General features: G+C 44.3%; 1 protein-coding gene across 1 annotated transcript; it reads right to left on the reverse strand.

The window, feature by feature from the left end:
- Positions 1–11021: 11021 nt before the first annotated feature.
- Positions 11022–99393, reverse strand: LOC143774323 (complement C3-like). Its single transcript, XM_077261787.1, has 41 exons — positions 99270–99393; positions 98349–98541; positions 91159–91321; positions 70437–70507; positions 53824–53918; positions 53262–53344; positions 51777–51864; positions 49926–50028; positions 48405–48525; positions 48117–48232; positions 44001–44144; positions 40207–40419; positions 39920–40114; positions 38509–38670; positions 38181–38310; positions 37635–37700; positions 36919–37125; positions 36496–36655; positions 35725–35810; positions 34533–34672; positions 34033–34245; positions 32681–32747; positions 31104–31193; positions 29748–29951; positions 29591–29666; positions 28191–28350; positions 27915–28010; positions 26868–27018; positions 25870–26033; positions 25619–25777; positions 25268–25327; positions 21483–21573; positions 20959–21013; positions 20766–20853; positions 19637–19726; positions 17343–17448; positions 17145–17234; positions 15874–15960; positions 14496–14579; positions 14081–14216; positions 11022–11475 (listed from the first exon to the last, which is right to left on the reverse strand). Exons 1-41 carry the CDS (start codon positions 99335–99337, stop codon positions 11337–11339), a joined length of 5010 nt encoding a protein of 1669 aa, XP_077117902.1. The 5' UTR covers positions 99338–99393; the 3' UTR covers positions 11022–11336.
- Positions 99394–144179: the final 44786 nt, after the last annotated feature.

Genomic DNA, 144179 nt, shown 5'->3' on the forward strand with positions numbered 1-144179 from the left:
GTTGTGCGTTGCGTCGCCGACGCTGCGGCGCACAACGCAAATGTGAACGTAGCCTAAGCGGGTGATGAAGGGGGGTTTGATTTACTTTTATAGCGGGTTATTTAGCGGATTTTTATGATTGGCAGCCGTCACACACTGAAAGACGCTTTTTATTGCAAAAAATATTTTTTGCGTTACCACATTTTGAGAGCTATAATTTTTCCATATGTGAGTCCACAGAGTCATGTGAGGTCTTGTTTTTTGCGGGACGAGTTGATGTTTTTATTGGTAACATGTTCGGGCAGGGGAGATTTTTTGATCGCTTTTTATTCCGATTTTTGTGAGGCAGAATGACCAAAAACCAGCTATTCATGAAATTCTTTTGGGGGAGGCGTTTATACCGTTCCGCGTTTTGTAAAATTGATAAAGCAGTTTTATTCTCCGGGTCAGTACGATTACAGCGATATCTCATTTATATCATTTTTTTATGTTTTGGCGCTTTTATACGATAAAAGCTATTTTATAGAAAAAATAATTATTTTGGCATCGCTTTATTCTGAGGACTATAACTTTTTTAATTTTTCGCTGATGATGGTGTATGGTGGCTCGTTTTTTGCGGGACAAGATGACGTTTCAGCGGTACCATGGTTATTTATATCCGTCTTTTTGATCGCGTGTTATTCCACTTTTTGTTGGCGGTATGAGAATAAAGTGTTGTTTTTTGCCTAGTTTTTTTTTTTTTTTACGGTGTTCACTGAAGGGGTTAACTAGTTATGTAGTTTTACAGGTGGGGTCGTTACGGACGCGGCGATACTAAATATGTGTACTTTCATTGTTTGATTTTTTTTATTTAGATAAAGAAATGTATTTATGGGAATAATTTTTATTTTTTTTTTATTTATTTAGGAATTTTTTTTCATTTTTTTTTACACATGTGGACATTTTTTTTTTATTTTTTTACTTTGTCCCAGGGGGGGACATTACAGATCGGTGATTTGACAGTGTGCACAGCACTCTGTCAGATCACAGATCTGCCTCACAGCACTGCAGGCTTACCAAGTGTCTGCTCTGAGCAGGCACTCGGTAAGCCACCTCCCTCCCTGCAGGACCCGGATGCCGCGGCCATCTTGGATCCGGGACCTGCGGCGAGGAGGGAGGTAGGAGACCCTCGGAGCAACGCGATCACATCGCGTTGCTCTGGGGGGTCTCAGGGAAGCACGCAGGGAGCCCCCTCCCTGTGCGATGCTTCCCTATACCGCCGGTACACCGCGATCATGTTTGATTGCGGCGTGCCGGGGGTTAATGTGACAGGGGCGGTCCGTGACCGCTCCTGGCACATAGTGCCGGATGTCAGCTGCGATAGTCAGCTGACACCCGGCTGCGATCGGCCGCGCTCCCCCCGTAAGCGCGGCCGATCATGCTGGACGTACTATTCCGTCCTTGGGTAGTAGGGCCCACCCCACATGGACGGAATAGTACGTCCAATGACAGAAAGGGGTTAAGGGCGAACTCAGCCAATGGCAAGAAGGTCACCCAATCATCCTGATCCGCAGAAACAAAACATCTCAGATATGTTTCCAAAGTCTGATTGGTTCGTTCGGTTTGGCCATTTGTCTGAGGATGGAAAGCCGAAGAAAAAGACAAATCAATGCCCATCTTAGCACAAAAGGACCGCCAAAACCTTGAAAGAAACTGGGCACCTCTGTCTGACATGATGTTCTCCGGAATGCCATGTAAACGAACCACATGCTGGAAAAATAATGGAACCAAATCAGAAGAGGAAGGCAACTTAGGCAAGGGTACCAAATGGACCATTTTAGAGAAGCGATCACAAACCACCCAGATGACCGACATCCTTTGAGAAACAGGGAGATCTGAAATAAAATCCATGGAAACATGCGTCCAGGGCCTTTTCGGGACCGGCAAGGGCAAAAGCAACCCACTGGCACGAGAACAGCAGGGCTTAGCCCGAGCACAAGTCCCACAGGACTGCACAAAGGAACGCACATCCCGCGACAAGGAAGGCCACCAAAAGGATCTAGCCACCAAATCTCTGGTACCAAAAATCCCAGGATGACCAGCCAACACCGAGCAATGAATCTCAGAGATAACTCTATTAGTCCATCTATCAGGGACAAACAGTTTCTCCGCTGGACAACGGTCAGGTCTATCAGCCTGGAACTCCTGCAGCACCCGCCGCAAATCAGGGGAGATGGCAGACAGAATTACCCCCTCTTTGAGAATACCAGCCGGCTCAGGAACTCCAGGAGAATCAGGCACAAAACTCCTTGAAAGGGCATCAGCCTTCACATTCTTAGAACCCGGAAGGTATGAAACCACAAAATCGAAACGGGAGAAAAACAGCGACCATCGAGCCTGTCTAGGATTCAACCGCTTGGCAGACTCGAGATAAGTCAAATTCTTGTGATCCGTTAGGACCACCACGCGATGCTTGGCTCCTTTAAGCCAATGTCGCCACTCCTCGAGTGCCCACTTCATAGCCAACAACTCCCGATTGCCAACATCATAATTACGCTCAGCAGGCGAAAACTTCCTAGAAAAGAAAGCACATGGCTTCATCACAGAGCCATACGAACTTCTCTGAGACAAAACAGCCCCTGCTCCAATCTCAGAAGCATCAACCTCGACCTGAAAAGGGAGCGAAACATCTGGCTGACACAACACAGGAGCCGAAGAGAAATGACGTTTCAACTCCTGAAAAGCCTCAATGGCCGCCGAGGACCAATTAACCACATCAGCACCCTTCTTGGTCAAATCAGTCAATGGTTTAACAACACTAGAAAAATTCGCGATGAAGCGACGGTAAAAATTAGCAAAGCCCAGGAATTTCTGAAGGCTCTTCACAGATGTAGGCCGAGTCCAATCATAAATGGCCTGAACTTTAACAGGATCCATCTCGATAGTAGAAGGGGAAAAAAATGAAGCCCAAAAAGGAAACCTTCTGAACTCCAAAGAGACATTTAGATCCCTTCACAAACAAGGAATGAGCACGAAGGACCTGGAACACCATTCTGACCTGCTTCACATGAGACTCCCAATCATCCGAAAAGACCAAAATATCATCCAAATATACAATCATGAATCTATCCAGATACTCTCGGAAGATGTCATGCTTAAAGGACTGAAACACAGAGGGAGCATTAGAAAGCCCGAATGGCATCACCAGGTACTCAAAATGGCCCTGTTTAATACGCACAAGGTTATACGCCCCTCGAAGATCTATCTTGGTGAACCAACTAGCCCCCTTAATCCGAGCAAACAAATCAGACAGTAGAGGCAAAGGGTACTGAAATTTGACCGTGATTTTATTAAGAAGGCGGTAATCTATACAAGGTCTCAGAGAACCATCCTTCTTGGCCACAAAAAAGAACCCTGCTCCCAATGGTGACGACGACGGGCAAATATGCCCTTTCTCCAAGGACTCCTTAATATAACTCCGCATAGCGGCGTGTTCTGGCGTGTTAAGGGAAAAGTCGTCCCTTAGGGAACTTGCTACCAGGAATCAAATTAATAGCACAATCACAATCCCTATGAGGAGGTAGGGCACTGGACTTGGGCTCATCAAATACATCCCGGTAATCCGACAAAAACTCAGGGACTTCAGAAGGAGTGGAGGAAGAAATTGACAACAATGGACCATCACCATGTACCCCTTGACAACCCCAACTGGACACAGACATTGATTTCCAATCCAATACTGGATTATGGACCTGTAGCCATGGCAAACCCAACACGACCACATCATGCAGATTATGCAACACCAAAAAGCGAATAACCTCCTGATGTGCAGGAGCCATGCACATGGTCAACTGAGTCCAGTACTGAGGCTTATTCTTGGCTAAAGGCGTAGCATCAATTCCCCTCAATGGAATAGGATGCTGCAAGGGCTCCAAGAAAAAACCACAGCGCCTGGCAAACTCCAAGTTCATCAAATTAAGGCAGCGCCTGAATCCACAAATGCCATAACAGAGTAGGACGACAAAGAGCAAATCAGAGTAACGGAAAAAAGAAATTTAGGCTGTACAGTACCAATGGTGACGGACCTAGCGAACCGCTTAGTGCGCTTAGAACAATCAGAGATAGCATGAGTGGAGTCACCACAGTAAAAACACAGCTCCTTCAGACGTCTGTGTTCTTGCCGTTCAGCTCTGGTCAAAATCCTATCACATTACATAGGCTCAGGCTTTTGATCAGATGATACCGACAAATAGTGCACAGTTTTGCGTTCACGTAAGCGCCGATCGATCCGTATAGCCAAGGACATTGATACATTCAGACCAGCAGGCGTGGGGAACCCCACCATAACATCCTTAAGGGCTTCAGAAAGACCCCTTCTGAAAATTGCTGCCAGGGCACACTCATTCCATTGAGTAAGCACAGACCACTTTCTGAACTTCTGGCAATATACCTCCGCTTCATCCTGACCCTGACACAAAGCCAGCAGACTTTTCTCTGCCTGATCCACAGAATTTGGTTCATCATAAAGCAATCCCAGCGCCAGAAAAAACGCATCTACATTACGCAATGCAGGATCTCCTGGCGCCAGGGAGAATGCCCAGTCTTGAGGGTCGCCACGTAACAAAGAAATAATGATTTTTACTTGCTGAATAGGATCACCAGAAGAGCAGGGTTTCAGAGCAAGAAACAGTTTACAATTATTTTTGAAATTCAGAAACCTAGATCTATCTCCAGAAAACAAATCAGGAATTGGAATTCTAGGCTCTAACATCGGATTCTGAACTACATAATTTTGAATGTTTTGTACCCTTGCAGCGAGTTGATCCACACTAGAGGACAGACCTTGAATGTCCATACCTACACCTGAGTCCTGAACCACCCAGAGCTAAGGGGAAAAGAAAGACAAAACACACTGCAGAGAAAAAAAAATGGTCTCAGAACTTCTCTTATCCCTCTATTGAGATGCATTAACACTTTGTGATCCAGCTGTACTGTTATGGACCTGGTGGTTAGGAGCACCCGGAATGACCTGATAGTTAAGGCCCCGTCTCACATAGCGATTTACCAACGATCACGACCAGCGATACGACCTGGCCGTGATCGTTGGTAAGTCGTTGTGTGGTCGCTGGGGAGCTGTCACACAGACAGCTCTCTCCAGCGACCAACGATCAGGGGAACGACTTCGGCATCGTTGAAACTATCTTCAACGATGCCGAAGTCCCCCTGCAGCACCCGGGTAACCAGGGTAAACATCGGGTTACGAAGCGCAGGGCCGCGCTTAGTAACCCGATGTTTACCCTGGTTACCAGTGTAAATGTAAAAAAAACAAACAGTACATACTCACCATCTGATGTCCGTCAGGTCCCCTGCCGTCTGCTTCCCGCTCTGACAGTGCCGCCGTACAGTGAGAGCAGAGCACAGCGGTGATGTCACTGCTGTGCTGTGCTCTCACTGTACGGCCGGCAGACAGTCAGAGTAGGAAGCAGACGGCAAGGGACCTGACGGACATCAGATGGTGAGTATGTACTGTTTTTTTTTTACCTTTACGCTGGTAACCAGGGTAAACATCGGGTTACTAAGCGCGGCCCTGCGCTTAGTAACCCGATGTTTACCCTGGTTACCAGTGAAGACATCACTGGATCGGTGTCACACACACCGATTCAGCGATGTCAGCGGGACCTCAATGACCAAAAAAAGGTCCAGGCCATTCCGACATGACCAGCGATCTCACAGCAGGGGCCTGATCACTGGTACGTGTCACACATAGCGAGATCGCTACTGAGGTCGCTGTTGCGTCACAAAACTTGTGACTCAGCAGCGATCTCGCTAGCGATCTTGCTATGTGAGACTGGGCCTTTAATCTCAGAATAGGAACAAGCTCCGAGGAAATGGGAACTCTGCTGACCGCAAACCCTACTCCTATCACACACACTAGAACTAGCCGTGGAGCGTGCCTAACTCTGCTTAGACGCCTCTTCACAGCCTAAGAGCTAGGAACCCCTAAAGAAAGGAAATATAGCCTCCCCTTGCCTCAGAGAAATTCCCCAAAGGAAAAGGCAGCCCCCCACAAGTATTGACTGTGAGTTAAGAGGAAATTACAAACACAGGAATGAAAATAGGTTTTAGCAAAGGAGGCCAGACTAACTAAACAGATCGAGGATAGAAAAGGGATCTTTGCGGTCAACACAAAAAACTACAAAATACCACGCAGAGTGAGCAAAAAGACCCCCGCACCAACTCACGGTGCGGTGGTGCCACTCTGCACCCCCAGAGCTTCCAGCTAGCAAGGCTAAATATCATGGTAGCAAGCTGGACTGAAACTTAGCAAGAAAAACAATGAACAACAAATAAACTAGCAAGAACTTAGCTTCTGCTGGAGTAGGCAGGTCATCAGAAAGAGCCAGAGAGATCTGAACCAGTACTAAGACATCGACAGCTGGCATGGAATAACGATCTGAGTGGAGTTAAATAGAGCAGCCAGTCTAGCAATAACGAGGGCAGCTGAGAAGGCCCCTCAAGCACTAGTAGCTCCACTCACAGCCACCAGAGGGAGTTCACAGACAGAACTCGCCGAAGTACCATTCATGACCACAGGAGGGAGTTCGAGAACGGAATTCACAACACCGCAGGTGGCGTCACGAACACCGTACAAACCACTACACCTTTAATTGGGTGCCCCTCAGAAGGGCCACGGACTGGGTTGAGCCACCGTGACATCCGCAGAACTGAGAGAGACTGACCCGGTACCGAGTACCCCACTGCCCTTACGAGTGGGGGTGCTCCAACTTTGGCGTCACGAACAGGATCTACTTAAGCCTGAAAATCAGGTCATGTGTGCCTAAGAACTGTGTTAGAACTGTATTGGAACTGTGATTTGCTTAAAGACTGTGTATCGCCATTTGCCGCCAAAATTCCTGCCAAAACCGCCGCCATTACAGCGCCACGAGGAGCGCAGTAGAAGAAGAAGGGAGTGCCATGGGAGGAGAATACCGAAGCGGCGCCAAAAGTAACGACCGCCCCCTCGAACACTGTTGCAAGATGACGACGTGCCCTGAAGCAAAGGAGAACCGCCCCCTGATTTGCAACGGCGGGAACGAGGGGAAGAAGGAGCTCCACCCCGAGAAAATGGAGGAGCAGTGTGCATGTGCGGCCGTCGACCTCGAGGCAGTGAGGGCGACCTGCGAGTACCTGAACGACGACTGAGTGATCCAGGACTGTCCCCGCCGACCGGAGGTGGACTTGAACCTGCCGCAGCTGGACAATCCGGACTCCTCGGATCCGCCGGTGGAGGAGCCAAGTCCCCCACTCCGGGACGTAGAGCTGACAGCAGCAAGGAAATGGAAGTCAGAACTATGCCAGAAGGCCGCATTGGAAGAACCGTGGCCTGAGCCGCCGACGACTCCAGTGTCCTCATCAGCAAAGCGGATCGTCATCGGTGAAACCACATAAGACGCAGGTACAGAAAGCGCCCCTGCCTCACCGACCGATCCGGCTCCAGTTACCGCTCCCCGTCCCGACAGTAACCGATCCACCGCCGCTGAGCTCGTTGTGGTAGCCCCTGACACCATGGAGAAGATAGTGCCTCCGTTACCGACAACTATGGGGAACAACTAGACATGAGCGCCGAGGGGGTGATCTTCAGATGGGACGCTCCAAAGATTAGACTGGACGAGTCCCGACAAGAAGGAACCTATATTGCTGCGCTCACCTGGGAACAGTGTAAACAATGCCTAATTTCGCACTGGAAAAGCAGAAAGGAGACAGAACAAAATGACCCACCGAAAGTACAAAAACCAAAGACCGAACGCGGTAATAAGAACTTGGTAAAACAGGGAACCGTACTAGCCTTTCACCCGAAACGGGGTTGGGGCTTTATACAGGAGTCGGGACTACCGACTGAAGTCTTTGTTACCAGCTACGATGTGGAGGCCCACTTCCGCGACGGATATCGGACCCGAATCTTACACAGAGGGGACCAGGTGACCTACTCTCGCCAACGGAGTGCACAAGGCTGGTGCGCTCGGAATGTTAAGCGATGCGAGCCTGCAGTAGCGCCACCTGCCGTCCTGACTGCGATTAACTCTGAACTGACAAATCCTAACACTACCACCACTGTGTGCATTATTGCCGCTACTGAACTGGCTACCAAAACTGACATTCGAATCCAGACTCCTAGTGACTTGACCGCACCTGAGAGATGAACCAATGACATGGACACCGCATCAGCCGAGAACACGGGGTCAAAGCTTTCCCGGTCAGGAAGTGTTCATTACCGACTGATGCCTTCCAGCTTATTATAAAAATAAACCTCGGAGAATCGAAAACTGTAAATAGTTAACTGTTTGTTTTCTGTTTTTGCTGCTAAAACCCGTTCAGGGTTATTCGTCTTAAAGGGATCCCTTAGTTTACCCGGGATCCCTATTGTTTTGGGTTATACCAAGTTTTTCCTGTTTCTCTAAAAGACTGCTGAATCATGGACGGTGAATGATTCACAAACTGTTGCTGTACATAGTTTGCACCTTCTTAAAGGTGCTCCCTACTGGTTTTACAAAGAAGAGCTTTTTGAAGAGACTGTTCCTGATTACAGCGTGAAAGTTCTTGCTTTAAACTGACTTGCAAATTGATTGTTTGCACTACCTTAAAAGAGACTTGGTTTCCTCTTAAAGGGAATGTTAATTGTTGCACTTCGCCTAAAAGTGATAATGTTGCCTTAAATAGTTAGATAATAATAATGTTCTTACATAGTGATAGTATGTAGTTAGAAGTAGAAATGTTAATAATGTTCTTTGAATAAAAATTGAAGTTAAAGTAAAAATTAGAATTTTATGAGAGGAAGCTAAAGAAAGATGCAGTAGGCCCCTTGTGGTAGACATATAGTTCTGCATACGTAAAAGTAAAAGAGAAATAAAGAGAATGTTGATTTGCACTTGAAGTTTTATAGTATACCTTTAGTGGGTACACGCCCTCAAAGGAGAGATACTGTTTTGTATTTAGTAGGTAGCATACCCGTATGGGTAATAACGGTTATTCATAGTTAGTTAATTAATAGGTGTTATTTAAAATCATAAGCACAATGTAAATATGTTCTTGTTTGTAACATTCAAGTGTCCTCACCTCCCATAAAGAAGGGAAGCATTGTTATACTTACTTGTTTACAGCATTCCAAAAATTGTGTATGTCTTTTGCTAATATGTATTTTTGTTCTTCTTTTCCCAGCCCGGGAGTGCTGGATTTAACGTGGGGGGGAGTGCAGCGCCCCAGAGTCCTGGTCGTTGCAGTAATGTCGCTCTTCCACCAGGGGAGTGATGTTACGTCTGATTGTACTAAAGGAGTTCACCTGACCAGGTATCACAGTCACACACTACACTTCACACTCCAGTCCACCAGGGGGAGCAAAGGTTCTATCTACTAGGCCACTCCTCACAGATGGGTAAAACTGGTGAGTTGGATAGGAAGTCAGTCAGAAGCTGCCTGGGTTAGACCCAGAGAGGACCTGTCAGGCAGACAGGGGGAGAAGGAGGAACATCTGAGCTGCAGACAGAGGGTCCCTGTCAGGGGTGGGATCCTGACAGAGGCCATGCACGAGATAGAACATTACGGAGCTGCGCCTGAACCCATTGCGGCAGCATCCTAAGAAAGGACACGAAGCGAAGTATATTGTGGAGAGTGAGAAACGAAGTCACAGCACAAGGAGATAACACCGGAAGGAGTCTTGCCTTAAGACCAGCAACCTCCTTCTGAGGCGCGTAGCCGGTGGCTGGAATACCGAGGGAGTAATTGGCTCTACACATTACTTCAGAGACCAGCAGGACAGTTAATTCCAAGTTGGCTGCCCGACCTTAATACCTATGAAGACAACGGAGGCAAATTGTGGGAGACGGACATCTCTAGGGTCCCTATAAAATAGCTCCAGGCCTACCCCGTCATTCGGGTTGTCCTATCCATATCATCTGGGGGACAGAGAGAGAGAACATCAGAAACATCCACGGAAGTTGTGAGGACTATCCCGTGGTGCTCAGCAGGGAGGTACTACAACACACAGGCGCTAGTAGGAAGGCTACTGATTCCCACCTGCAAAGGGAACTCTGGATGTGCCTTCGGACTGGCCGGATTCAGCCTGCCCTGTGAACGGTACTCTGGACTGTGGACTCTGAAGTCTTCAGTAAAAGGTAAAGAGACTGCAACCCTGTGTCCTCGTCATTTACTGCGACCTACACCATCATAATCTACTCATTAAGGGAAGCCATGGGGACATACTTCACCTGTGGGAAGGTACACCATCTAGCTGCCATTCCATCACCCCAGTGGACCCCTAGCAGCGCCTGTCACCCTGACCGAATACCACAGGTGGCGTCACGAACACCGTACAAACCACTACACCTTTAATTGGGCGCCCCTCAGAAGGGCCACGGACCGGGTTGAGCCACCGTGACATCCCCAGAACTGAGAGAGACTGACCCGGCTTCCTCTTTTTTTCACTTTGAAGTCTGTGGAGTGCTGCCTTCCTTTTTACTATTGTCTGGATTAGTCAAGTATTGGATGCTTTACTGAGGAGGCCTGAGCACCCCCTTATTGATGTTGTACTGTTCCATTTAATTTGCTATAGGTAGATAGATAGATAGATAGATAGATAGATAGATAGATAGATAGATAGATAGATAAATAGATAGATAATAAATAGATGATAGATAGATGATAGATAGATATATAATAGATACATAATATATAATAGATAGATAATAGATAATAGGTAGATAGATAGACGATAGATAAACCAATTATGTGAGTTGTACTGATCCACAGGCAGGATCTATAGGGCAGCTATAGGGAGGCAAGGGCCACAGTCACACCCAGGGCCCATAAGTCTATTTTAACATAAGACACTATTAATACTCATGGCACATGGTAGCTGGGCCCCCACGCATAGATTTTGTACTGTGGACTTAGATCCTGAGGTGACATTGACTGGATCTCTAATCTCCAGATTTCCGGATCAGTGGATGTTTACATTGGCCTCCTGATCCTGACCTGATGCCCCCATTTCTACACAGTGATAGACAGGGTGAGCTGTGAAAACTTGTTCTTTATTTTCATAAAAATGTTCTTTACAACGGTTATATCTGTTGCTAGGGAGGCAGTGTAGCAACGAACATGGCCGCCATCTTGGCACCTACAGGGGTTGTCATCAGCTCCTCCTATTTTTGAAGTGATACAAATGTGATACATGAATTAGGCACATTGGGGACTACAGTAAGGCCGGTGACGCCTGTGACACCGTACAGATTGGTGCCGGCAAAGTCCATGTGAGTTGTGATGAGTAGTGGGAGGCCGGGGACACCAGAGCCCCACAGCTGTCTGTAGTCGGGTGTGATCCAGGCTCAGCTCTGGCAGCCGAACAGAACCAAGTCATCAATAAACTTGTCCAACTCTTCACACTCGTCCTTCTCAATGGTGCCACATTCCTTATTAGTCGGCACCAGCTCAAACCATGTTCCTCCATTGATGACATAGGACATCCTGAAAAAGGGTAAAACAAAGAAATCCGATATCAATCCATCCAGATATCCATTCATCAATCCATCCATCTAGATATCCATCCATCCAAATATACATCAATCCAAGTATCCATTAATCCATCCATCCATTCATCCAGATATCCATCATCCATCCATCCATCCATCCATCCATCCATCGAGATATCCATCCATCCAGATATCCATCCATTCATCCAGATATCCATCATCCATCCATCCAGATATCCATCCATCCATCCATCCATCCATCCAGATATCCATCCATAAATCCATCCATCCAGATATCCATCCATCCATATATCCATCAATCCATCCATCTAGATATCCATCCATCCAAATATACATCAATCCAAGTATCCATTAATCCATCCATCCAGATATCCATCCAGATATCCATCCATTCATCCAGATATCCATCATCCATCCATCCATCCATCCATCCATCCATCCATCGAGATATCCATCCATCCAGATATCCATCCATTCATCCAGATATCCATCATCCATCCATCCAGATATCCATCCATCCAGATATCCATCCATCCAGATATCCATCCATAAATCCATCCATCCAGATATCCATCCATCCATATATCCATCAATCCATCCATCTAACCATCCATTCATCCATCACATATGCCAGTCACATCTAGAATTCTGCCAGTCTCATGTTCCTCACTGGCTGCTGGATATCACATCCCCTCCTCCTCTTCCCATCTCAGTGACATTACAGACTGTGCTCCGATGGGCTGCACTGTGACACACAGGTGCATCTCACAAAATTAGAATATCATCAAAAAGTGAATTTATTTCAGTTCTTTAATACAAAAAGTAAAACTCATATTATATAGAGTCATTACAGACAGAGTGATCTATTTCAAGTGTTTATTTCTGTTAATGTTGATGATTATGGCTTACAGCCAATAAAAACTCAAAAGTCATTATCTCAGTAAATTAAAATACTTTATAACACCAGCTTTCCATCAATTACTGCATCAATGCGGTGTGACATGGAGGCGATCAGCCTGTGGCACTGCTGAGGGGTATGGAAGCCCAGGTTGTTTTGATAGCAGCCTTCAGCTCGTCTGCATTGTTGGGTCTGGTGTCTCTCATCTTCCTCTTGACAATACTCCATAGATTCTCTATAGGGTTAAGGTCAGGCGAGTTTGCTGCCAATCAAGCCCAGTGATACTGTTGTGTGTAAACCAGGTATTGGTACATTGCAGACAGGTGACAAGTCCTGCTGGAGAATGACATTTCCATTTCCAAAAAGCAGAGAAAAGCATGAAGTGCTCTAAAATCTCCTGGTAGACGGCTGCACTGATTTTGGTCTTGATAAAACACAGTGGACCTACACCAGCAGATGACATGGCTCCCCAAACCATCACTGATTGTGGAAACTTCACACTAGACCTCCAGCAGCTTAGCTTGTGTCCTCTCCACTCCTCCTCCAGATTCTGGACCTTGATTTCCCAATGAAAACAACACCTTGGACCACTGACAACAGTCCAGTTCTTTTTCTGCTTGGCCCAGGTAAGACGCTTCTGGCGTAGTCTATTGGTCATGAGCGGCCTGACACAAGGAATGTGACACTTGTAGCCCATGTCCTGGATACGTCTGTGTGTGGTGGCTCTTGAGGCAATGACTCCAGCAGCAGTCCTCTCCTTGTGAATCTCCACCAAATTTTTGAATGGCCTTTTCTTAACAATCCTTTCAAGACTGTGGTTATCCCGGTTGCTTGTGCACCTTTTTCTATCACACTTTTTCCTTCCACTCAACTTTCCATTAATATGCTTGGATACAGCGCTCTGTGAACAGCCGCCTTCTTTAGCAATGACCTTTTGTGGCTTCCCCTCCTTGTGGTGTGTGTCAATGACTGCCTTCTGGACATCTGTCAAGTCAGCAGTCTTCCCCATGATTGTGGAGCTCCTGATCCAGACTAAGGGACCTTATTAAACACTTAGGAAGCCTTTGCAGGTGGTTTTTGTTAATTATTCTAATTTACTGAGATAATGACTTTTGGGGTTTCATTGGCTGTAAGCCATAATCATCAACATTAACAGAAATAAACACGTGAAATAGATCACTCTGTTTGTAATAACTCTATATAATATATAGGAGTTTCACTTTTTGTATTGAAGAACTGAAATAAATTAACTTTTTGATGATAGTCTAATTTTGTGAGAAGCCCCTGTATGTCAGTACGAGGAGGTCAGGAATTATTAAGGGTGCATTTTTCAAGTCATTTTTTACGGACATGCTTCTCTTAATTCTAGCTAAGGGGAAAAAGGTGATATCAAGACAAGTCAGGAAAATGTTGTTGTTTTCATCGTGCATCCGTAATTGCACAACAATGTAAATTGTCAGATTATTATTTTACAGAAACGGTAAATGGCATAAGGTACTACTGATAATACTGTAGATTTATTGTATATACTGTACAGGATAAGGGCAGATTTGCTAACGCAGCTCTGGATGTGACTGGAGCATGGTGTAGGTCAGGCAGTAAGCAGTTTATGTATTGGTGATAAGTAATGTCTGTGTAGAGTAAGGAGCAGTTCCTTGTACATAGATTATACTGTACTCACTCATTTTTCATCTTCCACACGTCTTCGCTGCGCCCCCAAATGATGTAGTTCCTGCCCACTTCTACCTTCACCGAATCTCTGCAGCTTTTGTGGATATAAAACCTCCGTTTGTCGCCATCTTTTATATCATCCGATCCTTTAAAGTTATCAGTATATCATTATTATTTTTCTAAGCAGCAGTTTGGGCTTCAGAGCTGTTGTTCCCCAACTATAAGCATGAAATTACAGCCATAAATGGTGATTTTGGGTGCTGTGGAGAATCTACAAGTATTGTCAGGAAAGTTACCATCATGCATAGGAGGAAATAAAGCATCCACAGGACAGCCCACATACACACTGAGACTTGGAAATGCAAACGCGTCCCCTCACGGATTCCATTTATGTCGGGTGTGTGGTAAATACTGGATGCACATACCCAGCTTGATCACACGTGTGACCGCCATGGTGAAGATGTCATAGGCCCCGGTCTGTTGGATATTTTCCAATTTGCAGTCGTAGACTGTAAGTGAGAGACAGAACACTTCGGTCATAACCAGTGTTAAGGGGAGAATGTATGGCATATGAAGATATACCGGAATCAAACTTATATGGACGCTTTGCTGAATATTAGATTCATGTCACTTTAAGGTTTTCTGTTTCACTGTTATATAAGACTTAATTCTGTTTATTATTCCATCCTAGGATGTGCCAAGATATGCCAATGTCTAGATGGACTTTGTAATTCACCTAGTGTTATCAAGAGTAAATACACCTGTTTGTAAGGATATCATTCCCAAACTGAAGATCAGTAGAGTGCCTGCATAGACAGATGCCAACCTGGCCTAGAACAGGTCATTAGGGTGATAACGGTACAGAATAAGCAACAAACAATATAATCAATCAAAAGTTACTTGTGATAATTGTGATAACTGTTATGTTAGAAAACTCCATGATGTAATGTAACTGCCCGATTTCTCCTATAAAAGGAGGCATTCTGCTGAATAAAATTAGGCGAGAGCATTTGACACATGATCTACTGTGTGTTTGTGTTCTTTCCTCCGTGCACGTATCATCTCTTTCAGAGACCCAATTTGGCAGCAGACAATTAAGACGGGTCGCACCCTAGTGTGACAGAATTAACAGTTGGCGCCCAACGTAGGGCGCCAACTGTTAATTCTGTCACACTAGGGTGCGACCCGTCTTAATTGTCTGCTGCCAAATTGGGTCTCTGAAAGAGATGATACGTGCACGGAGGAAAGAACACAAACACACAGTAGATCATGTGTCAAATGCTCTCGCCTAATTTTATTCAGCAGAATGCCTCCTTTTATAGGAGAAATCGGGCAGTTACATTACATCATGGAGTTTTCTAACATAACAGTTATCACAATTATCACAAGTAACTTTTGATTGATTATATTGTTTGTTGCTTATTCTGTACCGTTATCACCCTAATGACCTGTTCTAGGCCAGGTTGGCATCTGTCTATGCAGGCACTCTACTGATCTTCAGTTTGGGAATGATATCCTTACAAACAGGTGTATTTACTCTTGATAACACTAGGTGAATTACAAAGTCCATCTAGACATTGGCATATCTTGGCACATCCTAGGATGGAATAATAAACAGAATTAAGTCTTATATAACAGTGAAACAGAAAACCTTAAAGTGACATGAATCTAATATTCAGCAAAGCATCCATATAAGTTTGATTCCGGTATATCTTCATATGCCATACATTCTCCCCTTAACACCAGGAGACACCAGACCTTCCATAGTGGGGGATGATATTATAAGCAGACGTGTCTCCTCACCATAGTCCACCCCCGGTTGACATGCTAAATTTATTCTCTCGTCAGACTTTAATTTTTGCTTGTGGCCATTTCTCAGGTTGCATCTTTCTGTAAAACAAAAGTATGAACTTGTGTTTAGTGTTTGGGATTTTCAGAATCATCTCACCACTCCCATCTCCGGTCCCTCCACTGTTCTTTGCCCGCCATCTGGTCCTCAGAAACGCCTCTTATTTTCCCTACCAAAAGCAGCATCTCCCAGCCTCTTCACTTTAACTAAGAGATCATTGCATGTCGGATGTCATGATGTCATGAATGTGCAATGCGCTACGGCCTCTGAGGCCTCCTCGTATCCAGAAGTCCCGGAGTGAGCAGGCCAGAGGTGTGACTGCAGAAAGAAGAGACCCTGAGGAACAGCCAGCTCTACTCATCAGGTCCTCTTCTTTCTACTATATCCTAGGTTACACTTACTTCACCGCTCACTTTCCAGCTCCTCACATTTGTGACATCATGTAGTTCAACAAGCAGTGACCTTGGTCGGGTCACGGTTGGATGTTGTAGCCTTGGCTGAACAATCTAGGAAATGCAGATTGTGATGGGGAATGATGAGTCACTTCTGAGGAATGGTCGGTGGGCAGCGAGTAACGGAGGGGCCATACAAGTGAGATAAGACTAGCCTAGGATATAGGGGAGTCAAAAGGGAAATACTTCAATAACACTTCCTAGTCATTGGCCTACAAGATTGGGGTCACCAACATCACAGAGTTCAAGTAATGAGACCGAATGCAGAAGGGAACCCATAAAGATGATACAAAGGGGTTCACACATTATCTAACTCTGCAACGATAATGCTTCAGAAGGGCTTCAGATTTATGGGAGCCCTTAAAGGAAAATAGTTATAGCTCTTGGAAATCAGTGAGGAAAAATTTCGTATCAGTAGTGTTACATCATGGTTTGTTTTTTCCTCTAGAACCCTACAATCAGGTTGGTGGTGCCTAAAGGACACTTTCCTCCATCACCGACCATTTAAATTCCACTGTCACAATTGACATTAGCATCTAAGAGGTTAAACTACCGCAATGGGTGCTACAGTAGCTCCGATTTCAGTAGTTAGGCTCTGGTGCCGGCTGGTAACAGCTCTTGAGTTCATTCCATACATGCAGTGCGCCCATCCGCTGTACATTAAAGTGGCAGATGTTGCAAATCGAAATCTGGACAGGCACTGTGAGCTCCAACACTTGGGTTCATTGGATTCTGGCGTCCTTCCTGCTGTATCCACAATATTACTCTAGTACCTGAGATGCAATGACATTCGGCATCCTTGCAGATCTTCCTCAGCTCTCCCTCATCTTCTGTCGGATGATAAAACTTGGTACAACGGTTTCCTGGAGGGGTAAAAACACTTTTTTCTATTACTCTAAAAACCACTGGCTCATCAGATACACCAGATATCCGGGTACAGTGTCCTGCCTAAATAATAAGTAAGAGGTTACCCAAAGCATAATATTCATAGATGGTGACCGTTGCGGGTTGTAAAATTCCAACTTCAAAATTTTGATGTATCTTAAACTTTAGACATTCGGTCTCAGTGTGTGATACCTGAAAATGGGATTAAATAAAAGAACATCATAATGTATAATAACATGGGCAGTAGATAGTATAAAAATGATATATAAGCACAACTTCACCCCTGAGAAAAACAATACCCTAAGTGAAACTCATCATGTGGTCTTCTCAAGGTCGTTCGTACCACCACTAGTCCCTCCATCCATTTGTGGTATAAGATAACCAACTTCTAAAAACTACGACCTTGAGTTAGTTTTGCTTGATGTGACCCATGAGGTTTTTTCCCTGTCCCGTCTGGAATTTACTGTGGTGAAGCAGGGCTCAAGGGGGTTTAGATTGTCATAGAGCTTTGCTGCATTCTATACGAAGTCTTTGAGCAGCACCAGAGGATTGAGAGCAGAGAAGGATAATTTTTGGAGCACAGAATACGATTTAGAGAAGTCAAACAGAAGACATAACGATGTGCATGAAAGGAGCTGGAAGGCTTCATGAGAAGATCGGAAGATAGGTTAACTATTTCACTTATCTCCCTTCAAAACAAAAGGATTGGGCATATTTAAGACTGGACTGGTCCAGTGGAGAACAAGAGAATTGTCCTGCAGGTGCTAGGATGTCCTCCAGGGTTGTCCATATCGACAGACCTCATGGCCACTATGGGGCCTCTGAGTTCAGGAGAACCCGGTGCCGAACACTGCAGTGTGGATTTCAGTGGTATCTGCATTGTGAGGATTGCTCTCTCCTCTGCCATTCAGCCTGTGCCAATGAGACTGGTAATGGCAGGCACGATGATGTTATTAGATCATGCCTGCTGCGCCGAACCACGGAAAACGCTGCAGAGGCTGAAGCAGTGCATGCGGGGACGCAGAGAGGTGAGTAGTTTTTTTTTAAATTAGTCATTTTTTGGAGCCCCATAGTGTATATAGTGAGCTGCGATGACATCATACTGTAAATAGGGAGCTATGGGGACATCATACTGTATATAGGGAGATGTGGGGGCCATCTTAGTATATAAGGAGCGGTGGAGACATCATAATGTATAGAGAAAGCTGTGAGGACATCATACTGTAAATAGGGAGCTGTGGGGACATCATACTGTATATAGGGAGATGTGGGGGCCATCTTAGTATATAAGGAGCGGTGGAGACATCATAATGTATAGAGAGAGAGCTGTGAGGACATCATACTGTAAATAGGGAGCTGTGGGGACATCATACTGTATATAGGGAGATGTGGGGACCATCATACTGTAAATAGGGAGCTGTGGGGACATCATACTGTATATAGGGAGATGTGGGGGCCATCTTAGTATATAAGGAGCGGTGGAGACATCATAATGTATATAGAGAGCTGTGGGGACCATCATACTGTAAATAGGGAGCTGTGGGGACTATCATACTGTATAGAGGAAGCTGGCGGCCATCATACTGTGTGCTTGGGTCATTCTGTGGTCATCATACCACGCTGTGTTGGAAAATTTACTGTGGAGTATCATACTGTTTGTAGGGGCATTTTGGGAGGACATCATACTCCAAGGGAGCCATTAATCTGTTTCTCAGAAGGTGAAAACTCTAAGGGGTTTATCTGACCAAATTACATTGAGTACATCATCATGGTCATTGATATCAGACGAGTGAGGGTCTGACACCGAGCCCCCTGATGATCAGCAGTAATAGCCTGGCAGTGACCCATGTAAACATTTATAGAGCTACAAGGCACAGATGTCTGAAAGGTGTCAGTTTTCATTACCAATACAGGGGTTTTCTGGGCTAGGGGAAATCTTCAGACTCTCTATCATGCTGAATCCTAACACTGTGTATTATGCTCACTAATAAGATTCATATACATAAACATACCTCGCCTGGCGAAAATTAGCTCTGGTCTGAAAAACCCCTCTAATGATAATGCATTGGCTTTGCATAGATTAAAGGTTGGCCATCAGAATCAAGTCCTCTGCTGCGCCCAATGTTCCCAAGTCCAACACTGGGCATGTGGAAATCCAACAGCCCGATCTTTTATTACCACAATATATTTATGCGAACAAGAATTTGGACATCTCATATGCTGACCTGGCCCCTATAAAATTTAAAGTAAAGCGTATGGACTCCTTAAAAATGTATTCAGTAAGTTTCAGAACCATTTCAAGAACCATTGGATTAACAATTAGGAGAGAGTGCATGTCCATGATCTCTTTGGACTCTACTAGACTTCAGTGATCGCTTACCTTGTCCAGGTATAAAATCAAGGAGCCTCGTTCTGACCGTTCTGTGTCCATCTCATATTTAGAAATGTACTTGTCCACATGATTCGTGAGCTAGGACAAAAGTATCGAAAAAAAAATCAGTAATCCGTCACACCACACACCCAACTTTCTGAGATTTTCTAGTGAATCTAGAGAATTACATGTGACCGTATAGACTAAGCTAGACTGCACCATTAGCCATCTCAGCAGGTATGGCTGGAAGACCACCCAGAAACTCCGATGAAAGTGAAGAACTGACCAGGAGATCAATTGGTTCATTCACAGAATTAAATGCCCCTCCAAGACCACAGCCAGTAGAGAAGATCAAGAATTTAGGACCCATGCTATTATTTTTATTGGCCCCATTAATACCCATGAAAAAAAGGTAATTCAAAGTAGACAAAGCAGAGACTGGGCAACATTCGAATTCGCTGTTCTCACTTTTTCTTATCATGAAATTCAAAGTTATTCTCCAAAAATGTAATGTCCCTCATTATGCTCTGGGTTCTCTCCTGATACCATAGCATAATAAACACAATATGCAAAAAATAAAAAAATTCTTGCATTCACTTCACCTCTTCGTCCCTTTTACTGCTCAGCTGTCCGGTCCTTGTCACATCTTCTGAGGCTAAAATCCCATTGCGAAAGGTCAGAATGTCATGGCCTTGCACCAGCGAAAACAATTCAGCGAGAGTGGTGGGGATCAGAAGATACGAGGAGGACTGGATGGGTGACGCTGAGCAGAGGTCGAAAAGGTGAGCAGTAAGGTGATTATTAGTATTCTTTATTTTCTTTAACCTTTTTATGGCCCTAAATGATTCAGAAAAATGTCAAGTGTCGCCAAATTTGCTGAATCCACGAAGAAGCGAATTACTAAAAATATACATTTGGCGCATGCAGATTTTTGTGAAATTCAAGTAGAATTTTGCTCGTATCTATAGACAACCCCTTTATGGAACTCATAGATATTGGATGCCTGTCCATAGGGGATTGAGTAACCCTCTTCACATCTAGAGGTGCTATAAAGAATAAAGAAACCAAAAACGTGGGGTTATGGGATCCCCATAGGTTTGAAATAATGCAGGTGTCTTCATCAATGATTGTAACAAACCCTATTCAGATCCTCCATGTCTATTGTGAAGCCTGTGAGAAGAGTCAGATCCACGATGGTCATTGTAGAGGCAGTGGCCCCAAGGTATCTGCAATAGAAGACAATCTAGAGTTCCCATGAAGAACACGTTACACATTACGAGACATGGCCATGAGTGGCAGCAATCAATATTTCCCTTCCCCAATTATCTTACTTCATACACATGTTCATGACCATGGATTTTAGAGCACCGACTGGCTTCTTCGAATCTGAAGAAAAATGAAAATCTTTTGAAAAACTATTTAAATCCCTGAATTTTTGGGACAATTTGTGTGAGCAAAATACAGATGAAAAAATCACAGAATTAAGGTCGTTTTTCAAAATGCAATTTTGCTTAAAAGGGACATTGATATCTAGAGGCCATACTTCAAGCCCCAGGGTCCCCCAAAAAAAATCTATAACAAAATCCCCACCTGCTACGTAACAATTATCATGCTTGTGTCATAAGGACCTTTAGTCCAACTGGACCGAGTACGATTGGTACCTCTGAATCTCCTTTAGCTATGTCCCTCTTGACATCATTGGCCACGGACCATGTACTGTGCCTCATTTGGAGATTAAGGTTCAATTTCGCGAGATATTCTGACAATCTTCTGGTTTGCCAGTTTTTTACATTTTTTTTAAAAAAGAAATTCTACGACCCAGTATAAAGCGCTATTTTTTAAAGAAAATGTTCACCTTTTGGTGCATCCTCAAGCTTGACTGAGAAATCGAAATTCTTGCACGGGACGGTTCCTTCAGCCAATGGTGCATAGTAGACAGACATCACCTGGGATGAGATGAGTCGAATGTGAGACACATAGCAATGAAAAGGAGAGAAGGAGCCCAATTTTTCACCTTTTAGTGAATCATTTAGGATTTTTGGGGACTACTTAGTGAATGTGGGCAACAGTTTGGTAAAGTATTTGCCCCTTAATTTTAATTGTACGACAAAGACAAAATCTGAGTAATCACAAAACACGGTTAATTTAGATAATTGAAGAAGAGGTATCCAATGTCAATTGATTCCTTGACAAAAATAAAAAATGCCCCATTTTACTGGCCATGCCACTTTTCCAGCCATAACCTGTCACCTGTCACTGGTAAGTATCCAGTCTTTTGCATCATCCTAGAGGAATTCTGGCCCAATCTTCAGCTACAGAGTGTAGCTCATTTAGTATGATGTGCCATCTTAGGTCCTTATTCATCTCAATTTGGGTTCAAGTCAGAACTTTGACATGCTAGAAACCTTAATTTGCATTTTAGATAATGGAACATCTTTAGGAAAGCAAAGAAGAACTCAGCCGAATGTCTAAGGCTCTGCTGACATCACTTGGTCAAAAAGGGTCAATCTACGAGATTGGACTTTGTGCAAGAGACAGGTCAGATGGTGTCCATCAGAGAATTGTATGGTTAAAACCCACCGATAACCAAGTAAAAACGCTGGAACTTGACTCACATTTGCTATGATGGCCCCTCGAACTTTTAGTAGAATGTTCTGTAGATTGATGAGTCAAAAGTGGAAATTTTTTGAAAGATATGAGTTCTGATATGTCTGGTGAGAGCATTCCTTGACAAGAAAATGCTAACTGTCAACTGTGATGGTGGGAGTATTCAGCTAAGTCCCTGAGCAAGAAAGAACCATGAATTCTGCTCAAGCCCAGAAAATACTGATGGAGATGAACTAAGGCTCGAGTGTAATTGGGTCAAACAGATGAGAAGTAAGAACTTCTGAGGGATGCAAGCATTTTGGAGTGGTCTTGCTAAGGTACATATCAGATTGTGTATCTCCATGGCAGAACTTCATGGCTGATCCTTGGATTTCTGTGAAGAATTAGTTGCATTGTCATTCTATGGAGCTACTCCTGCGCTTTGTGATCCAATTAATTACGTCTCATTTACAATATCTTCTGCAGCTACAGCTAAAAATGTTCAGTATAGTAGCCTGATAATGGGGTTGTAGAAACCCTATTTACATACATGAGATGAGGACGATCTTCGGATTTCATGTAGATTTCAGGCTAAGTGAAAAGAAGACTTGTGGCAACACATTCAATGGTCAGTTTTTGGCTGAAAGCTTCCAATTGGGCAGAATTAAAGATGTATTCTAAAGAGGCCTCTTGCAGAGTTCAGAGCAATGCATTCTCCTTATTTTGCTTACTACCTGGTTTCAAGAAGGGCGAATTCTCCTTGAGTGACAGATCTGGTGAATAGAACTGTAATGGTAGTGTAACTATAAAGTTCAGCACAAGTTCTGCTGTGATACATTCAGCCATCAGTGTTTGATCTGAATTTACACTAGTATTCCTTTACTTACACATAGAGTTATCAGGGCATTTGAACAATCACACAGGTGTAGCAAAGCTCATTCTAGACAGAGCAAAAAGCTGATATCAGTAGACCTGCTGTGAAAGCTACTGGGTGGTGATCTGTCTTCGGAAAATTAAAGGGAGAGGAGGGAGGTGAGCAGCTAACTGCTGCATAGAAATCAATGGAATAAAGGGAGCAGTCTGGGATGTTAAGAGTTAACCCCACTCCTGGAATGTAACTACTGCACAGGCTCCATGGAAATCAGCTGCACACTATAAAGCCCCCGTCACACTAAAGCCCCCGTCACACTAAGCGAGGTCGCTAGCGAGATCACTGCTGAGTCACAAGTTTTGTGACGCAACAGCGACCTCAGTAGCAATCTCGCTATGTTTGACACGTAGCAGCGATCAGGCCCCTGCTGTGAGATCGCTGGTCGTGTCGGAATGGCCTGGACCTTTTTTGGATCGTTGAGGTCCCGCTGACATCGCTGAATCGGTGTGTGTGACACGGATTCAGCGATGTCTTCACTGGTAACCAGGGTAAACATCGGGTTACTAAGCGCAGGGCCGCGCTTAGTAACCTGATGTTTACCCTGGTTACCATCGTAAATGTAAAAAAAAAACAACACTACATACTCACATTCCGGTGTCCGTCAGGTCCCTTGCCGTCTGCTTCCCGCACTGACTGACTGCCGGCCATAAAGTGAAAGTACAGCACAGCGGTGACGTCACCGCTCTACTGTTAGGGCCGGCGCTCAGTCAGTGCAGGGAAGCGGACGGCGAGGGACGCGAAGGTGAGTATGTACTGTTTGTTTTTTTACATTTTACACTGGTAACCAGGGTAAATATCGGGTTACTAAGCGCGGCCCTGCGCTTAGCAACCCGATGTTTACCCTGGTTACCAGGGGACTTCGGCATCGTTGGTCGCTGGAGAGCTGTCTGTGTGACAGCTCCCCAGCGACCACACAGCGACGCTGCAGCGATCGGCATCGTTGTCTGTATCGCTGCAGCGTCGCTAAGTGTGACAGGGCCTTAAGCGAGGTCGCTAGCGAGATCGCTGCTGAGTCACAAGTTTTGTGATGCAACAGCGACCTCAGTAGCGATCTCGCTATGTTTGACACGTTGCAGCGACCAGGCCCCTGCTGTGAGATCGCTGGTCGTGTCGGAATGGCCTGGACCTTTTTTTGATCGTTGAGGTCCCGCTGGGTAGCACACATCGCTGTGTTTGACACCTTACCAACGACCTCGTTGACGACTCAGTCCCTCATCGAGGTCTGAATCGTCATAATAGCTGCCATGTGACAGGGTCACAACGACCAACGACATCGTTCTACAGGTCGCTACAGGTCGCCGCATCGCTGCTGCGTCGTTGGGAAGATCTCACTGTTTGACATCTCACCAGCGACCACATAGCGACGCAGCAACGATCCCTGACAGGTCGTATCGTTGTCGGGATCGCTTTAGCATCGCTAAGTGTGTCGGGGCCTTTAAGGATAAAATCTATCATTGCAGGAGAAAGACAGACATAGCAAAAGCAAGTCAATTGCAAACTTGCTTTTTTCATGCTGTCTAACTAATTAAAGCAATTTAAGAACTAGAGAACACCCAATTCAAGCAATCTGACTTCTGTCATCCTCAGAAATCAGCTGATACGAAGACATAGCGACGCCAAGGCATGCATGTTCTAGGGAATACTATGTAATGCATGGACTGGTGATTTTCTACCAGAGTAGAAATCACTCTTATAGGGCCGCTCTCATTTCTGGCACATAAAGTGGTATTCCGAGGGGTAACCATCTTGATGATGTCAATTTGTCCTAATATGGCATATAGCTAGAGGTTCTTGTCATGAGAAACCTCCTTTATGTTTTATTTGAACATCTGAAATAAAAATACAAAAATGAAAGAAGTTAAGAAAAGTGCGAATGCTAAGGTCAAGAAGAGAGCACAGTACAAAAGTATTTAACAAAATTTCTCCCCACTTTATGTAGTAGAAAACAAACAAAATGGCCCATTACCAGAATACCACTAGACGCAGTAATGACAGACACTATAACAGCTTTTATACAAGGGTTGGATGATTTTTTGATACACATAACATTGTGGGTTATAGATAAATTAGTGACAAAACGGACAATGAGATGACGGCAATGAAATCACCACATGGTTACTCACCGTTAGGGTGCCCATTCCCTTTCCTTTGGCCGTGACTTTAATCTTGTCATTCATTTTGGTCTGAATGTGAGATAAATACATATATAACAGCCGGCCCCAGAACAAAAGCACAATGGCCACTCATAGTGGGGGCATAATGCTACATCTAATCTGCCTCACGCCTATATTATAGCCTATGGCTTCTGCTACAATAGGGCACAGACCACCGCACTCATATCTACTGGCATGACTCCAGATATGTTGGTGCACCAAGGAAGCTTGGTCATAGTTGATAGATTTTATATCTTTTGTGTGTTTCACATATATGCTTTATGACCACCCTTGGTTGTGAAGGTTAAAAGTTGCCCTCACCTTCTCACTACGTTGGAGCATAGCATTTTCTGTGGTGATCCTCCAAGTAAAACCTGCATCTCTCCCCGGAAGAGACAGTGTCACATCCATGTTAACTTCATTCATATCAGGTACATGAATCTGGTACTCTGACATAGCCTGGAATACCATGATGGTGGCCTGGGGCAATGACAAGACAAGAAAGATATAGAATACGAGCAACATTCATATACTGCTTCTCGAAGTTTACAATCATCTAGAGATGGCCTAACCTGTGTTGAGCCATAACCTCCTCCGTAGAATCTCTGTTCAGTCAACCACCGGGCAACTGGCTCCGCTGAGGAGTACTGATTAAGCTTGAGAAGAGCAAGCAAGGCATAGGAGGTCGCCTCAATCATGTAGAGATCGGAGGAGTAATCATCCCAATGGGTGCCACCTAAGCATGGAAGAAGGTATATGGTGAGGTCATACACTCTGTGTACAGAACCATCACCACTTACTGGTGAATAAGCAGGTGAGATACTTTCCTCCATCTGCTACATCATAAATGTAGCACCACGTTGGGTGTCCGGGATACTTTGGGAATTGTAATGGCTTGAAATGTAGGAATGATTTGACACCCTGTCATATGGTTGCTAATCAAAGTTCTCAACTATCTGATTACTACAATGTATTGCCACCAGGGCTGTGAGAAAACATGGGGCATGTGCCTCCACTACCACCTACTTAGCCTCCAACAAGTCTAGCTCTTTCGCCTCTGGTTAATATATACACTTTTAATTTTTTGTACAAAAACTGTAGCTTTTTAACAATTTTTTTCCAGTCAAAAAGATATGGCCATGTATGCAGCTAAGAAAGGATTCACTGGCTTATTGGCATTAGTGGAAAGATCAGGCATATAAGCTGACACTTCTTGTTACATGTGGTTAGGTAGGGTCCTAATGCAACAAAAACCTCAATTCAGCTTTGTCTGTGGGATAACCAAGAGGATACAACCTTCTACTCAGGAAGATTTTGACCTAAAAAGAGGGGTGGTCTACTCAAAAAAGAGAACTGGTAAATCATATCTGAAATAACCATCCTACATTGTAATGAAATATAGTGCTCTCGATGGGTGGAATGATCTTCTTGATAGGTGGTTTAGCCGGAAAGGCCAATGTACAGTGCCTAGGTCATGAGGTGGTCTTTCGGAGAAGTCTTCTTCAGGTCAAGAGGGAAACATCCAGGATGTATAATACAACACACGAAGGCGAGTCCACAAAATACTAACCAGTTGAGCTTCTCATGAGTTCAAAGGTATTGGGGAGTTTGCCCACCAGGGCCAGAGCGTAAGACGTGATGCAGATAGTATATGGTTTCTTCAAGGTCTTCAACCGACCCTCCAAGTAAGCAACACTCTTATCCAGCCCCGATTCCAGATCCTGAAAAATGACTTTATGGTTTAGTATATACAGTATAATACATGCTTAGTTCAAAGTAGAGATGCAGAAAAGCTGGTTAACCTCCCATTTAACCTTCAAATTACAAAATAGGCAGAAACATTATAATATTACATAATAAGATATATTACTATTTACATAAACAAGTTGTTTTAAAGGACAAACTCCTACAATTAAGTCTCCAGAGTTATACAATTTGAAAGGTGGCAGTGTATGCAAAGAAATGGATGCATTTACAGATACGTTGTGGCGCATGTGGAGATATGTTTGCCCATGCTGAGTGGTGGTTGCCCATGCAGAGAGGGGATCAAGCATGCAGAGAGTGTAAAGTGCATGCGTAGCTTTCTATATTAACTTCTACAGGATCTTTGAAGACAGTTGAATCAGAGCGCATGTGCTGCCACATCTCCATTCACAGAGGTAGTATTACCGGCCACTATGGAAGTCAAGGGACTTCTGCAGAAAGGTGATGGTCACAGACGTGGGATCCACATCTATCAGACATCCATCGCATTTCTGTCCTAAATGTCTTAAAAACAACGTCAGCCCTAAATTTGCCTGATTGAATACTGGTTAAAATGGGGCTTTTTTCTTTCTTAAAAGGGGATGAGTTTATGTAAACCCCACCCAAAAAGGGATCACCACTCTCAGTTTGGGTGTATTTTGAGGAAGACTGGGGCAGGACACAACATCCATATACTGCATACCAACATCAAAGCGTGAGTACATGTCCTAATGTCTCTACGACAATGTTGAACCAAGAAGTGTTGTCAATGAGGAATCACAAGAGTATGAAGCTCTTCTCATAGGAAGATGATATTTTATAATCACCAGATCCTGCAATGAATATGTTATGCAAATGCTAACACGTCACTTACCGGGACTTTGTCTTTACAGAAACTCTTTGCCTCCACCAGAGCAATCAAAACAAATGCAGTCAGACTGGCATCGGGTTCAGTATTCCCAGTTCCCCCCTACAGAAAGACGAAAACGTTTTTCAAGATTTGGCTTGGCACAATGAGGTTCGCTGTAGACGTTTGGGGTAGCTTGGTGTCGATCTTATTGAGCGTAATAATGGCTTCCATATAGGTTGTCCTATCACAGCTCATTGATTGGGGAAGGGGGTGACACTCATGGGCTAACCTCCAACCTACCACCATCTCTCCATGTATGACAGGGGCTTCCTCCTTAAATACACCATTTGGTAACTGCTTCTCTGTCAGGAGCCAGTTGACGGCACCGCATAGTACGTCTTTATCTATGTGGATCAGCTTGTAAGCCATAGAGAAGACCTTCACCACGTATGCGGTGAGCCTGCAGGGAAAAAAGCAAGATGGATGGAAGGAGATAAATGGTTGATTGGAGTAAAAATAAAGGGGATCTCCAGCTACCTTTATGTCTTGAAAAATCTAATTAATAATGCAAGATGAGATGAGGAATAGCATGAGGTACTTCGCTGTTAGCCAGTGGAGCTAATACATGGGTACCTGCATTTGAACAAAACAGTAGTGTACAACTAATAGCCACTAGGCCAACAGCCCCTTAAACCTTTTATCAATCTATACCAGACCTTGTCCAACTACGGCCCGTGGGCCACACTTGACCCTTTGGTTGTTCCTACCTGGCCTGAAGATAGACAGCAAAAGGGCTGGAGACAGTGAACCATGGATGCCATCCCAACATCCGTCTGATGTCTTCATTATCCCAAGAGACCAATGAACATACCTGAAAACATCTTTGAAAAAATTCTTGTATTTGTCCCTGGCCAGTATGGTGTTAAACTAGAAACTAGAACCATCACAAACAGACTGGTTGCTGGAGAGACACTATTATGTCCATAGCAACTCCACACTTCTACTGCCATAGCAACTATACATTTCTATTTCCTAGCAATTAGGAATTATCTCCAAGTAACTAGACACTTCTATGTCCATAGCAACTAGACACTTCTACATCCATGGTACCAGAAACATCTACGTTAATAGCAACAAGGCAATTCTACGTCCATACTAACTGAACACTTCTACATCTATAGCAACTGGACTCTTCTACGTCCACAACAACTGGACGTTTTCAGGGCCATAACAACAGGACACTTCCAAGTCCATAGCAACTAGACACTTCTACATCCATGGTACCAGAAACATCTACGTTAATAGCAACAAGGCAATTCTACGTAAATAGTAACTGAACACTTCTACATCTAAAGCAACTGGACGCTTCTACGTCCACAACAACAGGACATTTTCAGGGCCATAACAACAGGATACTTCTAAGACCATATTAACTAGACACTTCTACATCCACAGCAAATAGAAACTTCCACTTCCACACCAATTATACACATTTAGGGCCATAACAACTAAACACTCCAAGAGCCATTGCAACTAGACACTTCTATGTCCAAAGCAACTATTCCACTTCAGATCCTTCTTGTTTCCAAACAAAAGTGAAAAGAGTTCTGATAGGGTTGCAGACAAGGTTTTCCAGTAGCTCTCAACCCAAGAATCAGATTTGATGGAGATCATCAATAAGTGGCCTATAATTATCTCACCATGTGCTTGCAGGTCGGTTGGTAAATGCAGAATAAGAGTTTTCAGGTTTCCGGTAGACCAGCTGCTGTATGTAACCTGAAATACATGCAAGTGTTGACTAACTTTATCATAATATTCACTATCTTTCCTACCAGTTTCTACAGGTTCTTCACTTACCTTGGTTAATGTTCCTAATTGCTTCTTCCCGGCGTTCCACTCCAATTTTTTCCCATTGGTTGGTGATGTCCAGGTAATGGGTGGCAATCACAGTTGGGGTCATGCTCATCATGTTCTGCTCTCCACAACCAGATGGCACAATTATTAAGTGCTTCAGGTTGGCACCATCTATGGAATTCTCCAGTGTTTCTCCGAGAAGACCACCTAATAAAATTGTGTCATAAGGAAACATCAACTCATACCATGAATTGTCTCAGACCAATCTATCTATACATAAAGTTTTTAATACAGATCAAAAGTGAATTCAAGGCTCAAGAGCAATGACCAGAAGTGGTCAACAAGCACTATTATTGCTAAATGCTGAGATCCAACAAGAGACCCCCATGGAAGGGAAATTACATCACTTGTTCAATACTGGAGCTATCATGCTGTACCAGCCATAACGTCAACAGCAGGTGGTCATCTGAAGACCTGGGACCAACTTGGTAACATAAGGTTATGGTCTTATGAGTGGTGGCTTAAAGCTTAAAACAGTGCCTTCTAGAAATTAAATAATTGCTTTGATGTGAATTGAATTTGTGTAGAATTTCAGAAAATTTGCTGGCCTTGACATATTTGAGCATTTAGCGATTTAATTTGCCAAGAAAATGCCTTTTTTACACAAAGCTGAAGATTGCTTGAGTCAAAGAAGGCTTACATGACCTCAAGAGCAGCCTTCCCCATAATGCTTTGCATCTTACACATTATTTTCTATAGCATAGTCAATCAGAAGCCGATAAAAAAGCTGAGGCAGGAAATGCAACAACCTTTTTACCCAAATCTGAAGATTGCATTTGTCAAATAAGGCTCAGGTGACCTTGGGTGCAACTAAGTGGAATTCCCAATAATGCTTTGCAGACATCACATAATATAGCCTATAGTAACTGTAAAAAAGCCGAGGCATGGAATGCAGCAACCAGGTGAATCTGGCTAATGACAGGAGTCACAGCTCACAGCTTAGCAATAGAGATAGGGAAAGAAAACCATAAAACACTGAATAAACTTTACGCTTAGTGTGTGACAGCACAGCAGAGAAAACAGTTACTATCCGTTTACCCATAGCCATACATATTGAGGTAGAAAAAGATTGGGCAAAGTCCTATGAGATCTCAAAGTTTTACACATGTCTAACAAGGCAATTAGGGTTTTTGAAGTATTCCCAATTTTCGGCAAACAGATTTTCTGTGAATCAAATTTTTGGTAAAAATTTGGAAAAAACTAGTGAATTCTAATTTCAGAAGATCCACTCTTCTACAATGATTTCCTATCTTGGTCAACAATACTATTCCGCATCCCATCAGCGCCCAAACTTCTTACCTTTTACACTGACATAGGTCGCTGGCTCGGTGTTGGGTACAATATCATTTGGTGGAACGGTGTCGATAACTAATTCCTGAATTCCAGGAACTGTAAGGTTATTGGGATACAGAGAAAATTAGGCCCAGAAATATTACCCTACACAACAAAGGAAAGAGCAGCAAGAGAAGAGACATCAAAATGAGAGGAAAGAACAACTTGAGGTCAACCCATGTAGAGCTGTAGAGAGTATGTTACCCTATACAACACTGTGAAGGATGACACCGGAGAGATTACGCAGTATCTCACCGCTGCCGCAACAGGTGACGAACCCGCACCTTGCCATCGCGCCTGTTACATCAGAGGAATCACATGGTACGGACATGGTACGGTCTGCTCACTAGCACCAACGTGATGTTTCGCACCCCCCTGGGGAAACGTTAGGTCAGCTTGGCACAATTTTACACAGACAACCCCTGTCCACACGGGGTCAGGGAGGCACGGGCAGTGAGAGAATGTGCCCCATGCAGTTGTTGACATAGCACCACACTCCCTCACCACCCTGACAGGCTGAGGGGCCCCTTTCACTAGCATCAATGAAACAGAGCGCTGCCAGCCCAGTAGGACTGCCACCAGTTCCTCATTAGATATAAGCTCAGTGCATTAACGGGATTATATCGGGACAGAAACCAGCCCCGGTAGCATGGAAAGTTAAAAACGAGTGAATTCGTGGATCAAGATAAAAGAGCAGCCCAAGGTTAAATACTATATTTAAATCACCTAAAGGGCACATTAGGCAAAAAACTCTATGTATACAAAGCTTATAAATATACAATGGTCAGATATGCAAATACAGGACAAGTACACAGGATATAGCCAGGTGAATCATGCCAATTACCGGTGTGATGTTCGATCGTATGTGCTGGGCCGCATTGGGGCATGGGCTGCCAGCTGATTCTCGTTCCTCCTAGCACGTTACTCGACATGGAACCCCCTTTCGAAGTGAACAGCAAGCATGACAAAAAGAGAGAAGCACATGGCTTTACAAAAGCCTTTTAACCCGTTAGTCGGTCACTCCCTGGAGGGACCTCTCCTCTGGGTGTTTGAAGTTGAAACTCCCAAAACATATGAAGGATCATAACTTCCCCATGGAAGGTCATAGGGTGGTGGTTCTAGCACCATCAAAACTGCTTGGCCCCCGTTATGCTTGGAGACCAAACATGGCTTCACTATCTGGCTTCTACTAGCCATTCTGTGTACCTCCCCAGCCTGGGGTGCTAGAATGGATCAAGACACTGGAGGGCGTTTGTCCTGTTCCAGTTATTTCCAGAATGTAACCAGTATGTGGGCAGGATATGCGATGATCCATATTCTCCTTAAATCTCTTTATGAAATCCTATCTGACTGAACAAAGCAGTTATACATTGTGGACTCCACAAGAGATCTTCCTGAAGGATCTTGGCCACTATCTAGTGTGGCTGGACCACCTGCTGAGCCAGGTGTTCTGTTACAGCTACCCATGCTGAAAGAGGATTGCAAGCCGGTATCAAATCCCCCCACACTCTTTCACAGCCATACAACTCTTCAGAAATTCTCACCTGCTCCTGAGCGTAGAGGCTCCAAGATAACACTTTGGATATACTTTTGGATCCTCATCCCTTCTGGCTATTAAATAAATATTATAATGATATTGTAAATACTGTACAAGTTACATTCTTATACATAGGAAGCAGTGTAATCGTATTTATGTCCTTCTGCATAGGAGATGTATTATAACGGTTACTTGTACATAGGGGCAGTATTATAGTAGTTATATTCTTGTACATAGGGACAGTATTATAGTAGTTATATTCTTGTACATAGGAGCAGTATTATAGTAATTATATTCTTGTACATAGGAGGCAGTATTATAGTAATTATATTCTTGTACATAGGAGCAGTATTATAGTAGTTATATTCTTGTACATAGGGGCAGTATTATAGTAGTTATATTCTTGTACATAGGGACAGTATTATAGTAGTTATATTCTTGTACATAGGGGCAGTATTATAGTAGTTACGGTATATTCTTGTACATAGGGGCAGTATTATAGTAGTTATATTCTTGTACATAGGGAGCAGTATTATAGTAGTTATATTCTTGTACATAGGAGCAGTATTATAGTAGTTATATTCTTGTACATAGGGGGCAGTATTATAGTAGTTATATTCTTGTACATAGGAGCAGTTTTATAGTAGTTATATTCTTGTACATAGGGGCAGTATTATAGTAGTTATATTCTTGTACATAGGGGCAGTATTATAATAGTTACGGTATATTCTTGTACATAGGGGCAGTATTATAGTAGTTATATTCTTGTACATAGGAGCAGTATTATAGTAGTTATATTCTTGTACATAGAGGCAGTATTATAGTAGTTATATTCTTGTACATAGGGAGCAGTATTATAGTAGTTATATTCTTGTACATAGGAGCAGTATTATAGTAGCTATATTCTTGTACATAGGGGGCAGTATTATAGTAGTTATATTCTTGTACATAGGGAGCAGTATTATAGTAGTTATATTCTTGTACATAGGAGCAGTATTATAGTAGTTATATTCTTGTACATAGAGGCAGTATTATAGTAGTTATATTCTTGTACATAGGGAGCAGTATTATAGTAGTTATATTCTTGTACATAGGAGCAGTATTATAGTAGTTATATTCTTGTACATAGGGGCAGTTTTATAGTAGTTATATTCTTGTACATAGGGGCAGTATTATAGTAGTTATATTCTTGTACATAGGGGCAGTATTATAGTAGTTATATTTTTGTACATGAGGGCAAAATTATGTTTGTTATCTACTATATTACTAACTATTATATTGAGGTGCAGAATTATAATAGTTACAGTATATTACTTATATTCTTGCAGGTAGAGATTAGTATTTTATGCTGTAACTTACTACAACTTTTAGATTTTTAACCACTCCATCAGTCAGGTAAAAATCCTTAACAGATGCTTTCACTTCTATACGAATATCTCCAATCTCCAGAGGAACAATCACTAATGGGAGCACCAGGGAGGCCATTGGTCCCAAAGTGACCATTTGTCGGAAGTTTGCTTTGGCTGTTGAAGAGCTGCACATCTTTGGATTGTGCGTCAGGTCTACCCGCACCTAGAAAAAGTATGATTTAATTATTTCTTAATCTCTTAGGCTTGATCCTTCTTACGGTCTCTAAGTTCAGAGAGAAATGATCCAATTGGTAAAATATTCTCGTATTACACATATGCCATATTGGACTTCAACCTACTGTCAGCTTAATGAGTAAGTGCACAGACATGATGTGGCTTACTCTACAGCATGTAGCACAAGACAATGAGATCCAGCACTGTTGGAAAATAAGTTGAAGGCCCCTTAACTTCTCAGAGAAAACCTCTCTCATCCAACCCATTGTTTATTACCTGGATCTCTTCAGGCACATAGCTGTACAGGACGGCTCGGATCTCCACTTGCTCATTACGGACCACTGAATATGGAAGTCGAAGATCGATGAAGAAGCTTTTTTTGACCAACATCTCATAGGGTTTAGCAACGCAAATTCCTGTTGTTTATATAAGATTAGACATGTCAGAAATGTTGGACTTGAATAACATTCTGGATACGCACGGCCATGTTCACAAAGCCCACCATTCATGATAGAACAGCCAACCCAATATACCCATAATGGCCAACAACCTCAGTGAGGAGCTATGGGAATAGATGTTTAAAAATGAACTGGGCGGGTATCCCACAAGATGGAAATCTCACTAGATGGCATCTAACATTGGTTCTAGAATTTAACTACAAACTTCCATTTTTTGATGTGGACATCTCAACTGGCTTGTTGTATGATGATGTGGACACATCGGGATATCTGTAATGTTGAGGCTACATTTACAGTTCTGTAAAAAATGAAATGATTTTGGACATCTCTTCTGGCTAATACAACTGTATGTTTGTTTCTATTTTCTGGGATTTCAAGGCATTGTCCATTTTTATATTAGTAGGATCAACCAAAGATTTGTTGAACCTTTAGTAATTATATCTAATCTGTGGAGGAACGAGTATTCAATTCTCCGGTAGCGCCACCACAGGAAAAGCGAAGCATTACATGGTCTTAATTAAAATCAATAATGGAACTTTTATCCAGCCTCAGATCAGACGAATAGATGAGAATTATGAATATTGGACACTTTACAAATTCCTTTAGAGATTTTCTAAACCAGACAAATACTCAGATAATGTCGAAACCTTAACCTTGATATATATAGTCATGTCAGCGCCTCTGGTAGCTGCTATAAAAATGAAGATGCTCTCACATATATCTAGTAATGTGGGTGTCTAGACTTCAAGACACTGGGAGTACTATTAATGGATATAACTCAGGTTCCTGGTCAAAGAAACAGCACAGTCCTACAAAACTGGGACAGATTGGAAGAAAATGGATGGTCTATCTTACATTATTATAGAGCTGATCCTTGCTGTAGGTTTTGAGGTCATCGTGAGTCGATGACGGAAGGATAAAATGCAGATAGAATTGAATTTGGTGATTACAGAGGTTAAAAAAAACCAGGATAATAAAACGCTGAAAAGCCACTGTCTGAAGAAAATTACCTGATTTGGGAGAAATGCTGATTGCCAAAAACTCCCAGGTGGTGATTGACTCTGGCAAATTTGTATTAATGACCTTTGATGAAAACCTGTGGGATGAAACACAGAAGAGTTAGTGAGATCGGAGGAGGAATGATTGGACCGGATCCCAATGTCTCCAGTTGTCCATAGACTTGAGATCCTGTATTTATTGCCCATACTGGTAGATTTGCCAGCACACTAATACTGTATATATATGTCAATCCTTCATTCAATAACCAAGCTGTGCCATAGCTGCCTGGCAGCTACTTATCCTCCCTTCCCAATGGCATTTCCCTTTCTTTTTCCTAGCAGGGAAGACAGATCTCTGAAAATAAAATGGCAGGAATTGAGATAAACAGAAAGTCAGAGGCTAAAATTGGACAGAGCAGGGTCAACAAATTACAATTTATTTACTAAAAGTCTAAGGGTTCCCATAACCCAAATTTGCCAACTTTTAGAGACTCTTGTCAAGGGTGCTTATTTAATTTAATGTTTTAAGTTCATAACACCATAACTCTTTCCATGCGCTTCTTTGTCCCATTCATGACACATTTTTCACCCCACATCTCCTGAATCTGCGTTTAGACACCAACTAGGCTCCATGTTATGATAAAGCATCATACAAGAGGTAGGCTTTCGAGAAGTCTTTGGAATCATCTGGAAAATTTGACAACTCTTCCGGTAAACTGGTAGGTCTCTCATCTTTTCAGTAGCCTAGTGGATGCTTTGGAAGAGGTGACAGGCACGACTTACCCATTTGAATCTGCTTTTGTGGGGAGAGTCTCCACCTTCCATAACCAGCTCTCATAAAAGATACTACGAGAGTTAAAATTATCCATATCTTCGTAAAGATCGTCATCGGCGCCTCCTCTATCTGCTGCCGAAGAGTCGGTAACAACAGAGCTGTAATGTACTGAAAGAGAGCAGAGAATGGAGAGACGTCTCAGATGGTAGAAGCACCAAGTAGGAGGTAGAACTTGCCTCAAGCAGCCACGGACTAGTCCTGCAAATGTATTTATTATTATTGGCTCTATCAGACACCCCTGAATGGTGGATGTCCAGGGGGATTTTCCTCTCTAGTGCCAAAACAGTCCACAATACTCCTGAGAACAAGCTGGCACGCATCCTGGAGCAAATCACTATGGGATACAGCAATCTTCAGCTAGTTATACTTACCAATTTTCATCTGATGAAGTTTTTTCCTTTTCACTTTGATGGCTACTTGGGGCTCAAATATGAGTTTACAACATTCCAGGAAGATTCTGGCGCATTCACCGGCTTCTAAGATGAATTCCGAACGCTTCTGGCACGGGTAGCCCATTGGGTTTTCCATCATCCCATCCTCACAGCACTTCCGCAGGTGCGGATCCGTATACTCACGTGCTGGTGATGGAAAAAGAGGACATGATTACGATTTTTTTTCCATTTTAATGATGACCTATCTCAAAGGGTGTACTCGTCACAGAAGAGAAATGGAGAACGAGAGAAACTAAAGGCAATTGTGCCACATAAAGAAACACAAGCATCATAGATGATATATGGAAAAGGGGAGCCTTCAAGTAAAGCCTGGCAATGTATCGGGCTGCTACGAGCCACTAAAAAGTGCCTAAAAAGTGGTGGATCATTTTAGGGTGGTTTTCTTCCCCCTTTTATGGAAGGTGAGAACCTGCTCAGGCATGCGGTCTACACAGATGTCGTCAGATCAGATGGTTGCCAAGTTATTACGAGTGTGTTGGTGTCAAGTTCAAGTAGCTGCTAAAAGGGACCTAATTTTGATCTTTGCTCCCTTTCTCATCCCCTATTTATACCAAGGCCTGTCACCATGTTTAACAGTCTTTTAGACCACGACTACAATTACACCAAATGGCCTCCACGTTGGAAGAACACTCTACCTTTCTCTGTTTTTCTTTCCAAGAGCAGAGATCGTCTTCTTCTCTTATGTTCTTCACAGCTCAGTTCTGTAGGAAAAAAAAAAATCAGTCAAAAAGAGGTCAGAGAAAAATGATTACTGATGGTAAAACACGCATCTATTAATACAGTATATGTATAGATGCCACAGGCATCAGAAGTAAGTTGGATGCCGTCAGGTCTGTCGTTTATCTACCATGTGCCTGTCCATGGGCAACCTGCAGATGGTCATCTATTCTCCCAATATGTGGGGATCCCAGAGGGAAAATCATATATATCTTATACAGAAAAACGTAAAATTAGTACAAAAATCTGATTTTATTGAAGTAAAGGGTAGAGAAACATTTGGGCTACTGTCAGGTCTTGTCCCTTTTCTCTCCTCATGTCAGTTTGCTCTGGTATTCAACTCTTCCTTTGTGGTTTATTGCTGTGCCGATAGCAGAGATGAGTGAAAGAAAACCTGATATACATGGTGGGACATGTTCTGCCCCCATCTGTCCTAGCAAATAGACATAACTCTCAAGCCTCACCTAACCGTGTCGGGTTTGAAAGACCCATGTTGGATTCTACCGACAGACCAGCATCTGTAAAGACCCCTGCATTGTTTATGCCACCACCTGGGGTACATCCGAGGTCACTCTTCTCCACCTCGACCCAAACCTTAGAAGAAGCGTAAAATAAAGGTGTACTTTTTTTTTTCACAAAACAGTTTGTGCAAGTAAAAATTGGCAAGTTGTGTGACAACCAATATGGCAGAAATTATATTATCCATGGGCAATGCCACATAATTTCCCCTAATTTGAGAACTTTGAACTCCCATTGTCTTATATTTACAAGTTACTGTAGTGGTGTTCTAACCTTGTCCTGAGTCATCCTATTCTTCTTATTCAGAACAAATACAGCTTTGTCCACAACCACCAGTCCGACACTGGCACCAGGTTCTCCTGTTATTTTCATTGGCACCAATGTTCCTGGTTGAGGCTCAAGGACCGCTCTGCTTGGGTCCGGAGAAAAGTCAAGCTGCAAGAAAGAACCAAAGAAACCTTTCATGGAAAAGCAAAGATCAAAATTAACATAACCTAAGAACACATTGAGTACCAAATGTCAACCCATCTTCAAGGGCGGACCATACAGGCAACCCATGCCATTGCAATTGTGCACTTAGAGAACGGAGACCAACATTTGTTCTATTAAGCTTGTTGGAGGACAAATGCAGGACTGTCATCTCCAGAAGAACTGAGGAAAATTGATCCAACTACCATGAAAGGGATGCAAAGGGGAAAGCAATCAGAAATAGGTTTTGTCCCAGATTGAAAAATCTGGCACCATAATGGGACATCCAGTTTCATTTTTGGATGTCCAATTATCAAACTGTATTTCATGTCCATTCTTCCTCCCCACGTTGTGTCTTGTCCCTTCTTCATTACCGCATCTTGTCTTCTCCCGTTTTGCTCAATTTCCCATCTTATCCTGTCCTTTCTCCATCTTGTTTTGTCCCATCTTGCCCCTTCCTCCATCTTGCACCTTCTCCATTTCATGTCTTGTCCAATATCCCATCTTGTTTTACACCTGTCTTATTCTTACTCCATGTCATGTATTGTGCTGTGCCTCATCCTGTCTTGTCCAGTCTTGTCCATTTTCCATATCTTGTCTTGTCCCCTCGCCCATCCAGTTCAATATTGTCTTCAACCATCTTGCCTTGTCCTGTCCTGTCTCTCCTGTTGTATTTTCTTGTCTTGTCCCACCTCCCATCTTGTCTTGTTCCATCTTCTCTATGACTTGTCCAGTTTTTTCCTTTCTCTCTATCTTGTCAATGGGCCACCTGTACCAATCCAGATCCCAGGTGATAAACCAGCAATCAACGTCCTACCAATTATGGTGCCTACCAAACCCAGATCCTAAACCAGAACTACACAAAGCATTCTTGCATGTTGGTAGCTTTGATGGAGACTTTGATGGCAATGGATAGCTAGAAAAATGAGTAAGTGGATAGATGGCCAAGCCAGGTCCTTTTAGTTAAACGAAAAAAAAACAGGAAGAGTGCTACTATTTCATAATCTGGGAAAACCAAGCCAATTATATTTAGAAGAATTGCAATCAAACGTTGACAAGGACGACCAGCAATTGAATGGATAAAGACAACAAGTCTTTAAGAAGCAGGAGGTCCAAAAAAGGAGACAGAAAAACCTGGAGGTTCTTGTGATCAAATAAACATTTAGAACCTCAACCAACCCTAAAAGATAAAAAGTCCTACAGCGTTGCACCTCACCTTTTGCATGCAAGAGGTCACTGTGTTCACCCACACAGAATCTGACACAATCTCATTTCCCGGAAGGGTATAATAAGCTACAATACGGAAGGAGGGCATGTATTTTTCAGAGACTGAAAGAGACATCACAGTAAGGGTCTGTTCCGGATCTCGTGCTTGTCGATCTACTTTAACAACCTGACCCTTCGCCAAGACCTGAGGAGAGAGGCCAGAATAACAGCTTAGCGTTATAAAGCATTGGCGTGAGCAAAGGCAATGCTGTCGTATATCCTTATGCTGTGCGTTACCATATAGGTGATGTGTTTGAAGCTTCTTTGGATTTCAACACTCTTGGTCTTCACCACAAAGTTTATATGCAGATTGTCCCCAGGAATGACTTTGGTTGATGGGACACCAATATGCAGATAGTTTTGTGACCCCTGCTGTGGTTGGTAAGCTGTCACCGTAAATGTGACTGATGTCTGTCTATGTTCAGGAATATTGTCAGCTTTTGTTCTCATCTAGATGGAAAAGTAAAAATTACAGTCAATACCTGCAAGGCAAATGGCTGATTGATATAATATTATAATCAACACCTATATTCAGTAATATAACTGCTATAATACTGCCCCCTATGTACAAGAATATAACTACTGTAATACTGCTCCTATGTACAAGAATATAACTACTATAATACTGCTCCTATGTACAAGAATATAACTACTATAATACTGCCCCCTATGTACAAGAATATAACTACTATAATACTGCCCCCTATGTACAAGAATATAACTACTATAATACTGCCCCCTATGTACAAGAATATAACTGCTATAATACTGCCCCCTATGTACAAGAATATAACTACTGTAATACTGTTCCTATGTACAAGAATATAACTACTATAATACTGCTCCTATGTACAAGAATATAACTACTATAATACTGCTCCTATGTACAAGAATATAACTACTATAATACTGCCCCCTATGTACAAGAATATAACTACTATAATACTGCCCCCTATGTACAAGAATATAACTACTATAATACTGCCCCCTATGTACAAGAATATAACTACTATAATACTGCTCCCTATGTACAAGAATGTAACTACTATAATACTGCTCCTATGTACAAGAATATAACTACTATAATACTGCTCCTATGTACAAGAATATAACTACTATAATACTGCACCTATGTACAAGAATATAACTACTATAATACTGCCCCCTATGTACAAGAATATAGCTACTATAATACTGCTCCTATGTACAAGAATATAACTACTATACTACTGCCTCCTATGTACAAGAATATACCTACTATAATACTGCTCCTATGTACAAGAATATAACTATTATAATACTGCCCCCTATGTACAAGAATATAACTACTGTAATACTGTTCCTATGTACAAGAATATAACTACTATAATACTGCTCCTATGTACAAGAATATAACTACTATAATACTGCTCCTATGTACAAGAATATAACTACTATAATACTGCCCCCTATGTACAAGAATATAACTACTATAATACTGCCCCCTATGTACAAGAATATAACTACTATAATACTGCTCCTATGTACAAGAATATAACTACTATAATACTGCACCTATGTACAAGAATATAACTATTATAATACTGCCCCTATGTGCAAGAATATAACTACTATAATACTGCCTCCTATGTACAAGAATATAACTACTATAATACTGCTCCTATGTACAAGAATATAACTATTATAATACTGCCCCTATGTGCAAGAATATAACTACTATAATACTGCCCCTATGTACAAGAATATAGCTACTATAATACTGCTCCTATGTACAAGAATATAACTACTATAATACTACCCTATGTACAAGAATATAACTACTATAATACTGCCCCTATGTACAAGAATATAACTACTATAATACTGCCCCTATGTACAAGAATATCACTACTATTATACTGCTCCTATGTACAAGAATATCACTACTATTATCCTGCCCCTATGTACAAGAATATCACTAGAATAATACTGACCCTATGTACAAGAATATTACTACTATAATACTGCCCTTATGTACAAGAATATCACTAGTATAATACTGACCCTATGTACAAAAATATAACTACTATAATACTGCTCCTATGTACAAGAATATAACTACTATAATACTACTCCTATGTACACGAATATAACTACTATAATACTGCTCCTATGTACAAGAATATAACTACTATAATACTGCCCCTATATACAAGAATATAACTACTATAATACTGCCCCTATGTACAAGAATATAACTACTATATTACTGTTCCATATGTACAAGAATATAACTGCATTGATACTGCCCCTATGTACAAGAATATAACTACTATATTACTGCTCCATATGTACAAAAATATAACTACTATAATACTGCTCTTATGTACAAGAATATAACTACTATAATACTACTCCTATGTACAAGAATATAACTACTAAAATACTGCCCCTATGTACAAGACTATAACTACTATAATACTGCCCTATATGCAAGAATATAACTACTATAATACTGCTTCTATGTACAAGACTATAACTACTATAATACTGCCCCTATGTACAAGAATATAACTACTATAATACTGCCCCCTATGTACAAGACTATAACTACTATAATACTGCCCCTATGTATGAGAATATAACTACTATAATACTGCTCCTATGTACAAGAATATAACTACTATAATACTGCCCCTATGTACAAGAATATAACTACTATTCTACTGCCCTATGAACAAGAATATAACTGCTATAATACTGCTCCCTATGTACAGAATATAACTACTATAATACTGCCCCTATGTACAAGAATATAACTGCTATAATACTGCCCCCTATGTACAAGAATATATCTACTATAATACTACTGCTATGTACAAGAACATAACTACTATAATACTGCTCCCTATGTACAAGACAATAACCACTATAATACTGCCCCTTATGTACAAGAATATAACTAAAATAATACTGCCCCTATGTACAAGAATATAACTACTATAATACTGCCCCTATGTACAAGAATATAACTACTATAATACTGCTCCTATGTACAAGAATATAACTACTATAATACTACTCCTATGTACAAGAATATAACTACTATAATACTGCCCCTATGTACAAGAATATAACTACTATAATACTGCCCCCTATGTACAAGAATATAACTACTATAATACTGCTCCTATGTACAAGAATATCTGCTATAATACTGCCCCCTATGTACAAGAATATAACTGCTATAATACTGCCCCCTATGTACAAGAATATAACTACTATAATACTGCTCCCTATGTACAGAATATAACTACTATAATACTGCCCCTATGTACAAGAATATAACTACTATAATACTGCTCCCTATGTACAGAATATAACTACTATAATACTGCCCCTATGTACAAGAATATAACTACTATAATACTGCTCCCTATGTACAGAATATAACTGCTATAATACTACTCCTATGTATAAGAATATAACTACTATAATACTGCCCCTATGTACAAGAATATAACTGCTATAATACTGCCCCCTATGTACAAGAATATATCTACTATAATACTGCCCCCTATGTACAAGAATATAACTACTATAATACTGCTCCTATGTACAAGAACATAACTACTATAATACTGCTCCCTATGTACAAGACAATAACCACTATAATACTGCCCCTTATGTACAAGAATATAACTACTATAATACTGCCCCTGCATACAAGTCTATAACTAGTATAATACTGCGCCTTAGGCCTGTGTCACACTTGCGGGTGTGATTCGGGAAGCTCGTGTGGGTCTGCATAGTAATACCTGCAGCCGCACACTCCGGTCCCTGCCGGGTATTGATGCGAGAGACTCAGGCGAGTATCTCGCATCACACTCGCAAGTTTGACCCCGGCCTTATGTACAGCCACCTATGTATAAGGAAATACTACAATAGTAACCTTATGTACAATAATAAAACTTCTATAATATGGAACATGAATATGAATGGATAGTGTAATAGCTTTCCTTTCATTTAGTGGGCGGTTTTCAGTCACTTACTTGAATTTTCATTTCCTGGATATCTGATCTCGGATTTAGGACAAGATGCGTTTCCCCTTCTGCGCCGGTTTTCACACACTGGTTGTCCAGTGAACATATCTCTACATTTGATGCTGCTGACCCATCTGGTTTTTGCACTAAAAGCTAGAAAACAACAAATATTAAAATGAGCTTTATAACCCAGAGCTACTTTAGATATTGAGGCCTTTTACGGGTATAGAGCCCTGGTGGGGAAGATTTTTCTCATACAAAATGATCAACTTGAAAATTGCCTTACTATATTTGGTCAAACAATTTATTAACTCATGCCTAACGTGATGGCTGGAGAGGCTTCTGTTTGGTGAGGTGTGATGGTAGGTGATATGGATAATGTTGCTACTCAAAACTGCTTTTCTAAGATTACGTTGGTCTGGAGCACTTTGCGATGATAACTTTTGTTTTCTAAAGAACCGATCGCAGCAGTAAGTCGTAGAGAAAACAGATGTATGTTATACTGCAGATCTCCTCACAGTGGGAAATGCATCACTGCTCACGTAACATTTATAGTGGGAAGTCTGTAGTATACATCAAATAGGAGACACCGAGACTGCTTTATATGCATCACGCAGGAGACACCGAGACTGCAGTATATATCATATAGGAGACACCCTAACTGCTGTATATATCACATAGGAGACACTGAGACTGGTGCATATTCATCACATAGGAGACAGTAGGACTGTAATATACAGTACAGTCCAAAAGTTTGGACACACCTTCTCATTTATAGATTTTTCTGTATTTTCATGACTATGAAAATTGTACATTCACACTGAAGGCATCAGAGCTATGAATTAACACATGTGGAATTATATACTTAACAGAAAAGTGTGAAACAACTGAAATTATGTCTTATATTCTAGGTTCTTCAAAGTAGCCACCTTTTACTTTGATGACTGCTTTGCACACTCTTGGCATTCTCTTGATGAGCTTCAAGAGGTAGTCACCGGGAATGGTTTTCACTTCACAGGTGTGCCCTGTCAGGTTTAATAAGTGGGATTTCTTGCCTTATATATGGGGTTGGGACCATCAGTATATAATTCCACATGTGTTAATTCATAGTTTTGATGCCTTCAGTGTGACTACTTTATATACATGACATAGGAGACATCGAGACTGCTGTATACATTACATAGGAGACACCGAGACTGCTGTATACATCACATAGGAGACACCGAGACTGCTGTATACATTACATAGGAGACACCGAGAAATGTGCATATATATCAGATAGGAGACACCGAGACTGGTGCATGTAAATCACACAGACACAGACATTTCAGTATACATCACATAGGGGACACAGCTACTGCCATATTCATCACATAGAAGACACCGGAATGACTGAATGTATCGCATAGGAGCGACATGTGCAGCATATATGTGGCACCCCAGGGTCCTGGTCCTCACAGTAGCAGTGCTTTCCTCACGGTGAGAGTGATGTTACGCTTAAAGGCAAGAAGGGATAACGGTAACCAGGTACCACAAACATGCAACACATTCACACTCCAGGCCACCAGGGGGAGCTTTTGATCCTATTTACTAGGTGACTCCCCATATATATATGAATATGGTAGTCTGTAGGGAAAGTTAGTTAATTTCTGCCATAGACACGGAGGGAAAAGAGAGGACAGTCTTGCCAGGAAACAGACTGGATCAGTCTGAGGCAGAAGAAGGTTTACGGAGCTGTGTAGTCGCAGTGCTCCAGCTCCTGGAAAGAGACATTGAGAAAGCCGAATACATTGCAGAGAGTGTGCAGGAGAGCAAAGCACAGGAGAGAATACCAGGGGGAGACCAGCCCCGAGCAGGCTGCCTCCTTCTGAGGCATAGAAACCGGTAGCCGAAACACCGAGGTTGTAAGGGCGTCTATGATTTACATCAGAGACCGGCAGGACAGCTGAACTTCAAGTTACCTGTCCAACCTAACACCGAGGAGGCACGGTGACACCCCTCAGAGGCTGGGGCGTGCTAGAATCCCTATAAACAGCCTCAAGCCACCAGTCATATGGGTTATGTCCTATCCTATCCGGGGGACAGAGAGAGAGAGATAACATCTGTGAGGACCTTACGTGAAGCCTAGGCAGTAAGGGACTACAACACCATGGCGCTAGAGGAAGGCTTTTGATTTCCACCTGGGTAAGGGAACTCCTAACTTGCCTTCAAGCCGGCCGAACCCTATCTGTCCTATGATCTGGTGCCCTGGACTATGGCTGCCTGAAGTCTTCAGTAAACAAGGTAAAGAGACTGCAAACCTGTGTCGTCGTTCTTTACCGCACCTCTCACCACCTTCCATCTACACACCGGGAGCCCTGGGGATACACTTCACCTATGGGAAGTTATACCATCTAGCTGCCATAACATCACCCCAGAGGACTTCTTAAAGCAGCGTCGGTCCCCACTGACCGAATACCACAGATGGCATCACGAACATAAGCTTAATTCCCTTTAAAGATCTTTCCCTTTTAATGTTGATGCCCAGGGCCACGGACCGGGTCAGCCACCGTGACATCCCCCTGTGAAACACCGGACCCGGTACCGAGTACCCCACTGCCCTGTGGGCGCGTCATATACATCACATAGAGGTGACATCAATAAAGTTACTGCTCTTCACAGTTGCCGGGTCTCACTGAGCTCAGCATGAGCTGGATTCGGGGAATGTCATGGGAAGTGCTGGACTACATTGGACCTGATTGAGACCTTTTTTTTTGTTTCAAATAAATTGATGAACAAGGGACAGTATCTTGTTCTTGTTTCTCTCTTTTTATGTTTTTCAGGTTTCCATTTGTGGACTACGTCAGATTCCTTTGACTATGTCGGAACTGCGCGAGAATTTGTTTTTTTTTAAATAAATTGTTGAATTATTTAACCACGGAAAGAGTTGGGGAGTGTTGTTTTTAAATGGAGTATTTTTATTTGTGTTTTTGTTTTCTTTATATTGCTGGTTAGTAATGGGGGTGTCTGATAGACAACTCTCCATTACTAGCAGCAGGGCTTGATCTCAGCTGTGTTTTTGGACAATTCACATGTATCATCAACCCCAGATACCATTACCCCGTTTGCCACAGAACCACGGCAAATAGGAAGAGCGAAGATGGAGCGCTAGTATTGGAGAATCTCATGTGATGCTCCACTTCAATGGCAGCTGCCGGCTGGCATTGTTAGTCTGGGAAGGGACTAATAACCAGGGACCTTCCCAGCCTGAAAATAGCAGCTCTCAGCTGTCTGCTTTACCTTTGCTGGTTTCATAAAATAAGGGGGATATGAATTAGCAGTAATTTACTTTGCTTAAAAATGTTTGAAGGAGCTGAACTATTGGACATTGGTGGACAGGAACCAATATCTACCTGTCAAGTGCAGGGCAGATGTGTATGTCATGCATCTGTCTTTATGAGTAGGATGGTCTCAATCTCCAAAAATAGAGTGGAAAGTTATGGTAGTCTGTCACAGGGGGTCCTACTCCGGTACCACACAATCAACAGGGCACGAGAATATTGAACAATTCCAGAACTTTTATTTAGGCAAAAACACGAAAGGTCCATATAATCCACCACACAAAGGATAAAATAGTCCACAACCCGAATGCAGTTCAGTAACAGGATAAAAGTCCAACAATCCAGCAGACAGAGGATAAAAAATGGTCCTTATGCTTCCCCTTCTCTCTGACATGCTGTGTTCACATCATTCCACACAAGATTGATCTGAGTCTGTCTCACCTCCCTGATATTTACAAGTCCCGCTCCTCATTCACAGGTCAGGAGGGGGAAGGTCTCAGGGGCTCATTGTTTCAACAAGCCAGGTCAACATGTCATTAGCATATTAGCAAACAACATTATTCACTGTCCCTATGGAGAGATAACAATACAGAACTGTGGGGAGAATATCAGATGGCAAATAACAACTCATCCTACAAGAGAACACCATGAAAATAAGTAAAATAGACCACCTACATTGGGGCACTGTGGCTACTCTCTAAATGGCTCATATGGTCCTCTTACTGGAGTTGTACTGACTTAAGATGGAAGATATTAAAGATTAATTGAAGTCTGTGATGCCGCCGAGAACCCACAATGCACTTACATTAGCTATGTAGGGTAAGCCAGGCTTAAAATATTTGGACGACTTGGTGAAAAGCACTTTGAATGCGGTCTTCACTATTGGAATACCGGTCTTCTCGGCTACCACCAGATCGCTGCCTGGAAGAGACACCATATGATAGACTTCTCTTGATGAACTATTCAGAATCGCTTTCCAATAACATAATTTGTACAACAACTTAAAGCAGGGGTGGGACTAAGAAGGCAAGTACCCCAAGTACAAGGAGGATGCCGACAAGATACAGGCACCCCATGGCTATGGTCTCTGTACCTGCATTGGTAAACACCGTGACACTGACATAGAGAGAACTTTCCAGGAGGAATTCAGGATTCGGGAATCGACTGGTAATCATGTGACGATAGAGCGTAGCTTGTGCTTTCCCAGCAGTCACCTGAAATGACAACTAAACATTACTTTCCTGAAAACATACACCATTATATACAGTGGGTACAGAAAATATTCAGACCCCTTTACATTTTTCACTCTTTGTTTCATTGCAGCCATTTGGTAAATTCAAAAAAGTTCATTTTTTTCACATTAATGTACACTCTGCACCCCATGTTGACTGGAAAAAAAACAGAAATGTAGAATTTTTTTCTAATTTATTAAAAAAGAAAAATTGAAATATCACATGGTCATAAGTATTCAGACCCTTTGCTCAGACACTCATATTTAAGTAACATGCTGTCCATTTCCTTGTGATCCTCCTCGAGATGGTTCTACTCCTTCATTGGAGTCCAGCTGTGAGTAATTAAACAGATGGGACTTGATTTGGAAAGGCGCACACCTGTCTATATAAGACCTCACAGCTCACAGTGCATGTCAGACCAAATGAGAATCATGAGGTCAAAGGAACTGGCCAAGGAGCTCAGAGACAGAATTGTGGCAAGGCACAGATCTGGCCAAAGTTACAACAGAATTTCTGCAGTACTCAAGGTTCTTAAAGGGAACCTGTCACCCCCCCCAGGCGTTTGTAACTAAAAGAGCCACCTTGTGCAGCACTAATGCTGCATTTGGACAAGGTGGCTCTTTTAGTTATGCTCCTTGCACACGCTGAAATAAACACTTATAAAATGTGCCCCCTCATACCGTGAAATCACCAGGGAGGTGGGACTTTCCTTCCTATTTAGACGCAGCACAGCCGTCATTCCTACCCCATTGGTGCCGGGCGCCGACTCCTCAGCTTTGTTTGAATCTGTCACGGAGCCTGCGCTGTAATGTTATCCCTTTGCAATGCGCAGTTAGCGCTGCCCATCTTCTGACATCATTTGGTGTCAGGCTGACTGTGCCTGTGCGGCCGCACTGCCTGGGATCCCGCCCCGCAGTGTCTTCTGATTTATTCATACTGCGGGGCTGGAATTCATGGGCATGCGCAGTGCATATCTTCGCCTCTCACTCATCTCCCTCCGCCTTCTTCAGTCTGTGCGGCGTTAGCTGATCCCTAATAGTCTAGTATTATAGTATATAAGATAATTATAAAAAGACTCCTAAACTGTTGTATATGTCTAATATTTGTTATTGGCAGTGGTCAAATAGGAGGCTAATGGGTGTCCCCTGTAGATGACCGGGAGACTTTTCAAGGTGGTGTGCCATTCTGGGAGTTCCATCCAGATAGTTATGATGAGAGACCTTATTCTCCCACCATCCAAAATTCGGGTTGCCAGTCACTCAGATTTTGCGTACTGTAGAATGTTCAAGTGGTATCATAGACAAATGGGCATATTTGGTATGTGACCCTCGTGAGGCCTTCTGGTTCAATGGGACCATTGTTATTTTGAAGACTCTTCTCACCGTGATGTTGGCCATGGAATGTGGGAAACTCTTTTTCTCATTGTTCTGAATTACTCCGAACAGTGCATACATTGACCCCTCCACTGGCTTCCCATGCAAAAACCTGAAAAACAGAGAATTGTAAAAAAAAGTCTTCTTGCTTAATTATAACTTTTTTTTAATGTGTATGTACAAAAAATGTTCTTTAGAAATGGTGACATCTGCCGGACATGAAGTAACAACTCTAAGAAAAACCTCTCCTTCCAATATCAGAATATCACCTTTTCTTGCCCTGGGTGGCTCAGTGTCATTCTAGAAGCTTATAGGAGCCCTCTGACATTTTCTTTTATTTTTTTTCCACAATTAAATCTAGATTGTGATTGGCTGCTCTGAGGCCGGGAGTCTTCTAGATAGGCACGGAGGATTGTCACAGGTGACATAGGCCGATAAACTCTTCCCGTATGCCTCCTATACCATCAAATTCAGAAATGATTACCCAAACATTCATAAGCATGACCCCGTTATAAAAATGAAAATGAGTGAAAAATTCAAATAAAAGTATAAGAATGATAAGTGGAAATGAGCCAATTCCAAAAATGATGCTCAGTATTCTCAGCACAAACAGTAAAGGAGTACAATAGTTCTGAAGAGTAGGGATGAAAGGACCCGTGTCATGATCCAGACCGGGTTTTGAGTCCTGTTTTCCCTTTTTCCCGCTCTGGTCATGTCAAGAGTTAACTTTTCTGAGCATCTGTATTGGTTCAGGTTGGCTATTTATTGCCGCTGCTTCCTGCAGGCAAAGTCAGTTATAGTTTTTGCCTAGTGCTGCTGTAGCTGACTCTGATTGCTCTGATTGGTACTGCTGCGATTGCTGTCTAAACCCGTGTCTCTGTTTTCCCCTATTCCTGTCTTGACTCAGTGTTTCTCTTTAGTGTGCTGACTCCCTGGTTTTGACTTGGTTTGTATCCTGATCTGTTTTTGTCTTTTGGCTTATCCGCTTCTCCTGACCGTTACTGACTCCTTGGCTTGTCTCTGACCGTGAGTTTGCTTATTCCTTTGGTACTGCGATAGAGTCTAGGATTTGACCCGGCTGGTTTGACTATTATGCTGCCACCTGTGATAGCCTCACTGCTGCACTGCAGGTCAGCTCTGCTTAGGTGCAGACCTGCTTCCTTTATACTGCCATCTAGTGAAGACAGCACCTACCTGCATTGCAGTAGCATGACACCCGTGGAAGTTTGGGTTCTGGTACCATTCAAGTTTGGCTTGAGTACCAGAACTGTACCCAAACCCAATTGAAAACAATGGGGACCTGAAGTTTTGATCTCGATAATATTCTCTCTTTGTCCCCCCAAACATTGCAATGGACTTTCGTGGAAGTCTATGTTGGATTGTTGGATGTTTAGCACTGGACACTGTCCAGTACGCAAGTTCGGGTTCGCTCATCTCTACTGAAGAGTTTTTTTTCTATTATTGTTTTCATTATTAGTTTTTTTTTTTTTTTTTTAAATATTTTTCCACTTTTTTAGTGTGGTATTATTTATTTATTTTTTTTACTGGTCTGCTTGCTAGAGTTTTGATAAAATCCCTGTTTGCTCTACTGCTGATCTTCAGTTCCAGTTCTCTGAATGCTGAGTTCTGTATAATCCCACCCACACCCCTGATTGGCCGCTTTCTGTGTACACTGTGTATTGGCAGAAAGCTGCCAATCAGTGTTGAGGGTGGGGTTACACAGAGCAGGAGGACTAGGAGGCACGAGACACCTAGTCTTGTAGTGATAATCTCTTGCTGATAAAGCACTGATTTTTTTTAAACGACAACAAGCAGCCAAGAAAATTTCTTACCCTGACGAGCATGAGTGATATGTCTTACCTTGCAGTAATATCCACAGTGAAGTGATCGTCATCCACAAAGTAATAGTTCTGTGGGGTCTCCAGAAAGACTTCAAAACTTGGTAGTACTAGAAAGGAAAAACAAAAGTGACACGCGTAATACACATTGTTTGTCCGCCACTAATATAATCCCATTCATTCTAGAGTTAGGTGGGACAACTTTTTAATTTACCATAAGGACTTGTGCAGAAAACTGAATGGTCTCCATCCGGGAGAATCTGTTAGATCTGATGCGCAAAGCTTGTAGAAACAGACCCCAAAATGCCTGCAGCAGTAACTGCAGCGTGAGGTGGTCCTACAAATTATTGACTTGGGGGCTGTATACAAATACACCTCACAAGTTTCAGATTTATATTTTAAAAATTTTCGCTCATTTTTTGATAATAAATTTCCATTTAAATGGCGATACACTGTGGCTTATACTTGACAACTTTTAGAAGGCACATTGCTTTAGTTCATGGAGCTGGTGAGGATCTTTCCACACAACAGACCCTCCTTATAAAAGTCATGTACCTTATATGCCCCATTTCACATCTCCCTGAAGTTGCAACTAGACATCTGGACTCTAATAAGGCTAGGTTCACATTGCGTTAGTGCAGTCCGTTCAGCGCATACGCTAACGGACTGCGCTAACGCAAGTGCCGACTTTGGCACAGCGCTAGCGCAGATGGAGCATCTGCTAGCTCCATCTGCGCTAGCAGTGACGGACCCGGAAACGCTGCAGCCCGCGTCTCGGGTCCATCACTCAATGACGGCACATCGCCTAGTGCACACCCATTGTGGGCGTGCGCTAGCGATGCGTCTGCCATAGGAAGTAATAGCGGCGTTAACGGATTATGTTACACCGCGTTATGCCGCGGTGTAACGTAGTCCGTTTAACGGATCACACTAACGCAGTGTGAACCCAGCAGCATCATCACGGCACTACGCTAAGAATCCTTAGGAAGGTACTGCCTTCAGGGAAGTTTCAGAAATCTTCAGCATCTCTAGAGATACCTGCAAACTCCACCAGCAGGTCTCTCACCTTGTGGGAGTTTCCTTAATAATCCTGGAGATTGGAAAGTATGTGATAGCATTTAGCTGAATGTCATCTCTTGTACCAAATTGTCAGCTATTTCTCCGAACTACAGCAAACCACTACTAGATTCCTTAGTTTAGTTTTCAGCTTATTTAAGGAGAGACCATTGCTAATCCTCCGTCTTCTAAATCTGCCATTGGCATAGAATTGGAACTACGCCATATACATTAGATTGGGGGCCAGTCCTGCAGAAATACGTGGGTTACATCATCATTCATCTAATGTATATGGCCAGGTTTATCCGTCAGGATGAGGTCCATCCATAGCGCTCCATCGGAAGGCTATGAGCTAGGTCTACTGAGATGTATACCTCTTATGAATAGACTGAAACATGTACAGGTCTGGGTCACCCAATGAACGCTAGGACCCAATAATCATTCTACTCACCATATTCTTTAACCTCAAACTCTGTCTGGAAAACTTCTTGAGGAGTCTCCTGAAACTTGCCAGCAATCTTCCATATTCCTTCACTGTAAAGTAGGTACATGGAGCAACAAAAAGCGGGTCATCCGATCAATCCCAAAGATTAATTGAAGAATAAACCATGATACACATATGAAGGGGATACAATCAGCATAATGGTTGTCAATTTTTCTGTAGAGATAAATCTTTTATGAAAAAGATCCTCAAAACGTTGGGTCTTTAAAACTAATGTCAGTCCATGCTTCTCACCACAGTGACTGTTCTTCAAAGTCTGACAGTGATCCCCCCATCATTTTCTGTAACCTACTTGAGTTAAACTTATCACGATGACACAAACAGCAGAAGGAAAAATGAGGGTCAAGTGCAGAAATGAGTGGAGACCAGTAATAAATAGGACCACCTCTCCATGACATTACCATAAATGATCCTAATCATGTTGCCCCAGGCTTATCTAAGATATGATGGGATTAAAGAGGTTAAAACAAGTTATTTATTATTGGAACCTTAAATACCCATGTATACTCACTTAGCAATATCTGGAAGAGTAAAGCTCTTTTGGACGATCACACTTTTTTCATTGGAGGAGAACTGGTTTTTCAGCACAACTATGCCATCAGGATTCTGAAAAATCAGAGGGAAAAATTATATGTGTTTCAGAAAAAGTCCAGAATAACCCGTGAGTTTGTTCGTTTTGGAGAAGAATTACTTTGCATACACACTGCATTGTTCTAAAGACTTTCTATTGGTTGGATCTCCACAAGGAGAATAAATATCGTTCAATATCTCAAGGATATGAAGAAGACTGAAGGCATAGGAAAAAAATCATAAAAGGCTAAACAAGGGCATCTTGTTTGGGCCCAAGAGAGGGTGGGTATAGACATTATTGGAGCTGCATGACCTCCTCTCCTCTCCCACAAGGGATGGTCTAGAGATGACAATCTTGTCCATGGATCTTCAGGTGTGGTAGCATTAATCAGCTGGTTGACTCATTTGGCTTTTGTATGTTGCCTCCTCTGCTCTGGTTTTCATCAAAACTGTTGTGTCCCGAGGTAGACATATAACTGCCCTATGTGAGCCACAATAATAGCAAGCTGCCAGTCAGTAGCCCCAGTTAAAAAACATAAGGACCATACAAAAATATTCCAAATGTAATCCCACTCCTAATTCTACTCTTAATTATCATCATCCAGGGCCAAATATTTAGTAAGGCACCTTCTGTACTACTCAGTTATCCTACCCAGTGTTGGTGGAGAGTCGCTGGTTAAACTCCCATAGACTTCTGTACAAATGGATCCAGCTCTTCTGCAGTTCAGGTGGATTGGGGTCCAAGTGATGACATCTACCAACCTTAACCCGGTGCTGTCTTTCTTCCACTTGTTTAACCAGCTGTTTGTAGTTTCAAGATAATACTGAGTTTCCAAACAGAAGATACTTGTGAATTGCAGAAGATGATTGTGGACTTTGCAGCTATCATACTCTATGATAATACAGGCCATTGGCCAGTGCCATTTAATGGAAGTAAGGAAATGGTGAGGGCAACAAGAAAAGCGCAATAGGGTGTTATCCAGATAGCAATATTGATCAGAGGCGGTTCCGCTCACCTGATGAATTTGAGTTAGACACAACACTGAAAAGGTATCAAACAAGGTTCCAGCTGCTGCAGCCCCCCAAGTCGGCAGATCCAATGAAGTAATATGGATAATTTGGAAATAGCAGATGACCTGAGCTGCTGGTGTAAATCCTATCAAGGAGTGAAAATCAAGCAAAAGTAGTATCAGCATGGGTTATTCTCTACGCTTTTCAAAGTATTTCAATTTCTTCTTTATGAGAACCACAGAAATTCATATTCTCCTGAAGAAGTTGAAATACTTTGAAACAGATGGAGAGTAAAACGTGCTGATACTAATCTCACTTGATTTTGATTGATTGGATGTACACCAGCTGCACAGGTCACCTGCTGTGATGACAGAGCATTTCTTCTTAATTATGCTAGAAGTATATTCAGTAGGCCCAGAATCATAAACTGTTGTAGGAAGTGTTGACTCTTCTTTTAGGTTGAATTGATATTTGTAAATGCACGAATGGTTATTTACTTCCTATATCAGCTCCTACAGTTTATTGTACTGCTATCTTTGCAAAACAGGGATGCAGGGTCACTGAACAATGATGTTTGCTGACATGTTGATTACACATTGTATCAGGCTATGCAGTTTGTTCACTTGCAAACATTGAAGGATAAACTATAAATAATCAAACAATGCGAGTTAACCTCATCACATCTTTATCTTGTCCTCTGGATGCTGGCTAGCAGGACACTTGTGGACTATGTAAAGAGACTTTCTCTGTTACAAGGAAGTCTGCAGGATGTCAGCTTAGAGGACCATGGCCCGATCTGGATGAACACAGATCTGCTTCATTGACTATCACTGAATCCCCAGAGACGTCTTGAAGAATCCAGGTTGGGACAAACAGGTCACCTGGCCACGTACCTCACTGCTCTTCGTTAGCTTCCTAAGCTTGTCATTACCTCCTCTCTGTGGGGGCTGACCAAAAATGGGGTGCCACTGGTGGGGTTGTCGGCCCTGGAAGCAGCTCTAATCTCAATGAGTCAGCGGAAGGGTGAGTCTCTGTAATTTGCAATATCTCGGGTATTTGCTGGGACTGTTCTATATGCTATTGTTTGTTGGTGGTTCAATAAATTATTGCCACACTGTTTTACCCTCACCCTGTGTTGTCTTAGTAGTGTTCTGCCAACAGAAACAGAGGTATGTACCCTGGTCCATTCGGTTTCAGATAGCTGACTAGAGCACTCACTGATCCCCGTGACCTCACACCCACTATTTCCAAACTATGTATTGGAAGTAGCAATTCTAAAAGTCAGTATTGAACCTTTAATCAGTCTTTCCACATGACTTATAATAATAAGCCAAACCAGAAACTCCACTTACACACAGGTGTTTTGGAGTTTTTCCCCTCAACAGCGCAAAGCTTTAGGTCTGATCTAACTGGATTAGAGGCCTCTGACAGGGGTTTAAGAGGTAACAATCTTGCTTGTGGAGTTTTATCCCCTTAAGCACACTGTTAAGGCCCTGTCTCACTAAGCGATTTACCAACGATCACGACCAGCGATACGACCTGGCCGTGATCGTTGGTAAGTCGCTGTGTGGTCGCTGAGGAGCTGTCACACAGACCGCTCTCCAGCGACCAACGATCAGGGGAACGACTTCGGCATCGTTGAAACTGTCTTCAACGATGCCGAAGTCCCCCTGCAGCACCCGGGTAACCAGGGTAAACATCGGGTTACTAAGCGCAGGGCCGCGCTTAGTAACCCGATGTTTACCCTGGTTACCAAAAAAAAACAAACAGTACATACTCGCCTTTCGGTGTCCAGGTCCCTTGCCGTCTGCTTCCTGCTCTGACTGAGATCCGGCCGTACAGTGAGAGCAGAGTGCAGCGGTGACGTCACTGCTGTGCTCTCACTTCTCACTGTACGGCCGGCAGTCAGTGAGAGCAGGAAGCAGACGGCAAGGGACCTGACGGACATCAGAAGGCGAGTATGTAGTGTTTGGTTTTTTTTACGTTTACGCTGGTAACCAGGGTGTAAACATCGGGTTACTAAGCGCGGCCCTGCGCTTAGTAACCCGATGTTTACCCTGGTTACCAGTGAAGACATCGCTGGATCGGTGTCACACACACCGATTCAGCGATGTCAGCGGGGCCTCAACGACCAAAAAAAGGTCCAGGCCATTCCGACACGACCAGCGATCTCGCAGCAGGGGCCTGATCGCTGGTACGTGTCACACATAGCGAGATCGCTATGGAGGTCGCTGTTGCGTCACAAAACTTGTGACTCAGCAGCGATCTCGCTAGCGATCTCGCTATGTGAGACGGGGCCTTTAGAGGCATAAGTTGTAAAGCGCTGCGGAATATGTTGGCGCTATATAAATAAAATTATTATTATTATTATTATTATTATCTCATCCCTCCAACCAAATCTCATGCTTCACGGTAATCAAGGTGAAACATCCTGAAACACGTGTCCGTAAATTAAGATTCTGGTTTGGCGTATATCCTAAGTTACGTGGTAAGGCCCTTTAAAGGGTTGGTATTGACTTTTAGGATTGCTACCTCCAATAGGTGGCTCTACAGTTGTAGTCCACTTTCCCTCTGAAGAAGCTATTTGCATATATAAATTCCTGGGGGAGTACTTCTTAATTTTATTCACTTACATAGCACCCATAATTCCACAGTGCTTTACAGAAGTCTTCACTATTTCCATTGGGGCTTACAATCTATATACCCTATCAGTATGGTCTTTGGAGTGTGGAGGAACCTGGAGAACCCGGAGGAAACCCAAGCAAACACGAGAGACCATACAAATGCCTTGTAGATGTTATGCTTGGTTGGATTTGAACCCAGGACCCCAGACCTGCAGCGATAATCACTGAGCCACTGTACTGCCCTGTCCTATAGTCCCTACATTAATGTGGCCCCTTAGGTACTTTGGTTAGATTCATACAAAAAAGTTCCATATGTTGCACGTAATTATTTAGCCGCATTGTATAAAGATGTAGTAAATGTGTCACAATGCAAAAATGAAAAAAAAAACTGAATCCGATTGAAATCTCCCACTGATAATTAGTTTTAGATGTGGAAGTTTTGGACAGAGACAAATACATTCTAGTCAACACTCAGCAAAAGAGAATGAAGCCCACAAACACTGAATCCCTATGGCCTGTGGTCTCAGATGGTACGTTGAGGAATATAGTGGCCACGATCTCTCTCCAGGCAGTGTTAGACTTGGGTTTTGTGGGCCAACTAGTGGGAATGATTAAAAGGTTATTTCTGAATTATCACGCAAGAAATGAGAAATTTCTTATTTGGCAAGTTATTGGTGCCAAATTGAGATGTCTTCTGCTGGATGTTTGTTGCCCATTATTGCATCAGATTCTGGGCCAGGGAAGATCCTCTGGTACTCTGGAAGATCTGTTAAACCCTTTCTCAGGATTGTATTTTATTAATTGTATGATTGTGAAGGGGCATGGCTGGATGGGAAGGTCATCAAGAGTCTTTTGGCTTTCTCTTCAAACATTAATTTTCTGGAGTTCTAGTGAAACTTAATATTTAGAGATTAATCAACATTATCAATTGCGAACATTGGCCGGTTTTCATTGAGCACATAAACATTTGACTAGAGCCCCACTGAAAATTATTAAAGTTGTACTAGAAGGCGATTGAAAATTGCCCTTGTAGAAACATATTGGATCACAATTGGCTCCACTGTTAGGACATTTATACATAGGACAAAAAAAGAACTATTTTCTGGATCTTATGCATCATTGCATTTCTGGCCATGAAGGTCCTTTTCAGATGATGCTCCTTTGGTCTATCACAGATCTGGGCAAAGTTCAACCCATTGGCAACACCTGGACCCTATCAGGTCTGCTGGTTACAGTGGTGTCCTGCACCACATGGCTGCCTCTTGCCTGACATTTCAATTTTATCAGTATCCTCAGGATGAAGATACCAGGGAACACAATGACAGAACAGGAAGCCGACTGCTCCCTTTCCATCATTCAGCGTGTGTGACTGAGTCTCTGTTCAGCAGGAGCATTACATCATCAGATCGCGCCTGATGTGCGAAGATTCAGTATGCACAGTACAGAGCGGAGCAGCACATCAAAGGGAATGAGGTGAGTAGTTATATTTTTTATTTTAATTATTGGTCAGTACTTGTGTGGGGGACATCTGGGGTCATAAATCTTTGTGAGGGGCTATGTAGATATTGAAAAGGAGAGGATGGGTTGAAGACGACGTTGTGGCAATAAGGGACCGGCTGAAACATGCACATGGAAACACGAGAAGCAATGGAATGAAACTGAAAGGGAGAAGATACAGATTAGATATTTGAAAAAAAAACTTTTTTAACAGTGAGGGTGATCAATGAGTGATACAGGCTGCCACGAGATGTGGTGAGTTCTCCTTCAATGGAAGTCTTCAAACAAAGCCTGGACAGAAATCTGTCTGAGATGGTTTAGTGAATCCTGCATTGAACAGGGGGTTGAACACGAAGATCCGTGAGGTACCTTCCAACTCTAACGTTCTATGATCCTGTTGATTTTCACAATGACTGATTACATTTTGCTGAACGGGATCACTGTTGCACAGACTGTTCCAAACTGAGGGCCAAAAAGGCAAACTTCAGCCCCTTCACAAGTAGGGAGGTATCAACCTAAAAGATAAATTACTCTTGCTTATGTCTGTTTTCTTTGGTTCCTCTGTGTTCTCAGGGCAAGCATTCATTGATTCTGGAACAGCAGAGAATTTAATGGACTTCTCTTTGGCCAAAAGACTGAAAATTCTTTTTGTTTCCCTGCTGACACAAATAAAGCTAATATCCGCAAATGGCTCTACAATTTCCGGTGTTCATACTCAATTCTGAACAAAGATGATAGCTCTTCAGATTAGTGCATTTTATGTTGAAGACATTTCCTTTTTAGTTTTGCAACTTTCTGACGCACCAGTGCTTTTGGAGCTTCCGTGGCTCAGTGCTTTTGGAGCTTCCGTGGCTATGGCTTCATGCTTTGGTCATTGACTGGTCCGCTGACCAGATTAGCTAGTGAAACCCATCTTGTATTCACAATTGCCTCAAAGCTCTTTGAATTTCTGTTCTGCATCAACTCCCACCAACTTGCCCGCTTCCTATCATGACTTCACAGATCTCTTCTCCAAGAAGAGGATTCAGACTCTACATTTTCATCGGCCACATGACTGCGCCATTCCCCTTCCTCCAGGTACAGAATCACCCAGAGGGAGAGTTTATCCTCTATTTCTCCCTGAGATTGTGGCACTGTTGGCCTTCATTAGAAAGAATCTACAGAAGATATTCATTCTAAAGTCTTCTTCCTCAGCTGGCTCAGGTTTCCTCTTCATAAAAAAAGGCTCTCTGAGACCTTGCAACGACTATTTGGGCATGAATAAAATCACTCTGAAAGACCGGTGTCCATTGCCACTCATCTCTGAGTTATTTGACCTGACCCACACCAAAAGGGTTAATGGATGGAACACGGCATTCAACACCCGCAATCGTCACTATGAATATCTAGTGATGCATTTTGGATTGTGCGATGCACCGGCTGTGTTCCAGACCTTCCTTCAAGAATCAGATCTTTCATGGTTGTGGAGAAACGGGGTCAGTGGGTGCTTTCGTCCGCTGGCCCGGCTGTCTTTAGCAAGACTGCATGGACCAGGGCTCATACGACTGAACGCCCGCTCTATCTCCCGGTGGGTAATACACTACACAGACAACACAGGGTTAAGGTAAAACAGTGTGGCAATACTTTATTGAACCACAACACACAATAGCAAACAGAACAATCTCAGCAATTATACCAAGATGGTGCACATTACAGGGCTTCACCCTTCCGCTGACTCGCCAAGATAATGGTAGATGTTACATCAGTGCTCCTAGGGTCGCTACTCCATCTGTGGTATGCACGCAGAGAGGAGGTAACGACAAGCGTAGGGAGATATCCGAGAGCAGTCCTGTGTTCTTGCAGCGGGGTCCGATGTACCCTCAGCTGAGATCCTGAAAAGAGTCGGGTTGGTATCTCTGTGTTACTTCAGCCCCCATGATGTGATCTCTGAATCTCTTTATACCCAAGGCATGCAAGCTATTTTTAGAATTACCCAGTGTCCTTCAGTCCAACATCAAGATAAGGTAAACAATGGTGATGAGATCAAGTAGTACTACATGACCATTCAATCTATTTGCACAGTCTTTCCCTCTCTGCTTTAGAAGTCACCAAGCTGGTTCCGGAATTCAATGCACAATTTGCATATCAGCACACATCAATAAACAAAGATAACCACACACTATGTAAAAGTCACAATTACAGACTTACACAGTATGTTAAATGGTATATCAGTTTGCAAGTCTGTCTTCTTGAACCACCAGACATAAACACTTAAATCCACAAGCCAATATACAGATGAAAAGTCAGTTCTTATTGGTTTACCAGCTGTCTGGGTAATTAAGATATACTCTGGTTTCTTCACAATGGTGTTCTGTATTAAGGCCCCGTCTCACATAGCGAGATCGCTAGCGAGATCGCTGCTGAGTCACAAGTTTTGTGACGCAACAGCGACCTCCATAGCGATCTCGCTATGTGTGACACGTACCAGCGATCAGGCCCCTGCTGCGAGATCGCTGGTCGTGTCGGAATGGCCTGGACCTTTTTTTGGTCGTTGAGGTCCCGCTGACATCGCTGAATCGGTGTGTGTGACACCGATCCAGCGATGTCTTCACTGGTAACCAGGGTAAACATCGGGTTACTAAGCGCAGGGCTACGCTTAGTAACCCGATGTTTACCCTGGTTACCAAAAAAAACAAACAGTACATACTCGCCTTTCGGTGTCCAGGTCCCTTGCCGTCTTCTTCCTGCTCTGACTGAGCCGCCGTAAAGTGAGAAGTGAGAGCACAGCGGTGACGTCACTGCTGCTCTCACTTCTCACTGTACGGCCGGATCTCAGTCAGAGCAGGAAGCAGACGGCAAGGGACCTGGACACCGAAAGGCGAGTATGTACTGTTTGTTTTTTTTGGTAACCAGGGTAAACATCGGGTTACTAAGCGCGGCCCTGCGCTTAGTAACCCGATGTTTACCCTGGTTACCCGGGTGCTGCAGGGGGACTTCGGCATCGTTGATGACAGTTTCAACGATGCCGAAGTCGTTCCCCTGATCGTTGGTCGCTGGAGAGAGCTGTCTGTGTGACAGCTCCCCAGCGACCACACAGCGACTTATGTTGTGAAATTGGATTCTGGGCTCCCCCGGTGGCCACTTGTGGAATTGTACTTGTGTGCATCATCCCCTCTGTTCACCTGCTCCTATCAGGATGTGGGAGTCGCTATATAACCTTGCTCCTCTGTCAGTTTCATGCCGGTCAACAATGTAATCAGAAGCCTTCTGTGCATGTTCCTGCTACTAGACAACTCCTAGCTAAGTTGGACTTTTGTCCTTGTGTGTTTTTGCATTTTGTTCCTGTTCACAGCTGCTGTTTCGTTACTGTGTCTGGAAAGCTCTTGTGAGCGGAAATTGCCACTCTGGTGTTATGAGTTAATGCTAGAGTCTTAAAGTAATTTCTGGATGGTGTTTTTGATAGGGTTTTCTGCTGACCATGAAAGTGCCCTTTCTGTCTTCATGCTATCTAGTAAGCGGACCTCGATTTTGCTAAACCTATTTTCATACTACGTTTGTCATTTCATCTAAAATCACCGCCAATATATGTGGGGGCCTCTGTCTGCCTTTTGGGAAAATTTCTCTAGAGGTGAGCCAGGACTGTCTTTTCCTCTGCTAGGATTAGGTAGTTCTCCGGCTGGCGCTGGGCATCTAGGGATAAAAAACGTAGGCATGCTACCCGGCCACTTCTAGTTGTGCGGCAGGTTTAGTTCATGGTCAGTATAGTTTCCATCTTCCAAGAGCTAGTTCTCATATATGCTGGGCTATGTTCTCTCGCCATTGAGAATCATGACAGACTTACCAACGATCACGGCCAGGTCGTATCGCTGGTCGTGATCGTTGGTAAATCGCTTAGTGAGACGGGGCCTTTAGTATGTCTAAAGGTACCGTCACATTTAGCGACGCTGCAGCGATATAGACAACGATCCCGATCGCTGCAGCATCGCTGTGTGGTCGCTGGAGAGCTGTCACACAGACAGCTCTCCAGCGACCAACGATCCCGAAGTCCCCGGGTAACCAGGGTAAACATCGGGTTACTAAGCGCAGGGCCGCGCTTAGTAACCCGATGTTTACCCTGGTTACCAGCGTAAACATAAAAAAAAACAAACACTACATACTTACATTCCGGTGTCTGTCCCCCGGCGCTGTGCTTCTCTGCACTGTGTAAGCGCCAGCTGGAAAGCACAGCGGTGACGTCACCGCTGTGCTCTGCTTTCCAGCCGGCCGGTGCTGACAGTGCAGGAAAGCACAGCGCCGGGGGACAGACACCGGAATGTAAGTATGTAGTGTTTTTTTTTTTTACGTTTACGCTGGTAACCAGGGTAAACATTGGGTTACTAAGCGCGGCCCTGCGCTTAGTAACCAGATGTTTACCCTGGTTACCAGTGAAGACATCGCTGGATTGGTGTCACACACACCGATTCAGCGATGTCTACGGGAGATCCAGCAACGAAATAAGGTGCTGGCCTCCTAGCTCCGACCAACGATGGCACAGCAGGATCCTGATCGCTGCTGCCTGTCAAACTCAACGATATCGCTAGCCAGGACGCTGCAACGTCACAGATCGCTAGCAATCTCGTTTAGTGTGAAGGTACCTTTAGTCTATCTGGACAACATCCTAATCTTCTCCCGGGACTTGGACTCTCATCGCCTTCATGTCCTCTCCGTTTGAATAAGACTGCGACAAAACCACCTCGATGACAAGCTGGAGAAATGCTTATGTGAGTGACAAGAATTGCCATTCCAGGGCTACATCATCTCTGCAGGTGGCCTTTGTATGGATCCAGAGAATGTTTCGGTCATACTAGATTGGCTACAGTTGGACTCAAGGCTCTCCAATGATTCATCAGCTTTGCTAATTATTACCCCCAGTTTTTAAAAAAATACGCTCAAGTGGTTGACCCTCTGACGGCTTTAACTCAGAACGGTTCTTATTACTGGAGTTGGTCAGAATCTACTGTTCATGCCTTTCAAGAACTCAAGTCTTGTTTTTCTACTTTTTATACACAGACCATTCTTACTTGAAGTGGATGCCTCAGATATTGGTGCAAAAGAAGCTCTCTTGCAATATTCTTATAACGCAAGTAATCATCCCTATATCCCCTAGATTCTTCTCTAGGAAATTTTCTTCAGAGGAGCAAAATCATTGGTGGCCGTGATCTCTTAGCCTAAAATTTGGCTTTGCTAAATGGAAACATCTACTTGGAGGAGCTATCTATCCTGGTGACCATCTATACTGACCACAAAAACCTGGAGTATCTTCAGTCTGCTCATAGGCTGAATCCCGGCCAAGCTCGATTGTCCCTCTTTTTCTCGTGATTTGATATCATCCTCACTTACCGCCCTGTTAAAAAAAAACATCTGGGCTGACACCCTATCCAGATCCTTTGATCACTCTGATGCTGCTGATGATTGGCCCTCACATGTAATTGAACCTGAATGTATAGTTGCTGAAATTTCTTCCTCCTCCTCCAATGCACCACCTATGGGATTGTCTCTGGTTTCAAAGACACTCCACTGGAAGGTCTTATTCTGGGCTCATTCATCTCTCCTCTCAGGTCACCCAGGAGTTAAACGTACTGCTGAATTTCTCTCTTTCTTCTGGATGCCTAAATGGAGACAAAACATCAAGGAGTTAGCAGCGTTCTGCCCTCAGTGTGTGCAATGTTCAGTATCTTCCAATTCCACAAGAGCTTTGGGCTGATATCTCTATGAATTTTGCTACTGATCTTCTTGAAGTGCAGTAATTCACTATTTTGGTCGTAGTTGACAGATTCTCTAAAACATCTTGCTTTGTTCTCCAACCAGGTCTTCCATCAGCTCCACAGTTGGCTCAAGTGTCTTTTAAAGAATTTTTCCTCCGGTTCCATGGCCTTCCAGCTCATATAATCTCTGACCATTGGTTTGCAACTTGTTTCCACGTTCTGGAGGGCGCTCTGCAAGAACTTTAAAATTTCCCTGTACCTCTCCTCAGCCTATCACCTATCAAAGTAATGGGTAGACTGAAAGAATTAATCAGTCCATGGAGCAATATTTACGACTATTGCACAACCCCTACCAAGATAACTGGCCAGATCTGCTTCCTTTGGCCGAATTCACCCACAATTCTGTTTCTGAGTATTCTGGGAAATCTTCATTTGAAGGGTATTGCAAACTCTGAAATAGGCACCTAATCATGACATCAAGTGAGGCCATTTAAGATCAAGGGCAAGATAATTACCCTTACCAAGCTCTATCTATGATGCTTTGGTCAATTTTCCATCTTCTCGTTGGCAAAAGCAGTTCCTCGAACGATGGGTGCCCTGTACTCTTCCTCCTTAGAGCAACAGGGATGAAACAACCCTATGCCAATTTCCATAGCATCTGCATGGTCTTGATTTATCGATGTGAATCCAGTTTGACAGAAATATCTGTGTGGTATGTAGTGCGGTAGGACTATTCTTGTACATCTAAGGGCAACATTCCATAAAATGTCTCTGGCTAACTTCAAAAATTTAGTTTTGTTTTACTGTAAAAGGCGCGGTCCATCCAGTTCTTATCTAATGTTGACACAAGGTAATCTCTGATTGTAGATCCTATCGGTAATAGCCAAGGTCAGCAGAAATCAAAATAATGAGATCTTTCCTCATAATGTTTACTCCTGATGAACGCTACGTCCTCCGTTACTTCCCATAAGTCCATGTTTGCTTGTACCTGAGGGCACTGCACTTTGTGGTTTTCTGATTTTTCTTTTTTCTTTCGTTCTGGCAGAAATGACCATAAGTACTGGAATAAATATAACAAATGGTGGATGCTCCACTCCAATCCTTGAAGAGATTGTACATTACATTAACTCTTTAACGGGAACCTGTCATCATGGTTTAGTATGTTAAAATAAAGGTATGGCCATAATGGCGCTTTTACACTGATTTAATAGATACCTGTAGGGAATAAATCCACATCCTGGTTCTTAGTTAATTCATGTTAGAAGTTTAGGTGCAATATCCACTTAGTGCATTGGGGCAGTGCATTGGGGCGGGACCTTGGGGCGAGACGGTGGGTAGAGTTTTCAGCTCTGCAATGTCCCCTGTGCAATTGTACGAGCCTTCTTTTTTTAAATTTCACGCAAGCACCACCTTTGCCGCTGGCGGCACTTGCTCACATTCGTCTCCCAGTGGTCTTCTGCAAAATAGTGTCGGGGGTGGCGTATGCGCAGATTGACATCAGAATGTCTTCAGCAAAATGGTGCTGGACAGTGGTGGAGCATGCTCAGATTGACATCCAAATGTCTTCAGCAAAATTGTGTCAGTGGTGGTGCATGCGCAGACTGACATCTAAATGTTTTCAGCAAGTTGAGACCGCGACACGTCATTGAGCCAAGGTTTTGAATTCGCGCAATTTTCTGGAGACATTCGGATGTCAATCTGCGCATGCGCCACCACCAGAGCTGTTTTGCTGAAGACCACTGCGGGATGAATGTGTGCAAGCGCCGCCAGCCTTGGCAAGGTCAGCCCAAAAGCCCAGCCCTGCTGCACGAAGATGATATTGCTCCAAAACATCTACCATGAATTGAACAAGAACCAGAATGCGGATTTCTTCCCTACAGGTACCTATTAAATCGGTATAAAAATGCAACTATAACCGTAGTTTTATTTTAAAATACTAAAATCGTGATGCGCTTTCCTTTTTTTTTTTTTCAAAATTCATAACTTTTTTTTTCATTTTTCCATCTACACTGTGTTCCATATTATTCTGCACAAAGAGTTTAGGAGTGATAAGGTTAGAATTTTTTTGTTTGTCATTTAAACTCATTGATGGTGATGTGTGTCAGGGCTCTTTATATCACTGAAAGCAATTGCAGATACCTGTGCACATTAGTTTGGCCGGTGTGTCCAAATAAAGGCAAGACTACTTAAGAAGGCTGTTCCACATTATTAAGCAGCCTACATTTTTTGCCAAAATGGGAAAGAAAAAGGATGTGTCGGCTGCTGAGAAGCAACAAATTGTGGATTATTTAGGTCAAGGCATGACTACAATCAACATTGCCAAGACACTTCATCATGATCATCGCACAATCAAGAAGTATGTAGCTGATTCCCGGCACACACGTGTGCGTGCTGATAAGGAAAAATTGAGGACTCTTTCCAATAGGCAATTGCTTAAGGTTAAAAGAGCAGCTGCAAAAATGCCTTGTCATAGCAGCAGACAAGTTTTTGAAGCTGCTGGTGCCTCCAACGTCCCCAGAACAACAAGATGCAGGGTCCTTCAGAGGTTTACAGCTGTGCGTAAGCCATCCTGTCGACCACCTCTATCCACTGCACACAAGCAGAAACGGCTCCAGTGGGCCAAACGATACATGAAGACTGACTTCCAAACTGTTTTGTTCACCCATGAGTGCCGTGCAATGCTCGGTGGTCCAGATGGATGGAGTGGAGGATGGCTGGTTGATGGACACCCCATGAAAACACGGCTAAGGCGCCAACAAGGAGGAGGTGGAGTAATGTTTTGGGCTGGAATCATGGGGAGAGAGATTGTCGGCCCCTTTATGATCCCTGAAGGGGTAAAGATGAACTCCATAATCAATGTGGAGTTTCTAAAACAACACTTCTGCCATGGTTCAAGAGGATGAACCGTGCTTTCCGCAGCAAGATCATTTTCATGCATGATAATGCACCGTCTCATGCTGCAAAAAACACATCTGCATCTCTGGCTGCTATGGGCATAAAAGAGGACAAACGTATGGTGTGGCCACCATCTTCCCCTGACCTCAACCCCATTGAGAACCTCTGGAGCATCATCAAAAGGAGTGTCTATGATGGCGGGAGGCAGCTCACATCTAAGCAACAGCTCTGGGAGGGTATTCTGTCCACATGCAAAACAAATGAAGCACAAACCATGCAAAAACTGACAAATTCAATGGATGAGAGAGTTCAGAAGCTTCTTTCTAACAAGGGGTCCTATGTGCAAATGTAAGATCACCTAGAATAAAGTTTTCACTTGAAAACTGTTTGATTTCATTTTATAATAAGCTGATAATGCTTATAACTTCACAACTGAACATTTTTTTGTTCAAAATAAAAAAAAAAGGTTGAACACTCTGCTGTGCATAATAATTTGGAACATGCATCTTGAGTGTTTATTTTTTTTTAAAAGATACTGTTTTCATAGGCAGTTTGTTCCAAAACATTGCAATTATACTAGAATAGTAGATGACTGGAAAATAACAATGACTGCAATTCAGATAGGTAATTTAGAGAAAATATGAGGAAATATTATTTGCATAATAATTTGGAACACAGTGTACACGGTGTTAAGAGGGCCTGTTTTGTTTTTGCAGGGACGAGTTGTATTTTTACTTTATCATATAATGTACTGAAAGATTGGAAAAAAAATTTCAAGTGTGGTGAAATGGTGAAAAAAAACATAAACATAACAAAACGCAATTTATCAGTTGTTTTTTTTAAGGCTTTTGTTATGGTAAAAAAATGTTCAAGTCAGGATCATAAAGATTATACCAGGCACATGGTGTTTAGATTTTTTTTCTTTTTGATGTTTAACGTATGGTTTTAAAAAATGTTATAAAAAAAAAATAACAAACTCAGTCATATCCACCTACCGGCACTCACCTGGATCCAGAATAGGTTACACAAGGACAGGAAGTGGTGCAATAGCCACCACTCCACCATTCCAGCCTCCCCTGAACCGCTGCAGCCTGTGACTGGCTGCAGCGCTTAGGTAACTCTGAGTTGCATGTCATTGGATGTTTTAAAATGACGCGCTGTTTAAAGTTACAACCCATCACAGACCACAGCGGTCCGGTGAGTTGGTGCCGTTAGGTGAATATGGGTGAGTTTGTTATTTTACGCATCCGGTCCTCCTGAGAACTCCTTCAAGAAAACCCCTTAAACTGTAATCCTAGAGGCATACAGACTGCTTTCTAATGCAGTGGTGGCCCAAAATTACGAATATTGCAGCTAGGGACTGTCCGCCTCTATAATAGTTCTCAGGATTAACCGCTTGTGCGCTGGTCACAATGGTCTAACTGTTTGGTGCAACATTCGGTTTCGTCACCCACCTACATTCACAGACCAAAAAGAGCCGCGAGACAATGGAGAAGGAGTCGGATTCCAAGAAAGTGCTGACCGGTTCCAAGCCATGAATAGAAATGTGAGGGAGGCGTCCTGGAGGATATACCCCTCGTAGTGGATGTAAAAGTTCCGCAACTTTCGAAAATACTTTGTATTTCCTTTCCCCTTAAGGAACATCCCACTTTCAGTTTTTGCGTTTAGATTTTTTCCTTCGCTTCTTTCATGAGTTATGAGATAATTTTTTTTAAATTTTTTTTTCCTGTTGATATAGGCATACGAGGACTCATTTTGCGGGATGAGTTGCAGTTTTGAATGTTACTGTTCATTTATCAATGTACTGTACTGAACACGGGGGAAAAAGGAGACGTGGTTTGGCACGATTACGGCGATATTTGTAATTTTTTTTTTAGTGGCTTAAAAATATTACAGAACAAAAATGTAATCTGTGTCGCCATTTTCTGACACCTGTATCGTTTTTTAATTTCTCCATCGATGGATCGGGGTGAGAACTTTACTATTTATGAGGCACAATGTAGTTTTTAATAGTATAATTTGGGGGTAAATACAATGTTTTAGTAAATTTTTGTTGTATTTTTTGTGGGTGGTGTGATGATGACCCCCAAAAAAAGCAATTTTGATGTTTTCAATTTTATTTTGCTTTTATTTTATTTTTCTTGTATTTTTATTTTTAACAGGTAAAAAAGAAGGTGGTAACTATTTTTTATGTTTTTTTATAGCTTTCTTTTTTTTTAGCTCCCTCCCCCCAGGAGACATGAACTTTTAGTATATAGTCCTAGTCATAGGAGTACCAACATGGAAGTGGTGGGATTCTCTAGCCGTAGCATCCTATCAGGACCCTGAGATCACATCCCAGAGGATCCGCACTGGAAGCCCAGACTACGGCCTAGACAATGCTCTGTGAGCTCCAGTCCGGGGCCCATGCACTTCACCTGCACTGATACATTGAAACAAACTATAAGGATAGGAATTAGATTTGCTACGCTCAGTTGAGACTTTACAACTGTGATAAATATTAAAACAGAAGGATTTATAAAAGTGCTCAAAACATCTCCCAAATGACTCGAAAATCATCAAAACTCATAAAAAAGAGGATTTTGGTGCAAGTGTACACTCCCTCATCTGGGGAAGGTTTCGCCTCCTGGCTTTTCAGGCAATCACACATTTGGCACAATTCACTTCACCTCACTTTTTTGGGGGCTGATGTATGAAACTCCATTCTTGATAAACCTGGGACATTAGGACCATTGTGGGTGGCGGCGGAGTCAGATACTCTCAGTAGGGAATGTTTAAATAAAGAGAGGATTTGTCAATCTCACCGTGAACTCCACATCCACCGTACGAGTGTCGGGCTCCAGAGAGAGGCCAGTGACGAAGAGGCGAAACAAAACTAAAGGAGACAAGAGAAGACGAGGACGTCAGTGTGAAGAGGAGAAGGAGAAACAACACAATATACTATACACTGCTCAAAAAATAAAGGGAACACTTATACAACAGAATATAACTCCCAGTAAATCAGACTTCTGTGAAATGAAACTGTCCACTTAGGAAGCAACACTGTTTGACAATCAATTTCACATGCTGTTGTGCAAATGGAATAGACAACAGATGGAAATTATTGGCAATTATCAAGACACCCTCAATAACGCAGTGGTTCTGCAGGTGGGGACCACAGACCACATCTCAGTACCAATGCTTTCTAGCTGATGTTTTGGTCACTTTTGAATGTTGGTTGTGCTTTCACACTGGTGGTAGCATGAGACGGACTCTACAACCCACACAAGTGGCTCAGGTAGTGCAGCTCATCCAGGATGGCACATCAATGCGAGCTGTGGCAAGAAGGTTTGCTGTGTGTCAGCTTAGTGTCCAGAGGCTGGAGGTGCTACTAGGAGACAGGGCAGTACCCCAGGAGATGTGGAGGGGGCCGTAGGAGAGCAACAACCCAGCAGCAGGACCGCTACCTCAGCCTTTGTGCAAGGAGAAACAGGAGGAGCACTGCCAGAGCCCTGCAAAATTACCTCCAGCAGGCCACAAATGTGCATGTGTCTGCACAAACGGTTAGAAACCGACTGCATGAGGATGGTCTGAGTGCCCGACATCCACAGATGGGGGTTGTGCTCACAGCCCAACACCATGCAGGACAATTGGCATTTGCCAATGAACACCAGGATTAGCAAATTTGCCACCGGCGCCCTGTGCTCTTCACAGATGAAAGCAGGTTCACACTGAGCACATGTGACAGACGTGACAGAGTCTGGAGACACCGTGGAGAGCGATCTGCTGCCTGCAACATCCTTCAGCATGACCAGTTTGGCAGTAGGTCAGTAATGGTGTGGGGTGGCATTTCTTTGGAGGGCCGCACAGCCTTGCATGTGCTCGCCAGAGGTAGCCTGACTGCCATTAGGTGCCGAGATGAGATCCTCAGACCCCTTGTGAGATCATATGCTGGTGCGGTTGGCCCTGGGTTCCTCCTAATGTAGGACAATGACAGACCTCATGTGGCTGGAGTGTGTCAGCAGTTCCTGCAAGATGAAGGCATTGAAGCCATGGACTGGCCCATCCGTTGCCCAGACCTGAATCCGATTGAACACATCTGGGACATCATGTATCGCACCATCCACCAACGTCACGTTGCATCACAGACTGTCCAGGAGTTGGCTGATGCTTTAATCCAGGTCTGGGAGGAGATCCCTCAGGAGGCCATCCGCCGCCCCATCAGGAGCATGCCCAGACATTGTATGGAGGTCATACAGGCACATGGAGGCCACCTACACTACTGAGCATCATTTCCTTGTATTGAGGCATTTTCACTGAAGTTGGATCAGCCTGTAATTTAAATTTCCACTTTGATTTTGAGCATCATTCCAACTCCAGACCTCCGTGGGAAATTAACCCCTTCCTGACATCAGACGTACTATCCCGTCGAGGTGGGGTGGGCCCGTATGACCGCCGACGGGATAGTACGTCATCACCGATCAGCGGCGCTCACGGGGGGGAGCGCAGCCGATCGCGGCCGGGTGTCAGCTGCATATCGCAGCTGACATCCGGCACTATGTGCCAGGAGCGGTCATGGACCGCCCCCGGCACATTAACCCCCGGCACACCGCGATCAAACATGATCGCAGTGTACCGGCGGTATAGGGAAGCATCGCGCAGGGAGGGGGCTCCCTGCGGGCTTCCCTGAGACCCCCGGAGCAACGCGATGTGATCGCGTTGCTGCGAGGGTCTCCTACCTCCTTCCTGGCTGCAGGTCCCGGATCCAAGATGGCCGCGGCATCCGGGTCCTGCAGGGAAGGAGGTGGCTTACCGAGTGTCTGCTCAGAGCAGACGCTGGTAAGCCTGCACCGATGTAAGTGAGATCGTCGATCTGGCAGAGTGCTGTGCACACTGCCAGATCAATGATCTGTGATGTCCCCCCCTGGGACAAAGTAAAAAAGTAAAAAAAAATTTTTTCCACATGTGTAAAAAAAAATAAAAAAAAATTCCTAAATAAATAATAAAAAAAATATATATTATTCCCATAAATACATTTCTTTATCTAAATAAAAAAAACAAAACAATAAAAGTACACATATTTAGTATCGCCGCGTCCGTAACGACCCAACCTATAAAACTGCCCCACTAGTTAACCCCTTCAGTAAACACCGTAAGAAAAAAAAAAAAAAAACGAGGCAAAAAACAACGCTTTATTACCATACCGCCGAACAAAAAGTGGAATAACACGCGACCAAAAAGACTGATATAAATATCCATGGTACCGCTGAAAACGTCATCTTGTCCCGCAAAAAACAAGCCGCCATACAGCATCATCAGCAAAAAAATAAAAAAGTTATAGTCCTGAGAATAAAGCGATACCAAAATAATTATTTTTTCTATATTTTAGTTTTTATCGTATAAAAGCGCCAAAACATAAAAAAATGATATAAATGAGGTATCGCTGTAATCGTACTGACCCGACGAATAAAAATGCTCTATCAATTTTACCAAACGCGGAACGGTATAAACGCCTCTCCCAAAAGAAATTCATGAATAGCTGGTTTTTTGTCATTCTGCCTCACATAAATCGGAATAAAAAGCGATCAAAAACGGTCACGTGTCCGAAAATGTTACCAATAAAAACGGCAACTCGTCCCGCAAAAAACAAGACCTTACATGACTCTGTGGAGCAAAATGTGGAAAAATCATAGGTCTCAAAATGTGGAGATGCAAAAACTTTTTTGCTATAAAAAGCGTCGCTGGTTTCACACTTGCGGTTTTGTCTGCAGCGTTTTTTGCACAAAAAAACGCATGCGTTTTTCCCCTATATTTAACATTGAAAACGCATGCGGTTTTTTTTTCTGCATGCGTTCATTTTCAGAAATACAACCTGCAGTATTTTCTTGCGTTTTTAAGCACATGCGTTTGTTTGCGTTAAAAACGCATGCATTTTTATCGAAAAAAAACAGAAAACACACTGAAAAGCCACCCACCACCATCAAGGTGATAAAGGGATCCAAACCCTAACCCTAACTCTACCCCTAACCTCACCCCTAACCGTTTAATGAACATTTTCTGACAGTCATAGTGCCACGTATTTCAGTGCCACGTATTTCAGTGCCACGTATTTCAGTGCCACGTATTTCAGTGCCACGTGTTTCAGTGCCACGTGTTTCAGTGCCACGTATTTCAGTGCCACGTATCACGTATTTCAGTGCCACGTATCACGTATTTCAGTGCCACGTATCACGTATTTCAGTGCCACATATTTTAGTACCACGTATTTCAGTGCCACGTATTTCAGTGCCACGTATTTCAGTGCCACGTATTTCAGTGCCACGTATCACGTATTTCAGTGCCACGTGTTTCAGTGCCATGTATTTAAGTGCCACGTATCACATATTTCAGTGCCACGTATTTCAGTGCCACGTATTTTAGTGCCACGTATTTCAGTGCCACGTATTTCAGTGCCACGTATTTCAGTGCCACGTATTTCAGTGCCACGTATCACATATTTCAGTGCCACGTATTTCAGTGCCACGTATTTCAGTGCCACGTATTTCAGTGCCACGTATTTCAGTGCCACGTATTTCAGTGCCACGTATCACGTATTTCAGTGCCACGTGTTTCAGTGCCACGTATTTAAGTGCCACGTATCACGTATTTCAGTGCCACGTATTTCAGTGCCACGTATTTCAGTGCCACGTATTTCAGTGCCACGTATTTCAGTCACGTTTAGGGTTAGGGTTAGGGGTAGGGTTAGGGTTAGGGCTAGGGTTGGAGGTAAAGTTAGGGTTGGGGCTAAAGTTAGGGTTGGGGCTAAAGTTAGGGTTAGGGTTTGGATTACATTTACGTTTGGATTAGGGTTGGGATTAGAATTATGGGTGTGTCAGGGCTAGGGGTGTGGTTAGGGTTACCATTGGGATTAGGGTTAGAGGTGTGTTTGGGTTAGGGTTTCAGGTAGAATTGGGGAGTTTCCACTGTCCAGGCACATCAGGGGCTCTCCAAGCGCGACATGGCGTCCAATCTCAATTCCAGCCAATTCTGCGTTGAAAAAGTAAAACAGTGCTCCTTCCCTTCCGAGCTCTCCCGTGCGCCCAAAAAGGGGTTTACCCCAACATATGTGTTATCAGCGTACTCGGGACAAATTGAACAACAACTTCTGGGGTCCAAGTTCTCTTGTTATCCTTAGGAAAATAAAAATTTGGGGGGCTAAAAATCATTTTTGTGGGAAAAAAAAGATGTTTTATTTTCACGGCTCTGCGTTATAAACTGTAGTGAAGCACTTGGGGGTTCAAAGTTCTCACAACACATCTAGATAAGTTCCTTGGGAGGTCTAGTTTCCAATATGGGGTCACTTGTGGGGGGTTTGTACTGTTTGGGTACATCAGGGGCTCTGCAAATGCAACGTGACGCCTGCAGACCAATCCATTTAAGGCTGCATTCCAAATGGCGCTCCTTCCCTTCCGAGCTCTGTCATGCGCCCAAACAGTGGTTCCCCCCCATATATGGGGTATCAGCGTACTCAGGACAAATTGGAAAACAAATTTTGGGGTCCAATTTATTCTGTTACCCTTGTAAAAATACAAAGCTGGGTGCTAAAAAATCATTTTTGAGAAAAAAAATAAAAATTATTTTCACGGCTCTGCGTTATAATCTGTAGTGAAACACTTGGGGGTTCAAAGCTCTCAAAACACATCTAGATAAGTTCCTTAGGGGGTCTACTTTCCAAAATGGTGTCACTTGTAGGGAGTTTCAATGTTTAGGCACATCAGGGGCTCTCCAAACGCAACATGGCGTCCCATCTCAATTCCAGTCAATTTTGCATTGAAAAGTCAAATGGCGCTCCTTCCCTTCCAAGCTCTGCCATGCGCCCAAACAATGGTTTACACCCACATATGGGGTATCATCGTACTCAGGACAAATTGCACAACATTTTTTGGGGTCCAATTTCTTCTCTTACCCTTGGGAAAATAAAAAATTGGGGGCAAAAAGATCATTTTTGTGAAAAAATATGATTTTTTATTTTTACGGCTCTGCATTATAAACTTCTGTGAAGCACTTGGTGGGTCAAAGTGCTCACCACACATCTAGATAAGTTCCTAAGGGGGTCTACTTTCCAAAATGGTGTCACTTGTAGGGAGTTTCAATGTTTAGGCACATCAGGGGCTCTCCAAACGCAACATGGCGTCCCATCTCAATTCCAGTCAATTTTGCATTGAAAAGTCAAATGGCGCTCCTTCCCTTCCAAGCTCTGCCATGCGCCCAAACAATGGTTTACACCCACATATGGGGTATCATCGTACTCAGGACAAATTGCACAACATTTTTTGGGGTCCAATTTCTTCTCTTACCCTTGGGAAAATAAAAAATTGGGGGCAAAAAGATCATTTTTGTGAAAAAATATGATTTTTTATTTTTACGGCTCTGCATTATAAACTTCTGTGAAGCACTTGGTGGGTCAAAGTGCTCACCACACATCTAGATAAGTTCCTTAGGGGGTCTACTTTCCAAAATGGTGTCACTTGTAGGTAGTTTCAATGTTTAGGCACATCAGGGGCTCTCCAAACGCAACATGGCGTCCCATCTCAATTCCAGTCAATTTTGCATTGAAAAGTCAAATAGCGCTCCTTCCCTTCCAAGCTCTGCCATGCGCCCAAACAATGGTTTACACCCACATATGGGGTATCATCGTACTCAGGACAAATTGCACAACATTTTTTGGGGTCCAATTTCTTCTCTTACCCTTGGGAAAATAAAAAATTGGGGGCAAAAAGATCATTTTTGTGAAAAAATATGATTTTTTATTTTTACGGCTCTGCATTATAAACTTCTGTGAAGCACTTGGTGGGTCAAAGTGCTCACCACACATCTAGATGAGTTCCTTAGGGGGTCTACTTTCCAAAATGGTGTCACTTGTAGGGGGTTTCAGTGTTTAGGCACATCAGGGGCTCTCCAAACGCAACATGGTGTCCCATCTCAATTCCAGTCAATTTTGCATTGAAAAGTCAAATGGCGCTCCTTTCCTTCCGAGCTCTGCCATGCGCCCAAACAGTGGTTTACCCTCACATATGGGGTATCAGCGTACTCAGGACAAATTGTACAACAACTTTTGGGGTCCATTTTCTCCTGTTACCCTTGGTAAAATAAAACAAATTGGAGCTGAAATAAATTGTGTGTGAAAAAAAGTTAAATGTTCATTTTTATTTAAACATTCCAAAAATTCCTGTGAAACACCTGAAGGGTTAATAAACTTCTTGAATGTGGTTTTGAGCACCTTGAGGGGTGCAGTTTTTAGAATGGTGTCACACTTGGGTATTTTCTATCATATAGACCCCTCAAAATGACTTCAAATGAGATGTGGTCCCTAAAAAAAAATGGTGTTGTAAAAATGAGAAATTGCTGGTCAACTTTTAACCCTTATAACTCCGTCACAAAAAAAAAATTTGGTTCCAAAATTGTACTGATGTAAAGTAGACATGTGGGAAATGTTACTTATTAAGTATTTTGCGTGACATATGTCTGTGATTTAAGGGCATAAAAATTCAAAGTTGGAAAATTGCAAAATTTTCAAAATTTTCGCCAAATTTCCATTTTTTTCACAAATAAACGCAAGTTATATCGAATAAATTTTACCACTAACATGAAGTACAATATGTCACGAGAAAACAATGTCAGAATCGCCAAGATCCGTTGAAGCGTTCCAGAGTTATAACCTCATAAAGGGACAGTGGTCAGAATTGTAAAAATTGGCCCGGTCATTAACGTGCAAACCACCCTTGGGGGTGAAGGGGTTAATTTTCATTTACATTGATCATTTTTATGTTTTATTGTTCTCATCACATGCCACTATGTAATGATTAAAGACTTACAACTGGAATATTTCATTCAGTAATAGCTAGGATGTGGTATTTTAGTGTTCCCTTTATTTTTTTGATATATGCAGTATATATACATACAAATATATATATACTCTCTATATATGTCTTCTCCAAATGTGAAGAACATTGGGAATACTTGGCCCAGATTATATACACCGGTCACATCCAGAGATGCACGGATTATGCTCCAGTCACAGAGACTTCAGCTTGTTTCCAGTCACTGGACATCACTAACAGATGGGAGCCGGTGTAACAGGCCAGATTATACCCCCAGGCCAGACTATACCCGGGGTTAAAGTGGCCTAGGCTAGATTATACCCCGGGTATACTTTGGCCTAGGCCAAACTATACCCCGGGGTATAAAATAGCCTAGGCCAAAGTATACCCCTCCAGGCCAGATTATACCCCCCAGGGTAAGCTGAGGGAAAGCTGCTCATTCTTCTAGGTCACAGCTCCCCCTCCCATCGGGCACTGCTCCTTTTCAAGCTCCTCCACCTCTGGTGACGCCAGGGATCTCCCTTTCTAAGCCCCACCCCCTCCCTATAGTCACATGTGACATGAAATCTTCAGCCCTGCTCGTGCCAGCTCGTTGTCTTGGCGCCTTGGATATGCTTGGAAAAGGGCTTTGTATACCTATGGGGCACTGACGAGCACTGAGGGGTGGGTGGGGAACCCCTTTACTGGTTGCTATGGGATATAGCATGATCACTCTATCCTAGCAACACCTTGGATACGCTTGGAAAAGGGGTTTATCTATCTTGGGGGCACCATTGCAGCACTGCGGGTGGGTGGGGAAACCTTTTACTGGTTGCTATGGGATTTTACATGATCACTCTATCCTAGCAACGCCTTGAATACGCTTGAAAAAGGGGTTTATCTACCTTGGGGGCACTCTCGCAGCACTTAAGGATAGGTGGTTAACCCCTTAGGTGGTTGCTATGGGATTTTACATGACCACTTTATCCTAGCAACGGCTTGTATACGCTTGGAAAAGGGGTTTATCTACCTTGGGGGCACCCTTGCAGCACTGTGGGGAAGCCGGGGAACCCTTTTACTGGTTGCTATGGGATTTTACATGACCAATTTATCCTAGCAACGCCTTGTATACGCTTGGAAAAGGGGTTAATCTACCTTGGGGGCACCCTCACAGCACTGCGGGGTGGGTGGGGAACCCTTTTACTGGTTGCTATGGGATTTTACATGGCCATTCTATCCTAGCAACGCCTTGGATACGCTTAAAAAATGGGTTTATCTACCATGGGGGCACCCTCGCAGCACTGCGGGGAAGCCGGGGAACCCTTTTACTGAGGAAGGAAACAGCACAAAAATTCAAAAGCTGACTTAGGCCATAGTATACCCCCGGGGGATAAACTTTATACCAGGGGGTATAAAATAGTTTTTATAGTATTTCTCTAGGCCATAATGTTATCACTTCACTGTTTTTCTCACCCTATTGCTTATTTGTTGAAAAGTGTGCAGATCTGAACTGACAGTAGATGGCGCTGTCCTGTCAGTGCATAGTTAATGATAACTTGTTTTGTATGTTCTCTATGACACCTCTCTGCTCTCTATGACACCAAATCTTTTCCAATTTTGACAACCATGGAAGATCAATTGTATGACCAGCTTTTGAGATTCTACACTGCAACAGAACAAAGGTACCCTCAGTATACCTACGATCTACCTCCTGAGAAACGTGCAAATGCCAAGTCCCAGTTTAGACAAACAGCAAAGCCATATCGAGCCCAAGGAGGAATTGTTTATCATAGGGAAAAGGAGGTTCTTACTAAAAGTCGACTGCCAAATATCCTGAAGGCCTGTCATGACAACCCAATATCTGGGGGCCATTTTGGCAGAGATAAAACTTTAGCCAAAATCTCTGACCGGTTTTACTGGAAGGGAATGAAAAATGACGTTCACCAGTATGTGAAAGCCTGTCAAAAATGTTTTGTTATAAATCCCAAAATCACAAAGGAAGCTCCACCACTCAACAGTATATCAGTGCCTGGAAAAGTATGGAGCTTAGTTGGGATTGATATGATTGGCCCTCTTCAGGAAACATCAAATGGCAACAAATATATAGTTGCTGCCACTGATCATTTCTCCAAATGGACTGAAGCAACAGCTGTCCCAGATAAGAGTGCCAAGTCAGTGGCAAATTTTTTGTACTCCGTTATCTGTCGCCTTGGCTGTATGGAGACTCTGATTAGCGACCAGGGACGAGAGTTTGTAAACTCGATCATTGACAACCTGATGGAACATTTTCAAACAGATCACCGTATTTCATCTGCATACCACCCACAAACAAATGGCCAGCGGGAACGTGATAATCGGACACTTAAAGAAGCTCTTAGTAAGCTTGTCAATGACCAAGGAAACAACTGGGATCAATTCATCCCTGGTGTTCTGTTTGCCTATCACACATCTGTGCATGCTTCAACCAAGGTTACTCCATTTGAGGTCATGTATGGACGGAAGGCCAAGCTTCCCATGGACCTTAATCCCTCAAAAGATGATACGGTGGATCCCATGCCCATTTCAGATCATGCCACCCCTGATGTGCTAAATACACTGTCAAGCATTCTTAAAAAGCTGCACTCAGACGTCAGTACCAACATCCACTCTGCTCAAGAACACCAGAAGTGTGCCTTTGATCGCCGACACAAAAGCAACAAAGAAATCACTGCTGGTACCATAGTTTATATCAAGAATCAGCGCCGTATTCAACGCATAGGTTCAAAGATGGAACCACGCTGGATTGGACCTTATTTAGTTGTGGAATCCTTGACCAAGGGACGAGTAAAACTTAAGAACAACAAAACTGGCAAGATATTAAGCAACACATACCACACCAGCAACCTAAAGATTTACCAGGATAAAGAGGCTTCTCCACCATCCGATGATGATTATTCCAGTGACTCTGCCACACAGAAAAATAAGCAAACTAAGGCTTTCAACCTACTACCAAGTTCAAGAAGGAAGTATCTTAGCACCACTCTTGGCCTTACGTTTAGTAAGGTTGTATACTGTGGATGCAGACGAGACCTTGAACAACCACGGCGTACATATAAAACCAAAGGTGATGGAAACTGCTTCTTCCGGGCCATCAGCTACATCTTGACAGGAACAGAGGACAACCATTCCCTTCTCAGAGATAAAGTCATCCACCATATGAAAACTGACTTGACAAAAAAACTACAGGACTACTTGAACCAAAATGTGAATGAATATGTGAACATCTCTGGAATCTCTCGTGATGGAGTCTGGGCAACTGATGCAGAGATCATGACCACGGCGAATCTGTTGAGTTGCGACATAATAATCTACACAAACGTCGGTGACTCCATGGATTGGTTGACATATCCTGCAAGCTTCAATCTGCAGTCAACAACTGAACATGCACTGTATCTTGAAAATAAGCACGATCATTTCAATGTTGTTATCAGTGTTTAGCTTTAAACGTTAATTTGGTAGCAAGGACATGCTAGACTAAATGTCATAATACACAGAATGACTGTTGGGCGATTTGTTGCCCCAGATAATTGCATTGCATGATAAGTGACTTATAGCTAATGAGAAATTATTGCCCCCCCTCCCACCGCTAGGTGGTGCTGGCTCTGCTTCTACAAGCTCCAACGGCACTAGCCAGGTGCCGCTCTCCTCTATGGCGCCTGGCTGTGACGTCGGCGCATGGAGAGGCAGCGCCACCTAGCGGCAGGAGGGGGACCCCGTCTACCAGGAGACGGGCAGCGGCGGTTAGCGAGGGGGGGTAATCGGGCAGCCCCCCTAAGGTAACTATAAAATGGGGGGGTATTTGTAATGCATATGCATTACAAATACCCCCCTTTACAACTACTTTTGCCATGGGCAAAAGTTTTGTATAGTGGGAGGTACTCTTTAAGAATTGTCAGTTTGGTTTCTCAATAAAATGTTGAAGCATTAAGTAATTCTTGTGTATATCACTCAATGCAAATGATTTCATTGGGGTATAATATGAGCTGAGAGGTATAAATTGGGCTAGGCAACTTTAACCCCAGATTAGTTACATAATCTGGCCTGGAGGGGTATAGTTTGGCCTAGGCTATTTTACACCCCGGGGTATAGTTTGGCCTAGGCCAGTTTATGCCCGGGTATACTCTGGCATAGACCAAATTATACCCGGGGTTAATCTGGGACAGGGTTACTTTGGCCTGTTACACCGAGGAACCCTTTTACTGGTTGCTATGGGATTTTACATGACCACTTTATCCTAGCAATGCCTTGTATATGCTTGGAAAAGGGGTTTATCTACCTTGGGGGCACCCTGCTTGCTATAGGGTTTTACATGGTGTAAGTACCTTAGATTGATCATTTGAAATCGCTTAGCAACCAGGAAAAGAGTTCCCCAGCCTCCATGCAATGCTGCGACAGTGCCCCCAAGGTAGATAAGCCCCTTTTCCAAGCGTATCCAAGGCGTTGCTAGGATAAAGTGGCCATGTAAAATCCCATAGCAACCAGTAAAAGGGTTCCCCGGCTTCCCCGCAGTGCTGTGAGGGTGCCCCCAAGGTAGATAAACCCCTTTTCCAACCGTATCCAGGGCGTTGCTAGGATAAAGTGGCCATGTAAAATCCCATAGCAACCAGTAAAAGGGATCCCCACCCACCCCGCAGTGCTGTGAGGGTGTCCTCCAAGGTAGATTAACCCCTTTTCCAAGCGTATACAAGGCGTTGCTAGGATAAATTGGTCATGTAAAATCCCATAGCAACCAGTAAAAGGGTTCCCCGGCTTCCCCGCAGTGCTGTGAGGGTGCCCCCAAGGTAGATAAACCCCTTTTCCAACCGTATCCAGGGCGTTGCTAGGATAAAGTGGCCATGTAAAATCCCATAGCAACCAGTAAAAGGGATCCCCACCCACCCCGCAGTGCTGTGAGGGTGTCCTCCAAGGTAGATTAACCCCTTTTCCAAGCGTATACAAGGCGTTGCTAGGATAAATTGGTCATGTAAAATCCCATAGCAACCAGTAAAAGGGTTCCCCGGCTTCCCCGCAGTGCTGTGAGGGTGCCCCCAAGGTAGATAAACCCCTTTTCCAACCGTATCCAGGGCGTTGCTAGGATAAAGTGGCCATGTAAAATCCCATAGCAACCAGTAAAAGGGATCCCCACCCACCCCGCAGTGCTGTGAGGGTGTCCTCCAAGGTAGATTAACCCCTTTTCCAAGCGTATACAAGGCGTTGCTAGGATAAATTGGTCATGTAAAATCCCATAGCAACCAGTAAAAGGGTTCCCCGGCTTCCCCGCAGTGCTGTGAGGGTGCCCCCAAGGTAGATAAACCCCTTTTCCAACCGTATCCAGGGCGTTGCTAGGATAAAGTGGCCATGTAAAATCCCATAGCAACCAGTAAAAGGGATCCCCACCCACCCCGCAGTGCTGTGAGGGTGCCCCCAAGGTAGATTAACCCCTTTTCCAAGCGTATACAAGGCGTTGCTAGGATAAATTGGTCATGTAAAATCCCATAGCAACCAGTAAAAGGGTTCCCCGGCTTCCCCGCAGTGCTGTGAGGGTGCCCCCCAAGGTAGATAAACCCCTTTTCCAACCGTATCCAGGGCGTTGCTAGGATAAAGTGGCCATGTAAAATCCCATAGCAACCAGTAAAAGGCTATAGTCTGGCCTGAGGGTATAGTGTGGCCTGTTATAGTTTGGCCTAGGCTGTTTTACATCCTTAGGTATAGTTTGGCCTAGGCCAAAATATACCCAGGGTTAAATGTAGCCTAGGCCACTTTAACCCTGGGGGGTATAATGTGGCCTGGAGGGGTATAGTTTGGCCTAGGCTATTTTACACCCCGGGGTATAGTTTGGCCTAGGCCATTTTATGCCTGGGTATAGTTTGGCCTAGGCCAGTTTATACCCCGGGGTATACTCTGGCCTAGGCCAAATTATACCCGGGGTTAATCTGGGACGGGGTTACTTTGGCCTGTTACACCGGGTTGATGGTCGCACAGTGAGACATACCGTAAGCTGTTTCTTACATAAATATAAAGACAACTTAGTACCAGGCCATATTTAGAGGGGGCAGGCAGGGCATTTACCCCAAGTGCAGCCAACGGGGGCTGTCGGACCACCTGATACGGCGGACTGAGTTATCTCCTATGTGTCCTATGTGTATTTTGCCACCACCCCAGAGTGGGTTTTCGCCGTTCTCTGAGCCAGCAGTCAAGCTGATACCACTTTACTACAATTTAATGCTAACAAGCTCACCTGGATGGCTTTCGGCATGCAGAAGCAAGGAAAAACATACAACCTCACGTATGCAATCCAGAAAAAAAGATTTTCCAGGTTCTTAAAATTCCAAAATGTATTCAGTTACATCTTTAAAATGTAAGTGCATGGATCCATAGTGTGATCAATAGAGTGCAATAAAATGCAATTTAATTATGTAAAAATCATACAATGTGATTTTCTGTTTTTTATTTTTAGAATTCTGTCTCTCACAGGTGAAGTGTACCTACATAAAAAATTACAGACCTCTCCATTCTTTATAGGTGGAACACATGCAAAATCGACAGTGTATTAAATACTTGTTTTCCCCACTGTGTGAAGAAACAATATGGGGAGAGGGGAGGAGGGATGTGTGAGGGTGTAAGGAGGTTGCTTTCCCTGCTCCTTACCTGGAACCACTTAGTCAGACAGCTGGGTTGTTGGGGGGAAGACTTTCTGCCCTGGACAGAAGGTACCATGTGACTGCTGGGGGCAGAGAGGAAGAGAGAGGGGTGTGGTTAGAAAAGAGCGGGAGAGCAGAGCGTGCGGGACAGAGGGGACAGTGCGCCAGAGAGAGAGCAGGCTGCAGCGCCGCGCTTCCCAAGAGAGAGTGCTCCCCGTGAGGGCACTGAGGCTGAGATACCAGCCGTAGTGAAGGCTGGATGTGAGAGTGTGGACTTGGAAGCCTCCGTAATCAGAGAAGACGTATCCCCTGACAGTGACCTGAGCGCGCAGCCCCGGTGACCTCACTGACAAGCCAGGACCCCTGAGTGTGACAAAGTAAACTGCTCAGTGTGTGTGTAGCATTGCTGCTGCAGAGAGAGACTACCAGCCTAATATACAGAGACTCCAAGCAGAGTGGCTGAGTTACTTTCTGCTTCCAGCTTCACTGGGAGAAAAGACTGCAAAGACTTAACCCCGGAGTCTCCAGTTCCCAGGAGACAGAGGAGAGACTTCAGGAACTTCAAGCGCTGCTGGTGACTGTACCCACGTTGGAATAAGGACCCTCCAGTCAGGACTGCCCTGGACTGATAAGTTACAAGAACATTCGTTAACCATTTCGATTCAGCTTAACTGTTTATTGTTTGCTTTATCTCTATTAACCCCCTGTTTACTCCCTGCGAGGAGAATCTTACTACTGTTAATAAATTCCCCTGAACAGTTGGTCTGTCTGTTCTGTTGTGACATAATCAACCCTGCACTCTATTACAAGGAGACAATATGAGAAGAGGGGGGTATTTGAGAAGACAGTATAGAGAGCAGGAAGATGTGTGAGGAGACAGTAAGGTGGTGGGGGTAATGTGTTAGGAAACAGTATGGAAAGCATGAGGGGAATATTAGGAGACAGTATGGGAAGCGGGGTGGAGCATGTGAAAACAGTATGAGGAAGTGTGGGGGGGGGGAATGTGTGAGGGCACAGTTTAAAAATCAGAAGGATGTTTCAGGAGACAGTATGGAGAGTAGGGGGTGTGTGAAAAGACAGTATTGAGGGGAATAGTGTGATGAGACAGTATGGAGGGAAAAGAGTGTGAAGGGCACAGTATAGAGACTGGTTTGTGTGTGAGGCAGCAAAAAGAGGGGGCAGCATGGTGGGACAGTGAGAGGGGACAGCATAGAGTGAACAGTATGCCAAGGAGGAGGAGTTTGACTCGAGGGCACAGTATAGAGACCAGACATTATAAGGGTGAACACAGACTGAGGAGACAGTGTGGAGGGCATGTACCATAAGAGGGACAGTGTGGCAGTCATATTTTGTGTAGGAGGTACAGTAATGGGCAATTATTCAAGGGCATAGCGTAGGGCACATATTATTTTGTTGCATTATAATCATGCTGTTATTTTTAAAGCACTGTGTTGGAATATGCTACAGAAGACCGGGGAAGATGAAAGTCTGCAAAGATGACCCGGGAATGAGAAATGTTGTTATGGCATCTGAACAAGATGGAGAAGAAAGAGAAAGTCTCCAATCAGAAAAGATGTCATCAATATGGGACCTCAATGTAAATGCTTCTTTGTAACATTGACTAATTCTTATCTGTACTGTGGTTCTTGTATGGTTCATAGTCTGATGATGGCTGGGAATAACAACTCACAGCATCTCGTTACATTGTTAAGGACATACTGGGATAAGTATGTTCATGCAACACAATTATATATGGGGCTGACCTGACATTTCCACTGTTCGCTGCACTAAACTTGGTGCTGTATTCCTGTACTGACTGTAGTTCTGGTGTATTACTGTACTGATTGTGGTTCTGGTGTTGTACTACTGTACTGATGGTGGTTCTAGTAATATCAAACTAGAAAAATTGAATAACTCAATAAGGTTATAGTAATCCAAAAACTAGTACTCGCAAAAACCTTATATCCATCCGGATAATAGATCAAATTAATTTTTATTTATCATTTATTAAAAACCTTTAACCACACAGCAAAACAATACATACAACCGTGCTCACTGCAGCTGTCCCTCACACTGAAAACACTAATTTTCCCTGCCTACACAGCGGTGGTTGGCACCCTAGTTTATTACGAGAAAGGCGCCCCCGCTCCTCGATGGCTGATCCTATTGCTCCTACACAATTTTCTGAGAAAAGTGATCCAGCTATACCCCACAGGAAAGCTGAAAAAAGGACAGTAATTGCCTGACAGAGCATTAAAAAGACAGTGTGAGGTAGAGTGATGCCGTTACCTAAAGTGCAAACATATAGTGCATAAAACAAACAAACAATCTGACTATGACTGTTCCCTGTTCTGTCACAGCCTACCTAACTGTGGGGGTTGGCACCCTACTGTACAGCGGAATTGGCGCCCCCACTCAACGAAGGCTCACCCTCACGGTGACCCTATCACTACAAACCCCGGCTAATTAGATGTATAGCCTAGTAGAGGTCACTATTAGAGGTAGGCCCAAATTATAATTCAATGTGATATGTACAAAAATGCCACATACCCAGCACATGATATACTAATCATTAGGCTATTAAATGTATACCCAAATGGAAACAAACAGAATGACATTCATTAGTAAAGGTAGGCTGGGTTTAGGGTTGAAATGCAGTACCGATACAAAGCCGCACACCCAAGGCATAATATGGAACAGTGCCAGTCATAGTCATAAGATACTCATCATAGACGATGTTCTTGAGGACCCATGCCTCACGCCTCAACGCGTTTCACCAATCTGGATCATCAGGAGGCCTGGATAACTGATGCTGCATGGTAGGCACCCATATCCCTAATATATATACAGTGGTGTTCAAAAGTCCTGCATAGGCATAGGATAAATTGATTTTTCCAGTTTTAAACATTTTCTGTCGAATATCTTCGATGCTAATATGACATATTATATATGGTTTTGTTCAGAATACAATTTTGCATTCTCTCCCTGTAATATTTTTAGCTTTTGAAGCAGTTTTGACTGAAATTATTGCAACAATATGGGAATTGAAAGCACAACTAAATATTGTACAGCTTCAGATCCAAAATTAGCCAATCACAGATGAGGTTCTTGTGACCAATCAAAACCTGGATATGGCAGCCAATCACATTGCATTACATTGCATCATATCTGCTGCTTTGTTGTTTGTTTTATCTGTTGGTCTAGCTAGTGAATCATACTGTAGAGTTTTATGATGGGAGCCTTCAGATTTTTGTCAGCGGAGGATCGTGTGCGAGTTGTGGTGCTACATGAAGAGAGTTATACTGGCCCCCAGATCGCAAGGAAGGTCGGCTATAATCAGAGTACTGTCGTAAGAATTTTGCAGAAACATAAGCAGCTTGGAATTACCCAGGACAGGCCCAGATCTGGTCGGCCCAGAAAGTCAACTAAAAGGGAGGATGGGGCTGTATGGCAGCCAATGGTGTTTGAAGGCTTCATTTTGTGGAGGGTATGGTTAATGCAAAAAATACATAGACATCCTTAATAAGACAATGCTTCCTTCTGCTCAACACCTGATTTCAGGGGATTATATCTTCCAGGATGATAATGCTCCTTGTCACAGAGCTAAGACAGTAACGGAATGGAAAAAAAAGAACAAGGTGGCTACTATTGACTGGCCAGCTCAGTCCCCGGACCTCAATACAATTGAAAATGTGTGGCACAAGGTATCATTAGAGATATCTAGAAAACAGCCAAGGACCAAGAGTGGGTTGATTGAGGCTCTGATACAGGCCTGGAACCACATCATCACTCGTGAACATCTGCAGAAGCTTGTTCACTCAATGCCACAGAGATGCAAGCTGGTGCTGAAGAGCAAAGGCTGGCCAATAAAGTATTAGAAGCTAAAGATGCACTCAAAAGGCCCTTTTCAGGACTCTGAATTAAATAAAAAATAATAAATCTTAAAAAGTAAAATTTAAGTCTGTGTGAACTTGCATTGGAAGTTAATGAAGTTAGAAACCATTCTACACACTGTACTGGTGTAGGTAATAATAATAATAATAATAATAATTTTATTTATATAGCGCCAACATATTCCGCAGCGCTTTACAACTTATAGAGGGGACTTATACAGACAATAGACATTACAGCATAACAGAAATCACAGTTCAAAACAGATACCAGTAGGAATGAGGGCCCTGCTCGCAAGCTTACAATCTATGGTTATGCTGTAAAAAAATTTATCAGAAATGCTCATACCATAACAATTTATACACTTGGGACATTCAAAAATGAGTATGGCAAACAATGAGGGATTACAAAAACATATATGTTCCACCAGTTTCACTGTAGAGATGCAGAAGTATGAAACATATAGTTTTCTTCACGCCTATGCAGGACTTTTGAACACCATTGTAGATCACCATTGTGAGCCCTGTGCCAATCCGGACACGGCGCCCTGGCCACTAGAGATAGAATATAAACCTCATCGAATGAGAGACCACTATACATGCAAAGCCGCCCATCATGGCGTGGTCAATGCAACCCTCATCTGTATTATGTGCAACGACTCACCGGGCTCCCACTGCCAATAGATAGAAAGACCCATACTCTTTGTTCTACCGGAAATAGATCCGGCGTCCGTCACACACATGGTTCGCTGGACCGTGCATAGAGGACATTGCGCAAGTCCGGAGGTACTTTTGCGGCCATTTTCTTGAAGTCTGGATGGCCCGGATTATTGCGCAAGTCCGGAAATGCTTTTGCGGCCATTTTCGTGGAGTCTAGATAACCCAGATTATTGCGCAAGTCCGGAAGTGCTTTTACCACCATTTTCTTGAAGTATGAATGGCCCGAGGGTTACATAATACGTAAGTCCGGAGATAGTAAGAATGCCATCATACCACGGAACAATTTTGATAGTCTATTTAGCACTTGCGCATACATATCTCTATGGCCATTTTACCTGCAATATACAGACATCCCTAAGCGCCTTAGAACACAGGCACTGGCGTTATACGGTACGTAATCCGGGCCATCCAGACTTCAAGAAAATGGCCGCAAAAGTACCTCCGGACTTGCGCAATGTCCTCTACGCACGGTCCAGCGTACCATGTGTGTGACGGACGCCGGATCTATTTCCGGTAGAACAAAGAGTTTGGGTCTTTCTATCTATTGGCAGTGGGAGCCCGGTGAGTCATTGCACATAATACAGATGAGGGTTGCATTGACCACGCCATGATGGGCGGCTTTGCATGTATAGTGGTCTCTCATTCGATGAGGTTTATATTCTACCTCTAGTGGCCAGGGCGCCGTGTCCGGATTGGCACAGGGCTCACAATGGTGATCTATATATGTTAGGGATATGGGTGCCTACCATGCAGCATCGGTTATCCAGGCCTCCTGATGATCCAGATTGGTGAAACGCGTTGAGGCGTGAGGCATGGGTCCTCAAGAACATCGTCTATGATGAGTATCTTATGACTATGACTGGCACTGTTCCATATTATGCCTTGGGTGTGCGGCTTTGTATCGGTACTGCATTTAACCCTAAACCCAGCCTACCTTTACTAATGAATGTCATTCTGTTTGTTTCCATTTGGGTATACATTTAATAGCCTAATGATTAGTATATCATGTGCTGGGTATGTGGCATTTTTGTACATATCACATTGAATTATAATTTGAGCCTACCTCTAATAGTGACCTCTACTAGGCTATACATCTAATTAGCCGGGGTTTGTAGTGATAGGGTCACCGTGAAGGTGAGCCTTCGTTGAGTGGGGGCGCCAATTCCGCTGTACAGTAGGGTGCCAACCCCCACAGTTAGGTAGGCTGTGACAGAACAGGGAACAGTCATAGTCAGATTGTTTGTTTGTTTTATGCACTATATGTTTGCACTTTAGGTAACGGCATCACTCTACCTCACACTGTCTTTTTAATGCTCTGTCAGGCAATTACTGTCCTTTTTTCAGCTTTCCTGTGGGGTATAGCTGGATCACTTTTCTCAGAAAATTGTGTAGGAGCAATAGGATCAGCCATCGAGGAGCAGGGGCGCCTTTCTCGTAATAAACTAGGGTGCCAACCTCCGCTGTGTAGGCAGGGAAAATTCGTGTTTTCAGTGTGAGGGACAGCTGCAGTGAGCACGGTTGTATGTATTGTTTTGCTGTGTGGTTAAAGGTTTTTAATAAATGATAAATAAAAATTAATTTTATCTATTATTATCCGGTTGGATATAAGGTTTTTGCGAGTACTAGTTTTTGGTTCTAGTAATATATCCCTGTTCTGATTCTGGTTCTGGTATTGTATTTCTGTACTGATGGAGGTTCTGGTGAAATATTCATGTCCTGATGGGGTTGCTATGCAGTATTCCTGTACTACCAATGGTTCTAGTGAAGTAATTATGTACTGCTAGTGGTTCTGGTGATGTATTCATGTGCTGTTATTGATTATAATCCTGTACACATGTAGCAATCCATACCTTATCAGATAACTTGATACAGGGCTATGTTAATAAAGTATTGTGCCATCTGACAAGTTAAGGGTTACTACATTTGTGTTTAAGTTAGCAGCATTAAAAGGGTTGTCCAGGTTTGAGATGAAAGTCTGCAGTCACTCCATGTGACTGCAGACTTCTGAATCCTTAAAGGGCGCATTGCACACATCAGAATTCTCTGGTGCCGATGATGAGAGCAGATATCATGCAACCACAAGATCACGTACCTACTAAACGTGCATTGCTGTGCTCAATTCACTTGTATTGAGTGAGGTCTAGTCAGAATGTTGCCGGAACTAAGCAAATTTCATACGTTCATAACCACCTGCTCTCACCGCCGGCACCGGAGAATCCTGACAGAATGCAGGGCGTGGGATGTGAGTCTGCAGTCACATAGAGTAACTGCAGACTTTCATCACAAATCTCTGACTTAGTGGCACCTCATATAGAGAGTAATAACCAGGACAAGGAGAGTGACCTCACCACCAGTGCCAGATTATGCCGTAATATGAAGATACACAGCAGTGCAGTGTCTGCTAACCAGGACCACTACACATGGCTGCCTGCACCTCACCTGTAGACCCCGGGGTGTAGATGGGCTTGTCAGTCTGTATGAAGATGTATCCAGTGTGGAATGACAGCAGCACAATTTTGTTGAGACTACACTTGTCTGACCTCACCGTCACCGAGACAAACTGCTTGTTCTTTGGCTCCTTCTGAAAGTGTGTAGCCGAAATCTAGGAAGATAATAACATAGGAGCACATTATACAGCAAAACGGATGAAGAAGACATTTCTGTAAATCTGCAAAACATATGCAAAATTCTGTAGTACTATACTAAATTATGTTATTACCTAAGAAACAGTATTATAGTAGTTATATTCCTGTGCATAGGAGCAGTATTATAGTAGTTATATTCTTGTACATAGGGGGCAGTATTATAGTAGTTATATTCTTGTACATAGGGGCAGTATTATAGTAGTTATATTCTTGTACATAGGGGGCAGTATTATAGTAGTTATATTCTTGTACATAGGAGCAGTATTATAGTAGTTATATTCTTGTACATAGCAGCAGTATTACAGTAGTTATATAATTGTACATAGGGGGCAGTATTATAGTAGTTATATTCTTGTACATAGGAGCAGTATTATAGTAGTTATATTCTTGTACATAGGAGCAGTATTATAGTAGTTATATTCTTGTACATAGGGGCAGTATTATAGTAGTTATATTCTTGTACATAGGGGCAGTATTATAGTAGTTATATTCTTGTACACAGGAGCAGTATTATAGTAGTTATATTCTTGTACATAGTAGCAGTATTATAGTAGTTATATTCTTGTACATAGGAGCAGTATTATAGTAGTTATATTCTTGTACATAGCAGCAGTATTACAGTAGTTATATAATTGTACATAGGGGGCAGTATTATAGTAGTTATATTCTTGTACATAGGAGCAGTATTATAGTAGTTATATTCTTGTACATAGGAGCAGTATTATAGTAGTTATATTCTTGTACATAGGGGCAGTATTATAGTAGTTATATTCTTGTACATAGGAGCAGTATTATAGTAGTTATATTCTTGTACATAGGAGCAGTATTATAGTAGTTATATTCTTGCACATAGGAGCAGTATTATAGTAGTTGTATTCTTGTACATAGGGGCAGTATTATAGTAGTTATATTCTTGTACATAGGAGCAGTATTATAGTAGTTATATTCTTGTACATAGGAGCAGTATTATAGTAGTTATATTCTTGTACATAGGGGCAGTATTACAGTAGTTATATTCTTGCACATAGGAGCAGTATTATAGTAGTTGTATTCTTGTACATGGGGAGCAGTATTATAGTACCGGTAGTTATATTCTTGTACATAGGAGCAGTATTATAGTAGTTATATTCTTGTATATAGGGGGCAGTATTACAGTAGTTATATTCTTGTACATAGGGGCGGTTTTATAGTAGTTATATTCTTGTACATAGGAGCAGTATTATAGTAGTTATATTCTTGTACATGGGGGGCAGTATTATAGTAGGTATATTCTTGTACATAGGGAGCAGTGTTATAGTAGTTATATTCTTGTACATAGGGGCAGTATTATAGTAGTTATATTCTTGTACATAGGGAGCAGTGTTATAGTAGTTATATTCTTGTACATAGGGGCAGTATTATAGTAGTTATATTCTTGCACATAGGGGCAGTACTATAGTAGTTATATTCTTGTACATAGGGGGCAATAGTATAGTAGTTATATTCTTGTATATTGGAGCAGTATTATAGTAGTTATATTCTTGTACATAGGGGCAGTACTATAGTAGTTATATTCTTGTACATAGGAGCAGTATTATAGTAGTTATATTCTTGCACATAGGGGCAGTACTATAGTAGTTATATTCTTGTACATAGGAGCAGTATTATAGTAGTTATATTCTTGTGCATAGGGGGCAGTATTATAGTAGTTATATTCTTGCACATAGGGGCAGTATTATAGTAGTTATATTCTTGTACATAGGAGCAGTATTATAGTAGTTATATTCTTGTGCATAGGGGGCAGTATTATAGTAGTTATATTCTTGTACATAGGAGCAGTATTATAGTAGTTATATTCTTGCACATAGGGGCAGTACTATAGTAGTTATATTCTTGTACATAGGAGCAGTATTATAGTAGTTATATTCTTGTATATTGGAGCAGTATTATAGTAGTTATATTCTTGTACATAGGGGCGCGACCAATCAGTGACATTGCCGCGAGATTTTATATCCCGCCTCGCTCATTGCTCGCGCCCAATCAGCGACATTGCCACGGGATTTAAATCCCGCTTCGCTGATTGGTCACACCCAGCCAGCGCGACCAATCAGCGACATTGGCGCAGGAGTTAAATCACGCTTCGTTGATCGCTCGCGCCCAGCCGGCGCGACCAATCGGTGCCAATGGCGCGAGATTTAAATCCCGATTCACTGATTGGTCGCGCCCAGCCGGCGCGACGAATCAGCGACATTGGCGTGGGATCTAATGTTAAAAATAATTTAAAAAAATAAAAAATCATTATATATTCACCTTCCGGATCCTGCCCAGGCCTTTCCTGCTCCTCGCGATGCTCCGGTGACCGGTCCATGCATTGCGAGACCGCAATACACTCTTGGGACTGGAGCGCACGAGGAGCATCGGTAAACGCGTCGCCTGCATCTGGGGGCCAAAGGAAGGTGAGTATATAACCATTTTTTATTTTAATTCTTTTTTTTTAACAGTGATATGATGCCCACATTGCTATATACTGCGTGAGCTGTGCTATATACTACATGGCCTGTGTTATACACTATGTGGGCTGCGTTATACACTATGTGGGCTGCGTTATACACTACGTCGGCTGCTTTATACACTACGTGGGCTGTTATATACTACGCGAGCGGTGTTATATGCTACGTGGGCTGTTATACACTCCGTGGGCTGCGCTATATACTACGTGGCTGTGCTATACACTCCGTGGGCTGTGCTATATACTACTTGACTGTGCAATATACTATGTGGCTGTGTTATATACTACGTAGCTGTGCAATATACTACGTAGCTGTGAAATATACTACGTGGCTGTGTTATACACTAAGTGGGCTGTTATATACTACGTGGCTGTGCTATATACTACGTGGCCGGCCGTGAACAATCAGCGACAGGCGCAGTCCCGCCGCGAATTGGAGCGGGATTTGAACCACGCTTCGCTAATTGGTCGTGGCCGGCCGAATCCTGTGTATTCAATGTATTATTCTAAAACCTTCATAAATAAACTACATACATATTCTAGAATACCCGATGTGTTAGAATTGGGCTACCATCTAGTACAGTATATAATTGTCTAAGGGTCTGTTTGTCTGTAACCGAAATCCCGTGTCGCTGATTGGTTGCGCCTGGCCTCGACCAATCAGCGTTCATAAAGAAACTACATACATATACTAGAACGAGAATAACATGAAGGACAGTCTGTGAGGGAGAGAATAACATGAAGGACAGTCTGTGAGGAAGAGAATAACATGGAGAACAGTCTGTGAGGGAGAGAATAACATGGAGGACAGTGTGAGCGAGAGAATAACATGGAGGACAGTCTGTGAGGGAGAGAATAACATGGAGGACAGTGTGAGGGAGAGAATAACATGGAGGACAGTCTGTAAGGGAGAGAATAACATGGAGGACAGTATGTGAGGGAGAGAATAACATGGAGGACAGTCTGTGAGGGAGAGAATAACATGGAGGACAGTGTGTGAGGGCGAGAATAACATGGAGAACAGTCTGTGAGGGCGAGAATAACATGGAGGACAGTGTGAGCGAGAGAATAACTATGCTATATACTACGTGGACTGTTATATGCTACGTGGGCTGTGTTATATACTACGTGGCTGTGCTATATACTATGTGGGCTGTTATATGCTACGTGGCTGTGCTATATGCTACGTGGCTGTGCTATATACTACATGGCTGTGCTATATGTTATGTGGGCTGTGTTATATGCTACGTGGCTGTGTTATATACTATGTGGCTGTGCTATATGCTACGTGGCTGTGCTATGCTACGTGGCTGTGATATATACTACATGGCTGTGTTATATACTTCGTGGACTGTACTATATACTACGTGGATTGTGCTATATACTACGTGGACTGTGATATATACTATGTGGCTGTGTTATACTACGTGGACTGTACTATATACTACGTCAACTGTACTATATACTATGTGGATTGTGCTATATACTACATGGACTGTACTATATACTACATGGGCTGTGTTATATGTTTCGTGGGCTGTGAAATATACTACGTGGACTGTACTATATACTACGTTGATTGTGCTATATGCTACGTGGACTGTGCTATATACTACGTGGGCTGTTATATGGTACGTGGGCTGTTATATGCTACGTGGCTGTGCTATATGCTACGTAGGCTGTTATATGCTATGTGGGCTGTTATATGCTACGTGGGCTGTGTTATATACTATGTGGCTGTGCTATATACTACGTGGCTGTGCTATATACTAGGCGGGCTGTTATAAGCTATGTGGCTGTGCTATATGCTATGTGGTTGTGTTATATGCTACATGGCTGAGCTATATACTACATGGCTGTGCTATATACTACGTGGCTGTGCTATATGCTATGTGGGCTGTGTTATATGCTACATGGCTGTGCTATATACTACTTGGCTGTGCTATATACTACATGGCTGTGCTATATGCTACGTGGGTTGTGTTATGTGCTACGTGGCTGTACTATATACTATGTGGCTGTGCTATATACTACATGGCTGTGTTATATGCTACGTGGGCTGTTATATGCTATGTGGCTGTGCTATATACTACGTGGGCTGTTATATGGTATGTGGCAGTGTTATATACTATGTGGCTGTGCTATATGCTATGTGGGCTGTGTTATATGCTATGTGGCTGTGCTATATGCTACATGGGCTGTGCTATATGCTACGTGGGCTGTTATATGCTACATTTACATTTACTGAACAAATTCTGTCATACATATTCTAGAATACCCGATGCGTTAGAATCGGGCCACCATCTAGTCTACTATATAATCGTCTAATTCTGTCTGTTTGTCTGTAACGGAAATCCCGCATCAGTGATTGGTCTCGCCAGCTGCCCCCGACCAACAGGCGCAGTCCGGCCGCTAATTGGTACGGGATTTGAACCACACTTCGCTGATAGGTCGTGCCTGGCCGGCCATGACCAATCAGTGATATTGGCGCGGGATTTAAACACCACTTCACTGAAAATGTATATATTTTACCTGGAAAATCCTGTGTATTCATTGCATTATTCTTAAATCTTCATAAATAAACTACATACATATTCTAGAATACCCGATGCAATAGAATCAAGCCACCATCTAGTAGGAGTTATATTCTTGTACATGGGGCAGTATTATAGTAGTTATATTCTTGTACATAGGGTTCAGTATTATAGTAGTTATATTTTTGTACATAGGGGGCAGTATTATAGTAGTTATATTCTTGTACATAGGGGCAGTATTATAGTAGTTATATTCTTGTACACAGGGGGCAGTATTATAGTAGTTATATTCTTGTACATGGGGCAGTATTATAGTAGGTATATTCTTGTACATAGGGGCAGTATTATAGTAGTTATATTTTTGTACATAGGGGCAGTATTATAGTAGTTATATTCTTGTACATAGGAGCAGTATTATAGTAGCTATATTCTTGTACATAGGGGCAGTATTATAGTAGTTATATTCTTGTACATGGGGCAGTATTATAGTAGTTATATTCTTGTACATAGGAGCAGTGTTATAGTAGTTATATTCTTGTACATGGGAGCAGTATTATAGTAGTTATATTCTTGTACATAGGGTTCAGTATTATAGTAGTTATATTCTTGTACATAGGGGCAGTATTATAGTAGTTATATTCTTGTACATAGGGTTCAGTATTATAGTAGTTATATTCTTGTACATAGGGGCAGTATTATAGTAGTTATATTCTTGTACATAGGAGCAGTATTATAGTAGATATATTCTTGTACATAGGAGCAGTATTATAGTAGTTATATTCTTGTACATAGGAGCAGTATTATAGTAGTTATATTCTTGTACATAGGGGCAGTATTATAGTAGTTATATTCTTGTACATGGGGCAGTATTATAGTAGTTATATTCTTGTACATGGGGCAGTATTATAGTAGTTATATTCTTGTACATAGGAGCAGTATTATAGTAGTTATATTCTTGTACATAGGGGGCAGTATTATAGTAGTTATATTCTTGTACATAGGGTTCAGTATTATAGTAGTTATATTTTTGTACATAGGGGCAGTATTATAGTAGGTATATTCTTGTACATAGGGGCTGTATTATAGTATTTATATTCTTGCACATGGGGCAGTATTATAGTAGTTATATTCTTGTATACCGGGGACAGTATAAGTATTAGTGTATATATTATAAAACATAGCATGTATTCTCCATGTAACGAAGTGACTGTCCTAGCGTGACACAACCCGACGAGTGGTTGGTCAAAAAATGGCTAAACACACACAAGGGTACACCGGTGACACTTTAACAACGGTGAGCCCTGTCGGTAGGGAACGGGGAATGGACACCTCCTGCACTCACCTGAGGATGAGCCCTGCCCTTACTACGGCCCTATATGGGTTCTTTCACCCCGTCGCCGACCAGGATACCTAGTCCCTCACTTGGCCTGCTCCTATCCCTAAGTAGGGAACTGGCACGTGAGAGCACTGGTCTCACCTCTGCACTAATACAACACAAGGTAAGGTAGACAAACACCAGGGGAAAAAGAAACACAAAACAAATCTTAGCTTTGTCTACTGCAATGCACCGCACAGCAGAGTAAGGCACCAAATGGCAGAATTCAACAGAAGCACCACTGAACCCAGCAGGCTCTTTCTCCAACTTGGTTGATTTCCAGAAGGACCTGTATAACCAACAGTCAGCTGATGCATGAGGTGACCTTATGAAGGATGGTGGGAATGGTCACCACCAACATCAGCTGACCCAGCAGCAATGCAATGCAATAACACCAGCGGCCACCGGGGGGGGGGGGGAAACTGCATTAACCCCAAATGACCAGAAAGGAAAAAAGGTTTAAACCAGATCTGTCACAGATCCAAACCTGAATCGTGACACTCCAGTTTCAGACAATGAAGACATAATCTATGACTATAATGTACAGATGTACAGGTGACGGCGCCGCAGTCGTCTTATATTCTCACCTTTATATTCACTTTCTCTAGGAAGCCATTAGCGCTGTTTAAAGAAACCTTGGTCTTGGCTATTTCTAGTGTTTTCTGAGGAAAGTCTTGTATGGTGATTTCAGCCTCAAAAGGACTTTTCTGTAACTGAGCATCTAACACAATGGTCTCCTCCACCTCCACGCGCAGGAAGCTGGGCATGATGAGGGCACATCTGTTGGCAGAGACCATCATTCTAAGTTTTATTGGACTTTTTATTTTCACACATATCAATATAATATGATCATCTCTCTCCGAGGAGTTCAGTTTTTCCCCATTTATACATTCACTAGTTATTTTTTTTACCTCTTCTACTATATATCCATATTATTACATAAACTTAACGGTATTATTAATGAAATTTCACAATATTTTGACGATTGTGGCATCACTGACAAGATAAGCGGGTTATCAAGGTCCCTCGAATAGATCTGTTTTCCTACCGTTTTGAGTCCACACATATTTATACTCCCCTTAGGGTTCAGTCCTGGGTCCATCCGTGGGGTCAGAAGAGTGAAGTCTCATTAACAGGTCTATGTATATATCAGATTAATTTTTTACCTATTTAAAAGCAATAAGTAAAAAATTTCAGAAAATGTCATGTTCTGTGAAGAGCGGTGTATGGGAGTATTTTGTAGGTGCGGTATGGTGATATTACATGGACTCAGGCGGTATTATTTACTGTAATTGTGGGATTAGTTAATATTATTTTTTTATGAAGTTGTTGGATGGTCCCGGGACTGGGGTCTCAATAAATTATAACAAATATATGCAGAAAATGTTAAAATCTCCAATATTTCCCTACCACTGGACGTGACCATGATAGAATTTTACCATAAAAATTACATACAGTAGATACTACAACTCCCAACATGACCCGACGACTCGAATTCTGTTACTCACGGTGGTTGGGCGTAGGTTGCAGTCAGGCAGGTGAGGAGCGCGAGGTGCAGGACTGCTCTCCCCATCATCCTGGCCGGACTCTGTGCCGCTCTTCATTCAGGAAGGTTTATGGAGGATTAGACTCATTAATCAGTAACTGGGAGAAAAGCCAAAAATCAGAGAAAAGTACAAAATTGTGCAACACTAACCAAACACACTGCTGGGTACGGACACCGGAGTAGCGGGAAAGTGTGAGCCCCTCCTGATTACTGGCACCATTCAGTAATCCAGGAAAAAAGCTGAAAGAGAAAGGCTAAATGAAATCCCGAAATCTATTAATTACCCTCCAAAAATAAAAAAAGTCACCAAATCCAAAATGTCACAAGATGTTACAAAGTCCAAAAGCAAACAATACAAACTCCAAGAAAAAAAACATCTTAAAATCTTTGTAAGTCACAAAATAATGGTGTTTGTGAGACTGAGCCGAACATGGCCAGAGAGTGACCCCCAATTAATAATAGTGCCAGACAGATATGAGCTCAATATAAGAGTACCAGTGTCAGTTACCCCATATATAATAGTATCAGACAGATACTTAATGACCCCAAATAATAGAGAGTTACCCCCAAGTAATAGTACTCCTAAACCTCTGAGGGCTCGTCATTTGATCACATGTTTAATATATTACAATGCTGACGCTTCACAGGAGCACCAAGATGGCAGCCACAAGGCCTTCAGCAAGTCTATGGGTTGGTGGGGGCACAACAGCACCAGAATGGACTCGCCACCTGTTGAATAGCTGGTACTGGTGGAATGGCTGTTACTACAAGTGATCACATTGGGTGATACTGCGCCCTGCTGTTAAAACAGAGGAGACACCATGGGGAGAGATTTATATAGAGCACAGACAAACTCCATGTATTGATCAGCCATAATTTCCCCATACAGTAGCAGGTAAAAGGCATAGTTACACATTTCCTTTGTATTTTAGGCAAGAAAATATATATTTCAATCTTTTACATTTTAAAACTTACAAAAAGGGAATTGGCCCTATGCAAAAGTTTGGGCTCCCTGCATGGTTAGTGTCTAGCACACCTCCTTTCGAAAGTATCACAGCTTGTAAATGATTTTTGTAGCCAGACAGGTCTTTCAGTTCTTGTTTGAGATTCATGGGTCGTCTTGCATCTTCTGCTATTTTGAGGTCTAGCCACAGATATTCAATGATGTTCAGATCAGGGGACTGTGAGGGCCATTGTAAAACCTTCAGCTTGCACCTTGTGAGGTCATCTATTGTGGATTTTGATGTGTATGTAGGATCATTATCCATTTGTAAAAGCCATCTTCTTTTCATCTTCAGTTTTTTTTACAGATGGTGTTATGTTTGCGTCAAGAATTTGTTGAAATTTCATCGAATCAATTCTTCCGTCTACTCGTGAAATGTTCCCTGTGCCATTGACTGCAACACAGTCCCAAAGCATGATTGATAGTACACCCCCATGTTCAATGGTTGGTGAGATGTTCTTTTCCTGAAATTCTGTGCCCTTTATTCCCCACACATGCTTTTGAGCTTTGTGGTCAGAGTTCTATTTTATAAACATAAAGAACAAAAACCGAACTGATGTCCATATAATAATTGATTTTATTAAAGAAAAAAATATTAATAACAGGAAATAACACTACATAGATTGGTAGGGGGCGAGAAAGAAACCAAAAAAGGTATGGCACAAAAGGGATACAGCAGCATGTAATACACAGTCTAAAATATAGCAGTACTATGTGAATAAATAAATAAATAAATAAATAAATAAATAAATACATATGTATCACATAGTAAAAGACTGGAAAATATTAATGTAAGTTTGTTTACACCCCAGCATACAATACCCCAAAACTAGTAATAAATAAATACGTATAAATGTGAGCAAAGTGCAACACTAGTGCAAAAATAAAGTGCACAGGTGCGAGAAATTGATGAGGTAAGCTGCTCGGGTAACAACTAACTGCAGGAGACTGCCATCTAGTGTCCAGGCACTGATCCAAGACTACCTCCAATTGCTCCCCATGAATGATTTATATGTTTACAGGTGTAACAATCATAATATAAGGAAGCAAAGAGTGGAGCAAAGAAAAGAAAAAGCGCCCAGGGCAAGTTTGTACCTGCAATGCTGCTGTCACCAGGATGCTGCTGTCACCCCCTGACGAAGGCTAGCGCCGAAACGCGCGTCGGGGACTGGCACATCCTGGTGACAGCAGCATTGCAGGTACAAACTTGCCCTGGGCGCTTTTTCTTTTCTTTGCTCCACTCTTTGCTTCCTTATATTATGATTGTTACACCTGTAAACATATAAATCATTCATGGGGAGCAATTGGAGGTAGTCTTGGATCAGTGCCTGGACACTAGATGGCAGTCTCCTGCAGTTAGTTGTTACCCGAGCAGCTTACCTCATCAATTTCTCGCACCTGTGCACTTTATTTTTGCACTAGTGTTGCACTTTGCTCACATTTATACGTATTTATTTATTACTAGTTTTGGGGTATTGTATGCTGGGGTGTAAACAAACTTACATTAATATTTTCCAGTCTTTTACTATGTGATACATATGTATTTATTTATTTATTTATTTATTCACATAGTACTGCTATATTTTAGACTGTGTATTACATGCTGCTGTATCCCTTTTGTGCCATACCTTTTTTGGTTTCTTTCTCGCCCCCTACCAATCTATGTAGTGTTATTTCCTGTTATTAATATTTTTTTCTTTAATAAAATCAATTATTATATGGACATCAGTTCGGTTTTTGTTCTTTATGTTTATATATGAATTTCTGAGTTGTCTGGTATTACGTCCATTGTTTTGGGTATATGTGCACATATAAACATTGACCATCTTCGCACACGTGTAGTTTTGCATATCCCTTGCCTTGAGTTATTTATTTAGAGTTCTATTTTAGCCTCATCGGTCCACAGGACCCAAAATGTATCAGGCTTGTTTAGATTTTCTTTTACATACTTCTCATGCTGAACTGTATGGTGAGGACGCAGGAGAGGTTTTTTTTACTGATGACTCTTCCATGAAGGTTATATTTGTGCAGGTGTCTCTGAATAGTAGGACAATGTACCACAACTCCAGAGTCTGCTAAATCTTTCTGAATGTCTTTTGCAGTTAAATGGGGGTTCTGATTTACCTCCCTAGCAAACCTACGAGCAGCTCTCATTGACATTTTGCTTGGTCTACCAGACCTTATCTTGAACTCCACTGTTCCTGTCCTTAATTACATTTTGAAATGAGGAAAGGGCAACTTAAAAACACTTTCCTATCTTCTTATAGCCTTCTCCTGCTTTGGGGACCTCCACTATTTTCATTTCCAGAGGGCCAGGCAGCTGCTTAGAAGACCCCATGGCTGCTCTTTTTTGACACAAGGTTAGAGGAGTCTGGGTTTTTATAAAGCTGGGAACTTTGCATCACCTGGCCTTTCCTAACGATGATTGTGAACAAGCCCTAATCCTTGTGAGATGGTAATGAATAGACATTGCATTGTTGTCTCCACCTCTTCTCCCTGCCATTATGTTTTAACAATTGTTGTGAATAAGGGATTGCGCTAGGAACGGTGAGTGACGCCTTTTCCTTTCTTACCTTGGACATTTCATTGTACTGTATATTTGGCAGCACCCGGCTTCCTTGTTTACTGGATTTTCATGGGAGCTTTCTAGCAAGACATACAGACACCTGCACTCCGGTTCCAGTGCCGGCTTTCACCTTTTCTATGGACTATAGGTTGTGCAGTGCAGAGGTCCTAGCTGACCCAGGAAAGATGTGCATGAAATTTAGCTGTGTTTCTTTATTGCACTGTCAGGGATAACTTCTGTTCCATTGTTAGTAAAAAGTAGTTCCTTGACAAATTGTTTGATTGTGCTCTTTTTCCTCCGACCGCTGTATTCTAGGAGAGACCTCCTCGGTACGCGGTGTACACCCTAACCAGCTAATTAAGGTCTGAAACTTTGGTCAAAGTTATCTGAGCACACAAATTTCATCAGCTGTCTCGTTCCATTTCTAGACCAAAGAAATAATTTTTTTGGACCGCTGTGTGTTTTCTAACAATCTGATAAATTAACAATTGGCATTAGCCATCTCATTGCCTTTTGCAGTCTAAACAAAAAAGGATTTTTTTTTTTTGATCTTTGTGTTTTTTCCAGTAATGTGGCAAATAAATCAATCTGCCCTTCCGTTATCTCCTTGTGAGTAGTGTGCAGAAAAAACACTTCTAAAAATGGAGAGAGCATCATAAAGGAGACGTGGACGTGACGGTGCTGGTGTAGGTGCTAATGGTGGTGGTGTAGCTGCTGCAGGGAGAGGACATAGTCAATTTGTACCAGCTACGTGCCAAATACAACACCTTCTTCTGGTGTGCGCAGGCAACAGGACGTTATGTGTCCATTCTTAGGCCTGAATACGGCTGCACAAATGGTGAGGTCGCAAGATGTTAAAAGGTGTTAGATTAGATAGCAAAGAGCGGCTCCAGTTCCTTCCCATTATCTTCTACCTGTGCCACTGTATAAAGTGCACAGTTGGCACCTGAAGACCATGGTCTTCAGGCTTCCATCTCACCCCCTTGCAGGTCAGCCAAGCAGTCCGAGCCCCAAGTCATGCAGCAGTCTCTTTGATGACTCCGCTGGCTGTGGTTCTGTGGTCCTTCCACCTGGCCTTGCTTCAGAAGTGGAAGAGAGTGAGTGGACTGATGTGTGGTACCCCAGGAGTCTGGTTGCCAAAGTGTCATTTCCTCCCTCACAGGGGGTAATGTCATGCCTGGAATCTAGAAGGGATCCCCTTAGCAGGTACACTAGCATGCAACACCTTTCCTGACTCCAGACCAGAAGGGGAGCTTTAAACTTGGTTTCAGGGTAGCTTCCCTATAAGTTTTGGCCTGGAGGTGGGGGTTAGTCAGTCAGTCAGTGAGAGACAGTGAAGGAAGAGGAAGCAAGTGAAGAGAACCTGAGGGATTGGAGCTGCGACTGAGCTCACCCCAGGACTGAGAGCAAAAGACCGGACACCGGAGTCCATGGTTGTGTGGGGACTGCAGGACCAGCAACTGAATCTGGAGGACAGGAGATTGCAGGTCTCCTGGCCCATCACAACACCTGAAGACACAGCAGCAAATGAGAGCCCGGAGTCACCACGAGGGAGTGACACCTGGAAAAGGCTCAAGCTCCCTGCCATGCAGGGAATGTTCTAATTTTATGGACTTGTGGAGAGCTTAAGGCATCAAGGACCTAGAGAGCAAGGTCTCCAAATCCACCTGACTAGGGGGATTCTGAATTCTTTCCAGGCTGCCTGGATCTCCAATATCACCTGTTACCAGTGCTCCAGACTGCACCTACAATTAAAGGTAAAGAAACTACAGTCTTTGTGTCCTCCAATCATTCCTGCACCCCAACATCCACAACCCCTCATAGACTGTTCTGGTAGCCCTGGGGCCCCCCCCGCTCCACCTGTGGGGAGCAGAACCATCTCAGCTGCATCACCATCGGTCCCAGCGGTCTCCTTAAACAGCGTCGGCCATTTATAGCCGAACACCACAGGTGGCGTCACAAATAATCCCCTACCAATTTTCCCCTCATCTCTTTAAATTGCTTGCCCAGGGCCGCCGACCGGGTCACTGCTGCCGTGACCACCCCTTTAAGTACCAGACCAATCAATGTATAATGAACAGCGCTCCATCCAGGTGTAGAAGTCTTCAAAATACGCTTTATTAAGCCATGGTACAGCAGCAACGTTTCAACCACAACTTGGTCTTTGTCAAGCATGTTGTGGTCGAAACGTTGCTGCTGTACCATGGCTTAATAAAGCGTATTTTGAAGACTTCTACACCTGGATGGAGCGCTGTTCATTATACATTGATTGGTCTGGTAATATCCGGGACGGTTCCCTGGATGTGGAACGGGCGCCCCAGAACAGTGAGTGCTGTCAGCTTTTGATTTTCTTTGTGCACCCCTTTAAGTACCGTCCGCCCCGGTTCCGAGTACCCCATGGCCCTAGCAGGTGTTGCAGATGCCCAACTACTTGTTATGTTGTAGGATGAGTACGTGATGTGGTTAGTGCACACGGTCAGTGGACCACCGCAGCACATGTCAGATGATGACAAAACTCAGTTGCAATTGCAGCATTTTTCTGCACTGTGCAGATCGGCAAGGAATGAAGAACCTATGGAAGATGATGCAGGCGATAATGAGATCCTAGACCCTACATGGAGAGGTGGCCAGCGAGCAGGTTGGAAAGGCACAGCGAGCAGACTGTAGCCAGTACGTCGGCTTCTACTGCCCACTACGCTGCTGAAATCAGCACACCAAAGCCATCTCCAAAGAGCTCTCTGGTGTGGCATTTCTTGAGGGAATTTGCTGATGACACGTGTCGAGTGGTTTGCACGCTGTGCATTCAGACCCTGAAGCGAGGCATAAGTGTTCTGAACCTGAGCACCACCTGCATGTGCAGCTTTCCATCCCCAAACCCTTTAGAGAAAGAGGAGATATCCCCCTAGGCACGCACAAGCCATGGTCATGAATGACAGCATTTCCGAGTTACTGGCCCTTGAAATGCTGCCATTCCAGCTGGTGGAGACGGACAGTTTTAAAAAACTGATATGGGTGTCTGTCCCGCAGTACATAGTCCCCAGCCGCCACTACTTTTCCAGGCGGGTTGCCCCTGCCCTGCACACACATGTTGCAGACCAAATCAAGTGTGCACTGTACAACACCATCTGTGCAGTGGAAAGGTCCACATAACCACAATATGTGGACCAGTAAGCATGGTCAGGAAAGTTATATCTACCTAACGCCCCCTGGGTAAATGTAGTGGTGGCTGTGACAGGGGTGGAAGGAGTTCTAGCTCATGTCCTACCACCACCTAGGATTGCGGGACATTTTTCTCTCCAGGTTGCTGCCTCCTCCTACTCCTCTTCCTCCACCGCCTACTGATATGATCACAGTAAGATCTGCACCATCAACTTGAGCACAGCCAGAGAAGAAATGACAGCAGGCTGTTCTTAAACTTCTTCATTAGGGGGAAAAAACAAACAAAGTGCAGGAGCTGCGGACTGGGATCAAGAGCAGATAGATGAGTGGTTGGTGCCGGTGAACCTCAAGCCTGACATAGTGGTGTGGATGAGATAGCAGCTCTGGGCCTAGCCGGTTTGATGTGCATCCCGTGCCTGGTGAATGTGCTAAACTTGGTGGTGCAGGGCTTCCTGAAACACTACTCACACATGTCGGAGCTGCTGCTGGAAAGTGCGGGCAGTTCTACATCTCTGATATAATCTCCATATATCTCCCACCACATAATCTCTGGTCCTCCCAGGACCTCCTTGTCTCCTCCACAATCATACATTCCTCATCCAATCACCTGCAAGATGTCTCCCGAGTTTCCCCCATCCTGTACAATTCTGTGACCCAACACATCTGATTATCTCCTACAGTCAAAATGTAACATCTCAGGGTTCTAGTTGTTACAGTGGAATTGCTTTCCTCACCGGGAGAGTGATGTCATGCTTGGAAGTGAGGGAAGATTTCTTTCATCAGGTAAACATAGGCATACAACATATTCACACTCCAGGAGAGAAAGGGCAGCTCTGATCCAGATTGAGGGTGGCTCCCCTATATACAGTATATATTCTGATCTGGAGGGAAAGTCAGTCAGATTGTGAGAGGACAGTGAAGCGGAAAGATGTGCTAAGATGGAGTTCCCTCTTAGAGGGTGTCACGATAATGCCAAAAATGCCATATTATATTGTGAGTTTAGTTTAAGAAGGACATGGCTTCCTACACCCACACTCACAATGCAGCTGCAACCCCCCTTGTTCTTTTCCCCTTTCTCCCTCCCTCTGCATTCCTCCACCCAATGGCAAAGCTTAGAGCAGGGACACTGGGTAACTTGAAGCTAGTCTGTGAGCAGGGTGTGGCTTTAAACTGCAGACGACCAATCCGGTAAAGCCACCCGTTGTCCCTCCCTTCTCACTCAGGAATTTCTGTTTCCAGACTCTGGAAACGTAAATATCTCTCAGATCAGTGCATATCATTAACCAGCCCTTTAGTGATGTCACAAGCTGAGAAGTATAAGTCACTATACTCTTAGCCCAGCCTTCGTCTTGGTCCAGGAAGCCAGATAGCAACAGCTTTTCAAGCTGTTAACATGCATCTGGATGTATTTATCCTCCTAAACCACAGGCCAGCCAAGATGATACCATGACATAACCTGTAAGTGTGTTTTCTTCCATTAATCCTATTTTATTTTGTAATCTGTAATGTATATACGAATCGTCTCCTTTCTAATATCTTTTTATACTTTGTAAACACTGCCTAATTTTTAATGGAGTAAAATATTTAATTGCTAGCTTGTCTCTTCTGCTCTATACGACTGCGCCCTCTGAAGTGAATTACGCTACTGATTTGGGTTGGCTCCGGACCCGTTAACCTATGGTTGAATCAGAGCTGGTGGCAGCATACTTTGTTCTGTGCGTTTGTGAAACTGCATTGCGATGGCGGCGTTTGTTAATTATTGTTCCAGCCTGAGTGGGAGTAGTTAATCGCCCTCGCTGCAGTTAGCCCAATAGCCAGTACATAGCAGGCAGCCTTTCTGGCGACTAATTACCCTAGGTGCAGTACCTAGTCTGACCTGAGGGTAAGGGGGCACCAGAGAGCTGAAAGTTCCAAACCGGAACTGGGAAGTGGGATATAGATAAATCCCCTTCAGAAGGAACAAGCTGCAATCAAACAATCCCGGTTCGTGACAAATTGGTGTGAGTAGTGGGGACGATAAAGATATCTTCCCTGTGATCCCTGACATACTGCTGGGATCCATGACATAGTGTTGGCAGCACGAAGTGAACAGTGACAGAGGGGGTTGGAGAGAGATTGCCAGAAAGGAGCTTGTCGAGGAACATCAGCTTAGGTGGAGTTGGTAAGAGAGGAGTGCAGCTGAGCAGACGTGGGAGTCTGCAGCTCCTGGCAGACAGAAAAGAGGGATAAAGGATTGCGGGGCCGTGCAGCCACAAGGATGCTGCAGCTCCTGGACAGAGATAATACAGAAAGAAGAACAGCTTGTAGTGAGCGTGTAGGAGAGCGAAGCACAGGAGAGTGAGAACTGGGGGGAATAGCTGCGACTGAACTACCTCCCTGCAGAGTGCCTGAAACCGGTAGCTGGAAGACTGAGGTTGTGAAGTATTCTACATCTCACAGCAGAAACCAGTGGGACAGCTGATTGCAAGTCACCTGTCCCCCCCACACCTGAAGACACAGTAACGAATAGAGCCGTCATGATAGAGATCCTGTAAAAAGGCATCTAGGTACCTGTCATACGGGTAGCGTTCTAACCTAAATGGGGACAGAGAGACAGTGAGGACTTTTTGTGAGGCCTAAGGCAGTAAGGGACTACAATACCACCGCGCTTTGAGGAAGGCTTTTAACTCCACCTAGTGAAGGGAAATCTGAACTCGCTTCCAAGCCGGCCAGACCCTGCCTGCCCTGTGATCTGGTGCCCTGGACTGTGGCTGCCTGAAGTCTTCAGTAAACCAGGTAAAGAGACTGCAAACCTGTGTCCTCCCTTTCTTTCTACACTACCCACCATCTCCATCTACACACCGGGAACCCTTGGGACCCAGCTTCACCTGCGGGAAGCCATACCATCTCAGCTGCCAGAACACCACCCCAGAGGCCCCTTTAAGCAGCGTCGGTCCCCTCTGACCAAATACCACAGGTGGCGTCACAAACTTTTATTATTTTCACAACCGCTTTAAAGACTGTCCCTTTTACTTGGGTGCCCAGGGCCACGGACCAGGTCGCAGCCACCGTGACATCCCCTTTAAGTACCGGACCGGGTGCCGAGTACCCCACGGCCCTGGTGAGCGTTCCCAACTTGGCATCACAAACAGGATGGACTGACCCAGCAAACTGGGTCATCTGCGCCTTAGAGACTGTGCTTACCTGTGTCACTATTGAACTGTAAAATACCGCCAAAACCGTCACCATTATAGTGCCGCGAGGAGCGTAGGAAAAGAAAGGCGTGCCATCGTGGGCGGGTCCAACAGAGCAGCGCAAAGACCATGCCCGCCCCCTGCCAGCACTGTTATGTGAGATGGAGGTGTCCGTCAACCAGAGAACTGCGCTCCTAATTGGGGCTTGCGGGGACCGAAAAAGAAAGAAGTACCGCCCCCGGAAGAGGGGATGGAAAAGGAAGTCTGCAGAGTGGAAAGAGCACACAGAGCGGTGTGCAGGAAGATGAGCTGCAAGGCTGACAGTGAAGCACCCGGGTAACATCGCGGAGCACGGAGGATGCAGGGCGCTGGAGCGCGGCGTGGAAGCAGCAGGCTCCCCCAGCTTGGGGAGCAAGAACCCTGATCTGCTACCGATGGTGAAACCGGAGCTGCTTAACCAGGAGGTGGAGGAGGTAATGCGACAGATGCTGCGGCTTCAGCTAGTGACTATGACCAAACGGAAGGAGAGTCTGATGGAGTGGGTGACCGGACGGCAGACAGCGTCGCAATCCGTGGCCTCGACTCCTGACACAGCCACTGAGACGACCGGTACCAGAACAACAGGTACGCCTACTGCCCCGGTAGTGGAGGACACCCTTCTAGGGCCCTTTGAACCCCCGCCAGCCCCAAAACCTGGCCAGCTGCTAAGTCACATAGTCTGGGACCGGTTGACAGACATCAGGGGCAAGCTAACTGCTCCACTGCTGCCTGTACCGACATCACAGGCGAGCAGGACGGGGTCTGCAGAACAGACCTGGGGACCCTGTTTCACCTGTTGGAAGCCATACTATCTCAGCTGCCATAACACCACCCCAGAGGATCCCTTTAAGCAGCGTCGGTCCCCTCTGACCGAATATCACAGGTGGCGTCATGAACTTTTATTATTTTCACAACCCCTTTAAAGACTGTCCCTTTTATTTGCCCAGGGCCATGGACCGGGTCGCAGCCACCATGACATCCCTTTTAAGTACTGGACCCGGTACCGAGTGCCCCACGGCCCTGGTGGGCGTTCTAAAAACTTTAACCCCTTTCTGATTTCGGATGGGATAGTACGTCCGAGGTCGGGTCCCCTGCTTTGGTGCGGGCTCCGGCGGTGAGCCAGCATCAAACCCAGGAGATGTCAGCTGTTTTGTACAGCTGACATGTGCCCGCAATAGCGGCGGGTGGAATCGCGATTCACCCGCCGCTATTAACTAGTTAAATGCCACTGTCAAATGCAGACAGCGGCATTTAACTACCGCTTCCGGCCGGGCGGCCGGAAATGAGCGCATCGCTGACCCCCGTCACATGATCGTGGGTCAGTGGTGCGTCGCCATGACAACCAGAGGTCTATAGAAGACCTCTATGGTTGTTGATGCCGGATTGCTGTGAGCGCCACCCTTTGGTCGGCGCCCATAGCAAGCCTGTAATTCTGCTACATAGGAGGGATCTGAGCTTCGCTGCTATGTGGCAGAGCCGATTGAGTTTTGACAGCTTCTAGCCTCCCATGGAGGCTATTGAAGCATGGCAAAAGTAAAAATAAATGTTTTTAAAAATATGAAAAAAAATAAAATAAATAAAAGTTTAAATCACCCCCCTTTTGCCCCATTCAAAATAAAACAAAAAATAAAATCAAACCTACACATATTTGGTATCGCCGCGTTCAAAATCGCCCGATCTATCAATAAAAAAAGGATTAGCCTGGTGTAGTGAGAAAAAAATTCGAAACGCCAGAAATACTTTTTTTGGTCGCCGCGACATTGCATTGAAATGCAATAACGGGCGATCAAAAGAACGTATCTGCACCAAAATGGTATAATTAAAAACGTCAGCTCGGCATGCAAAAAATAAGCCCTCAACCGACCCCAGATCACGAAAAATGGAGACGCTACGGGTATCAGAAAATGGCGCAATTTTTTTATTTAGTTTGGAATTTTTTTTCACCACTTAGATTAAACATAACCTAGACATGTTTGGTGTCTATGAACTCGTAATCACCTGGAGAATCATAATGACAGGTCAGTTTTAGCATTTAGTGAACCTAGCAAAAAAGCCAAACAAAAAACAAGTGTGGGATTGCACTTTTTTTTTTAAATTTCATCGCACTTGGAATTTTTTTCCCATTTTCTAGTACATGACATGGTAAAACCAATGATGTCGTTCAAAAGTACAACTCGTCCCGCAAAAAAACAAGCCGTCACGTAGCCATTTTGATGGAAAAATAAAAAAGTTATGGCTCTGGGAAGGAGGGGAGCGAAAAACGAAAACGCAAAAATGGAAATACCCAAGGTGGTGAAGGGGTTAAAGCGGATCTTGAAATGGAAGACAGATGCCCAATGGCCGCTGGTGCAAACTCTGCGCTTTCAGTAGGGGATCGGGTGGAGGACAAAGAGAAGGGACTGGAGACCCTCTCAGCCGCCCAATCTAAGACCACTCTACTTGTTCTGGCCTCCCCATTCATCCACAATTACTCGGGTTTACAATATTACACAGAACATCCTGTCACCCGCTTTCACCAGAGGAAGGTGCTTCATTTGGGCGTGTAACAGCTGCAGGTCAACCGCCGCCTCTCTCTGCCTGCAGCAGCTGCATCACCATTAGCAGCTACACCGGCACGTCACCTATTAGATGCTCCTCATTGTTTTCTAAGCAATGCAGCCATAATTCCTCCATACACAGTGCAGCTATACTTCCTCCATGCACAATAGAGAGGTGCTATATTCTCCATATGCATTTTGTCTTTCGGCCACTAGAGGTCACTGTCCACACACTGCAGAACAGGCTGGGGCAACATTTTCTTCCGGCACAGATGTAGCAGAGCTGGATGTAGCAGAGCTGGATGTAGCAGAGCTCGGCTTATTTTGTGCACACTGGTTCTGATTACGTAGTAGATTTACTACGAAATACCACAATAATAACACGTCATAACATTTCTGCTTCTTGATATGTAGTATTTACAAGTTCAATTTGAGGGCCAAACAATACTTTGGTTGCGTCGACAACTAAAAAATTAGCATTTTAGTTTTTTGTCTTTACAGCTTTTACGTTATCGGTTAAATTATTTATTATCATAAATCTGATTTTTTTCGGATACAGAAATGCCAAATGTATTTATTTTCATTTGTTACCTTATGGATGGGATAAAAAGAGGGAGTTACAACTTTTATTTGGTTTTTTTTTTTCAGAATTTTATCTTTTTATCTTTGATGTTATTTTTCATCCCTCACAGGAGACTTATAGCTGCGATTGATTGCTTGTACTGTATACTGCAATATACAGTACAAAAAATTATCTTAAATGAAGCCCCTGGCTGCTTTGGAAAAACATCAGATTTGCAGGGAAAAGAGGTGAAGTACTCCCCGTCAGGAATAAGCTTTTTTTTTTTTAATTCTTTATTTAAGTTTTCAAGTAACAAAACAAATATCAAAAAGTATATACTCACAAACAGATCTCAAATGTGCATTGAATTCAGTAGATAGAGACTAAAATGTACTTGAGAACAAATGTTATCAATACAGGCTTAGCTGAGAGAAAACCAGTGAGCATAAAAACATTAACAACATATTCCGGTCTAGAGAAAATAGCCTTAAATTCAAGCAACTACTAAAGAGAAAAAAGAAAGGCTAAGAGATGTGACGGTAGGACTTCAAGTAGGCGATTATTTGTTGCTGAGGGTTGAGGAAGGATATGAGGCTCATATAGATGGTTAATCGGCTGGACAGCAAGATGATGGGCACGGCCCCGGCATCGCACTCATAGGGTCTGAGGGGGAAGCAGAAGTCAAGCAAAGTGCTCTGACAGAGGCAAAGATGTGTGTCGGAGGGAAGATCATCCAAGCCCGGTAGGAGGGGATGAAAATTTAATCCAGGGAAGCCAAGAGGTTTGAAATTTCTCGTGTTTCCCAACTAGAGAGTTCTTCTAAGCGGTACAAGTCTTGAACCTTAAGAGTCCATTCTTTCAACGTTGGAGGAGTTGGTTGCCTCCAATGTGTAGAAATCAGGTGTTTAGCGGCTGCCAATAGGATGGGGAGCAACTAGCAACTCGTGTTTCCCTGGATTAAAAGTAGATGAGGGAAGGGAAAGTAATACATCTTGGGGAGTAAGATCTCGCACCATTAAACCCATACTATGTAAAGATTTATTTATATCAGTCCAGAACTGTAATCCTGGACATAGCCAAAAAGTATGTAATAAAGTACCTACGGATTGGGAGCATCTCCAACACAGTGGGGAATCCGTTAGCCCTAAGTGGAACAGTCGCTCCGGGGTTCTGTACCACCTAGAGAGAATTTTGAACGCGTTTTCTTGTAGTAAGATACATCTAGAGAACCCGTGAGAGTTAGCAAGTACCTGTTGGGTTTCTTGGGGGGATAATGTAATCTTTAACTCCAACTCCCAAGAAGAGAGATATAGAGGTTTAAATTGGTCTGGGGTCTTGAAGAGGCTTGCATATAATTTAGAGACCAGTCTAGTAATTGGCGATTTCAATCTAACCAAAAATTGAAGCCAGAGCCAATCAGGGTATTGTCTCTCAACTGATTTGAATTTTGACATGATATGGCTCTTCTGAAGGAAGTTGGAGCGTTGTTTTGCAGCGTTGGTCGGCAAATTGTCGATGCAAGGGATCTGTTTGGACAGAAATTGGGAGATTGTGACATTAGGCAGGGCTTCCCAAAGTCCAAAAGCATCTTCATAGTTAGGGTCCGTTAGCCAGGGGATGACTTTGAGCGGAATATTATCAAGAAAAAAGCAGCATGGAAGACGGTTTGGAATAAGGGCACGCCTAATAGATAGGGTGGTATGAGTTATGTCGTCTAGTTTTTGTTTTGGAGGGGGTAACAGATGTCCAGAGGTAAAGGTCGGCCTCTTTCCCCATCGGAGATAGTTCGAGTTGTGTGTTTAGGTTATCTGGGTTAGGTTTTAATAAGTTTATCCATCTGGCAAGGTGGATTGCTTTGTGATAAGTGCAGAAGTCAGGCAGGCCGAGACCGCCCTCGCCTCTGGGCAGAGAGAGAATTTTTAGAGGAAGTCTAGCTTTTTTGTGTTTCCACACAAATTGAGAAACCAATTGGTTAACCGAGAGGAAAAAAGAATTAGGGATAGTTATAGGTACCATGTTCATGATGTAAAAATATCTTTGGAAAAATATAAGACTTAATGACATTGATCCTTCCTATCCAGGATAAATATGGTAGGTCGTACTTCTTTAAATCCATTTGTAGGTTAGCTAAGAGGGGGATGTAATTATATTTGTAAAGGGAGGAGGGGTCTGCCGTTAAATAGATTCCGAGGTATTTCAATTTTTCCAAGGGCCAATTGAAGAGAGTGTCTTTTTTCAATACCGAAATATCTGAGGTGTTTGCCGAGACATTTAAAGCTTCTGATTTGTTCATGTTTATTTTAAAATTAGAGATTTCTCCAAATTCGGCGAACAGGGCCTTAAGTCTGGGAAAGATGATTTTGGGTTAGTGGTTAAAAGTAAAAGGTCATCAGCGAAAGCAGTTGCTTTGACCTCTATCTTACCAACTACGAGGCCTCTAATGTCAGTGTCTTGTCTTATCCTCTCCATTACCACGATGAAGAGGGCTGGGGAAAGAGGACAGCCCTGCCTAGTGCCATTTCGTATTTCAAAGGGTTCTGAGAAGATCCCATTCACCCCGACTCTGGCAGTTGGGTCCACGTAAAGGGACATGATAGCTTCTATGAAAGGGGCGGGAAAGCAAACTTTTGCAAAGTGCAGACCTGATCCTGTCAAACGCTTTTTCGGCGTCTGTTGACAGAATGGTTAGTGGCGTTTTGGTTCTCTGTTGTGAATTCTGCTCTTGGGCTCCCTCCGGTGGTTGTTAGTGGTAGTACAGTTGTCTTGGGGTTGTAATCCAGGGCAGGTGTTTCTGCTGATTGCAGCTTTACTAGGTATTTAGGTGTGCAGGATCCATTACTCCTGGCCAGTTGTCCATTGTTCTTGGAGGGATTGCATCTCTGTTGTGAACTCTGTTTCCGGGCTCCCTCCTGTGGTCATGAGTGGTACTGTGTGAGTTCTCTCTTTGGGCTCCTCCTGGTGGCTCTTTTTGTTATTTTGCAGGTTTCTGGCAGGATCAGCTGTCTCGTCATCTGCTAGTTAGGTTTCCTATTTAATCCACCTGGTCCTTCATTCCTTGCCTGTTGCCGTTGTATTCAGTGCTTTTCTGATTGCTCCTGTCTACATCCGTTATCAGTCTCTCCAAGAGAAGCTAAGTTCTGTTTGCTTATTTTTGCTCATCTGTGTTCAAGATGTTTCCTAGTATATGATGAGTTTTTGTCCAGCTTGCTAATATGTGATTTCCCTGCTTGCTGGTGCTCTGGGGTGCTGAGTTGCTCCCCCCACATCGTTAGTTGGTGTGGGGGTTCTCGCATTCTCTGCGTGGATATTTTTGCATAGGGTTTTTTACTGACCGCACAGATCCCATGCTATTTTCTGCTATCTAGCGTTAGCGGGCCTCATTTGCTTAACCTGTTTCATCTCTGCGTTTGTCTTTTCCTCTTAACTCACCGTTATTATTTGTGGGGGGCTTCTATATCTCTGGGGATTTCTCTGAGGCAAGTGAGGTCTTTACTTTCTCTTTAGGGGTAGTCAGTTTCTCAGGCCGTGAAGAGACGTCTAGGATTTCAGGAAACGTTCCACGGCTGCCTATAGTGTGTGCTGTTAGGATCAGGTTTGCGGTTAGTCCAGTTACCACATCCCCAGAGCTCGTCCTATTATTTTCTACTTAGCTGGTTAGATTTGTGATCCTAAGCCACTAGGATCATAACAGTGCAACAGGCCAAAAGTGTTAAATGCATCGCAAAAGTGGGATAAGAAAAATCCAGAGTTCAATTTTTTTTTTCTGCTCTGCAGTCTGTCCTGCTTCTCTCCTCCCCTTAGTCTCTGGGTGGCTTTGAGTTCAGCTGCAGACATGGATATTCAGAGTCTGACTTCTAGTGTGGACCATCTTGCTGAAAGGGTGCAAAGCATTCAGGATTTTATTGTTCACAGTCCTATGTCTGAGCCAAAAGTACCTATTCCTGAGTTTTTTCCTGGAGATAGATCTAGGTTTCTGAATTTTAAGAATAATTGTAAATTATTTCTTTCTTTGAGACCTCGTTCCTCTGGTGATTCCGCTCAGCAAGTTAGAATTGTTATCTCTCTGTTACGCGGCGACCCTCAAGATTGGGCCTCCTCCCTGGCGCCAGGAGATCCTGCATTGCTGAATGTGGATGCGTTTTTTTTGGCGCTTGGATTGCTTTATGAGGAACCTAATCTGGAGAACCAGGCAGAAAAGGCCTTGCTGGCTCTCTCTCAGGGTCAGGATGAAGCTGAGGTGTATTGTCAAAAATTTCGGAAATGGTCGGTGCTTACTCAATGGAATGAGTGTGCCCTGGCTGCAAATTTCAGAGAAGGTCTTTCTGAAGCCATTAACAATGTTATGGTGGGGTTCCCCACGCCTGCGAGTCTGAATGAGTCAATGGCTTTGGCCATTCAGATTGATCGGCGTTTGCGGGAGCGCAAACCTGCGCACCATCTGGCGGTGTTTTCTGAACAGAAACTTGAGTCTATGCAATGTGATAGGATTCTGACCAGAATGGAACGGCAAAATCATAGACGTCAGAATGGGTTGTGCTTTTACTGTGGTGATTCAGCTCATGTTATCTCAGCATGCTCTAAGCGCACAAAAAACTTTGCTAGATCTGTCACCATTGGTACTGTACAACCTAAATTAATTTTGTCTGTTACTTTGATTTGCTCTCTGTCATCCTACTCAGTTATGGCTTTTGTAGATTCAGGTGCCGCCCTGAATCTGATGGATTTGTCATTTGCCAAGCGCTGTGGTTTTATCCTTGAGCCATTACAGTTCCCTATTCCATTGAAGGGAATTGATGCTACACCATTGGCCAAGAATAAACCTCAATACTGGACTCAAGTGACCATGTGTATGACTCCTGCACATCAGGAGGTGATTCGCTTTCTTGTGTTATATAATTTGCATGACGTTGTCATGTTGGGTCTGCCATGGTTGCAGGCTCATAATCCAGTCCTGGATTGGAAAGCTATGTCTGTGTTGAGTTGGGGTTGCCAGGGAATTCATGGCGATGCTCCCTTGGTATCAATTGCTTCCTCTACTCCTTCTGAAGTCCCTGAGTTTTTGTCGGACTACCAGGATGTATTTGATGAGCCCAAATCCAGTGCCCTACCTCCTCATAGGGATTGTGATTGTGCTATAAATTTGATTCCTGGTAGTAAGTTCCCTAAGGGACGACTGTTTAATTTGTCTGTACCAGAGCATGCCGCTATGCGGAGCTATGTAAAGGAGTCTTTGGAGAAGGGACATATTCGCCCCTCCTCGTCCCCTCTTGGTGCGGGATTCTTTTTTGTGGCCAAGAAGGATGGTTCGTTGAGACCCTGTATAGATTATCGCCTTCTAAATAAAATCACGGTCAAATTCCAGTATCCCTTGCCATTGTTGTCTGATCTGTTTGCTCGGATTAGGGGGTCTGGTTGGTTCACCAAGATAGATCTTCGCGGTGCGTATAATCTTGTGCGTATAAAACAGGGCGATGAATGGAAAACAGCATTTAATACGCCCGAAGGCCATTTTGAGTACTTGGTGATGCCTTTTGGACTTTCTAATGCCCCTTCTGTGTTTCAGTCCTTCATGCATGATAACTTCCGAGAATATCTGGATAAATTTATGATTGTGTATCTGGATGATATTTTGGTCTTTTCAGATGATTGGGAATCCCATGTGAAGCAGGTCAGGATGGTATTTCAGGTCCTGCGTGCCAATGCCTTGTTTGTGAAGGGTTCCAAATGTCTCTTCGGAGTCCAGAAAGTTTCCTTTTTGGGCTTTATTTTTTCTCCTTCTTCTATTGAGATGGACCCAGTCAAGGTCCAGGCTATTCATGATTGGACTCAACCTACATCGGTTAAGAGTCTTCAGAAGTTCTTGGGTTTTGCTAATTTTTACCGTCGCTTCATTGCTAATTTTTCTGGTGTGGTTAAACCTTTGACGGATTTGACCAAGAAGGGTTCTGATGTGACTAACTGGTCTCCTGCGGCCGTTGAGGCCTTTCAGGAGCTGAAGCGCCGGTTTTCTTCGGCTCCAGTTTTATGTCAGCCAGATGTCTCTCTTCCCTTCCAGGTCGAGGTTGATGCTTCTGAAATTGGAGCAGGGGCTGTTTTGTCACAGAGAAGCTCTGATTGCTCTGTGATGAAGCCATGTGCCTTCTTTTCAAGAAAATTTTCGCCGGCTGAACGAAATTATGATGTTGGTAATCGGGAGTTGTTGGCAATGAAGTGGGCATTTGAGGAGTGGCGACACTGGCTAGAGGGAGCTAAGCATCGTGTGGTGGTCTTGACTGATCATAAAAAGGAGATTTTTGTGTACTCACCGTAAAATCTTTTTCTCCGAGTCATCATTGGGGGACACAGGACGAATGGGTGTTATGCTGCTGCCACCAGGAGGACACTAAGTTAAACACACACAAAAGATTAACTCCTCCCCTGCAGTATACACCCACAGGCTGGACAATCCAGAGCCAGTTCGGTAACAAAGCAGTAGGAGTAAGCCAGTTAACAAACAGACAACATGTCATAGTCAAAACACAGACTGAAAAGAACAATTGAGCCAACTAGGCTAACAGGGAGGGTGCTGTGTCCCCCAATGATGACTCGGAGAAAAAGATTTTACGGTGAGTACACAAAAATCTCCTTTTCTCCTACGTATCATTGGGGGACACAGGACGAATGGGACGTCCCAAAGCAGTCCCTGGGTGGGCCAACAAGAAGTTATAAATGCTGTGCGTGCCTACGAGCTACAGATGAGACACTGCCGCTTGTAGGATTCGCCTACCGACGGACGCGTCTGCCGAGGCCTGAGAGTGCACATGATAGTGCTTCGTGAATGTATGCAGGCTGGACCATGTAGCAGCCTTGCAGACCTGCGCTGCCGATGCCTGGTGCCGGATGGCCCAGGACGCGCCAACTGACCGGGTAGAATGAGCCTTGATCCCCGGAGGTGCGGCGTGACCCCTGACACGGTAGGACTCTTGGATGGCGGAACAAATCCACTTGGCAATGGAGGCCTTGGAAGCAGGTAGTCCCTTCCGTGGCCCCTGCGGAAGAACGAACAAGGCGTCTGACCTACGGAGAGACGCAGTTCTGGAGACGTAACGTCTAAGACCCCTCACTAAGTCCAGAGTGTGGAGCGCCCTTTCCGTGCGGTGGGAAGGAGCAGGGCACAGTGAGGGAAGGACAATCTCCTCATTAAGATGGAAGGAGGAAACGACCTTCGGAAGAAAAGTCGGACATGTCCGCAGAACCACCTTGTCCTGGTGGAACACAAGGAAAGGAGGTCGGCACGACAGAGCTGCCAGCTCAGAGACACGTCTAATAGACGTGACAGCCACGAGGAAGGCAATCTTCCAAGACAAGAACAGCAAAGACACTTCATGCAAGGGCTCAAAGGGGGGCTCTTGAAGAGCACGGAGAACTAGGTTCAGGTCCCATGGTTCCAAGGGCATCTTGTAAGGCGGAGCCATATGAGAAACACCCTGGATGAAGGTCCTGACCTGCAATCTGTTTGCAATCTTTCTCTGAAAAAGAACCGAGAGAGCAGAAATTTGGCCCTTAAGAGAGCTGAGAGCAAGACCCAAGTCTACGCCTGATTGGAGGAATTCCAAAATGTGAGGGATAGAAAAACGGAGGGGGAAACGTCCCCGCTTCCTGCACCAGGTGAAGTATACCTTCCAGGCGCGGTGGTAGATGCGCATAGAAGAAGGCTTGCGTGCGCGGAGCATGGTAGATATCACCGTCTGGGGCAACCCCTTCTGCCTCAGTACCCAGGACTCAACGGCCACACCGTTAAACACAGGGCCTCTGAGTTCGGGTGGTAAATGGGCCCTTGAGACAGGAGGTCTGCGCGACTCGGCAGCCTCCAAGGTACGTCTGAGACCAGTTGAACCATCTCGGCATACCATGTCCTGCGCGGCCAGTCCGGAGCGATGAGAAGTACTGGGATCCGTTCTGCCTTGATCTTCCTGATCACCTTTGTCAGAAGAGGAATTGGGGGAAAGATGTATGGGAGTCTGAAACCCTGCCATGAGAGGACGAGAGCGTCGGCTCCGAAGGCTGAGGGGTCGTGAGACCTGGCCATGAAGACGGGAACCTGGCAATTGAGGCGAGATGCCATGAGGTCCACGTCCGGGGTCCCCCATCGAGAGCATATCTGGTGAAAGATTGCGGGATGGAGAGACCACTCTCCGGGATCGAGGCTGTGGCGACTGAGAAAGTCCGCTTCCCAGTTTTCCACGCCTGGGATAAAGACTGCTGAGAGTATGGAATGATGTGTCTCGGCCCAGCGGAGAATTAGCGTCACCTCAACCATGGCCGCCTTGCTGCGAGTGCCCCCTTGGCGGTTGATGTAGGCTACCGCAGTGGCGTTGTCGGACTGGACTCTGACCGCACGGCCGGAGAGGAACGGCTGAAAATGATGGAGAGCCAGTCTGATTGCCCGAATCTCTAGGATATTGATGGGCAGCTGGGACTCCTGCGGAGACCAGCGACCCTGAGTCGAGTGACGCTGGAACACTGCACCCCAGCCGGAGAGACTGGCGTCCGTTGTGACAACCAGCCAGTGCACCGGAAGGAAAGACTTCCCCCGAGTCAGGGAGGACCTCTTGGTCCACCACCTGAGGGACTGTCTGATTGGGCGAGAGAGAAGGAGACGGCGGTCGAGCGAGGCGGGATTCCTGTCCCATACTGCCAGAATGGCATGTTGTAAGGGACGGAGGTGAAAAACCGCAAAGGGCACTGCCTCCATTGCCGCCACCATCCTGCCGAGTACCCTCATGGAGAAGCGTAGGGAGTGAGAGCGAGGTTGAGTAAGCTTCCGGACTTCTCTCTGAAGAGTGGATACCTTTTCCGGAGGCAAAAGTACTAGACCCTGAGAGGAGTCTAAGATCATTCCCAGGTAGGATATGGTTTGGGCCGGGACTGGGGAAGATTTTTTGAAATTGATTTTCCAGCCCAGGCGCAAAAAGGTATTTATAGTGACGTCTACCGCTTCTGAACAGGACCGGAAAGAGGGGCCTTTTATGAGGATGTCGTCCAAGTAGGGCAACACCACTATGCCCCGAGCATGTAGAATGGCCACGGCAGCTGCCATGACCTTGGTGAACACCCGAGGAGCAGTGGCCAGCCCGAAAGGTAGGGCGACAAACTGAAAATGGTGCCCCTGGACCGCGAAGCGGAGGAAGCGCTGATGAGACGGTAGGATGGGAATGTGCAAGTAAGCGTCTTGAACATCTAGAGATGCAAGGAACTCGCCTTCTTCCAGAGAGGCAATTACCGAGCGGAGGGACTCCATACGGAATTGACGTACACGGACGTACTTGTTGAGGAGCTTGAGGTCCAATATTGGACGTACTGAGCCGTCCTTCTTTGGTACAATGAAAAGATTGGAATAGAAACCTTGGTACCTCTCGTTCTGAGGTACCGGGATGATGACCCCGTCTTCCCATAGCGATCTTATGGCCTGAAAATACTGACGGACCCTTGCTCTGGGAGGAGGGGACTGGAAGAAACGAGATGGGGGAAGAGAGACAAACTCTATCTTGTAACCGAAAGACACTAGGTCGCGGACCCATCGGTCGGGAACTACCGAGAGCCACGCGTCCCGAAAGAAGAGTAGGCGGCCGCCAACTCTGTCGGTGTCCTTTGGCGTCTGCAAAGAGTCATTGAGGTGGAGACCTGTTGGGTCTGGGCCCCCTGGACCCCTGTTGTCTGGGTCTGCCTCTCCAAGAGGGAGAAGGTTTGTAAGATGGCTGGGAGGTTCTGTCCTTGCGCTGACCTCTCCCGGCGCCGGGTGGCGCGGAGGGAGAATTGGACCAATTGGAGCCGAAACGGAAATATCGGCCTCGGCCCTGTTGGTTGCGAAAGGGACGAAAGGTCCGTTGCTGGGGAAGGAATTTGCTCTTTCCCCCTGTGGAGTCTGCGATAATTTTATCTAGTTTGTCCCCAAAAAGGCGTTCGCCCTGGTATGGAAGGGACGTGAGAGATTTTTTGGATCCTGAGTCCGCTTTCCAGTCCCTGAGCCAGAGGGATCTGCGGATCGTGACAGCATTGGCCGCAGCCTGTGAGGCACAATTGGCCGCGTCTAAGGATGCGGAAACTACAAAGTCCCCCGCTCTGGCAATCTGAGTGGCCAGGTGTGAAACCTCGGGGGGTAAGTCGGCGTGTAGAGCTGTAGAGGCTAAAGACTCGGCCCAATGGGTCATGGTTTTTGCAACCCAAGTGACGGCAAAAGAAGGGAAGAGAGAAGCCGAGGAAGCTTCAAAAGCCGAGCGAGCCATCTGGTCAATTTGTCTATCAGTGGGATGCTTGATGGACGCGCCCTCGGAGGAGGATAGAACCGCCTTGGTGGCTAGCCGCGACACTGGCGGGTCCACGGAGGGTGAGTGAGACCACTCCTTAGCAAGGTCCTGAGCAAACGGATACTTCAATTGCATAGCCTTCTGACCTGAGAAGCGTTTATCCGGACGGACCCTGTGGAGATCGACAATGTCCTTAAATTGAGGATGCGTAGGAAAAAATCTATGAGCCTTTGTGGATCGCCCGAATGACACGGGATGAACCGCCTTGGACGGGGTTTCCTCCTCTAACTGTAGCGTCTGACTTACCGAGTCTATGAGAGAATCTAGGGTCTCTTGGTCGTGACGATACTCTGGGGAACAGGACACGCTGGATGCGTCGTCCAGAAAGGATTCCCTGCTATGAGCTGGGGAAGAGTGACGAGAGACTTCGCTCTCTGAGCCGGAGGGCTGATCACGGACCGGAGATATTACCCTGGACTTCTTTCTAGATGAGAGAGGGCTTCTGGAAACGGAACGACCTCTAGGCCGAGAGGGGTTTTTAGGCCGCGTTACATCATCCTTGGAAGCGCCCTGGGTGAGGGACGGGTCACGGAGGGACTGTATCGTCCTTTCCAAGGATGCCACAGATCGAGCGAGGGAGGACGCCCGTACGGGGGTACCAGGCTCACTACATTCCGGGTCAGAGGCCGGAGTATCCTGTGCCGCAGACATTTCGCAGGCGGAGCACAGCGGGGTAGAGTGACCTCGGGGCAGAGATACCTTGCAGGAGGTGCACACAGCAAAAATAACAGAGTGGGTCTTTCCAGTCCGTTTTTGCCTAGACTGTGACATCTTTGCCATAAAGTGAGCGTACTGGCAGGGGAAGAGACAATCCTAATGAGTGCGTCTCACCAAGTTCCGCGGTGCTTGGCAGAGAGATCCTGAAGTCCTGTGCGCTGTGGTGCTGCAGAGCCGCCAGCGCACTTCCTGGTCCAAGATGGCCGCCGAGATGTGAGAAGGGCGCTTCTCGGGAACGAGAAGCGCCCAGAGAGGGAGAGAGAGAGAGGGAGGGGGGCGTGTCATGGGCGGGCGGTGGATTCCCTGCTATGCGCGTCGGAACGCTGCCATATTCCCTGCTATGTGCCACAGAATGTCCGTGGTGGAATCCGGACCAGGGACGGTAAACAGTGCCACCGCCCTAACAGAGCGCCGAATTGCCCATGCTCCGCGGCTGCAGCGCCGCATTAGAAAGTGGATCCCTGAACGGGCGGTCCCCTGTCAGCTGGTCGGCCCCCGCACTTACCTTGTGCGATGGGGCCGATGCTCCATCCACCTTCACCTTAGTAGGGAGAGGGTGGAGAGCTTCTGCCGCCGTGCAACATCCGCTATGTTCAGTGGTGGTGCAGTGGGCGGCTGCACGGACGCCATTGTAATCTGTCCGGCTGTGCCCTGGCTCCAGGAAACTTAGGTGGATGATTAGTCCCCGTGGTCGCCTGACAGGGAGGGAGGGAGATCGGAACGCTAGGGAACCGTCGCCACACTGGAAAGTGAGCCAGGGCTGGCATCCATCGTCGCGGGAAAGGATACAGGAGGAACGCTCCATGTACTTGCCCGTTGTTGGTGCGGGAGAGATCAGAGCTGAAAATTTGCCTGTCGCTCCCTTCCGTTAAAAACAAAAATTGGTGGGGTCCTGAGGACCCAAGTGCCTCCTGAGACACTAAGTAAGAACTGGCTCTGGATTGTCCAGCCTGTGGGTGTATACTGCAGGGGAGGAGTTAATCTTTTGTGTGTGTTTAACTTAGTGTCCTCCTGGTGGCAGCAGCATAACACCCATTCGTCCTGTGTCCCCCAATGATACGTAGGAGAAAATTTGATTTATCTTGAGTCGGCCAAGCGGTTGAATCCTAGACAGGCTCGTTGGTCGTTGTTTTTCTCACGTTTCGATTTCGTGGTCTCGTACCTTCCTGGTTCGAAGAACGTGAAGGCTGATACTCTTTCTAGGAGTTTTGTGCCTGACTCCCCTGGAGTTTCTGAGCCGGTTGGTATCCTCAAAGAGGGGGTGATTTTGTCTGCCATTTCCCCAGATTTGCGACGGGTGTTACAGGAATTTCAGGCGGATAGACCTGACCGTTGTCCATCAGAGAGACTGTTTGTCCCAGATAGATGGACCAGCAGAGTTATTTCCGAGGTCCATTCTTCAGTGTTGGCGGGTCATCCTGGGATTTTTGGTACCAGAGATTTGGTGGCTAGATCCTTCTGGTGGCCTTCCTTGTCGCAGGATGTGCGTTCCTTTGTGCAGTCCTGTGGGATTTGTGCTCGGGCTAAGCCTTGCTGTTCTCGTGCCAGTGGTTTGCTTTTGCCTTTGCCGGTTCCTAAGAGGCCTTGGACGCATATTTCCATGGATTTTATTTCGGATCTTCCGGTCTCTCAGAGAATGTCTGTCATCTGGGTGGTTTGTGATCGTTTTTCTAAAATGGTCCATTTGGTGCCCTTGCCTAAGTTGCCTTCTTCCTCCGATTTGGTTCCGTTATTTTTTGAGAATGTGGTTCGTCTGCACGGCATCCCTGAAAACATTGTGTCTGACAGAGGATCCCAGTTTGTGTCCAGATTTTGGCGGTCCTTTTGTGCTAAGATGGGCATTGATTTGTCTTTTTCGTCGGCCTTCCATCCTCAGATGAATGGCCAAACCGAGCGAACTAACCAGACCTTGGAAACTTATTTGAGATGTTTTGTTTCTGCTGACCAGGATGATTGGGTGACTTTTTTGCCATTGGCCGAGTTTGCCCTTAATAATCGGGCTAGTTCGGCTACTTTGGTTTCGCCTTATTTTTGTAATTCTGGTTTTCATCCTCGTTTTTCCTCGGGTCAGGTTGAGTCTTCGGACTGTCCTGGGGTGGATTCTGTGGTGGATAGGTTGCAGCAGATTTGGAACCATGTGGTGGACAATTTGATGTTGTCACAAGAGAAGGCTCAGCGCTTTGCTAACCGTCGTCACTGTGTGGGTCCCCGACTTCGTGTGGGGGATTTGGTGTGGTTGTCTTCTCGTTATGTTCCTATGAAGGTTTCTTCTCCTAAGTTTAAACCTCGTTTTATCGGTCCTTATAAAATTTTGGAAATCCTCAACCCTGTGTCATTTCGCTTGGACCTCTCGGCATCGTTTACCATCCATAATGTGTTCCATAGGTCTTTGTTGTGGAGGTATGTGGTGCCTGTGGTTCCTTCTGTTGAGCCTCCTGCTCCGGTGCTGGTTGAGGGAGAATTGGAATACGTGGTGGAGAAGATCTTGGATTCTCGTATTTCAAGACGGAGGCTTCAGTATTTGGTTAAGTGGAAGGGCTATGGTCAGGAGGATAATTCCTGGGTTTTCGCCTCTGATGTTCATGCGGCCGATTTGGTTCGTGCCTTCCATGTGGCTCACCCTGATCGCCCTGGGGGTTCTGGTGAGGGTTCGGTGACCCCTCCTCAAGGGGGGGGGTACTGTTGTGAACTCTGTTTCTGTGGTCATGAGTGGTACTGTGTGAGTTCTCTCTTTGGGCTCCTCCTGGTGGCTCTTTTTGTTATTTTGCAGGTTTCTGGCAGGATCAGCTGTCTCGTCATCTGCTAGTTAGGTTTCCTATTTAATCCACCTGGTCCTTCATTCCTTGCCTGTTGCCGTTGTATTCAGTGCTATTCTGATTGCTCCTGTCTACATCCGTTATCAGTCTCTCCAAGAGAAGCTAAGTTCTGTTTGCTTATTTTTGCTCATCTGTGTTCAAGATGTTTCCTAGTATATGATGAGTTTTTGTCCAGCTTGCTAATATGTGATTTCCCTGCTTGCTGGTGCTCTGGGGTGCTGAGTTGCTCCCCCCACATCGTTAGTTGGTGTGGGGGTTCTCGCATTCTCTGCGTGGATATTTTTGCATAGGGTTTTTTACTGACCGCACAGATCCCATGCTATTTTCTGCTATCTAGCGTTAGCGGGCCTCATTTGCTTAACCTGTTTCATCTCTGCGTTTGTCTTTTCCTCTTAACTCAACGTTATTATTTGTGGGGGGCTTCTATATCTCTGGGGATTTCTCTGAGGCAAGTGAGGTCTTTACTTTCTCTTTAGGGGTAGTCAGTTTCTCAGGCCGTGAAGAGACGTCTAGGATTTCAGGAAACGTTCCACGGCTGCCTATAGTGTGTGCGGTTAGGATCAGGTTTGCGGTTAGTCCAGTTACCACATCCCCAGAGCTCGTCCTATTATTTTCTACTTAGCTGGTTAGATTTGTGATCCTAAGCCACTAGGATCATAACACATCTCTCTCTGGTTCCTCATGCTCTGCTGCCAATTCAGCTAAGATAAGTGTCTGTTTTTTTGTCTCTGTGCACACATGCAGTGTGCTTTGTAATTCAGTGCAATTCATTGTGTTTTTGTCCAGCTTAGACTTTGTTTGGATTTTTCAGTCATGCGGGATTCTCAGGAGTTGCAGATATACTTGCTATGTCTTTAGTTAGATGTAGTATATTTGTATTTTCTGCTGTGGATATTTTTAGGATTTTAATACTGACCGCTTAGAATTCTGTCCTATCCTTTTCTATTTAGCTAGAAGTGCCTCTTTTGCTAAATTCTGTTTTTCTGCCTGCGTGTGTCTTTCCTCTTATGCTCAAAGTCAATAGTGGGGGGCTGCCTATCCTTTGGGGTTCTGCTCTGAGGCAAGATAGAATTCCCATTTCCACCTATAGGGGTATTTAGTCCTCCGGCTGTGTCGAGGTGTCTAGGACGGGTTAGGCACACCCCATGGCTACTTCTAGTTGCGGTGTCAGTTTAGGGTTTGCGGTCAGTACAGATACCACTACTCCTGAGAAAGTCTCTCATGCGGCTCGAAGGTCACCGGATCATAACAGTACAACTGGCCAACAATGAGTTAAATGCATCTCAGAAGAAGGGAAGAAAGGTGCTGAGCCATTTTTTTTCTGTAGCCTGTTTTTTCTTTCCTTCCCTCTTTTCCTCTGGGTGACTGAGGAGACTTGTGCTAGCATGGATGTTCAGGGATTAGTTTCTCGTGTAGACCAGCCTGCTGCTAGGATACAGGGTATTTCGGATTATATTGTTCAGACTCCGCTTTTGGAGCCTAGGATTCCTACTCCTGATTTGTTTTTTGGTGACAGGTCCAAATTTTTGAGTTTTAAAAACAACTGTAAACTGTTTTTTGCTCTGAAACCTCGTTCCTCTGGTGATTCCATTCAGCAGGTTAAAATTGTCATCTCCCTGTTGCGTGGCGACCCTCAGGATTGGGCATTTTCACTGGAATCTGGGAATCCGGCCTTGCTTAATGTAGATGCCTTTTTTCAGGCTCTAGGATTGTTATATGATGAACCAAATTCTGTGGATCAAGCGGAGAAGACCTTGTTGGCCCTGTCTCAGGGTCAAGAAGCAGCAGAATTGTATTGTCAGAAATTTAGAAAATGGTCTGTGCTGACTAAATGGAATGAGGATGCTTTGGTGGCAATTTTCAGAAAGGGTCTTTCTGAATCTGTTAAAGATGTAATGGTGGGGTTTCCCACGCCTGTTGGTCTGAGTGATTCTATGTCTCTGGCCATTCAGATTGATCGGCGCTTGCGGGAGCGCAGAACTGTGCGCGCTGTGGCGTTGTCCTCAGAGCAGATGCCTGAGCCTATGCAGTGTGATAGGACTCTGTCTAGAACGGAACAACAGGGATTCAGACGTCAGAATAGGTTGTGTTTTTATTGTGGCGATGCTTCTCATGTCGTTTCAGTCTGCCCTAAGCGTACAAAGAGAATCGCTAGTTCAGTTACCATCAGTACTGTACAACCTAAATTTTTGTTATCTGTGACCTTGACCTGCTCATTGTCGTCATTTTCTGTCATGGCGTTTGTGGATTCAGGCGCCGCTTTGAATTTAATGGACTTTGAGTTTGCCAGGCGCTGTGGTTTCCCCTTGCAGTCTTTGCAAGAATCCTATTCCTTTAACCCCTCTGTGACCTTAGACGTACTATCCCGTCGAGGTGACCTGGGCCTATCTGACCCTCGACGGGATAGTACGTCATAGCCGATCAGCCACGCTCACGGGGGGAGCGCGGCCGATCGCGGCCGGGTGTCAGCTGACTATCGCAGCTGACATCCGGCACTATGTGCCAGGAGCGGTCACGGACCGCCCCCGGCACATTAACCCCCGGCACACCGCGATCAAACATGATCGCGGTGTACCGGCGGTATAGGGAAGCATCGCGCAGGGAGGGGGCTCCCTGCGGGCTTCCCTGAGACCCCCGGAGCAACGCGATGTGATCGCGTTGCTCTGAGGGTCTCCTACCTCCCTCGTCGCCGCAGGTCCCGGATCCAAGATGGCCGCGGCATCCGGGTCCTGCAGGGAGGGAGGTGGCTTACCGAGTGTCTGCTCAGAGCAGACACTTGGTAAGCCTGCAGCCCTGCACAGCAGATCGCAGATCTGGCAGAGTGCTGTGCACATTGCCAGATCAATGATCTGTGATGTCCCCCCCTGGGACAAAGTAAAAAAGTAAAAAAAAAATTCCCCACGTGTGTAAAAAAAATAAATAAAAAAAAATATCCTAAATAAAGAAAAAAAAAAAAAAAATTATTCCCATAAATACATTTCTTTAGCTAAATAAAATAAAAAAAACAATAAAAGTACACATATTTAGTATCGCCGCGTCCGTAACGACCCAACCTATAAAACTGCCCCACTAGTTAACCCCTTCAGTAAACACCGTAAGAAAAAATAAAAAAAAACCGAGGCAAAAAACAACGCTTTATTATCATACCGCCGAACAAAAAGTGGAATAACACGCGATCAAAAAGACTGATATAAATAACCATGGTACCGCTGAAAACGTCATCTTGTCCCGCAAAAAACGAGCCACCATACAGCATCATCAGCAAAAAAATAAAAAAGTTATAGTCCTGAGAATAAAGCGATACCAAAATAATTATTTTTTCTATAAAATAGTTTTTATCGTATAAAAGCGCCAAAACATAAAAAAAATGATATAAATGAGATATCGCTGTAGTCGTACTGACCCGATGAATAAAACTGCTTTATCAATTTTACCAAACGCAGAACAGTATAAACGCCTCCCCCAAAAGAAATTCATGAATAGCTGGCTTTTGATCACTCTACCTCACAAAAATCGGAATAAAAAGCGATCAAAAAATGTCACGTGTCCGAAAATGTAACCAATAAAAACGTTAACTCGTCCCGCAAAAAACAAGATCTCACATGACTCTGTGGACTCAAATATGGAAAAATTACAGCTCTCAAAATGTGGTAACGCAAAAAATATTTTTTGCAATGAAAAGCGTCTTTCAGTGTGTGACGGCTGCCAATCATAAAAATTCGCTAAAAAACCCGCTATAAAAGTAAATCAAACCCCCCTTCATCACCCCCTTAGTTAGGGAAAAATAAAAAAATTAAAAAATGTATTTATTTCCATTTTCCCATTAGGGTTAGGGTTAAGCCCCCGTCTCACTAAGCGAGATCGCTAGCGAGATCGCTGCTGAGTCACAAGTTTTGTGACGCAACAGCGACCTCTGTAGCGATCTCGCTATGTGTGACACGTAGCAGCGACCAGGCCCCTGCTGTGAGATCGCTGGTCGTGTCGAAATGGCCTGGACCTTTTTTTGATCGTTGAGGTCCCGCTGGGTAGCACACATCGCTGTGTTTGACACCTTACCAACGACCTCGTTGACGACTCAGACACTGAATCGTCATAATAGCTCCCATGTGACATCGTTGTACAGGTCGCTACAGGTCGCTGGTGAGATGTCAAACAGCGAGATCGCAGCAGCGATCGTTGGGAAGATCTCACTGTTTGACATCTCACCAGCGACCACATAGCGACGCAGCAACGATCCCTGACAGGTCGTATCGTTGTCGGGATCGCTTTAGCGTCGCTAAGTGAGACGGGGCCTTTAGGGTTAGGGCTAGAGTTAGGACTAGAGTTAGGGCTAGGGTTAGGGTTAGGGCAAGGGTTAGGGCTAGGGTTAGGGCTAGGGTTAGGGCAAGGGTTAGGGCTAGGGTTAGGGCTAGGGTTAGGGCTAGGGTTAGGGCTAGGGTTAGGGCAAGGGTTAGGGCTAGGGTTAGGGCTAGGGTTAGGGCTAGGGTTAGGGTTAGGGCTAGGGTTGGGGCTAGGGTTAGGGCTAGGGTTAGGGCTAGGGTTGGGGCTAGGGTTAGGGCTAGGGTTAGGGCTAGGGTTAGGGCTAGTGTTACGGCTAGTGTTAGGGCTAAAGATAGGGTTAGGGTTTGGATTACATTTATGGTTGGGAATAGGGTTGGTGTGTCTGGGTTAGAGGAGTGGTTAGGGTTACTGTTGGGATTAGGGTAAGGGGTGTGTTTGGATTAGGGTTTCAGTTATAATTGGGGGGTTTCCACTAGGGTTGAGCGAAACGGGTCGATCATTTTCAAAAGTCGCCGACTTTTGGCTAAGTCGGCGTCTCATGAAACCCGATCCGACCCCTGTGCTTGTCGGCCATGCGGTACGCGACTTTCGCGCCAAAGTCGCGTTTCAATGACGCGAAAAGCGCCATTTCTCAGCCAATGAAGGTGAACGCAGAGTGTGGGCAGCGTGATGACATAGATCCTGGTCCCCACCATCTTAGAGAAGGGCATTGCAGTGATTGGCTTGCTGTCTGCGGCGTCACAGGGGCTATAAAGGGGCGTTCCCGCCGACCGCCATCTTACTGCTGCTGATCTGAGCTTAGGGAGAGGTTGCTGCCGCTTCGTCAGAAGCAGGGAGAGCGTTAGGCAGGGTCCACTAACCACCAAACCGCTTGTGCTGCAGCGATTTCCACTGTCCAACACCACCTTCGGTGTGCAGGGACTGTGGAAGCTATTTTTTTTTTTTTTTCCCTCAGCGCTGTAGCTCATTGGGCTGCCCTAGAAGGCTCCGTGATAGCTGTATTGCTGTGTGTACGCCACTGTGGAAACCAACTGCTTTTTTCAAAGCACATATCCTCTTGTTCCTTCCTTTCTGCACAGCTATCTTTTTTGTTTGTCCACACTTTTTATTTAATTTGTGCATCAGTCCACTCCTATTGCTGCCTGCCATACCTGGCTTAGATTACTGCAGGGAGATAGTAATTGTAGGACAGTCCCTGTTTTTTTTTTGTTTTTTTTTGTGGGAGATTAAGATTGGCATTTCTGCTACAGTGCCATCCCTGTGTGTGCCATCTCTCACTGAGTGGGCCATAGAAAGCCTATTTATTTTTTCCGTGATTTGTGTTCTAAATTCTACCTCAACACAAAAACACTACATCAATCAGTGGGAGAAAAATATTGGCCTCAGTCAGGGCTTGTGTGCCACTGCTGTGTGTGCTATCTCTTATTCAGTGGGCTATAGAAAGCCTATTTATTTTTTATTTTTTTTTAATATTATTTGGTTTCTAAAGTCTCCCTGAAAAAAAAAAAAAAACCTAAAAAAACAGTGGGAGAGTAATATTGCCCTTTCAGCTTGTGTGCCAGTCTTGACTCCTGGGTGTGCCACCTCTCTCTCTCATTCAGTGGGCCATAGAAAGCCTATTTATTTTTTTTTTTAAATATTATTGGGTTTCTAAAGTCTCCCTTAAAAAAAAAAAAAACATAAAAAAACAGTGGGAGAGTAATATTGCCCTTTCAGCTTGTGTGCCAGTCTTGACTCCTGGGTGTGCCACCTCTCTCTCTCATTCAGTGGGCCATAGAAAGGCTATTTTTTTTTTTGGTTTTTTTAATATTATTTGGTTTCTAAAGTCTCCCTGAAAAAAAAAAAAAAAACATAAAAAAACAGTGGGAGAGTAATATTGCCCTTTCAGCTTGTGTGCCAGTCTTGACTCCTGGGTGTGCCACCTCTCTCCCTCTCATTCAGTGGGCCATAGAAAGCCTATTTATTTTTTTTTTTAAATATTATTGGGTTTCTAAAGTCTCCCTTAAAAAACAAAAAATACATAAAAAAACAGTGGGAGAGTAATATTGCCCTTTCAGCTTGTGTGCCAGTCTTGACTCCTGGGTGTGCCACCTCTCTCTCTCATTCAGTGGGCCATAGAAAGGCTATTTTTTTTTTTGTTTTTTTTAATATTATTTGGTTTCTAAAGTCTCCCTGAAATAAAAAAAAAAATTAAAAAAACAGTGGGAGAGTAATATTGCCCTTTCAGCTTGTGCGCCAGTCTTGACTCCTGGGTGTGCCACCTCTCTCTCTCTAATTGTGGGCCATAGAAAGCCTTTTTTTTTTTTTTTTTTTTAATATTATTTGGTTTCTAAAGTCTCCCTGAGAAAAAAAAATAAATAAATTAGGTGGGAGATTAATATTGACATTAGTGCTTGAGTGACAGTCCTGCGTGTGTGTCATCTCTGTGATTTTGTGCCACAGAAAACAGAGTGTGTAACATTGTGCCTGATTTTCCTTGTGGTCTCACCAACCTGTTAAGGGATATTGAAATCATACTGAAGTTATAGCTCACCGTGTAAGTTGTTTGACAGCAACAAATAAAGTTACTTTGGTTAAGATTTTAAAACAATGAGGAAGTCTGGTGCAAGAGGTCGTCGTGGGCGTTCATTGTCAGCTGGTAATGATGGTAGTGGTAGTGGAGCATCAGGTGGTCGTGGGGATAAAAATATTCCACCTAAGTCTGGAGCTGTGGAGCCAGTTTCGTCGTCAGGCTACACAAGGCCTCGAACGCTCTCTTTTCTGGGAGTAGGAAAACCGCTTTTAAAGGCGGAGCAGCAACAGCAAGTTTTGGCTTACATTGCAGACTCAGCCTCTAGCTCTTTTGCCTCCTCTTCCGAAACTGGTAAATGTAACAGCAGCGCGTCGCTTGTGGATGTTCACGGTCAGGGACAAGTCGCTTCCTTGTCCTCCTCAGCAAAAACTACAACAAGAGAGAAGGATGCAGCAGGCGACACAACGGGTCACTCCATGGAGCTCTTTACACATACCGTCCCTGGCTTAGAAAGTGAAACATTTAACAGGCCATGCCCATTACAAGTATATTCTGACATGGAGTGCACTGATGCACAGCCACAGCCAGAGTACTATGCTGCTCCTTTGACTCAGACCACCACATTGCCCTCTCAGGGTACAGATCCACAATCAGACCCTGATGAGACTATGTTGCCCCGCCACGAACGCTATACCACCGACCGACACAGTGACACAGACGAAGTTGCACACGAGCTCGAAGAGGAGGTAATAGATGACCCAGTTATTGACCCCGATTGGCAGCCATTGGGGGAACAGGGTGCAGGCGGCAGTAGTTCAGAAGCGGAGGTGGAGGAGGGGCCGCAGCAGGCATCAACATCGCAACAGGTTCCATCTGCCGGGCCCGTATCTGGCCCAAAACGCGTGTCAAAGCCAAAACCTGTTGGAGCACAGCGTTGCCATCTGGTTAAAGCTCAGTCTGCAATCCCTGAAAAGGGATCCGAGTCTAGGAAGAGTGCAGTCTGGCATTTTTTTAAACAACATCCAACTGATCAGCGCAAAGTCATCTGTCAAAAATGTTCAACTAGCTTAAGCAGAGGTCAGAATCTGAAAAGTCTAAATACTAGTTGCATGCATAGACACTTAACCACCATGCATTTTCAAGCCTGGACTAACTACCAAACGTCCCTCAAGGTTGTAGCACCCTCGGCCAATGAAGCTAGTCAGCAACGCAACATCCCTTCCGTCACTGTAAGGACACCATTTTCCGCACCACCGGCAGTATCTGTGCAGGTTTCTTTGCCAGCCAAAAGCAGTCAGGGTCAGGGAATCACCAGTTTTGTAGGAGGAAATATTGCATCTAGGGCACCGGCGGAAACAATACCGTCTCCAACCGTCTCTCAGTCTGCCATGTACACCGGCACACCCGAAAGTTCCACGATCTCCAGCTCTCCAGTCCAGCTCACCCTACATGAGACTCTGGTTAGAAAAAGGAAGTACTTATCCTCGCATCCGCGTACACAGTGTTTTAACGCCCACATAGCTAGACTAATCTCGTTAGAGATGATGCCCTACCGGTTAGTTGAAAGCGAAGCTTTCAAAGCCCTGATGGAGTACGCTGAACCACGATACGAGCTACCCAGTCGACACTTTTTTTCCAGAAAAGCCATCCCAGCCCGGCACCAGCATGTTAAACAGCGCATCGTCCATGCACTCAGGCAATCTGTGAGTACAAAGGTGCACCTGACTACAGATGCATGGACCAGTAGGCATGGCCAGGGACGTTATGTGTCCATCACGGCACACTGGGTGAATGTGGTGGATGCAGGGTCCACAGGCGACATCAATTTAGGGACAGTTGTGCCTAGCCCACGGTCTAGGAAACAGTTGGCTGTAGGCGTTCGCACCCCCTCCTCCTCCTCGTCCTCCTGCAGAAGCTACAGCTCTTCCACAGAACGCAGTCTGCCAACCACTCCATCGGCAGATGACACTGTTGCACACCAGTTGTCCCATTATGGGCCAGCTACTGCCAAGCGTCAGCAGGCTGTATTGGCTATGAAGTGCTTGGGCGACAACAGACACACCGCGGAAGTTCTGTCCGAGTTCTTGCAACAAGAAACGCAGTCGTGGCTGGGCACAGTAGATCTTGAGGCAGGCAAGGTAGTGAGTGATAACGGAAGGAATTTCATGGCTGCCATCTCCCTTTCCCAACTGAAACACATTCCTTGCCTGGCTCACACCTTAAACCTGGTGGTGCAGTGCTTATTGAAAACTTATCCTGGGTTCTCCGACCTGCTCCTCAAAGTGCGTGCACTTTGCTCACATATCCGACGTTCGCCTGTACACGCCAGCCGTATGCAGACCTATCAGCGGTCTTTGAACCTTCCCCAGCATCGCCTAATCATAGACGTTGCAACAAGGTGGAACTCAACACTGCACATGCTTCAGAGACTGTGCGAACAGAGGCGTGCTGTTATTTATTTGTGGGAGGATACACGGGCAGGCAGTAGGATGGCAGACATGGAGTTGTCAGGTGTGCAGTGGTCTAAGATACAAGACATGTGTCAAGTCCTTCAGTGTTTTGAGGAATGCACACGGCTGGTTAGTGCAGACAACGCCGTAATAAGCATGAGCATCCCCCTAATGCGTCTGCTGATGCAAAGTTTGACGCACATAAAGGAGCAGGCGTCTGCACCAGAGGAAGAGGAAAGCCTTGATGACAGTCAGCCATTGTCTGGTCAGGGCAGTGTACAGGACGAGGTAGCGGGCGAAGAGGAGGTGGAGGACGAGGAGGATGATGGGGATGAGTATATTTTTAATGCCGAACCTTTCCCGGGGGCACAGGAAATTGGTTGCGTGTCACGGCCGGGTTCTGGTTTTTTGAGGGACACAAGTGACGTAGATTTGCCTGCAACTGCCCCTCAACCAATCACAACCGGAGATTTGACAACTGGAACTTTGGCCCACATGGCGGATTATGCCTTACGTATCCTAAAAAGGGACACACGCATTACGAAAATGATGAACGATGACGATTACTGGTTGGCCTGCCTCCTTGATCCACGCTATAAAGGCAAATTGCAAAATATTATGCCACATGAGAACTTGGAACTAATATTAGCAACCAAACAATCAACTCTTGTTGACCGTTTGCTTCAGGCATTCCCAGCACACAGCGCACGTGATCGTTCTCACACGAGCTCCAGGGGGCAGCAGACTAGGAGTGTTAGGGGTGCACACATCAGAAGTGGCGTTGGACAGAGGGGTTTTCTGACCAGGTTGTGGAGTGATTTTGCTATGACCGCAGACAGGACAGGTACTGCTGCATCAATTGAAAGTGACAGGAGACAACATTTGTCCAGTATGGTTACTAACTATTTTTCATCCCTTATCGATGTTCTCCCTCAACCGTCATTCCCATTTGATTACTGGGCCTCCAAATTAGACACCTGGCCAGAATTGGCAGAATATGCATTGCAGGAGCTTGCTTGCCCGGCAGCAAGTGTCCTATCAGAAAGAGTATTCAGTGCTGCAGGTTCAATATTAACCGAAAAAAGGACTCGTCTGGCTACCCAAAATGTTGACGATCTAACATTCATTAAAATGAACCACAACTGGATTTCGAAATCTTTTGCCCCACCTTGCCCGGCCGACACCTAGCTTTCCTATGAAAAGCTCTTGCCTGTGAATTACTTTTCTAATGTCTAATTTGCTGCAGCTGATTGTACAGCATACGACATGTTTACACCTCCCTAAATGGCAAAACTCCCCACACGGGGCCGTGGTATCGCGACTTGGCGCAAGCACCCGTGAGACTGCTGTTTGTCTGAAGAGGTGGGTGTGCTCGCTTTTGGTTGACGGCATTGCTACTGGGTCCCTCATAGTACAATGTAGTGTCTCTGGCGGTGGTGGTGCGCACCCAATGTCAGACACACCGTTGTAACATGAGGGGCCCTGGGGCGGTCCCGCCGGCCTCAAGAGAGTTCCCCCCTACCCCAGCTCAAAATGTGCTCTACCACGTGCAAAATTATGTCGCACAGCTCCACCAATCTTTAGTCTATTCGCTGACATCATTCAATGTCTGGCACTGACAATACAAATTTGTAGACATCTATGATGCAACTTAAAGTAGTCTGTGTCTGTGTCCTATATTGGCACCATTAAATAGTTACTGCCAAATTACTATGTCAGAAACTCAGTAGATGAGCCCACCCCTGTACCTAAGTATGCCACCTTTTTTTTTGTTTTGGTTGTTTTGCGAGACATTAACATCTATTTATATTTTGGGAGTACTGGGACAGACACTCCTTGCACTACTCCTCCACTCACCACCAAGCTGCCCGTGTATCCATGTAACCGCTGTAAAACTGCCATGAGCCTATTGTTTGTTATTTTAGGCCTTTGAAGCCTGTCTGCGGTCCCTCCTTCCACTAGTCCTCCACTGACCAGACCACTGCTGCCCGTGTACCCCTGGAACCAATTATAAAGTGCCTACAGCCAGCCCATTTTTTTATGTTAGGCCTTTGAAGCCTGTCTGCGGTCCCTCCTTCCACTAGTCCTCCACTGGCCAGACCACTGCTGCCCGTGTACCCCTGGAACCAATTATAAAGTGCCTACAGCCAGCCCATTTTTTTATGTTAGGCCTTTGAAGCCTGTCTGCGGTCCCTCCTTCCACTAGTCCTCCACTGGCCAGACCACTGCTGCCCGTGTACCCCTGGAACCAATTATAAAGTGCCTACAGCCAGCCCATTTTCTTATGTTAGGCCTTTGAAGCCTGTCTGCGGTCCCTACTTTAAATACTCCTCCACTGACCACCAAGCTGCCTGCCCGTGTATCCATGTAACCGCTGTAAAACTGCCATGAGCCTATTGTTTGTTATGTTAGGCCTTTGATAGCCTGTCTGCGGTCCCTACTTTAAATACTCCTCCACTCACCACCAAGCTGCCTGCCCGTCTATCCATGTAACCGCTGTAAAACTGCCATGAGCCTATTGTTTGTTATGTTAGGCCTTTGATAGCCTGTCTGCGGTCCTTACTTTAAATACTCCTCCACTCACCACCTAGCTGCCTGTGTATCCATGTAACCGCTGTAAAACTGCAATGAGCCTATTGTTTGTTATTTTAGGCCTTTGATAGCCTGTCTGCGGCCCCTACTTGCAATACTCCTCCACTGACCACAATGCTGCCTGGAGTGCCTGCCTGTGTATCCATGTAACCGATGTAAAACTGCCATGACTGCCTACTGTTTGTTATTTTAGGCCTTTGATAGCCTGTCTGCGGCCCCTACTTGCAATACTCCTCCACTGACCACAATGCTGCCTGGAGTGCCTGCCTGTGTATCCATGTAACCGATGTAAAACTGCCATGACTGCCTACTGTTTGTTATTTTAGGCCTTTGATAGCCTGTCTGCGGCCCCTACTTGCAATACTCCTCCACTGACCACAATGCTGCCTGGAGTGCCTGCCTGTGTATCCATGTAACCGATGTAAAACTGCCATGAGTGCCTACTGTTTGGTATTTTAGGCCTTTGATAGCCTGTCTGCAGCCCCTACTTGCAATACTCCTCCACTGACCACACCAATGCTGCCCGTGTACCCCTGGAACCTATTTAAAAGTTCATAGAGCCTAGTTATATATTTTATTTACTATTAATAAGGCCATGATGGACTACGCTGTACCACGCTACAAGCTAACCAGTCGACACTTCTTTTGCGAGAAAAGCCATCCCAACCCTCCACCAGCATGTAGAAGACCGCATTGTCCATGCACTCTGGCAATCTGTGAGTACAAAGGTGCACCTGACAACAGACGCATGGACCTGTAGGCATGGCCACGGAAGATTACGTGTCCATTACGGCGCAATGGGTTAATGTGGTGGATGCATGGTCCACAGGGGACAGCCTACTAAGTCTGTCTGCAGTCCCTAATTCAAATTGTCCTCCACTGTCTAAATCGGAGGTTCCACCTTCTGGCTTTCGGCCTATAGTATCAGAAATTAAACTGCATTTGGCCTTCAACTTTGGTTAGGGCCTACTAACGGCTTCTGCCCCTCCCTGGTGTTGCCCTCAACTAAATAAAGCTGAGCTTCAACCTTCCGGCTCTCATTAAGTGGTTTTTTTTAAAAAAAATGGTGGTTAGGGCCTACTAACGGCTTCTGCCCCTCCCTGGTGTTGCCCTCAACTAAATAAAGCTGAGCTTCAACCTTCTGCTCCAAATTACCATTTTAAAAAATGCAATAGGCTTTTCCGGCCTACTAAAGGCGTCTGTCTGTGTGCCCCTGCCTGGTGTTGTCCTCAACTAAATAAAGCTGAGCTTCAACCTTCTGCTCCAAATTACCATTTTAAAAAATGCAATAGGCTTTTCCGGCCTACTAAAGGTGTCTGTCTGTGTGCCCCTGCCTGGTGTTGTCCTCAACTAAATAAAGCTGAGCTTCAACCTTCTGCTCCAAATTACCATTTTAAAAAATGCAATAGGCTTTTCCGGCCTACTAAAGGTGTCTGTCTGTGTGCCCCTGCCTGGTGTTGTCCTCAACTAAATAAAGCTGAGCTTCAACCTTCTGCTCCAAATTACCATTTTAAAAAATGCAATAGGCTTTTCCGGCCTACTAAAGGTGTCTGTCTGTGTGCCCCTGCCTGGTGTTGTCCTCAACTAAATAAAGCTGAGCTTCAACCTTCTGCTCCAAATTACCATTTTAAAAAATGCAATAGGCTTTTCCGGCCTACTAAAGGTGTCTGTCTGTGTGCCCCTGCCTGGTGTTGTCCTCAACTAAATAAAGCTGAGCTTCAACCTTCTGCTCCAAATTACCATTTTAAAAAATGCAATAGGCTTTTCCGGCCTACTAAAGGTGTCTGTCTGTGTGCCCCTGCCTGGTGTTGTCCTCAACTAAATAAAGCTGAGCTTCAACCTTCTGCTCCAAATTACCATTTTAAAAAATGCAATAGGCTTTTCCGGCCTACTAAAGGTGTCTGTCTGTGTTCCCCTGCCTGGTGTTGTCCTCAACTAAATAAAGCTGAGCTTCAACCTTCTGCTCCAAATTACCATTTTAAAAAATGCAATAGGCTTTTCCGGCCTACTAAAGGTGTCTGTCTGTGTGCCCCTGCCTGGTGTTGTCCTCAACTAAATAAAGCTGAGCTTCAACCTTCTGCTCCAAATTACCATTTTAAAAAATGCAATAGGCTTTTCCGGCCTACTAAAGGTGTCTGTCTGTGTGCCCCTGCCTGGTGTTGTCCTCAACTAAATAAAGCTGAGCTTCAACCTTCTGCTCCAAATTACCATTTTAAAAAATGCAATAGGCTTTTCCGGCCTACTAAAGGTGTCTGTCTGTGTGCCCCTGCCTGGTGTTGTCCTCAACTAAATAAAGCTGAGCTTCAACCTTCCGGCTCTCATTAAGTGGTTTTAAAAAAAAAAAATGGTGGTTAGGGCCTACTAACGGCTTCTGCCCCTGCCTGGTGTTGTCCTCAACTAAATAAAGCTGAGCTTCAACCTTCCGGCTCTCATTAAGTGGTTTTAAAAAAAAAAAATGGTGGTTAGGGCCTACTAACGGCTTCTGCCCCTCCCTGGTGTTGCCCTCAACTAAATAAAGCTGAGCTTCAACCTTCTGCTCCAAATTACCATTTTAAAAAATGCAATAGGCTTTTCCGGCCTACTAAAGGTGTCTGTCTGTGTGCCCCTGCCTGGTGTTGTCCTCAACTAAATAAAGCTGAGCTTCAACCTTCTGCTCCAAATTACCATTTTAAAAAATGCAATAGGCTTTTCCGGCCTACTAAAGGTGTCTGTCTGTGTGCCCCTGCCTGGTGTTGTCCTCAACTGAACAAAGCTGAGCTTCCACATTCTGGCTTTCGCCCTATACTATCAGATATTAAACTGCATTTGGCCTACTAGTGTGGTTAGGCCCTTGAAACAGTGTCTGCTGCTCTTGGGTTTGCTACTCCACTGAACAAAGCAATGCCGCCTGTTTAGTCCTGTTACCAATTTTGAACTGCATTTAGCCTACTTTATTCTTTGGCCCTATATCTGTTTCCTCCTCATCCTGCCCATTGCCCAGCCACTGCTAAATGAGTCTGCTGGTACATTGACCTAGACCACTACATTCCCCTTGTACTCTACACAGCCAGAATCTGACCCTGCTGAAAGTAAGGTTCCCCTTCCCGCATGTTATACCACCTTACACAGGGACAAAGAGGAAGGTGCAGATGAAAGTGCAGGTTCCTTCATCAGGTGGGGGGGCATACTCGTTGGCGACGTCACTGGCACAGGGCCCCTCAGAGTACGCAAAAGTGTCGCTGCTGGTCAGGGCCGGTTTTAGGCAAAGTGGGGCCCTAGGCAAAAGTTTAAAATGGGGCCCCAAATGCTAACATATTGCACCAACAGAAACATTTTGGTTGTAGCTACATGCGCTGATTTCAGGCCACTAAACGAGCGTGATCAACAATATTGAAGTCATTCGCCACTTGTTTCCAGCCTCTTTACACTGGCTGGGGACGGAATGATCACTAGTAAATCAATCTGTCCCCATACAGTATCATCTTAGCAGAATATCTGCAGTTTTAACTCGGCGATGTGCTGATGAGAACAATGATTTTTGTTCCGGCATATACTGTAAATACATACACCGTACATACACACAGATACACATACCGTACATACACAGACATACACCTTACATGCATACACACATACAGTTATATACACAGATAGTATACACATACCGTACATACATATACCATACATACACACAAATACACATACATACACCGTACGTACACACAGATACACATACATATACCATCATACATACACATACCGTACACACACATGCATATACCGTACATTCACACAAATGCCGTACACACATATACCGTACATACACACAGATACACACACATATACCGTACATACACACAGATACACATACATACACCGTACGTACACACAGATACACATACATACACATACCGTACATGCACACATGCATATACCGTACATTCACACAAATGCCGTACACATATACCGTACATACACACAGATACACACATATACCGTACATACACAGATACAGTTATATACATATAGTACACACATACCGTACATACATATAAAATACACCCAAATGTACATACCGTACATACCTACATATACCGTACATGCATACACACACATATACCGAACATACAGATACACATACACGTACCGTACATACACACATACAGTATATACACATAGTATACACATACCGTACACACATATACATATACTGTATGTACATGCACATAAACATACATATATACCATATATCCATACAAATTTATTTCACATACACAGATACACACATACTGTACATGCATACACACACAGCCATACAACTATACCATACATACACACATATACTGTACATACACAGATACACACACAGATAGAAACATACACATAGATACACACAGATGCACACATACATATACAAGCATATACATACATACATACTAATCTTCTATAGGTGATCAGATGAGCCCTGCAGGTCAGTTCAGCTGGAGAAGGCTGCAGACCCCACTGTGGGGGATGGGGCACAGAGCAGACAGCACCTGATGATAAATTCCCAGTAAGGGAGGAAAAGACTCAAATTCAAAAAGTTCCATGACTAAAATTCTAAAGAGATAAGTTATAAAGAGCACTATAACTGCACATTACTTTTCAGGTCACTTCACAGCATACATTTTGCTGCCGTGCTGTCCCTGCAGTGAGCTCCTCCCCCATCTCTGCTCTGTGAGGAGACGCTGCAGCCTGCTCTGAACAGAACAGTGGAGGGAGCAGAAGACCCCCTGTAAGTCCTGCTCTTCCTCCACTGATGTCCCTATGTGCTGTGCAGCCGGGGCCCCTGACTGTAGGCGAGTACTCACCATTAGGACACGCCATGCAGGGGGACAGACGGCAGCCAGTGAGCGCTCTCCTCAGTCTGGTCACTGTGAGGTAAGGAAAGCGTTCATTGGCCAGCGTCTCTCCCTGCATGACACGCCCCCTTTTTGATCTCCTGCACTTCGCGCCCCGCTCTCTCCCCGACACTCGGTGTTCCATGATTACAGGAGGGAGTGAGAGGGCCCGACCCTGCATGATACCGGGCCTGCCTGCAGGGGCCCCCCTCCACCTCTGGGCCCTGGAGCAGTGCCATCAACAGTATGTCTGCCCCTGGCTGGGGGCCCCTAGGGCAGCGGGGGCCCCAGGCAGCTGCCTAGTCTGCCTGCCCCTAACGCCGGCCCTGCTGCTGGTGGGAGGCGCCCCCGCCATGCAAACACACCGCCGTACTTTGAGGGGCCCTGTGCCAGTGCCAATGCGAACGAGTGGGCCCCCCCCTGCTTGCTCAGGATCACAGCACTTGCAACGTTTAAATACTTACCTCTCCCTGCAACACCGCCGTGACGTAGTCCGCATTTCCTGGGCCCACGAAAAACTTGAGCCAGCCCTACTCCCCCCACAACTTTCCCCCAATTCCCTATGCCCAACTATTATTATACAGTTAATTAAGATTGACAAGCTTCAGAAACAAGAATGGATGTTTTTGGCATTAAAATGAGCACTGTAGGTGTTTTCCTGGCCTCCACTCACTGCCGACTATGCTTCCCCATTGACTTGCATTGGGTTTCGTGTTTCGGTCGATCCCCGACTTTTAGCGATAATCGGCCGACTGCACTCGACTCGACTCTGGACAAAATCGGGTTTCCCAAAACCCGACTCGATCTTAAAAAAATGAAAGTCGCTCAACCCTAGTTTCCACTGTTTAGGCACATCAGGGGCTCTCCAAACGGGACATGGCATCCGATCTGAATTCCAGCCAATTCTGCGTTGAAAAAGGAAAACAGTGCTCCTTCCCTTCCGAGCTCTCCCGTGTGCCCAAACAGGGGTTTACCCCAACATATGGGGTATCAGCGTACTCAGGACAAATTGGACATCATCTTTTGGGGTCCAATTTCTCCTGCTACCCTTGGGAAAATACAAAACTGGGGGCCAAAAAATAAGTTTTGTGGGAAAAAAAAGATTTTTTATTTTCACGGCTCTGCGTTGTAAACTGTAGTGAAACACTTGGGGGTTCAAAGTTCTCACAACACATCTAGATAAGTTCCTTGGGGGGGTCTAGTTTCCAATATGGGGTCACTTGTGGGGGGTTTGTACTGTTTGGGTACATCAGGGGCTCT

This window comes from Ranitomeya variabilis, chromosome 5 (assembly GCF_051348905.1).
Source record: "Ranitomeya variabilis isolate aRanVar5 chromosome 5, aRanVar5.hap1, whole genome shotgun sequence".
NCBI lineage: Eukaryota > Metazoa > Chordata > Amphibia > Anura > Dendrobatidae > Ranitomeya > Ranitomeya variabilis.

Bases quoted from the DNA above. Each gene is read 5' to 3' on its own strand.
- LOC143774323 (XM_077261787.1), bottom strand. From the start codon at position 99,337: ATGATGGGGAGAGCAGTCCTGCACCTCGCGCTCCTCACCTGCCTGACT. The intron at 38,311-38,508 runs GTTAGAACACCA...GCTTCTTCTAAG, and splicing joins ATAGGATGACTCAGGACAAG to GTTTGGGTCGAGGTGGAGAA. The intron at 31,194-32,680 runs GTGAGAATTTCT...ATAACCTTACAG, and splicing joins GCCTCTACGCTCAGGAGCAG to TTCCTGGAATTCAGGAATTA.